The 144,179-nt window shown below is 39.7% G+C and overlaps 3 protein-coding genes and 1 long non-coding RNA gene across 6 annotated transcripts; 2 read left to right on the plus strand and 2 right to left on the minus strand.

Moving 5' to 3' along the window:
- Positions 1-7,468: 7,468 nt before the first annotated feature.
- Positions 7,469-71,845, minus strand: igdcc4 (immunoglobulin superfamily, DCC subclass, member 4). Of its 3 annotated transcripts, none has more exons than XM_034681043.1 (20): positions 71,155-71,845; positions 49,139-49,453; positions 41,526-41,667; positions 37,547-37,680; positions 28,500-28,634; positions 26,802-26,954; positions 25,478-25,888; positions 25,226-25,390; positions 24,358-24,495; positions 20,021-20,203; positions 19,323-19,535; positions 18,694-18,792; positions 18,338-18,524; positions 16,751-16,878; positions 14,346-14,516; positions 14,014-14,148; positions 11,288-11,390; positions 10,950-11,130; positions 10,654-10,782; positions 7,469-10,007 (listed from the first exon to the last, which is right to left on the minus strand). In XM_034681043.1, the coding sequence occupies exons 1-20, from the start codon at positions 71,219-71,221 to the stop codon at positions 9,480-9,482; spliced, it is 3,717 nt and encodes a 1,238-aa protein (XP_034536934.1). In that variant the 5' UTR covers positions 71,222-71,845; the 3' UTR covers positions 7,469-9,479. The 3 variants fall into 3 exon arrangements, with proteins under 3 accessions (XP_034536934.1, XP_034536935.1, XP_034536933.1); XM_034681044.1 differs by having other exon boundaries at positions 7,682-10,007; positions 20,021-20,200; positions 71,155-71,613; XM_034681042.1 differs by having other exon boundaries at positions 7,682-10,007; positions 10,561-10,782; positions 71,155-71,613.
- Positions 71,563-77,240, plus strand: LOC117811012. The gene is made up of 3 exons (XR_004630906.1): positions 71,563-71,685; positions 74,759-75,037; positions 76,138-77,240. It is a non-coding gene; the product is annotated as an uncharacterized LOC117811012 (long non-coding RNA).
- A 3,592-nt stretch (positions 77,241-80,832) lies between these two features.
- LOC117811011 (secretory carrier-associated membrane protein 5-like) lies at positions 80,833-93,090 on the plus strand. The gene is made up of 7 exons (XM_034681045.1): positions 80,833-81,022; positions 81,463-81,519; positions 81,921-82,040; positions 84,381-84,537; positions 89,658-89,759; positions 91,189-91,306; positions 91,880-93,090. Exons 2-7 carry the CDS (start codon positions 81,513-81,515, stop codon positions 92,057-92,059), a joined length of 684 nt encoding a protein of 227 aa, XP_034536936.1. The 5' UTR covers positions 80,833-81,022; positions 81,463-81,512; the 3' UTR covers positions 92,060-93,090.
- A 12,716-nt stretch (positions 93,091-105,806) lies between these two features.
- On the minus strand, positions 105,807-126,343 carry loxl1 (lysyl oxidase-like 1). Its single transcript, XM_034680581.1, has 7 exons — positions 124,797-126,343; positions 120,008-120,116; positions 118,770-118,907; positions 111,042-111,198; positions 110,540-110,635; positions 110,081-110,196; positions 105,807-108,217 (listed from the first exon to the last, which is right to left on the minus strand). The coding sequence occupies exons 1-7, from the start codon at positions 125,932-125,934 to the stop codon at positions 108,211-108,213; spliced, it is 1,761 nt and encodes a 586-aa protein (XP_034536472.1). The 5' UTR covers positions 125,935-126,343; the 3' UTR covers positions 105,807-108,210.
- Positions 126,344-144,179: the final 17,836 nt, after the last annotated feature.

Genomic DNA, 144,179 nt, shown 5'->3' on the forward strand with positions numbered 1-144,179 from the left:
ACTCACTTTTGGTAATCCCTTATGTAGCCTATTGCTCAGCCTCAACTAGGTTTCTGAAAGTAATTTATGAACAGAGGGACTTTTTGATATTAATCAAGCTGGCACCTCAGTTTTCAGGCCAACAGGGCAACGGTCAGCAGATTCTTATTCACTTGTTGATGATAAATTGAGATATTATAGCCCTACGAAGTGGCTTTTCTGCTGAGTGCAGACACCCAAAATAGCAGGAGTGCAGTAAAATGTTTAGGTGTTGCTTGGCAACAGTCCAGTCCTGGTCAAGTTGTGGAACAATTTGTGATGGTAGAGCAATATAAATAAGAGACTAAACTAGGGCTAATACAATTAATCGAATTACTAGAGTAAATCAATATAAAAGAAGAATTGTGGTGAATTATTTACATTGAGGCTTTGTTTAAAGAAGACTTTATAGCACATTGTATTCTGCACATGTGCACAGAGTTCTGGCCAAAGTGCAACTCCGCTTACCGTGTATCCTCCTCCTGCCAGTACAGTAGTCACCTTTCTACCGTCTTTCTGGGACAGATGTTAAAGTTTGGCTTTGTTTCCTGCAATTCTTTTAAAATCGACAGAGAAGGATTTTTTTTTCTGCAGCTTTTGTTGAACAAATTTGAAAGCCCATTAGTATTCACTTACCACTGTTTTGTGTGACATATGTAGGGGTGGCCGGGGTATGTGTGTAGACAGAAATCATCAGTATTGACCCTCTCTGTCTTTATTCTGTACTTTAACAACAATCAGTAAAGTGTTATACAGATATTACACTGAGTGAATCATGTTCGTATAAAAAATGTAACATATGGAAATGTGCATCAGCCAGTCTAGTGAACTTAGAGTTACTTATTTAGGCCAAGTAAAAAGTTAAGATAATTCAACTTTTCATTCTTACTAAAACAGGAAAATTTGCATTGTTACAGCAGTAATGGCAAAAATACATTTAATGAAAAAATATAGCTGAGCACGCAAGATTTCTTGAGCTCTTTTAGATTACTCAATTAATCACCAGAATAATTGATAGAATACTTGATTACTAAAATATTTGGTCACTGCAGCCCTAGACTAAACCATCTGTTGTTGAATACAGCTTTCTTTTCAGTGCCTGTGTCCACCAACAGCATTTTTGCACCAGCAGTGCCTATTTCCTTAACAATACCAATGTTGTTTATCTTGTTAAGGGCTCAGCGTCCTAAGTCCATGAACGCCCTCGGCGCCAGCTGTTGTTTGTTGCTGTGCTCAAAATAAGTTGAAAATAATTTAACTTTTGGAACACAGCCATGCTTATCAGTGTCACTTCAGGGCTACATTTCAGTTCATTATCACTACCTCTGATGGGATATTGCTAAAATATAATGTTTGTATAATAAACAAAGCTAACATCTGTGTGTGTGTGTGTGTGTGTGTGTGTGTGTGTGTGTGTGTGTGTAACACAATGCAGGGTACTATTATTGGTAGCAGAACAGAGTGAATGGCCAGACCGGCTACATGTGTTAGCGGAGCACTACTTAAAGCAAGGGTTTGTAGTCACGGAAAACTAGCATGAATTTGAATGTAGCATTTCCTCGGGAATCCGTCTAACTCCTCCCCCCGCTCCCCTCGGAGCTCCTCCAAAATGAAGCTCCCCCAAAATGATGCTCCCGCTAACATGCACGAGCGTAGCTGATTCGCAAACATTTGATCATGGCTGATTCAAAACCGCTCCTCAGCACATGGTTTGTGTTTTGCACAAGGTCAACTCAAGTCTCACTCAGTGTTAAGAAAACACCAAAACATTATCATAGTGAAAGTTAAGAACACAAACAAACATGAAATGTACGCGCAGGAGGCGGGCAGAACGGCAGGACGGGATTTGATTGGTTTCATAATTTGGCTCCTGATGGCAGGGATCGGTTGGTGTCTTCCCAGGTTTACTCCGGCTGTAGATAAAGGCTTTTTTCACTCTTTTTAAGAAGACATTATGTATTCCTTGCCATCGGGACATAAAGATAATTTTAACCACTATAAAAAAAAGTGTATCTGAATCTGACTACCAACCCCAGCTTTAAACACATACTGTAGCTTTTTTGTTAATTACCTGATTTCATACATTATCAAACACTGACCTGATGCAGGGCTCTTATGCAGTATCCTTCCCACATTTTATAAGGGATATTAATTTCGGTCTATGAATTGGACCCAGTATGGTGTAATATATCATGCTCTGAGATATAACATAAAGGTCAAATTGATTAAAATGTGACAAGAAATAACCCAAGAAGCACAGTTCCCTGGTGTCTCAAATGTCATTTCCAGGAACGTAAATGCCAGGAGAAGCTGTCACACATGGGGAGAAATTTAATGATAAATATTTAGAGACAAAATCTATTCGAAAATTACAGTGGGGAATCAAGTTGGGCGGCTGTGGCTCAGTGGGTAGAGTCGGTCGTCTATCAATCGGAAGGTTGGCGGTTCGATCCCAGATCCGGCAGTCACATGCCGAAGTGTCCTTGAGCAAGACACTGAACCCCAAACTGCTCCCTCTGTTGTTCAGAGGTGTGTGAATGAGAACGAATGAGATTAGCTAACACTGATGGTCCCTTACTGTAGCAGCCTCTACCATCAGTGAGTGAATGGGTATGAATGGGTGAATGTGACGAGTACTGTAAAAGCGCTTTGAGTAGTTAGAAAGACTAGAAAAGCCTTATATAAGTACAAGTCCATTTACCAAGTTAGGCTGAGTAGTGCACGGCTAGGAAGGTTAGGAATCACACAGAGCCCTATATTTTGATCTTTCTTTGATGTTTATTTACAGAAGAGTCATTTTCACAGACATCTTGAGAGTTGCTGTGAGTTTTGACATGTTTACATATGGTAAAACAGTGGAAATATTTCTATCAACCACGAGTACTACCTATCCTGTGATGATTCCTCTGAACAAGCAATGCTTCTATCACACATCATGGCTGCCATGACTAACACTGAGTAATCCATCTGTCGTTTTACAGAGTAAGAAAAATTGCACTTCTAGAAATGTGAAGATGACAGTCCAAAGTTGCTCATGGTCCAAGAAGAAATGCTAATCTTTAAGTGTTCCTACAATTTGCTCCTATAGTAGCGTCTTTTGTCACGAATGAGGTCTTGCTTGGCACAAAACAGTTACAAAGGTGTCTGACTAGCCGCAGAGTGCCGCTGGTGGCACATGACCACAGAGTCTGAATCTGTGCTTACACATTCTGAGAAGCACAACTGGGCTGGTACACACGAAACCAGAGAAGAAGACGTACAAAAAAATGCACAACAATATGACATCACTCGACAAATCAGATCACCACAAAGCACCGGAAGAGAGACAGAAACACATTGATTGTACAAGACCAAATATCATCTCTGCATAAGAGTTTTCCTCAGTTTTCTGTCCAAAAAGGTAAAAATGAGGCTTGTTTTGACAACAAAGAACATGTTTATGAGTTGAATATGCTGGCATGATCCTCCACAATTGTATGCAAAGATGGGGCACCTGAGTAGAGAAGAGACATTTATTTTGAAATGGCTGTCTGCACTGAGAGGTATGACCTGCCTGGGGAGGGTGTCCCTTTAGCCCTTCTCCCTGCTTAGTACTTCAGTCGCCTGGGTAGTGTTTGAGTGGTATTCCAACAAAACAGACTTTTACATTGTAATTCTGCTGGAGCAGAGACATCATTTTCTTTTTCTGAAAATGAAAGGTTTTAGCACCCTTTGCAGGGTAACAATGTAAAAGTCAATTTCAATGACTTCAAACAACCCCTGATCCCATTATTTCTTTACCTCTTACCACTAGATTGGACCATCCAGGCCACTGAAGTGAGTTAAACTCTCACTGAGGTAAAACAAAACAGTCAATCGTGTCCTTTGTGAAAGACTTGACTCGAATACACAATAAGATGCTTGTGATCGACTTGCAAAATTTGCAGTTTCAACAAACTGATCAGAATCAAACCAACAAGTTATCACCATGAGGTATTCTGTTTAATAAAACCCTTTAAAAGGAGGATCAAATAAACAAGAATATAAAAGTAATAATAATCTCTATGAAATGAGAGCCCAAGTGTTTTTTCTCCCAAAAATATATGATTGTTGTAGCCAATCAAAAACAAAGAAAGAGAGAAAGAAACAAGAGGATGAAAGGAAAGCTTTATGTATATTTAAAAGATAGTGGACCGAAGAGTTAAAAGGGTTTCTGTAAAGACAGTGTATAGTTCTGAATGCAGTTTATGCTTCTCCTTCTTTAAGATCCTGTTTCAGTGCCACAAGCCATAATAATCCACTACTGTATCAAGACTTAAACAGGCAAAACAGTGAGCCGAACCATTTTAGGAAGTGAAACCTGAAGAGGAATTACTGTATAACTAAAATCTAAATTGTGTGTAATTATTTTAAAATAGTCATGACGAAAGTGAGACACATTTGTAAACGTCATACTCAAAATATTTCAATGATCACAACAACATTGAGTAACATTTTTGCAGTTTTTTGTGTCATTGACAAACAGCGAAAATGAAACATTCTCTTCATGACCCCCTGGTTCAATGACCTCCATCCACTTTATTGTAGTCCAAAGAATATTTGAAAAGTGAATAGAAGACATGAAACCCAGGACTGCATGAAACCTTTCTAAGCAGTAGGAGCACATTCTGGGTTTTAAGTTTCTTCATAAGGTACTAATCATGGCTGACCTGGATTGAGAGAGGTATGTTTAAAGTTATCAAACTGGAATGCTTTTGAATACACTATTTAAGGACGTGGGACACATGGGCTTTTGAGGATGATGTGAAACAGTATTAAGATTAAACAGTATCAATAAAGAACCTGGATCAAACATATAGACAGAGTTTTGGTTGTTTGTTTTAGCTTCCTGCATATGAAGAGATTTAACTGCGCTGCTCTTTGTAAATCCAAACTGTCACCCAAATCTGTGACTCCACGGCAAGTTGTTCACTCAGCTGATGAAAACCTGCTCTGACATCACTGACTGGAGGGTAGCCAACGTTTTGGTTCAACTTGCTTGACACTTCAGATTAATCAGATCATTGCTGCAGCAGCAGTTTCCTGCCATAGATAAGGGGGCTGCTGAATTGCTCTTATGTACCAATTGAGGTTGGTTTGCAAATTATGCCAGTACTGCAAGTGTCATTTTAAATCCAACAGGATTGCATTTTATAAGTATTTTTTGTCATTTACAGTATACAAATTTCAAATTTTCAATGTGAAAACCTTGCTCATTCAAGACCTTCTAATTATTGTTTGACCCAAGTTTGCTGAAAACACATTCAATTCTGTCCCTATATACTGCTACTGCAGTAAAACATGTTAAATGATTGTGATGTTGAGTGCATACATGTATAGGCTAAAAAAAAAAAGTTTATTCAAGGAACCATTTATGTACAGAGCACCCAAGGGGCCAGGTCAAGCAAAACAAGGAGCCATTTGCAAATCCATGTACACAGCTTATAATCTGAGCGTACACATTTGTTATTGGTGGGGACTGGTTTGTAATTTGTCCACATGGATAACTAATCCATGGGCACCGATTTATAATATTTATGCGCAAAATTGCAAACTTTGCACAAAGATTTCAAATCTGCTACCACAGATTCCGAGTCTGTCCCCACTGATTACAAATCTATACACATATATCATAAACTGTGCTCATGTACATATTTGGAAACTGTGCGCACAGATTGCCAAACAGCTACTTTATTTGGCTGCTGGCATCCAGGGGGCTCTGTTATTATTCATTTGGTTCAGAAAATAACCAAAGTTCTTAAGAATGACAGCGATGCTAGTGACAAACATGTTCAGGGTAACTCATAAATCTCATAAGGTATTGTATATATGTCTATTTGCTGATGCGACTGAGTTGAGCTGGTGAGATTTGACACACAAATGGACATTAAGAGAGACGAGGTTTGTCCACTCCCCTTCACAGCTGGATGACTAGAAGAAAGTCACCTGAGAGAAGATGAGACATCATGCAAAACAGGGCTGAACTCAATCATCTGCTTCATTCTGTCACTCTTCAATGGATACAATTATTACTATTATTGTTAACTGATCCCACCCCTGGCTGACTTGCCATTATCTCAGAATCACACAAATGTATAACATTATGTCATCTACAGTTTGGCACTCATTCAAAGCAACCCTCACCCAGGGTAACTTAAAGTTGGACTAGCATCTTTAGAATATTATTCTGATGTGAAGCACTCAGTGGAATCAGCTTGTTACTAACTTACTAACTTACAAACACACTCTTTCATCAGTAAAGACATGCTCATTATCACCACCTGAAGGCAAAGAATGTAAAGCTGTTGTAATCTTAACACCTCTGCTACCTCAAGGTAATGTGTAATAAGTGGTGACCTAGCCATAAAGTCATTCATTTATCCATGCAAGAAAGCTGGAACCAGAAGCCTGCTGACGTCTAGATAAGTGGCAAGGCAATTTTGTGTATTTTTATAGCTAATAAGCTAACTTTTAACTGCTCACAGTTTTGTTCATTCAATGTTACAAAGGAAGGCGAGCTTTGTTTAGCTAAATGGCCTGAAGGACAAAAAACGTTTTATTTCAAAGAGGAAAACATCTGATAACTATTAGCTACTATTAAACATGAACTAAAGTGAACAAACAAACAGATTTTAGCTAACATTAATTTTGTGCATTTCTTGCTAAAATTATGTTAGCAAGGGATTTAAGCCTTTCCTGTTGTACAGTAAAACACACCCAACAACAACATTAGATTTTCACCATCTCCTAGCTAATGATTAGATTAGCTAATAGATAATAGGTTACCAAATATGCTGTTTTAGCTTGAAACAAGGTCAGATTTCCCTCCAGGTCATCACTTTTCATTGTATTTTGAGATGATGATCAATGCAGAAGTGAATAATTGATAGTTTGTCATATTACATTACTTTACATGGATTTAAACCTAGAAGAGAGCAGTAATATAACTCTGTGTTAGCTTCCCACTTTGAGCGTGATACCACTGTAAAATATCACTTTGTCTTGGTTGATGGGAAAATATTGGTAAGGACCTGTATACAAAGGCAAGAAAAAAAAAGCTATAACATTCATTGCTTGCAGGTGGCACAAGTCGGAATTGCATGAGATTTTACTTTCCTTTTCCTGTAGTTAGCACAATTTTGAGAGTAACTTCAGACCCAAACCTGATTAGCTCATCCTTCTTTCATATGCTTCAAAGACACTGGCTGTTTTCAAAACCGCCTACTATACTAGCAGTACCTACTGATTGGGCCAAAATTCAGTATGTAGTAAGTAGTATGTGAACAAGAGCAAAATCTGCAGTATGCAAAAACTCCCGGATGTCTACTGATTCGGGAAAATTTCCCAGTATGCATCGGACCAGTCTGCCTTGCGTACTGTTTCCCACAATGCTCAGCGCTCGTTTCGCTTTTTCTTTTCTCTTCTTTTTTTTGACGGGTGCTGTGAAAATTATTAAATTCCATATAAACCACTTCCTAACTTTTTAAATCATTAGTGATGCTAAAGAAGCAGTTTCTCTATCAGCTTGGCCGTTGTTTACTTTCGCATTCCGAAACCGGAAATTCAGTGATGTCTGGCTCAGCATACTGCAACACAGATCAAACAGAACAGTAATACTACATACTAAATTCAAACGCAGTATGTAGTAGGCAGTACTTACTGCCTACTACATTAGTAGGTAGTATGTAGCAGGCCATTTCGAAAACAGCAACTGAGTGTTCATCTCAACTGTGGTTTAGCTTTTGAAGGAAACACAACACTGAATTACACATTTTTCAGAGATCTAATAGGAAGTTGAGAGATACTAAAGCGACATAAATTCCTTTGACATAATACAAGAACTTACAGTCAGAGTCGGACGATTAATTCTGCAAATACCAAAGGCTGTTAACCAGAAAGTTAAGAAAGAGATTTTAAAAAGGTGCTAGTTACTTGAAGCTAATAAAACCACACTGGAAATAGTCCTGAAAAGAAATGAGGTAGTGTTGTTGATAAGGAGTAGGGATGCACCATTTCCCTTTCACAATGCTAAAACTCATTCAGCTTCATATATTGGTCAGTTATGAAAATAAATCAGATTAATTACTTTAGGAATACTTCAACAATTTTGGGTGAATGTAGAAAATGAAATTGGTATAAATGTGTTTATTTTCCCATCTAGCTCATTTCCTGTCTGGTGAAATTAAATCAGGTCAGTTTATAATTAAATCTTGTACTGAAGCAAAGAAGAGCAGTATGAACATTTTCTGATACAGCATAAACTAGATAGGCTTGAAAATAAATCTGGATTTCCATCAAAGTAATGTACATGTTGAGTATTTCTACTGAGTTAAGGAAAGTCAATCAATGGCACAGTATCACATTGGTGCACCCCTAAGTATGAGCAGAACCAGAGGAGCTGTCTACAGATGGGTTGCTGTAACATCTTCTCTAGTTCTCCAACATAATTAAACTGATCCCGACATGAACATGTAAATACTTTGATTCCAAAACATGATAACCGCCATCTGAAATACTGCAAAACCACTTTTGAACAACATGCCCCTTGGTTTTCAAAATGAAACCACCTGAATACATGGCATTTTGGAAAGAGAACTTAAAGTGTATCAATCTTTTCTACATGTTGAGTATTTTTTTCTGTTATGTTGACATGTGTTTTGTGTTTGTACTGAATAAAATCTATAGAAATATACAGAGGTTATCAATGCACCTACAATAATCAGGCACCTGAGACGCCCACACTTTTGTAAGGAAATGTGTGTGTTTGTGAGTAAATGTGTGTTTATGCATGACCATGAGATACCTTAAGTCAGCTTTATATTAGCTTTCTGTGTATGTCAGTGTTTGTGTGTATGGACCCTGAGAAAGCAAGAGGCTGGAGAGACACACAGGTGTGCTGCACTCTCTCAAAGTGTGCAGGTACTCTTTAAGGCTTATCCCACAGTGCACCTCAGTAAAGTAGCATCCACACATCAAAGCCCACGGAGACGCCTGTATTTCGGATTATTCTCAACCAAGATGGCAGCCTGTCTCACTCACTAGCAGAACATCCCAGTTTCTCTCATTCGTGAGTGGAACAGAGCCATGTGCGACACAGTGGGAATAGCCTCCTTCAATCCTCTTCCATCTGCTTGGTTTAGTTAAATCTTTCCTTACTTCCCTATAGACAGGAAAGTAACCCAGAAGAAAATGTGGTTGCAATGCTAGAGAATGCATACCCATGTACAGTACTCTCCCTCTAAAAATATACTGTATATCCTGTTTTTACACACATATGAAACAATGGATTCAAAGTACCTGTGTAAAATCTTTGCAAGTAAGAGAAAGGAATCCAATAATGAGGTGCATAAAAATAATCTGAGGGGATTCTTCCTGGGTATGTCGAAGGAAAAAAAAAAGTTGGATGTCTGTGTGTGTAAGGGTCCATGCCCTACATGCAGAGGCTACGGGCACAAATAACTGTGTGCTGCTGAGGTAGAGTGGACAAGGCCGGAGCTGACAAAGGGAGAAGGGGACAGCCCGGTCGAAATGGCCTTCCCTGGTGCTGATGGGCAGTGTCTTGAGTCCCCATTCCCCAGATGCTCTGACCTCAGCACACAACGCACTGTCTTTGGGGAGTGGAAGCCATTGGTTAGCCCCGCGTCCTGCCGTGGCTCTCTGTCTGCCTGGGTTCCCGTGCCTTCTAGCTCCCCATTGTGATTCAACACTAACTTTATCGAGGTAAGACTCAAAGGGGTTTGGGCCATTGATGTTTTTTCTACCATGTCCTCTTCTCCTGGCGGACTCGGTGGACTCAAAGGGGAATACATGTCCTCTGATAATGAGTTCCCCCCACTTGTATCAGAGTCATTCTCCCTTTGACTGCACTCCTCCTCTTTCTCCCTCTCTGGGTCTGACAGCTCTGAGTGGACTATGACTTCTGCCTCCACTTGGTTACTGCACCGGGATGTACACAGACGATCTCCGCAGTCCTGCAACAAAATAATATTGTTTATTCTTCCAGTAGTTGATCTGCCAGTGTAACTGCTAGTAAGATGTCCATAAAAGCATCTCCTGAGTTGAGTATGATAACATTTTACATTAAAATCTATAGGATAATATCACCAGCACTCCTCTCCTCAACAAAGGAGGGCATAGTTGAGAGAGGCAATTGTCATTTTTTTTTTTCAAAGTTGTGAGAAATTGATTGCTTTTTTTTTTTTATGAACTCTAAAGTTTAATTATCCAGCTCGCTAACTAGTGTTAGTTCCCTGGAAAAACTGGGCCACAGTACTTTAAGGGGTTGCAAATTACGGCAAAGGGTTTGTTCTTTTCACCTCATTGTTAGATATGATTTAGCAGCATTGGCGTTGTCCACTGATCTGAAAGTTCTCCTTTATAACTCTGTCTATATTTAAAATGCTAGCTGCTCTGACCTCACTTTGACATGTTTTAATACCGCAAATGTGTTGTATAAGAAACAGAACAGAAAACTGTACAGGCATAGCAACCATAACAAGACAAACTACAGACAACAACACATACCATTTGACTCAGTGATAGTAAAGCTGAATTGTCTTCTTGGATACATGTTGATTTCTGAAACAGATTGTTCATTAAAATTAGTTCATTCATTACCGTGCTGTGATCTGTAATTAGCTTGTTGAGGGCTCCATTAATGAGCGTTGGAGAGTCTTCTGTTATGGTATCTCTGTATCTTGTGATTCTGTTGGCCCAGTTATGGCTTACAGAGCCATTCCAAGCAGCCTGCAAGAAGAACAACACAGTTGATCCAAAAAAACAACAATTATTCCTTCTTATCAGCACATGAAAAACGTAGCACAGTATCCAAGGCCCATCTGGAAAAGAGCTCCCCCTTTGACCTTGGGTTCAGCTGCAGGGCCATCCTCCCCCTCCCATGGATTAGCACTTACCATCAGGCTCTGATCCTCTGGGGCCTCCTCTAGCGGCTGACCAGACTCTTGGCTGCCCGGGGGCATCAGTGTCTCCAGCTCATGGCTATCGCTGCACTCCGGCATGATGGAGGGAGCGGGGCTGCCTCCTCTCCTGTACTGGGGGGTCACAGCTGTGGAGTCCAGACCCCTAGACACCTCCCTATGTAGGGCAGAGATGAAACGGTTAGTAAAGGAGATGGCTATTATAGAACACTAAACATTGTTACAGATGTTTTAGTACGCTTTTTATTTGAAAACAGAAGAACAACTGAGGTGTTTGTTGGTACTCTACAGGTGCTAACACTGATTAACCTTACCTAGATTTGCTGTTACGAAAGCTGAAACACATGCAGAGGAGAATGCATATCAATCCAAGACACACACCAACTATGATGCCTGTCACTGCATGGATGTCCAGCTCTGTGAAAATAACAGAACACACAAAAAAAGAAGAAAGAATGTAAGAATAAGTGTAAACAACAACCAGGACATCAAAGAGTTAACTTTGAGAGTCACACGGATATATGCCAAGTTGGTTGCTACATTAAAACATATATTGTATCTTTCATATATTTCACATCAACATATTATCATGCTATTTGCATCAGGCCTGATGTGAACACTCTCAGAGAGAATGAACTGATTTCTTCATTTAAAACAAAGTAATAGTAGCCGAGAGATATGAGGCCACATTTGACTCAGGAGAGCAGAGCTTCATTATTATTCATTTATTCCGGGAATCTTTGGCAGTCTGGACATAGAGAGGAGAGGAAACAGATGGCCAAGCTTTCACCCTCCCACCGACCGCCACAGTCCCATTCACACTGTATACAGGCAACACTATCACAGCCTATTCGAACAAAATAAACCTGTTACTCTGTCTTTTTATTAAGAATTTAGCCAAAAAACAAACAATTTAAACTGCACTCTCAACACATTATCAAGCTTTATCATGTCAGGGGATTTAATGTTGATATATTTCAAATATCTTTAACTTTTATGATGGAAAAAGTACTCTTAATTCCAGAATTATAAGTTGGTAGACATTACGTTCATAACATTATTCCTTAGGCACAAGTCAGATTGACACGAGATGCCACTTTTATTTCATTTGAATGTTTAGAGAATATTTATGGAGATCGTTTTTCACAGCCTTTTGATTGAATGCTGTCGAAAAATTTGAATAACAAGCTCCCTTTGGATAACAGTTGACGGGGCAGTTATTGCTACTGTGTTTATGACTCCCTCAAGACAAAAGAGGCATTCAATAATTACAGGTAAAGTTCATATGCTGACTGATGGAATTAAATAGTGTATAATGCTTTTCAAATGCGAAATGAAACAGGAGCAAAGAAAACGCTTTTCACAGCTATTCTGCTCGGTACAGAGTAATTTAAAGCCCTCCCCTGGGGGTCGCTGATGAGGCCGCCTCTTTGATATCCACACTTAACATTATTCTCAAAATGCTGCACAATATGAGAAGCTAAATTACAGTGTCCTACTGAGTAGCACTTTCCCTGCCGGCAGGCACAAATTACCCACTTTACTAGGAAGACTGTGTGGGTATGTGTATGTGCATGAACATGTATGTGAAGCTGTTGGTGTCTGTGTGCGTGTGTCTGTGTGCGTGTGTGTGTGTTTGTGTGAACATATGGTTTTGCACTGTGTCGGCTTCTGGAGAAAATATTTATGATTGAATACCTCGCTCTAATGTTAACCAAATTGAATACTTGATGTTAAAAGTGTGACAATACAACAGATTATTTGACTTAAGTACTGCATGTTTTGATAAATATGGTTGGAGTGCTGCTCTTTGAAATTTTCCATTTTGGGCTTTTTGCCTTTGTTTGATAGGACAGCTGGAGTTAGATGGGAGATGTGGAGAGAGAGGAGGAGTGACATACACAAAATACTGCCTGGACGGGGAATGGACCCTATAACCAGTGCGACGAGGACTGTAGCCCAGCCTCTGTACATGGGGAACCTGCGCTACCAACCAAGTTAAACCAGCACACTTTGTTTGGAAATTCTATCAGGTTTAAAAGAGGTGAAGTTTAAAGGAAAAATTCAACTTTTTTCTTTGCAAAATTCAAATATCAAATTCAAGAGTATTATTATTTGCTTTGAAACACTGTATTCAAGTTGCTCACATGTAGCGACTCACTTCTGATCTTTAAAAAAAAAAAGAAATGTAATATCTTTTAAATTTGTTGAATCCTAACTTCTACCTTTTTATCTAAAGCTTCTCTGAGTGCCCCCTGTGGACAAAGCAGAAACTACATTTGTTTGTTGTTGTTTGCCCAAAATCAGATCCTAAATTTGTATTTATTTTTGATTATTAATTCATTTTATTATATTTAGTTTTACTGATATATTACCATTATAACTGTTATTAACATTATTACTATATATACATATTTTTGGGGAGACATGTCATGTTTTGTTTTCTGTTTTTTCTCGATGCTCACTGAAAAATTGAAAAAGGAAATGATGGCTTGTTGTATTAATATTTTTGTACTTCAATACCTGGGATGCATAGTATTCAGTTGAAATAGTCACTCACTATACATGTCTTTGCTTTTGTGACTTCCGGTGTTGATCTGTCTTTGTAAATTTGCCATATTTCTCAAAAAATAAAATAATAAATCATACCCTGTTGCCCTTCAGTAGTGAAATGTATCACTCATTGTAAATATTTGCTTTTGAACAAAAGAAAAATAAATAAATAAAAGGTTGTTTTTCTGTTATACTCAGCTTACTTGTCAGATATCAACGAGATAGCAGCAGTTACAGGCATTACAAAGACTATTCAGAAGTAGCTACTGCTGTCACTGAAGGCCTGGTGTGCTTTTGTAGCTTAAAGAGGCATCCATATTAATCTCAATTTGATTCATAACTAGTTAAAACCTCCTTACTGCAGCTTAAAGATGGCAAAATGAGAATTTCTTTTTAATGTAACAGTCAAAGACCAAATTTTTCTGAACCATGATTATCAAGTCTCATACACTTAACAGTTATTTTACATTTGCTATATTAGACATACCATATTGCTGATGGGGGATGAGAACATCCTTAACGGGTGAATAAGGCCCTGGCCCCAACTCAGTAGATGCCCCTAACTTGAAAAAGTATCGTGTGTCACTGGACAAACCCGGGACCTCTACACTGGTCATTGTTCCTGAGGAAAAGAGAGACACACAGAGCAGTATAGCCAAAGCCCATCGTTAATCAAACTATTTTACCTGAATCATTATGTCATATATCATGAAACACAAGACTATAAAGATACAATTGTAAGTTACACTAAACATGAATAAAACACAATTCAGACATTTTTATAAGCAGTGAAGAAGATTCATATCGACTAACACTCACCATCCTGAGAGAGGTTTTCCCACATGTGCTCTGGCTGGCTCAGGTTACCACTGTACAGGATTTTATAGCTGATGATGATACCATTTGGCTCCAGTGGAGGGCGCCAGCTCACCAGCACAGAAGAGGAGTCCAGAGCACTCAGCTGCAGCTCCTCTGGAGGTGTTGAGGGCCCTGAAGGAGAGAGGACGACTGGGTCAGTAATTAGAGCCCAGCAATGAGGCGTCACAGCTGCAGCGTGTATATTGCCCTGGTGGGCGATTTGACATGTTGTGTGACAACCATCTGTGCCCTCATGTCGGGGCCACCTGGGTACAGCAAAGAGGGGATAGGCAGGGCAATGGGGGGAATTGGAAGGGGCTCGAGTGATGATACATGGCAGTGGAGAGCGTGAAGGGGTGACTGGTGGTAATAATGTCATTAAAAGCAGCCCACTCTGCACTCAGCACCCTTACTTGGCTGAGTGACAGAACTACTGGCCAACACAAGAGCCGCTACTACACCTGGGTATTTCATTACAGCCAGTTATCAGCCATCGATGCCAGCCACTTATTCCCATGTCCACTGGCTACAGGCCAGCAAACACAATAATCCATGCGAGTGGGCACACAGTCACTTGCATGCACTGATGCACTTGAGCACAACCTCATATGCAAATATGACAGCATCTGTAGGCCCAAGTTCAACACCTTAAAGGTGACATATCACGCTCTTTTCATCAATATATATTGGTCTAAGAGGTCCCCAAAACATGTCTTTGAAGTTTATGCTCAAAAAAACACTTTGAAATCAGATTTTGGCATGCCTGAAAAGCCCTCTTCTTCAGCCCTCTTCAGAACACTCTGTTTTCTCTCTGACCACGCCCCCTCAGGAAGTGGATGTGCCTCGGCTGTCCAGCACGTTGATCTAATGTTTACATGTTGGCTGAATATACACGGCTGCTCAGAGATCACGTTACTTCAACCCTCTGAATCTGATCCTGACGGAGAGGCGCCTGTAGCAGGACCTTTCTGAACGATTGGTCACAGATTTAGTGTTTCTTGTTGTTTTATTTGTCAGTATGTCGAAGTGTGTCTTGGTACACAGCTACAGCTACAGCTATGAACATGTAGCTATGTGGCTATGCTAATTAGCGCTAGCACTTATCCATGACAAATAAAAATCATCCACTAGATCTTCAAATCTGCAGACGTGTGGAGTAAAACCGACCTCTGCCAGAAAGGCAGCGGGACCTTTTCTGAAGGATTGGTCACAGATTTAGTGTTTCTTGTTGTTTTACTTGTCAGTATGTCCACATGTGTCTTGGTACACAGCTACAGCTACGACATGTAGCTATGTAGCTATGCTAACTAGCGCTAGCACTTATCCATGATAAATAAAAATCATCCACTAGATCTTCAAATTTGCAGACGTGGGGAGTAAAACCGACCTGTGTTTATTAAGACAGCCTACAACTAGCATGCCTCCCTCCTAAGCTCCTTGTTAGCACACATTTGTGCAGGTAATGAAAAACAGGGGAGGGATTCAGTATTATTTTATACAGTCTACGGGCTGAACAAGCTCCGAACTCTGACTCCGTGACAGACCGGATATTGTTGTTACGTAACAAAAACACGGAAGTCTGAAACGGCTCGTTTCACACACATTTACAGAAAGGTGGAGAAATCAAAACAGGGGCAGAATGGATTTTTTTCATTCTCGGGGGGTCTGTAGACATGCCAGGGACACATATTTCAGGTAGAGAACCATTAAAAAGTCCATTTTGCATGATATGTCACCTTTAACTTAGCTGTAAAACCAGATTCAAATATTCAATCTGGAAAAATCTGTCTTTGAAGTGCGGCTGATTAGACATAAAATCTGAAAGCAAGAGTGCCAAGAACAACATTAATAAGTTTGTATGTTTAAACAACATAAATCCTAGACTAGATTTTGATGTTTCTAATACCTGTAGTTTATGTTAAATTAACCTAGTGGACCACTTTCCTTAAATTTAAGCTCTTACTTTTTCCCAAAACGTTACAGTAAAATATTAAGTGACCATCCTTGACCTCCTCTCCCTGAAACATATTTTGGTACAAATCAACACTAATACAGCTGGTCATCATAACCACACATTTTGTATTTTTGTTTCACTTCATAGTTCCCTTTACAGCTTTCCAGGTTAGGTGACTTGATCAAGGGCAGTGCCAGAGCTGTGGGGGGAAATGTCATCATCAAAATCAGGTGCAAAAAAACAAGACATAGGTCGTACATGAATTCCTAATCTAGTGTAATCACAATGCTGGTTTTCAAGCATCTTTACAAGGCCATACAAATACTGCAGGATTCTTCCAGAACTTGTCTAAAAACAGAAACAGAACAAAAACTTTACTGAGTGCACTGAAAGGAGCACAGGAGAGACTCACGGTCAGACAGAGTAGACTCCTCCACTGTGCTGCTAAAGGGTCCCACCACATCCATTCCATTTGACTGAACTGCCAGCTCATAGCGGGTGAAGGGCTTCAACGCCCCAAGCAGGATCTCCTGAGCAGAGCTGCAACACATAAAGCAGAGAGAGTCCTTAGTATGTGTGCTGTGTTTTTTATTTTCTGCTATGCATAGAAAAATATTTGCTTCACAAACCATCTTAACATTTCTCCTACTTCACCATGACCATCAACTGTCCTACATCTGCAGTCTATACAACTCTTAAGTTAAGAATCCACCTCAGTTGCTCTTGCTTAAGTTACCTGTTTCATATTTAAATGTAACACCTTAATAATCAAACAGTTGTGTTAAGAACTTGGTTTTGATTGGCCATTACATAGCAGCATTTCATATGATGTACATACAGTTGCCAGGGATACGGCTCTAATTAAAGACTGAGGGACAAACAGATGTCATATCAATCTCCAGAAAGAAGTCCAGTTAATTTGGTGTCAGTTAGTTTGCAGTGTGAAATCCCAGAAAAGAGACAGAAACAGCAGAAAATTGAAGCCTACATGTGAAGTATAACCTCAAGGAACATTATGGGATGTCGGGGTTTAAGGACTTAAATGGAAATTAAATGTCACAGACTCCTACAGAGACCAGGCAGACAACTCAATCAGGTGTGGCACTGATTCCTGCTGATTCACCTTGTTTTACCTCACCATCAGTGGAATAGTTCAGTGTGAGTAATAGCAGCTGAGTTAGCTCACATTAGCTATGGATGAAGCTCAATAAGTGAGTGTAACGGATGTTTTATGTTGATGGTGGTTTTTACTTCTTCAGACTAACGTTTAAATGATGGTTCAAAAAGAGCTAATAAAGAACTTGTTTTATTTTGAAAACTTAAGCTTTTCAAAATAAAACAAATATCTGATAAATGGTTTGTTTAGTATTTGGATATAAAATTTTCTCTGAAAATAAGTGTGGAAGAGACTGAGGCTGGCTCCGGAAGTACCGGAAGTCACATACACATGAATGGGAAAAAGACGATCTCTACAGCAGAAATAAACATGTTTACAGCCTGGTTCAGAAGACGAGTGTAGTCTGGATAGTTCATTTCTCAATCGGCTCTCACTGTGAGGGGGGTGAATTTTTTTTTAACACGGCAATTTCGAAGATATTGAGATTACGAGTCTTTCAACGAGAGGCACAGCTGACTGCTGGAACACTGTAGCTGTTGGCGAGGGGACTCAAACTCCACCTCTTTATGTCACACTGGCTCGACAGAAGCAATATGGCTGCCGCCGATGATTGGCCTCAAACAGCTCTTCAGAAACAGATGGGTGACGTCACGGATCCTAAGTCCTTATTTTATACAGTCTATGATAATGACATAAGATACAAAATATGTACATCTACATAAAGACATTGAGCATACGTCAACCAAATGTATTTAATATAACATGCTACTTTGTATATATCTGGCTCTTGTCATATACTCACTGATACATATGAACTACAAAGATCCAGGGCTCGTACCTCTTTAACATTACGAACATGATTTAGACTTCACTGTTTCTGACCTGGTGTGGTAGGAGACCAGGGAGGCGTTGGTGGTCCCTGCTGGGCTGCAGCGCACTGTGTAGTTGATGATGCGTACGTTGCTGAAGCGGGGCTTCTCCCAGCGTAGCCAGATGGAGGTGGAGCTGTTGGCCATGGCTTTGATGCTGCTTGGGGGCAGTGGAGGGGGACGCATGGGCAGCGCTGATGCTTTAACACACACATACACACGTTTGACATGAGTCTTAGGAGAAATGTTCACACAATTCATAACTGTTAACTTGCTAATTGAAGATGATGATGGGTATTGACAGGTGTAACTCATTCATTCATTTGTTTATTTATGTATCGATGCACACGTGGAAGAGATAAATCTTACGTCCAGGGGCTTTTTCTGTCCTTCCCTTCCACACTGCAGCTGCTCCCTCTATCTGCTTGTTGAATGCCCACACCTTCACCTCGTACTGACGGTCAGGGACTGACATACACAGCCACGCAGTCAGGGAGAGAGAGGGAGAGAAGGAGTGACGGGGAGGGAGGGAGAAGGACAGTGCAGAGAAAAAAAGACACAAATGCTGTTAACACATGTTGCTATTAAACTTAAAGTTAGTATCTTACAAAAAGAACATAGCGTCAATCTGTGTCAATTACTCTTAATGATTAACCTTTTTCCTAAAAAATACATATAGCAACTGCTCTACCAGCTGCATGCATGTAACTCAACATGCAACTCAACTCTTGAATGAATAGCTAAGTTTTCATTCATAACATGTGTGAGTGTGGCCTGTCAATTTGTCTTCAGTTTTTTTAAATAGCATGCCCTTGATCAGCCTTGAGAAAGGCTGTCTAAAAGCATGACTTTTCTATGTAAAGTGAGGCATAGTATGAAGTAATATCTATTAAAAGTTATCTCTACTTTGTACTCAGGAAATGCTGGTCTTGGACAAACTGAAGCACAATACAGTTGAAAGCATATTACGTTTGAAGAGACCTCTGTCCAAAACTCACCCAGCCCGGTGAGGAGATGGTACTTGGCCTTTTTTCTGAGCCTGATGGTGTGGGTCTGTGATGTCTTTTCTCCATTGGTTGAATCTTCAGCCTCCAACTCTCGACAGGACAGCTTGTACCCAGAGACCAGCGTGTGATTGGGTGAAGGATGCCAGGTCACGTTCAGTGTGTTCACTCTGGCTCTGACTTTCAGCTCGGTGGGGGCAAAGACCACTAAAAGAGTTTGAGAGGGGAGAAAGTCAAGAAAATCCACATGATAACATTAACACTAGGCACCAGGCTTGAGTGAGCTATGTTTTCACTGGTTGCTTGCGGAAAAGGTCAAAGCCTACAGCCTAGAATATGACTCTAGTGAAGGATGTAATTTTATGTCAGTTAAGAAACTAGTGAGCAAGCCATTCAAAATACACTGAATACAAATGCCTATGGTAAAAAACATTTTTTAATATTTGTGACCACTAAATAAGCAAGAGGGCTGTAATGCAATAACTGTATGCATGATTTATATATAATCAACATATCTTGTAAGGTACAGATTTTATAGAGAAGGTTAGAGAAAACAGTGATGTTTCAGTAAGTATGCACAGGAGTTTCAACAAGAACTCTGAGAGAGAGAGAGAGAGAGAGAGAGAGAGAGAGAGAGAGAGAGAGAGAGAGAGAGAGAGAGAGAGAGAGAGAGAGAGTAGTGTTGTTCTTACCCAGGCTGTGGTTGCTGTGGTTGTAGTGGGCCAATGTTTGGTGCTGAGCCCACTCAGAGGGATCTCCAAAGCCAACAACTGTTCCAGCTGCGATCCTCACTCTGTAGGCCTGGTTTGGCCGCAACTCTCTCAGTGTGAACTGAGTCTCATTACCCCCCACTTCCACTGAAAACACTGTGTCTGCTGCGGAAAGAAATACATATTACACATAGTCATACATATGTAAATACAGTACATATGAGAGTTCACTTGCAAAAACAGATAACTCCATTTTTATTCATTTTCAAAAAGCATATTTCTTTTTGATATAGATTTCTAATAAAGTTACATTTTCAAGATATCTCGATTTAGTAAAGTCATTTTGACTTAGTCAACCAACCTCAGTTGATTGATAATACCAAAAGATAGTAATAGAAAAAATGTGTTTTTTTAAACATTTTTTTAGTTTTTCAAAGTGAGTTAACTGTTTTTTGCAAATGAACTCTTCATATATAATATACTCTGTCTTTTGAAAGTAGGTAAACTTAATATGAACTGAAAGTTATGAACATATTTGGACATTGAGATGCTTTGCTCGATCTAAGCCTAATCTAAACACTAAGGTGATATGATTAACTGTTGCAGGCTCTGACCAGGGGTTTAACATATTATCTCATCACTCCTCAGATTCTGCATGTAAAATAAAAACAAAACTGTGAGGAGCCTGGATGCTAAGCACAAATGCTGCTGCACTAAACATTTCAAACCATCAAAGTATGAGTTGTCTGTCCTGTAGGAACTATAATAATCTTATGTTAGAATTCAAAGGCCATGGTTTGCTCTTAGTTTATTTTGTGGTATCATCCTGCCTACATCATAAGAGCTCTCACAGGCCTTCAGTCAGATGATCTGAGACAGTCAAGAGTACAGGTTTGGGTTTGAATATCCATAAAATACTCTATCACCCCACTATGAAAGATCATTATGTAAAGAAGTGTCACCCGCTGTCAGTTGGTTCAAGGCTGCATGATGCTGAAACAAGTTTCCACAAACACCAAAGTGTTATTACAGGATATGCAAGTAACTCCTACAACTGCTGGTGTCAAAGTGCAAGTGTCTACAGTCAAAAGGGTATGCACTCATTTACCCCGCATGGGAGGTATGCCAGGAGGAAGCGTATGCCTTTGTAAAGAAAATCAGAACAAGATTTTATTTACCAGTTGTTACCAATACAAGGCCAAGGCCAAGGAAACCCAACTATTTTCCTTCCATCCATAATCTATTAATAATACAACTCAACAGACTGAATATTGTACTGGAGAGGTGAATATGTCCTTAGGCATCAAAAAGCCTGTAGCAGCAGCAGAGAAATATTTAAGAATTTTCATGCAGGTACAGCACAATTCAAATCCCAACATAATATTTCAGGGAATTCAAATCTGAGCTTTGACTAGGCTTTTCAGTTACCTTACATTTATTGTTTTTGAGCCAGTGTTAGGTGGATTTACTGCATTTATCTGTATACTTAAAATAACATTTGGATTCATTCAGCAACATCTTCCTAAGATTTTTCTTAAATTTGTTCTTAAGACGGTTTCTAAGAGAAGTTTAACGGCTGCATCAGATTGGATACATGTTGACTGTGTGACCACTGCAGATCAGCTTGATTTTAATGTTGATGTGTATGACAACAGATCACATCGTTCAGACCACTGGCGTTAGCAGCATTTCACATAAGTCTCATGCATCAAAAAAAGTAGAGAACATCAGGCTCTGCTACTTTTTCCTGTGAGTCATGCACAGATCTCAGCCAAAACAGATAGTAAAATGATAAGATGAGAGCTGTACTGGGTGTGTAAATAGTTGTGTGTTTTGGTGTGAATAAGTTTTCTTTTATTATAAAAGCTATTTTCCTATGTAAACTTTTCACATTAGTTTTTATTTTGAATGTTTCACAACTGTAGGCACATACCTGGTCAGTAAGGAAGACTATCTACAATTAATCCGGTTTTTATATATGTCATTTACAAATATAAAGGTGATAAATGAAGGAACACACAATAACCAATCAATTTGCACCTACATATCAGCTCTCAAACTTTGGTGTGTTTTAAGAACAGATTTCTTCTTCATACCAGTTGGTGAAGGAGGCCAAATATCCTTTCTAAAAATACTCTTCCAGTTTAGAGTCTGTTTTTAAAGCAGATGGTCTCAAATTTTCCTCTCGGACTTTCCGGCGATACAGAATTCAGTGCAAATTCAGCAAATTGTTGAAGAAGTCCTTGGCCTTGTATTGGTAACAACTGGTAAATAAAATCTTGTTCTGATTTTCTTTACAAAGGCATACGCTTCCTCCTGGCATACCTCCCATGCGGGGTAAATGAGTGCATACCCTTTTGACTGTAGACACTTGCACTTTGACACCAGCAGTTGTAGGAGTTACTTGCATATCCTGTAATAACACTTTGGTGTTTGTGGAAACTTGTTTCAGCATCATGCAGCCTTGAACCAACTGACAGCGGGTGACACTTCTTTACATAATGATCTTTCACAGTGGGGTGATAGAGTATTTTATGGATATTCAAACCCAAACCTGTACTCTTGACTGTCTCAGATCATCTGACTGAAGGCCTGTGAGAGCTCTTATGATGTAGGCAGGATGATACCACAAAATAAACTAAGAGCAAACCATGGCCTTTGAATTCTAACATAAAATTATTATAGTTCCTACAGGACAGACAACTCATACTTTGATGGTTTGAAATGTTTAGTGCAGCAGCATTTGTGCTTAGCATCCAGGCTCCTCACAATTTTTTGTTTTTTTTACATGCAGAATCTGAGGAGTGATGAGATAATATGTTAAACCCCTGGTCAGAGCCTGCAAGTGGATTTGGGATAGTGATGGGGCTGAAAGGTTGAACACAGCACTTAGTATGTGGGGCAGCAGTGGCATTGTCAGAGCAGAGACTGTAAATCTGTCAGCTTAAAAAGACCACCAATTAGGAGAACTGTCAAAGGACTGTGAGTGTGAGAATGATTGTGAGAATGATGTATGATGTATGACAAGTGTGAAATCATTGCAGCTCCAGTTCTTGGATTGAACTCACTCACAGGCGTTGTTCCATTAGTATCTATCTTTTTCCATGTCACAAATAAGAATTATTATTATTTCAAATTGTCTGAATTGTCTTTCAGTGACGCTCCAAGACAGTGGAACAGCCTGTCGGAGGATCTGAGAGGAGCTGGGGATACTGAGACTTTTAAACGTGAACTAAAAACTTGTGTATTCAGTCTGACTTTTATGTAGGGTTGCATCATCTTATTAGTTTACTGTTTGATATGGATTTTAATGTTGTTTTAATATGAATCGTCTACTCAGTTTTATTGATATTTTTAGTGCCTTTATTTATCTTCAACTTTAATCCTTAGCCTTTTTTATTTATTTATTTTGACTATTTATATACGTACTGTTATATTGATGCTTTAACTTGTTTTTAATTAAATATTTTTACATATTTACATATTTCATTGTTTTTGTTAGTCTCTACTTCAAAATCCATTTACTATTTTTTAGTATAGTATGTTTTGCCATTATTTCATTTCTGCTTCTTTCTTGTTTTCAATCACTGTAAAGCGCTTTGATTCATTTGATTGGTATGAAAGTTGCTGTTTAAATAAAGCTTGATTGACTGATAAACAATCGTTTCTTGTCAGCGTACGTATTGCTTGCTTAAGTTTATAACCTGTGGCCACTGTGAGAAAATGATGATTAGACGTCTACGTGAGCAAGTACATTGTAAAGTCAACCTTCTGACATACCTGTATATATCAAATAATTGAGTATCTCGTTATTTTGAAGTTGGGAATATTTCATGTAAGGTAAATCAGTTTTATTTGGTGCAAAATTTGTAAAACTGAACATTGAACACTTAACAAATGTGTGTCACAAATAAATATATTTCATATTCTTTACTGTGTTTTCTTACATTACATCAATGCGTTTTCTGTCTGTCAAGGTCTGTTAAGAGGACGGCTTTGTTCAGAATTAACTCATTCTCACTGCAGACAGCTTGATACTCAGAATTAATAATTCTCTTCTGTAAGTATACCTTTGTTTGGATATTTTTAAGGGGTATAACAATGTCACATTCACTATTTCCAGGAACAGAGCAGAAACATTTTGCTTAATTTTTCAATATGAAGGGTTTTAATTACTCCCCATTTTATATGAGCAATGCATTCTTTTTCGAACTTGCTTGAAACCACAATGGGCATTTTTCCTGATTATACTCAGTGTCACTAAACCGTGCTGTTACCGGTATTGAAGTTGAACTTGATGACCAGCAGAGGTTACTCACCCTTATCCAGAGTGCTGTACTCGATGTGGTAACGGGTGACAGCGCCTCGACTGTGCTGTGGGGACAACGGGTGCCACATGAGTCTGATGTCTGTGGGGGAGGTGCTGGCTATAGACAGCTGTGGAGGTGCACTTGGCACTGAAGGAGGAAATAAAGGACATAATAAGCTGTCAGATGTTGTACAAAGCAGATCTTGTAAAGGTGCTGAGTTACGGGTCTGTTATAAAAAAGTGAGCAAAAAGTCAGTGCTTTCTTCAAAAGATGTCCAAGGGGTAGTAATGTGTACATTTTGTTCCTATAAAATGAAACTTACATCAGCCAAAATAAATAAAGATAACTCCCCAGAAATTGACGGTGGGGTCGTAGGGATGTAAGAAAACTGCACTTTTTGCAGGTTTATCATGTTCTTTTGTTTCATCACACATAATTACAATGGCTGAGCTGCATGAACTTTCACTGACAGAAATAATAATAAGATGTTCACCTGCAGCTTTTGCCTAAATAAATAAATAAATAAATAAATAAATAAATAAATAAATAAATAAATAAATAAATGTTGGACCCCAAATCGTACATCAACATTGTAACATTGTTGTTATATATATTTTAAAAAAAAAAGCTTCTCTGAACTCCTTAAGATCTAAGACTACTACTTTTTAAAATATCCATAAAAACGAATGCTTTATGAAAGGATGATAGTGATGACTCATGGGCTCTTAAAAATCTTGAGGAGTTACAAGGTTAGCAAACCAGTAATGTTTGAAATGTGAGTCAGTGAACCATCCAAGGCTGGCTGTATTTTACCCGTGTTGCCTTATTTTATGCCAGCATGGCCTTACTTTACCTGTGTATCACTGCGAATACTAACCGTCCTCCAGCATCTCCACAGTGACAGGCAGGGATGGGCGGCTGGCTCCCATGGGAGAGTAAGCCACCACAAAGAATGTGTAGGCAGTATGTGGGAGAAGCTCTTTGACATGATACTCTGTGGTGTCATTGTTCATCGCAAACTGGTACTCCACATTATCTGAACCTGAAACGGAGGAAAATATTCGAACACAATGATTTTTGATAAGAAATGCAAACTTATTGTAGGATTCAAATACAAACACACACAAACCTGTGGCAAGTTGGCAGTGCACAGAATAGCCAATAATTTGGTCTGAGTTGTACTCAGGTTTCTCCCAGGTGAGCAGGGCAGTGGTGCTGGAGAAGGGTGTGGCTGACAGGTGCTGAGGAGGGCTGGGTAGACCTTCCCTCACAATCACTGTGAGCTTGGCAGTGGCACAGGCCGTACCCAGCCCATTGTCTGCTATGCACTGGTAATATCCAGCATCCTCCAGTGCCAGCTGGTTTATGAGCAGGACTCCAGGGCTTTGGCTCTTCACCCGTCTGAAGGGCTTAATAGGCCGGCCATCCTTTAGCCAGTGCAGAACTGGAGGAGGCTCCCCAGAGCTGTTGCAGACAAACCTGGCTGTGTTTCCCCTGGAGAGGGACGCCGTCTCTGGGGGCTGGAGAATCACTGGAGGAGCTGTTAAAGGTAGAACAATTGGAGCTCTGACTTAAACAGGACACTGAATATATATGCAGTGCAAAAACAAAGGCAAACTCTGAATATTTAGTTTTGCACGTCAGCAAAGTTGAGGAAAAGGAGGTTTACAAAGGAAGGTTCAAAATCAATGACGTAAAAACAAAGATACCAAACCGTATCGAATCGAATCGTATTGTATCGTATCGTATCATTGACTATTGTATTTTATCATATCATACAGAAAAGGGCTGTAAGTCTTCTACATCACTTTCCCATTTCTGGCTATAATAAAAACCACAATCCAAAAACTGGGTTTAATTGATGCAAGAAAGAGGAATAGCGAAATAATAAATTGTAAAAAGATGTCAGGAAATACAGTTTTAATTAGGTTTGTCAGAATGTATTTTTTGCCTATTTGCTCTTGAGTTACAAAAGCATCAATACAACATTTCTCTACCTGTTTCACGAAAAATCCATCAGATCCTCAATGTCTTGGTGGCTTATAGGAAAATCTTGTTCACACACTACTTTCAATAAAACAGCGCTCTCAAAAAGTTGAACTTGTCATTATGTGAAGTTAAAAATGTTTATCCCAAGCAAATTGTCAGGTCTGTCCATAAGAGGTCATTGTGTTTCCACTATTATTGTTTCTTTTCCACAATTGCTAGGAAATTTAAGTTATCAGAGAAGTGTGGACACCATAATGGGTGAACAAAATCTGATCCATAGTCTATGACCTTACCTTCTTTGGACTCTTATTCCAGGATGGCTGTTGTTATGTTTTTTCTGGACTCAAAACAAACAAAACTGGAAGGATTTTTGTTTTTACTTTTACTAATGTTGCTATGCTGTTGTATCTACCTGTCCATTCCAAATAAAGATACAATTAAAACAAAAAAAATGTGATTCCTACCAGGCACATGGAGCTCAGCAGCAGCAATGACAAACTCTCTGGTCATGGGCTTGTTGGCCCGGCAGACATAAACGCCAGCGTGGTGACGCCTCGTGTCTCTAATCACCAGGTTTGTTGCAAGGACAACCACATCAGTGGAAATGGGCTTCCCATCTGTACAAAGCAACAAAGAACATCATGGCAGCTTTATTCAGACTGCAGAGATGACATGGGGAAAAAAAGAGCCTGTCCTTGAGAAAAGTGAAGATTATTTCTGAAACCTTAAAGCTCGGGTTGGTAATCAGATTTAGATACACTTTTTGTCATACTGGTTAAAATGATCTTAATGTCCTGATGGCAATCATTACATGATGTGTTCCTAAAAAAGAGTGAAAAAAAACTGCTATCTACAGCCGGAGTAAACCTGGGAAAACACTAAACAATCACCGTTTTTTGGCTCCCCAAATTTTAAACCAATCAAATCCCGTTCAGCAGTTCTGCCCTCCTCCTGCGCGTACATTTCCCCGGCGTGCACTCCTCCGAGTCCCCGTCTCCTGCCTCTACTTCCCCTGACTCTATTTACTGCTCCTCTCACTCGTCCTCGGGCCTGTCCCCTCTGACCTGATGAGGTGCTTTGCTCAGGACTGTGGTCCGGATCAGAGTCTAAAAAGCTCTCACCAACAAGCAGAATAATTAATGACGTTCAGTAAGTCCTACAGAAAATATATATTTATTGTAGCGTCCGTCCGGACGCTGTAGTGATGACGAGACGATTCGTGAACACATTGATCTTTAATAACCGGTCACTGTCGGCCGTGATCACGCCGACCAACAAAGCAACAATCAATGTTTGAATGAATGAAAAACTTCTCCTCTTGTCTCTCCTCTCTCCCACTTGCACACTCTACACCTCTCCTGATGCCTTCACTGACTGTCAACACTGTAGGAATTAAGAACATCTACACTGAACACGTTTAACAAACAGTAGAGTTGTTACAGTATTATATATGTTATAACTTTTCTCCTGATATCGTGTCACCGGTACAACTGGATAATGCTAGCATGATAGTTGTGAGTACTAACAGCAGCCATGTTTGTTTGTGTTTTTAACTTTCACTATGATAATGTTTTGGTGAGGACCGGTTTTGAATCAGTCACGATCATAAGGTCGAGAATCAGCGGCGCTCGTGCATGTGAGCGGGGGGGGGGGGGGGGCGTCGTTTTGGAGGAGCTCCGAGGGAGGAGGGGAGGGGTTAGACGGAGTCATGAGGAAAAGCTACATTCAAATTCATGCTGGTTTTCCGAGACTACCAACCCCAGCTTTAAGTTGTCTGAGACACAGAACAAAGAAAATTGGTAGCACTTGGGGATCTGACCTGTAATCCCACAAACTTCTGATAGAGCACAAACTCTCAGCAAACAGTAGATGTCACATCACAAAAGTTACTCAAAAGCTTACAAGACATCACACCCACCAAGGCTACAAGCTTATGTGTGTGCATCAAAACTGTGAGGGCAATTTAGTCAATCTGACAATTCATCTAACAACAGAACAACAGAGAAGAGACAGCTATTATCAGTAAAACAAAAAGTGACATTGTAGCTGCAGCTCTGACATGTTGATGTTTGTTCTGAGTATGCCAGGTAGACAGTTACATTCAGGAACCAGACAATGAATTTCATCAGACGCATTAAGAGTAGAGAATATTCAAATGTTACCTTGTCTGCTCCAAGACACCATGGGCTTCGGCTGGCCTTGTGCCATGCACTCCATCACAGCGGGGCGGCCGAGCACGACTGTAGCATTCTGAGGTGGTGCAACAATCGTAACTCTGTTCAGGGCTTCGGATGAGCCTGAAACAACAGAACATGTATGTATGTTTTTCATCATATAAGCCACAATGAGAGTTATGTGAGTCACTGTAATGAAGTGCTTTAAGAAAAGAACAAACATAACAAAGGTTCAAATAAAATATCCAGTCTGACTCCTGGCTACACTTCATACCACGACTAATGGTTGCTGAAATTTATCTTACAATTCCTTGTGCAACCCCAGCATGCCAACACTACAGTGAGAGTGTGCTAAAAAGCTCCAAGGCCCTTTCGAATTGAGTCTTTAACTACTATCATAATGAATTATTGCTTTTAAAGTTCATTTAAAGATGGTGGCCAGCCGAACAGTACAATACTGCTGCATAAGCTTCATTTATCTCACTGAGTTTGCATTAAGGCTTTCCCTCATTTAAAGACCAGTGGTTGAAAACTGTTGCTACTGTGGCTAATGTATAAACCTGATGTTACATTTACAACCTAGGGCAGCCCACAGCAAAACAAGGGTGTTTCCAGCCCAATGTTTGGTACTTAGCATACTTTGTGTAGAATTGGATACTCTCATGATACTTTTTGAGTTGTATTTTTCAACAATGGACAAAAGAGACATGGTGATGTGTTTGACTTAATTTAACTGCTGAAATTCTTTGAAGGAAAAAAACTGGACTTGCATTTTGTTAACTAAGCCTTTGTCACACAATGATATGGCTAACTCAATCTTTGTCATTTAGCCACTTGAGGTTAGTGGAGGAGTAACCGACACACTTTCCAAAAAGCACACACAGAGGAATAACTGAAATCATTTATGCAGAACAAACTCGGGTTAACTTTTCCAGTCCGAAAAACAAAAAAAAAGGCAACTGCAATAGTTAAAAATTGATGATATAAAATGTGGTCAGTAAACTGTTCTTCTCCGCCATCAGGTAACCATTTAAATCTTTTCATTATCAACCCAGGGTAAGCAACCAGTTAACTCAATTAACATTGATACTTCATAATATGAAACATAATACATCTAACTCAAATATTATTCAGACAAATATCTGACCTAAACACAAACTTTAAATCTGGCTCCAGTACAACATTTGGAGATCTTTTGAAAATAACTTCTGAGAAGTTTTCAGCAACTCGGTGGGACAAAGTTTCCTTTCAACACAGCAAGCCACTCCATGATAAAGACAGTCCATATAGTTGGCCAACTAGGGTAGACTATCTATAAACTCAGAAAAAATGCAACTTCAGAAACACATGTAAAAGTCCAAAACAAATGCAACCACGGTAACTCACTGCCATATGTCAATTGTGTAAAAAAAATAAAAAACTACTTTATAAACATGTAAATAAAACCCACACAACTCCAACTGAGAAAATGTTTTTGATGGACAGAAAGCTTTGCTACAGAAAGCCATGGCAAAGTGTAGCTTAGGTTAACTATACATCTCATTAAAACAGTGCAGCTAGGGGTACTACTAGATGACTCGACCAAGTGTCGGGCTATGAGTATGAGAGTGTGTTGCTTTTTACTTCTCTAACAGCCATAGGAGCTCCACACTGCCAGGAGACTGAAGTTATGAGGCCCAGGGCATGAGGCATTAGTTTGGAAAGTAGCATAGTTTAACAAAACGGAGTGGTGTTACAGTTACTGTAGAGATTTACAGTGAGTCTGTCCTTGACTCTGACTCCAGGGATGACAAATGCAGTGTGGGAATGGAGAAGAAGTAGGAGGGATGTCAGTGTTAAGAATAGAATAAATATACTTGTGGTGGTGGCCTGCTGGCAGTCCAGGGTGGGTGAGTTAGATATTAAATAAATGTATAGATACATTACATACAACCCAAAACGTTGTTATAGTGTTTCTACAAATGTTCCTACAACTTCAATTCATCAAAAGTATTACTTTATTGTTATTAGCAAAATTGTGTTGGTTAGTGTGATTACATAGTTAATTGTTCTTTACTAGTTTGCACCTTCAGGAGGGTTTGGGGTCTCTCCTCTAACATTTTTAGCACTAAACATTTCTTTTCCTTCATTCTGATTATTTTCATGCATCAGTTTTTGCTGTGTGTACAATATTAGTTCTTGTTTTTCTGCAGTATTGTAGCCTACCCCTCTGTGGAGAGACTTCCCTTGTCTTAACACAATGCTTTTATTTTGCTGTTGTGTCCATGACAGTTATTTGGTAAAGAGTAACTTGTAGCATTTATTCAAGCCAATGGTGAACTTTAAGTGGCAAAATAATGTGGTTATGAACTATGTTGGCCACAGCTGAGCTATGCTAATTATGAAATGACATCAGGTCACAGGAATATGTGGTCTTGTGCAATCTTTCTCTCCGTTTGCAATCATCTCCGTGCTCCTCTTACCGCTCGGCAGGTGTCTGCGTCAAGCACCCGTTTTTCTAAAGAGCATCCCTGGCATCTGTATCACCGTATCTGTATCTGTAACACCCAAAGCCATTTCCTGAATAAAAACCTACTTACAACAGAGTCATAATTAATTTAATTAATTAATTAATTAAGTTAGGAGAGTTATAATCCAGTTTAATTTTACCTCTACCATCCTCTCTCTCAATCACCAGATTGCAGAGTAGTTCCACACTTTCCAGTTGGATCAGTACACCTGGTACCCCAACAGAAGGGTGCCAAATGAGTTGGAAGGTATGAATCAGTTATTTTAGTACCCCCCCCCTAAGTTTTGACAATGGAAATGCAAATAAGTGGGTACTATAGGCCTACCGTACTGAACTCAACCAGATCACTTTGTGGAAATGCAGTTTTAGTTGACTCAGCACACATGTTAACTACTCAGTACACATCAGCAGGGTCCTTCACTTACAGACTGTACACGACACTCTGCCTAACAGGATAAGAGCACAACAGCGTAAAAACAAGCTCTCAAAAGAAAGAATCTGCATGTGCAAGAAAGGGCTAATCACTGTGTTGGTTGACAGAACCACCAATCTCTCCTCCTCAGTGACTAAGGATGTTATTCAAAGCTCATTGTTTGTGGGATGAAGGGACCAGACACTTTTTTCGAGTGTGTATCAGTCCCTAAGGGACGGCTGGTAAAACACTGCCTTACCTCTCAGCAATTCAGCCTCAACAGCACATAATGCTAATCATCTACAGGAAGACACCCAGCATTCTGTAAACATATTATAAATTAATCATTAAGATTACATACAGCAGCCATTGGCTATGCATAAGGCTTTAAGTGGGTCAGTCTGCTTCAGCAAGGACTGGACTGCAGAGTGCGCCTTCAAAGGGGTTACATCTGGGTATGAAGGATGTTGGTACAAAGTAAAAAGAAGAGAAAATAGAAACTGAGGATTTCTTTTTTTTTTCATCCTCTCAAGTTAAGTGCGTGAACTTGATGACCTTAGCATCCAACTGTCAAAGCTTAGCCTTGAGTGTTGAGGTAATCTTATCATAACACTCTGAAGTGCAGCAAGATATGTGATGGCATTAGACCTGACATCTGTTACATGTAATTGCCCTCAATAGCGCCTCAAGTAGTTTTCTCCGTGAGTGCCACAACAGCAGCAAGACCACTTATCAGGAATAGCTCAGAACCATCAACCCTTGAGCCATTTCAGGTGAGAAAATCCACTAAAATATACTCAATATATTCCAGAAAATCCAAAACCCAAATGCTTTTTATGTTTAACAGTAAGGTACAAAAAAAGAGGATTCTCTTATTACCTGGCGGTGTCAAATACTTGATTCTAATAGGTCAAAACCCTATAACAAGAGCAAGAGCGATGACAGGGACAACCTGATCACACGCGTCATATCATATCAATCCATGGAAATGAGCCAAACCCATTTCACCACTGCTGGTTGACGCAGTGGCAAAAACGTTAGTTTTCATCCCTGGCTGGTTTTGAGAGTCAGGAATAATGAGTACACAGAAGTGACAGCAGCCTGATGAGCTACTGGATATCCAACCATCTCAGATAGAGAAGAGTAGAGCAACATCCTGTCCTGAAATCCAGGCAATAGCAGCAGATCTTGTTAGTGCATCTCTAAGTTGCTGATCACTCCAAAGTAACTTGTACCATGAGCAGTAGTAGCAAAAGTGTGAAAAGTTTCACATTTTCACAAAGTTTCAAATTTGTGTTGTTCATGCTAAACACTGGACTTCCACCAGATCCATGTTCGGTCCATCTCCATGTTCTCTAATCCATCAACACTCACCAGCAGCACGGAGTAGCACACATAAAATCCTCATTAAAATAGTGCGGTCTGCACCACTTTTGCACTTGTCATCAACTGCGCACGCAATCATAGTAGATCACCCGCAACACGCCCACTTATAGCACGTGCAATATTATAGTTTGCACACGCAAATTAGCGCTGGTTATTTGGGATCTTAGTAGATCAGGCCCTGAGTGTTGTCCTCTGAAAATTAACCGAATTCTTTAATATTGTTCTGTGACTTTTTGTCTCACTTGATCTGCTCTATGCTGAACTGAGAGCAAAACCTGTCAGCTCTGCTGTGGCGGAGCAGAGATGGGCCTAAAACGAATCTAGTGGAAGTTTTTCGCAAAGCTGGGTCAACTGCAAAGCTCTGAGAAGAAGGAGAACTGAATGAGGACAGAAATTTTAACACAAATATTTCTGCATTTTGACTTTATTTTTTACCTTCATTCACTTATTGTAATGGTGTCTTTACAGGACTACCTAAGAAATCAATCAGACAGCTGCAGCTCATTCAGAATGCTGCTGCTCGAGTCCTAACAAGGACCAAAAAAGTGGATCACATCACTCCAGTACTGAGGTCTGACACTGGCTACCGGTCTGTCAGAGAATTGATTTTAAAATATCACTGTTAGTTTACAAAGCACTAAACGGTTTTGGGCCAAAATACATTAGTGACCTCTTGACACGCTATGAACCATCCAGACCTCTGAGGTCATCTGGGACAGGTCTGCTTACTGTCCCAAGAGTTAGGACTAAACACGGCGAGGCATCCTTTAGTTTTTATGCACCAAGTATCTGGAATAAATTGCCAGAGAACTGCAAGTCCGCTGCAACTCTCAGCTCTTTTAAATCAAAGCTGAAGACTTTTCTGTTTGCCGCTGCTTTTAATTAAATCAAATATTTATTTATTTATTTATTTCTTAAACTGTAACTTTTTATTCTTTTTATTCTTGACAATGTAATATGTTTTTACGATTTTTCATGACTATTTTTAATTTCATTTAAATGTTTTTTAATGTTCAGCTGATTTTTTTTAACTGTATTGATCATTTTATGTAAAGCACTTTGAATTGCCTTGTAGCTGAAAAGCGCTTTATAAATAAATTTGCCTTGCCTTCAGTGGAAACATTTAGTTTGATATTTTAACAAATAAGGAGGGTGGTATATTATCTTAAACATAAATTCAAATGTTCAGTTCAATGTTGATTCATCTCGCTAGTAGGCTGATACAAATCTGATGCTATGACAGAATTAATGACAGTGGAATTGGGATGTGTGATTAAATCTATTTTAAATCAGTATCTTATGTCAACTTTTTTATGTCTTAAGTTCATAGCTGTGTAATAAGCAGGATGATGTATTGTGAGCGGGTGGTTATGCAGATTAGAATCCCGGCAGCATGAGCAAGACTGATTATTTTGTAAGCAAATGATGATGACAGCACATAAAAAAATAACAAATTCAGACTTAAAAGTACAAAAACTCAAATGAAACATAAAACATTGCTGTTGAAAGGATGCAAAAACTTTGAAAAGTCATCATACTTTATCTGACTCACTACGGCTATGAATGCCTGGCCTTCTCCCTCTTTCTTCATGTCTTTTCTTTCACATGAGACAAAGGCTGTGAGCACAATGGTTTCCACAGAGCAGCCAATTACTGTTGACTGATCTCAAGCTCGCCAACCACACAGGCTGTGAAAACATCATGGGTTTAAGGTTGGCTGCCTAATGATGAGATCACACCTAACTGTCCTATTGAGCGATTCACTGTAGAATGTGATCCACTAATTATTGTCCTTGTAAGTTTGCAGGAAACTCAGGATGCTTGCTGATGTCAGAAACACTGTTCAACCCATTCAGTACTGGAAGAAGTGTCTTTATTCTACACAAACCATTACTCATGTGATTCAATCATACACATCAGTTTTCCTCTGTTGCCATGTAGTTTTAAAATGATGTACTGTACATGGCTTCTGGAGGACTGGATGTCATCTTGCACCAAGCGTTAAGACATGTTTGAACTTTATTATAGAGACATTGGATAAATCAAGAAAACTAATAATAATAATAATAATAATAATAATAATAATAATAATAAATGATAAGACTGATATGGCGCTTTTCTAAGTACTGAAAGACGCTCTACATGAAGTGCGAAAAATGAGTGTCAGAGTTGCGGTTGTTTTGGGGGGGAAAGTTCCAGAGAGTTGGGGCAGCGATGGCAAAGGCTCTTGGTGATAGGGAATAGGAGATTAGCATCTGATGATTGGAGGTGGCGAGATGGGCGTGGCGTTTGAGGCTATAAGTCAGGTATAAGTGGGTGAGCTTATTGAGGGCTTTGTAGGCGGTTAAATAGGCATCCTCGACACATTTGGAATAATATGAACATCACTGAGTTTGACTGAAATTAGAGGAGCATCATTTGGAAACATGTTAGAGATTCTAATATAAATACATAGATGTGATCTTCAGTTACCAGCTCCAGCTGAGTTTTGACTTCAATATGAGTCAGGCTTTTACTTGGTCACAAAACTGAAACATTGAACAATTTATAGTTCCTCTATTAGCAGGTGAACAAAGAGTTCCAGACATTTACAGCAAGCTGCATTGATGGCTTAAACCCAATGACATCAACAACCGTATAGAAGGTGACAATACTGTCTGTCAACACTCAGAGTATAAAAGTATCTTTATACCTGGATGTTTTGAAGCTTCCCGAAGTACAGGCAAGATAAATATTAAGCACCTGCATTTATTACACACACAAGCTTCTCATAATAGATAATATGCTTTGAATAAGAAGATGATGGATGTATAGAAGTCACTGCATTTTAAGCAAGTGGGCCGAGTGTCAAATATAGTTTCATTTTTAACACAAGTTAAAACAAGTTTATAATCTTTAAATGTTGTACAATGCTTCACTTTGATTCGTCTCAATTAGAGGAACAAGGAGCAGGGAGACCTGGTGACTTCTATAACATGAGTGTCAAAGTATTCAGACAATAAATGAACACTGACCTACTGAACCTCTGCAAGGACTTGATAAAGCTGAGGGTCAGATTATATCTGTTTTTTTAATCTACCATCAAACTTGGTGAACAGTAAAAAATTAATTTAAGGTTTTGTTTTATTGCTACATCCACAGGTACTTGTGTTTTTAAACCATGACAGCTCTGATGAAGATGCTCAAGTGGCTGGTTTTATAAATGTGTTTTTTTAGTACACGCATTATTACCTAATTCTTTTCTTTTCAAATGATGACAGGAATAGAGATTGATCTTTATACACTGGGTTCCCTTTTTGCAGACTACATCTATGTTCAGCATCAATTATTCCCACAGCAGATGCACAATGTTCTACAATCTGTGCCAAAGAACACATTAGAAGCACATTCTTGATCAAAACAGGGAACTTAATGTGCCTTAAAAGCAGTGATGGACAAGTACACAGCTTCTTTATTTTGCTTTTATCTACGGTGGATATTTTGTTGCGTTATGTTAATAGGCTGATGCCCAAGGCCTAGAAATAATCCTTGGGCTTCAGCCTAATCCTTTTTAGGACATTGCTGTTTTGTTTTTTTCTCGATTTTTTTTATTGTGTGAATCAAACCAGTGTGAACATGTAAAATTGTGTTATCTCTATTTGTTAGATGACTACTTACACAGACTGTAGACCTTTGTTCTGTTTAAATTAAAGACCAAAACAGAAAAAATATTAATTCATTATCTATTGTGTTTTTTATATTTATTCTTTTTAACTAATATTTGCTTTTATAGATATTGGGTTTTAAGCTTGTACAGCACTTCAGTCAACAGTGCTTGTTTTAAAATGTACTGTATAAATAAGTTTGACCTGACTTATTTACTTAAAGAAATATAGATACTCCCGGTTAAATATTTCTCCAATAAAAGTGAAAGTTGCTCTTTCAATTTATTACTTGAGTTAAAGTACTAGACAGTAGTAGAGATGGAGAACTTTCTATTCAAAATACTTAAGTATTCAGAGTACTTTAAAAAAAAAATCTCAAAGGGTATTTTCACATTGTATCACATTGTATGAGTGCAGGCAATAATACATGGGGTGTACATTCTGCTACATTATGTTCATCTTAGAAAACATGATTTCAAATCTATAAAAAGTATACAATAGAATAAAAACAGCAACTAAGTTACTTCAAGCACAAAGAGCTTGGTTTATAATATTCACCTGGAATAAAACAAGTTTGTTACCTACAGACCTCGACATGCTTTCTCAGGTTAGATGACACATTTTTTTAGGCTGTCATGAAGTTTGAGTGCGATAAATAAAGAGAGTGAACATGGTGCTCAGGTGGAGAATTATTATCCTTCTTGGACATAGCCATCACTACCACCTCTAAATGAATTGCGTGATCTGAATGATGTTTTCTCTATAGTTGCTCTATGTTCAACCGTGGAGACACGTAATGTGCAGGTATGGCTACACCACTTAGACAAACCACACAAAGAACCACACAAACATGTTACTATCTTTGGAATTGGATGTCAGAATAGAAAAGAAAACAATATATTTTTGGATTTACATTAAATAAACTGCTGATATTTCCATCAGACAATGAAAATACAGAGTTAAACCCAATGTGCCATGAGCAGTGCCACTAAAACTCACATTAGATATTTGAGATTGGCCTGGCAGCTCCCAGCAGGACCTTGCTGCTTATTCAAACACTATAAAGCACAACAACAGAGCTCACCTGTGGTGAGTCTGAGCCTGGCTTCATGACTGATGTCCTTCCTGGCAGAGTTGGACGCGACACAGCGGTAGGCACCCTCATCCTCCTTGGTCACCTCCAGAATCTGAAGCACCCCGTTAGGAAGGGAAATTAACCTGTTACAAAGTGAAACAGAGGAAAGAGATAGAGAGAGAGATAGAGATAGAGAGAGAGAGGGGGGGGGGTGTAAAAAAGAGAGAGAAAACAACTGAGTATGTTTCAGTGCCCTGCAGCATGAAATATCCAGCACATAAGCTCTGATGGGTTCCTGCTGGGTCCTTACAGAACTCAGTCCTCTTTAATTCTAAAGAGATGCTACTGTGTAAAACCACTGCAAAAAGGGGCTGCCACCATGTTTCATTCAATTCAAAAAGTGACTTAAACTAATAAAGATGAATGTTTTTGGACAAAGATGAGCACTCATGTTCAAGTTGAACTCACGATATCCCCAAAAGCAGAATTTAAAATGTGGATTACCGTGGGTTTATTAAACCTTAGGTAGAATGTCTATTTGTGCTGTTGAAATTTACTGTTCCTAATCTATCCTACTTGTCTTTTCTTCTCTTTTTCTTATGGAGGTCAGGTTCCAGACATATTGCTCCTACACCCCGGGGCCCAGGCAGTATAAAGCCATCCTATCGCCTTTATCAAACACTATTAATCCCACCAAAATGTGACCAGTGGTAGCCTAGTGAGACAGGAAAAAGGGGGACAGAAGTGCTGAAGAGGTGAGACAAAGGAGAGTGGCCATCATGTATGAAGATAGGAATAAGAGAGTAACAGAAATAGAGATGGAAATGGGTGTGAAAGAGAAAGAGTGAGAGATGTCAGAGAGGCCAACAGACAGGCAAAGGCACATTAGAGCAAGGCAGAACAGAGAGAGAAAAAGCTGGTGATGTATCAGCCGTCTCTTAGCTCATCTTTGTGAGAGGCCATTAACAGCGCCTGAGGTGGGAGAACCACATCCCAGCAATAAGACCTTATAAGCAGCAGGCTGTTTGCAGGTCATGAAGGGCTTCAGCAGCCATTAGCACTCAGTTCTGTGCAATATGGCTGGAAACAAATTCCAAGGCACCAGGGCCAGAGAGACACGGGGAAATGTCAATATCATTAAGTGGCTCAGTAAATGAGACTATTTGTGAGAGACAGCTGACAGAGAGAGACCAGCAGAGGATGTGGCAGCAGAGAAAATGACTTGAAAATGTTTTTCTTCTCCTTGTAAACCACAGGCAGTTCATTATATGAGATTGGTTTAAAGCTGAAGGTGAGACCTCGGTGCTGTTCTCATAGTAGGTGAAATCCAAAGAGTTTATTTGAAATCAGTTCTCCTGTAAGACTTTTTTGTACTCCACCTCTACCTGAAAAGTAAATACATGTCATTGGACTGCATGTTTCTGTAACTGTTTCTACGTTAAATGCATATTGCATTGTATTGCGAAGGTCAACATAGATGATAATTTTATTGTACAATGCATGTACAGCCATTTGAATGCACTTACCTAATGCATTATTATTATTATATGACTGATAAATGAAACTTCATTCAATAGGACATTTCAGGGGCGCCGTTGTCTTAGCCGTCTAAGCATGCGCCCCATGTACAGAGGCTATCGCCCTCTTTGCAGAGGTCGCAGGTTCGATTCCAGCCTACTGCATGTCCACCCCCACTCTCTGCACCCCACATTACCTGTCTCTCTTCAGCTGTCCTGTCCATTAAAGGCAAAAATGCCCCAAATATAAATAAATAAAATAAATAAAAATAATAAAATTGGACATATCATAACCAAACCAGACAAGTTGAAAAGTTTTTTCTGATAATCCAGCTTCAGTTCTTAGATGAAGGATTTACAGCAGGTACAGCATGGGATCCTTCTTATAGTCCATTTTAATTATAATGCAACTGAAAGAACTGGAGGAATCAATAAATAACGTTTTAGTGCCACACCTGCTGTTCTTAGTTCTAAAATCTGACCTACATACACATAATTAAATACGTTACAATCTCTTTAGTAATAACGTTTCCTGATAGCAGTTACAATCAGCTCTTTACGATAGGGGATGGGGATTGTTAATCCTTATTGATACTGATATCAGTATCGAGACTCCTTAACAATCTGAGTCCTTATCAAGTCCGCAATGATACAGCTCTATTATTTGAAGGAAAGACAATCAATAATTGTATTTTAATTTGAATACTTGCTTTGAAAATCTAGACATTTATGGTTTTAATTTATTAATTTAAACTGATAAGATCTCAGGTTAGGAATTTAAACAGGTTGTAATCCCATAGTAATATCTATTTAATATTACTGGGAAGACAAAAATCTCCTCCACACATGCATTAATGCAAGTTTCTCACTTCAAAGTGAATTTTAATTTTCTTGATGTCACATTTGAACACATAATGATGAGTTTTATTTTTATCAACCTTCACCCAATAGTAATTTTAGTGACCCTTAAACACATCATAGTGTAACCTTCTGTCACCTTGTTTAATTAGCTAACTAGCTTATATCCTGCTGATTTGTACATGAATCCCAACAATGGATTACTGTTTGGAAATCACAGGAGTTCTTACAAAGTTTGGGTGTGATTACCACGGAGGAAGATGACTGTCCAGCAGCAGCAGCAGCAGCAACCCAACATTGTCCTAACTTAAAGAAAGTCAAGGTATTGCATTTAGCTGAACTGAAAACCTCTTCACACGTTCAACCATCCTCACAAGCCACCATCATAACTCTTCTTTGTGTAATGATTTGTTTTAATTGATGTGAATGCTCATGGTAACCAGGAGACTCAACAGCATACTCAATAAGCTCAAACGTTATTGTTGACATCAATGCAGCCTTCAGTGTTGGAGGATTTTTTTCCACATAGAATTCAAAGAAAATTATTTCAGTGGATAGTGATACATTGTGCATGTCAGATATTGAACCACAGAGCTAAATGAACCTGAAGGCAACAGAATAACTGTCAGTGTTACATTCAGTAGATGTTATCTGTTCTGGTATTGAATATTTAAACCATAGTTAAGTTGAAACAATTATAGTCTTTGTGTTTGCACTACGAAGAGCAGACAGTTGCAAGAGATGAGGCTCTCCTTACAGACTGGCGGACTAACTCTTTTCAAAAACTCGGGTACATTTCAGGTCAGTTTTTTTATTTTTTCTTACGAAGACGAAGAGACAAAACTAGCAGAGAAAAGCCATGAGAGGTTTAAGACAACAAAAGTATAGGTGATTGTTGAGAAATCTACAAAATGAAGATGGCACAGAACACAGTGTGGTACAGCAGTGTGTAAGGACTAATAAATGTCAAAGGAAATGTCACTCTGACAGTGACAAGGCAGAGAAACTCAATCGGGGGCTGTGCCGGGACATGTGATCCTGTTCACCTTGTTTTACCTCACCATCTGTGTGATTCTTTAGTTTAATGAGAGGTATTAGTCATAATTTCATCATATTTTGCCACATCCCAGACTCACATGTTTTTTTTCCTTTTGTGATTGAATGCCCCGCTCTGATTGTAGTAGTCACATGCATCTGATTAATCTCACCTGTTTTCATCTGTTTTCTAAACATTGTTGTTTTGCTTTATGGATTTTCTGTCTTGCTCCCCATGGACTGCGTCACAAAAATAAGCCTTTTATTTTGCCTTTTTGTTAAATTTCAGAGTCTGCTTTTGGGTCCTTTTCCTCTGTGTATTACTGTATATCAGACTTGATGCAATAGGCCTTGTGTGTTATGAGGATAAACTGAGGTTTAATATTCTTTCATATTAGGTAATTCAACTTCAAATGTATGATTCATGTTACCTGTTAAAAACTATGCAGTCAAAAAGTTAGGTTTAAATCCTCAAGGTATGTCATTAATCAAATTAATGAAATACCTCATATTCATTAATATGATATAATAAATAAAATAGACAAATTAAAGGAAACAAAAACACATTTAATTTTCACCTTGTGTCCTCAGGGATAGCCTCCTTGTCTTTTTCCCAGGTAATAACAGGCGTAGGTACTCCTTCAATCTGACACTCAAAGCGAGCAGCTCCCCCAGCAGGCACTGTTTGTGGTGACGGCTCCTGATGGAAGTTAGACAGACCTGAGGGCAGAGAAGTGACAGAGGTCAGGGGGTATTTATCAAAGCATGAAAACGATCCTGATGAACAGACAAAAAATCAGGCAAATCTAATTTCATTCTTGAGCGAATTATTCTTAGATCAAGTGTGTAATGCACCTCAGGTATGTGGTCTGATATGTGTTTTAAGAAGTTCAAAATTACAACTGTAAAGTATTTAAGGTAGAGGTAGATAATTACCTAGTGTTGAGTTCAAGACACAAATGAATTATCTACTTCACACACTTTTTCCAATCAAGTAATTACATTTAAAACTTGTTGAGACCATTTAAATATCCTTGAATAACCTGATTAGGTTACACTTGGGGATTTAATCAGGCTTGGCTGGATTATTTCTCTCTCACAGGTCAAGTTTTGGCAGAGCTCCAATTTTTACAGCCACACATTCTCACACACATGAAAGGTTTTCTTACGACAGATAAGACCAGGCACCAGGAGGCAGCACTGAGCAATGTTTGAGGGGCCCCTGACCTCTGACCCCCACAGGCTGCTGGAGAAGAGAACAAAACTGGCTGGCTGTCCTAGCAACTTTGCCTGTAGCTCTGACTCTCAGGAGCAGAGAGCGGGGGGAGGATCAAAGTGGAGAGCAGAGAAAGAGGAGAGAGAAACAAATCAAAGCCAAGAAAAGAAAAGAACAAAAAAGGAGCAGGGAAGAGGGGGAACTAAAAATTCAATAACATAACTGAGCTTAATAAAGTAAGTATGTACCAATTAGAGAGTAGAAGTGTAGAGGAAGAATTTCCACAAAATAAATTATAAAAAGGAAATGTCAGATGCTCAGTTAAATGTAACAAATGAGCCGAGACATCTAAATGAATCAATTCAGTCGATTCTGTCTGGTTTCTGTATCATGTTCAGAATTTTTTTTTCTCCATGTTAGATTAATTGCTGGTCTAATTCGAAGCAGATTTGCAAAGCATGAAAATATGTTTAATCATCCTGCAGTGTATTCACAGATTTACTTTGCAGGAGTAATACATTTGATTCAGGCATTCAAAAGGGCAACAGAGACAGATTATTAAATGACTGAGTAAGTGTGAACATATTACTCAGCTATCCTTTTTTTTTCTCACTAAAGATTAAATCTAGCTCGAAGATAAGGTAGAAATTGCTTTCACTGATTCTAGTTACAATAGGTGTAATTTAGATTTAACATGCAGGAATCGGGAATAACCAAATTGAGTAGAGCCCTTTTTACACATGCACCCCACTCATGAAGATAATCAAGCATTATCTGGCAGTGTGTGCATGAGTGTGGTGCAAAGAGCAAAATAACTTCATCCTGACTTTGTCCAGACTTTTTCCTGCCAGCCCCCAAGAAACAGAGTCTGTGAGAGGTCAGCGTGAGCTCATATATACAAAGCAGGTAAGAGTCACTCCAGTAGTCAGGGTGCTATTCTTCAATTATCGCCTAAGTGTCTTATATATTGTTCTTAACCAGTGTGTTTGCATCACAGAAATATACTTATGTTTGATGATAAATATGCATTTCACCATTTCAGAAGACTCCTCCCCCTTCTGTACCACGACACAAAAACCCTTCCCCACCTAAACCAAACTCGACAACAACAACACACTAGAAATGCAATCCAACAAAACGTCCAGGACCTGATTGTCCTCGAATGATCATGAAAATATTTGTGTATATGTGTGAGGGACCTAGGATTCATACTTTTACAGTCATTTTTCACTAACTGTATGAAAAAACTATAAAGCCCAAAGATGGCAGTCGCTACATTGAAATGCTGACCCCAACTAAGATTCAACTGAAACTTGAAAGAGGTTGACATGAGGCCAGAGCCTTGCCACCTGGCAAACTCATAGAACGCTCCCACCTGTCAGGCCATTCACCCACACTCCGAAAACTAATTTTATTTTCTTAATTTAACCTTTATTAAACCAAGAGAAACTCAGTGTGATTAAAAAAATCTCTTTTTCGAGTGTCCTGATCAAGACAGGAAGCAATTATGCATAACTCTAACCCTTCATCAAAACAGATTAGTTACAAAAAATTTCCCAGCTCAGCGGTAGAATTGCTTGTTTTTCAATCAGATGGTTGGGAGCTCAAACCCAGGTCCTGCTATCCACATGCCGAAGTGTCCTTGGGCAAGACACTGAAACCCCAAAACTGCCCCCCTGTGGCTGTGCCAGCTGTGTGTGAATGTGACATGTAATGTCAAAGTGCTTTGAATGGTCAGAAAACAAGAGAAAGAGCATAATTACAGTCCACTGATAATAAAATGGTCATGTTAATGCAGGCTTTACGGTCATTACTTCGCTTTTGGAGCCAGCCTCAAGTGGACACTCAAGGAATTGCAGTTTTTTACCCTTCCCCATTGGCTTCATTTTTCTACATGCCTGTTCTACAACAGCTGTTTGTAACAGGTAGAAGTTCTACTATGTAAATCACATAGTTCCTGTTAAATTAACTTTATAAATAAAATATATAAAAATAAGTTGCATCTTTTGTTATTCATACAGAAGTTGTGAAGACTGAGTGGAGACACAGAGGAATGTCCACTTACTTAAACCACACTACAAAGTGCATGGGCTGAAACAGGTCCTAAACTAACAAAGGAGCCATTTTTAGATTGTTGTTTTTTATTCAATCACACCATGTCAACCTGTCACTACTGAAACATTTGTAATACTGTAATTATTGTTATTTAATCCATTTGTAACATTTGTATTCATCTAAATTCCATCTTTAACATTGTATATATCTAAATTGTATTCTACCTTTATTATCTATCTTTATTTTGACTTATTTTACTAATTGAGACTTTTTCTTGATTGTACTTATGTCTGGGTTGCTTTAACAACTGAATTCCCCCCGGATCAATAAAGTAATATCTTATCTTATCTTATCTTGTCTTATCTTATCTTATCTTAACTTACAGCCCATCATAGTAATCGTGACAACAGTTAAATACTGGAGCTTTCCCAATATTTTGGACAAGACTTCCTCAAAACCACTGTGAGCCTAAGGAGACAGAGAGGCGATCCAAGATCACCCCGACCTCTTTCACACCAACTGTTCATCGTGGCAACAAAACGACCATCTGTGTTTTTCCCACTGCGCTGAGGAAACAAAGTTTCTGAATGAGAGGGCAGGCTGACACACTCAGTAGTAGCAGAAAGCATGTGAGTAATTTCAGAAAAAGTTGCAATGACTGTTTGATACCAAGCTTTGCAGGAGGAGTTGATGATTAAACCTCACTCACAGCCATTACACAGCATGACGCTGCCCTCATGTAAACACAGAACCTGTAACACTGCCAGAGAGCGGCTGAGTGTGTGCTGAGCTATTTGTACCTCCGTGTTTGCTCTAGTGTGTTCCTTCAATCCTGTACATGGACTGTTTGCGACTACACAGGATCAGTGTGTGTAGGGGTTTTGTGTTTGTGTGAGTGTTGAGCAACAGCTGATCAGCGAGAGTGCACATTAGCAGACGTTAATGCATAGAGGATGGGAGGGGGGGGTGAGTTTGGGGAAGACACTCTGCCCACGCTGTTATGGAACAATGGTGACTGGCTGAGCTTCCACCTCCGCTCTGTCAAAGCATAATCACATTAGTCTTTTCCCAGGATTCCTTGAGGGTCTGCAGGCCTGAAATCAAATTCCATGGCAGGTCAGTCCAGCACCGTGAAAAACATATGCTCAGATGTTGCAGAGTTGACACTGCTCCTCCTGTAGTTGTTGCGATACACATGGGAACTTTTAAGAATCCCAGCAAAAAGTGACAAGGTGAGCCAAGGAGTCAAGAACATTTCTGATTGATGCTTACCACAAGGAAATAAACCCCACAATTTTTCTGTTTTCTCTCCTCTTCATGTATTTTTTTACCACTCTCTTCTTCCTCTCTCTCCCTCTCTCTCTCCTGCCCTTGACTTTACCCCGACTTAACTTTCTCTGTCTTTGTCCGTCCCGCTATCTATGCCCCACTCTTTGGCCCCACAGCTATCAGATTGCAGCGTTTTTCCCCTCCCCTTGTGCAAGCAGATAATTCCACCCCTGACCTCATTGCTACCCAGCTTTCTGGCTTACTAACAGTGGGGAAACCCATCAAGCATGCCCCTGGCCTGTTGATACTTATATCAGCTACTGTAAAATATGCAGTTTCAGGTTTTATTCCCAATTTTAAATTACAATTCCCATCTTACATTTTCAATATGTTCATTTGGTTAAAGATTTTTTTGTACTCTTTTTTTCAAGGATGTAGACAGCAATCACAAGGGAGAACAAATCAAGCCCAGGCCACAAAAAGGTTCAGATAACAATTAAAACTCAGGGTTCTGGTACGGGACATAAAGGGGTCTCCCTTAAGGCCAAGGACAAAGGCTCAGTTAATAAATAAGCAACACAAAAAAGAAGCTACATACATCAGGGGTGCAATGATTCTTCATAGTCGACAAAAATAGATGAGAAAATTAGCGGCCAACAGATTAAGAAGTCAATGAGATATTGGTGACGTCATTGTACACGTTTTCATGCTATGGGCGGACATAAGATCCTTTAGCCGGAGAAGAATGAGACATTTTGCATCCTTGCTATCCTTCTGAGAATGCTGCATGGGACACAGTGACCAAGAAGCAATAGGTGAACAAAGATAGCAAGATAAATTACTGAGGAGTGAGACATCTTGCATCCTTACAATCTCTGATTAGTGCAAATGAAAGGTAAAGAATACATGGCGGCGATTAAAGCAGCAACATTGCATCACTAAATCTCTGAAGACGGGGAGTATTTTACTCAAGGCTGCAAATAAAAGGTTTGAAATTATTCTGAGGATAACATAAGAAAGAAAACACACTTTGATGATTCAGTCCTGAGATTAATTGTAGGTGCTAAACAAGATAATTCAAATAAGTGTGAAATCCATAAACTTTCTGAAGGACTTATGGTAATTAATATTTTAAAACAGACTTAATATACGAGAAGATAGTATGCAATAAAACAGAACAATATAGAATATAGGATATTGTCTATTGAATTACACACAAAATAGTATGACGCAGAAAAATTAAATTGAGGTTATCTTTCATTTTCAAATGAAAGCTGTTAAGCTGTGGATATTTCAGTGGAAATACACTAACCCTTTACATGTGGTATTACATTTGAGGGAAAGGTTTCATTTGTTTTTGATGCACTAAAGTAGAAAGCACTCTTTAAAGTAAAGATGCTAAATGTTGGAGGCAGTGGGGATTTCAGGAGGCAAAACACAATGTATCACATATTGTATCACAATGTCCAGTGATAAGACCATTCTTGATGAAGCTTCAAAAGTTTAAAAAGTGTACACAATAAATTAAAAAATAAATTAAGATTTTTCGAAGTTAAAAAAAAAATTCAACCTTGATTTAAAAACAAAGAGGCAGAGTTTGACACACAAAAAAAAAAAAAAAAACATAAAGCTAAAACAAAAAGGAAAATGCACTCTACTACCTCTGTCCTTTGAAAATGAGGAGCAAAGCGTCAAACCATTAACAGCTTGTTTGTATGGAGGAGGAAGCGCACACTCTTCATGGTTATGACATCAGCTCTTTGATTGAAATGGCTTGTGGAAGCTGGTAGGAATTAGGAAATATTGACATTCACCTCAGCAGCCTCATAATGAGAAAGGTTAATTGGTCTAATTAACATTAAAATCAGCTTTATTTTCCAGCGCCGTCATTTACCTATTGATGTATTTGGGAAACGTTATTTGCACACTGTGCGCCGCCTCTGGCATTTTGCTGGGAGAAGAGTGAGGAAGAGACTGGAACATCAAACCTTTTTACATTTTTATCTGCATTTAGAAAAAGAGCAGGTCTCTTTCACTGTTGCTCTGCCTCAGACACATTCACATGCTCTCAGACGAGGCCATATGCATCTAACTCTGCGACTGGGGAAAGTGGAGCAGGTGGCTTTCGTAATGTGTTTTCACAGATGTGATCTCTGCTGTGTTCTCTCTTCAGAATCATTTCTGCCGCTCAAGTCACAGTAGGAAATGAGAATGTCCGCTCAATGTCAACGTGGAGGCAGTTCAGCTCTGACCTCCTGCGCGCTGGTCACATCTATCTCATAGCTCCTCAGTGCTGATTTAATTAAAAAAAACAGTCACACATACAGTACATGTTCATGTACATACCTGCAAACTGAAGGTCACTCTTAATGGTCTGCAAGTCTTTTCCTTTCACTATCACCGCAAACTCTCTTCAGCCTTTTCTGCCTTCCCACCATTCATCCAGCATCCCCTCTCCCTCCCTCCCCTCACTCCTTATTGTCCCTCAAACAAGAGATCCTCATAAATAGGCATGTGACAGCTGACAAAAGCAGGGTCATCCACAAAGGATACTGTCTCATTTTACACAAAGCTAATGACTAAATAAAGACTGCTACTTAACGGTGCGAGAGAAAGAGGCCTCCTTGGAGGCCGATTAAAGAGCTACAGCCTGTCCTCTTGTCCCTCACTAACATCTCCATGTTCATTTCTTTTATTTTCGCCCACTCTTCCTCTTTCACTCGGTGCCTTTTAACAGACCGTTGTTTTAGAGTGTACCTGTTCCCAGGACACTTGTTAGCGCTCTGCTGGAGGAGAAGTCTCTCCCTCTGAGGCAGAGGAGAATCAAGTTCATCGTCATCCATGCAAGGAAAGTCCCTTGCCAAATCTGACAAATCACATTGCTCAATGTGTGTGTATGCAAGCCTACTGAAGCTCTTGATGGATGAATTAATCAAACCAATTCTTATATCTCACGTCATGATGATATTGCAACCTGCATTCCTGATATTTTAAACATTCTGACTGTTCCAAAATGTACAGCAAATACCCGAAACACAGGTAAAGTGGCAGTAAAGCAGCTGAATGCAGTATTCTTATTTCATGCTTTTGTTGATTTTCATTGTAGATGTTCCTTCATAATATTTGCTATCCAGTTACTATCACACTTCAGATGCCAGAAGCAGTTCATTTGGAGTACTTCACATAAAAAAGGGTTACAGTGATTCATTCATTCGGGTGAATTGTTGCAGATTAATTTCCCTTCCCCTGTCTTATCCCTAAATGTACTTGCTGTTTCATTTCCACTCTGTCTATTAATTCATTTGGTCTTCAAAGCAGCTCTGCTCAAGAGAAATGCCAGTTTAACTATTTATCCAAGTATACCTGAGCATAATTCCAGTGGGAGTCTATCCCAGCATGCACTGGGGGAATAGCACGCTAAACTTCAGACGAATGAGCAGTCTAACAGGGCAGAACGGGAAGACTGAATAAACCACTCAAATTCAACCTATACTCAGTTTAGCTTCCCGGGGACCTGGGGCCATACATTCTCAGCATGAAAGCTTCCATTTGCATACACTTTTGAATTTAAATAACAAAATATACTCTGAATCATACATGAGAGATGCAAGAGCCCTGAAACACTTGCAAATGCACCTGCTGGACACCTACCTGCTAGGAGAACATTTATAGTCCTGCTGGTCAGGGCTCCGAGGGCACTGGCGCTCACACAGCTGTAGCTCCCCTCCACGCTCCGGGTGGGCTGGCCATCCTCAGAAGCTGGCAGCAGGAGGAGGGATCCGTTTGCCAAATACTCCAGGGAGTGACCCCCCTCCAGAGGCAGAGGCTGGCCATCCTGAAGCCAGGTGACATTGAAGGGTGTGTCGCTGGCCCCGAGGTTGCAGTCTAACAGGAGGGGCGAACCTGGCTCCAACACTACATGGCTGGGTCCGGCACCGCAGCTCAGCTCTACTGAAAAAGGCGTTTCTGTAAAATAACAAAACATTTGTTAAGAATGTTCTTTATCTGAAACAGTCTAAGTTTGACTGAGGGTTTTTCTTTCCACAGCAAAACTTGTGAACAATACATACCAACCTCACTGCAACTTACTGTAGAGACCTTTTTTATTGCTCTGTGAGCACTATGAAAGCTGAACTTTCTATCAAAAAAAGTAATTTTTATAACTCATTGATTCAATTATCAACACATCTGCATCGTTTTTCATTTTGTGCAATTTTTGTCCAGGGTTTCAATGTCAGAAATAGGCAGTTTGTCATTCTATGGCATAACTTCAATAGAATCAATAGAGTTGGCGGCACAGAGGGGATAGGGGTAGCACATTCCAGAGGCGGGGTGTTTTGGGGACAGAGAAGGAGGCCAGAGAAAAGGAGGAGGAGGCAAAGGAGCTCTGAAAGTGAATTGAGTGCAGCAGCATGAAGAGAGTTGTATGTCAACAGCAGGACATTAAAGTCAGTGAGAAAGAGTTGGGGGGGTGAGAGGTTGATGAGCAGGTGTGAGGTGAGCTGCAGAATGCTGTACAAACTGAACACAAAGGAGAAGGCGTTCATAAACCACAGTCAACACTGAAACATTATTAACATTTAATTATTTGATAACTGTCTTGAAATAATACGATTTTATCCCTCGGTTCATTCATTATCAACACAGCTTATCCAGTTTGGGGTTAGAGGTGCCTGTGCCAATCTCGTCTGTCATTGGGTGAGAGGTGGAAGCAGATCATTAAACTCAATGTTTTTAATTATTATTTTGTCCCCCTGCTGCACTGTACATCCCAATGTTTCAATGCACTCTGCATTTAATCATCTCACACCTTTCTATTATGATTTTCATTCTTTATTTAACAACAGTATGTTTGCAACAGTATGTGCTGCAAATCACGATTTTAATCCAGTTCGTATATACAGTAGAAGCAGACATAGTGTTGAAAAAAAACTGGAGAGGATCTTTGGGAAAGAGTGGGGGAAAGATAGAGATAAAAAAACCCCAGAAGACTACAAATCTTGACTGACATGATGAAAGTTAATTATCTCCTATGAAGAGGCTGGATTGCAGTAGACATTCACACACACACACACACACACACACACACACACACACACACACACACACACACACACACACACACACAAACACACACACACACAGAAATAAACATAAAGAAGACAAGAGAAAAAGGGGAAGGTTGGTGGTAGCTCATTTTGAGCAGACTACACACACTCCCATTTGCATTGTCCATTGTTAATGATTTATTGAGTGCATATTTCTTCATACATTATTCATCATTATGCATTATAACATTGTTTATCTCCAGTAGATTATGAGGATATCTTTTTTTCATACATGTAAACAAGCATAGCACACTTTCTTATCTTAGTTCCCTCATGCAGTGTCCATCACCTTGATCCCACAGTGTGTGTGCTGCGTTCAGTCTATGCCACAGTTTTGCTCCGTCTGACAATGAGCACCGTACCCCACTTGAAACTGTTTCTGTAGCATAGCAACTAAGCTCGCAAAATCACATGAGAACTACACAAGATCACGTGGGAGTACCATGGATGAGTTTGCTGCGTGATGAAAGTTGTGTTTTTAACGTAGGTTTTTGTGTATTTAATGTCTCATGGTTTCCTTTTTCGTGCTGTAACTTCAGACACAGTTCACAGTTAAAAGTCCAGTTGTGATGGATGTGGATTTAAGATTTGTGGCTGTGTTTTAGAGGAAGTATTGACCAACTCAAGAGGGCAAATGTGGAATCAAGCAGTCAGTATGAAATTTGTGAATTTCAATGAAAAAGTGAAAATTCAACAATTTAAAAGAGCTACAGTGATAAGCTTAAGTTACTTAGAATAAATACGATACAGTATGTGTCCTAAGAGCTCCTCCGTAAGAGTACATCTTGACTGAGAGAACACATGATTTAAATATAAAAATTAAATCACTTTGAAGAACTACAAACAAATGTGTTTCCATGCACTCTGCCTCCACCATGTCCCATATCTCTGCTGGGTGTTAGTTCTCTTAGTCTCTTAGTAACATGTACTGTCTTGCCTCATTAGTTCTGTTGCGCCTCCACAGCCTGCATGTAAAGTACTTAAAAGTGGACTGGCTAATCTAAACCAGAAGGAATTACTTACTTTTGCTCATAGAAAATGTATTTTTCATAAAGTCATTACTGTACCTGCACAAGTTACATCATTAAAACTCCCTCCCTTAGGCTCCCATGATCCTGTATCTGCTGATTGCTCAGTCTATAAGTACCCAGTCCTTCTTCTACATATTGCCAACTTTTTTCAGAAAAACTTGAGGACTTAATGGAGATGCATAAAACTATTATTAATACAGCCTTGGTTGGCTTTGACTTCTTGAAAGTATAGGTTGTTGGTGCAGCAGCTGATACAACCAAAGACTAGCAACACCTCTTAGTCTCTTACAATTGAAGCACATTTAATTGAAAAGCTACAATGTTTTCAACTTATGAATAATTCTTCACCAAATAAAAGCTTGAACTCTGTTGGACAGATTCCTGAACAATACAACTGAAAACCCTTGCTCATAGAAAATGTCTTTTTCATAAAGTCATTACTGTACCTGAACAAGTAACATCATTAAAACTCTCTTTCTTTACTTAATTTGACAAGCCGCTTTGTGAATTCAGCTTAGAAAGACTATTTCTGGCATAAGTACTGACACACTCACTCACACACACACACACATTCACACACAGGCACATTTCTTTCTGCTTCTCTTTCTCTGGCGTTGGATTAATTAAGTTAATGGGAGATGGAATTTTTTCCTTGATTAAATGAGGCCTGACCCCCCACCATCACTTTCTGATGAGGAGGCTGGCTAATGCTGAGAAAGGCTGCTCCGCGCTGTGCCACAAACACACACCTGCTATGGAAACAGCATAAACATTCATGCACAAACACGCACCATAAAAACAGAGACTTGTATAGGAAGGAACACATGTAAAAAATAAACACATCCAAACAGATTCAACATCTTGTAAGAAGTGAAACACTTGCGCTCCAACACAGGCTGCCACTGATCACCTCTACAGCTCCTCTCTTCCTCTCTCCCATTTCAACTAATTAGGTCTCATTAAGTCATTAAAACGTTAGCAGCCATTTCCCAGCTCACTGCCAATGGTTTCACTTGGCAAGGCGAGGGGATCATTCTGCTTTGGGTATGGAAGCCATTACGCCTCAAACAAACTGGAGTACAAGTGTGATGAGGAACATGCATAAAAGCAAGAAACCCCTCATATCCTTTAAGTGAGGTCCAGACATCTTAACCTGTTCAAAAATAATGATAAAATTATATGAAATGAAACATACTGTAGATATAAAGCCCAGAAGAGTTATTCTAATATCTTTTAGAGCTAAGGACTACAGACACACACATACACACCCACACACACTAACTGCCATTGTCTCATGAGAACACAATACAGTGAAGAGGGGGGGCTCTGTGAAGTGGCCATTTTGCCATTTTACTGTTGAAATGGGAGCTGCGGGAAGAACAGGGTGCACTCTGGTATATAGTAGTGGCTGTGCGATCTCACTGAGCTGTGGTGAATGGATTGTGATGGCGCTGTGCCAAGCAGCTCATAGCTGACTCGAAGCAGAGAGAGGGCAGAGGTTTACAAATAGGAGAGGATGACATAAAGTCCAGCAGACAACAGGAGACAATCGAATACACACAAACACACACACAAAGAAAAACTCAAGCATGACAAGCCATAATATTGTTGTCCCTTGGCTAATTGCCAACAGTTGTGATAACTTTTGATTCATGATTGCTTTGTAATTGTGAAAATAATATATTTTTTCGTCGAAGTTATTACACTGTGGTAGCAAGAGCCCTTACAAATTGTGAAATCAAACCCTGTGTTGGTCATTTTTCCTAATCATTCCAATAAGTCTTGAAAAATAGTCATACTTTAGACAAAGATTAAGTTATTTTCATGATAATATATCCTAAAAAACAGAGAAAATGGAAGCAAAAACCAACTCAGGCAAAGAAACAGACTGTCCCTGACCTTCACTCAGACAGAAAAAGAGAGAAAGGCCAGGTGAAATGGAGATACCATCAACACTCGTCCATTTCTGTTAATGGATCACCTATTCACAAAATGTTTGGGAGAAAAGGAGAAAGAGGAGGAGCAGGAGGAGAGTCACCCAACACAGTGAATAGTTCACTTGGCCCAGCTCGCTGTCCACAGAGACTGGACACCCCATGACCCGGAGGCCACAGCTCAGGTTTCTACAGCCTCTAAAGTGGAGCTATACAATACCTCAGGCCTTTCAGGAACCACAGATAAGCAGAGAGGCTTGGCTTAAAGAGTCTAAAGAACTGGGGCTTCATGGGATGAAGTGAATCTTCTTTTTATCTGATGCTTATACCTGAGTAAAACACATGCTGCTGTTGGTTGTTTTTTAATGGAACTTTCACTTGATTGCAGTTGCTACAATGCTAACATGAATTTGACCTGAAAACTGTTAATTTTACCGGATTCATGTGTCTGTTGAGTTTATGGATCATATGTATGTTCAACATTATTTGCTTGTCCTGAAATACATCATGCTAGCTGCTCTTAGAGGCTGTATTAAGTCAGTGGTACCTTTAGCTATATGCTAGCATTTGAACGTGATAGCACCTTTACGGTGTTGAGGATGTGACCTATAGTGTTTATGTTGTAGTTTAGCTTGTTAGCATGCTAACATTAGCGAAACTATCACCAAACAGAGCAGTACAGAACTGCACAAAGTGATCTTCAGCCCGAGTTTTGTTCAGTTTGTTGCTGTGTGTGTATATCAGAGATATACTTTTGTTTAGTCGACTAAATTATTATCCATCTTCACCCTCAGAAGTCAGCACCAGCCTTACTTATCATTTAAATTTAGGTGAATATCTTGAACATTGTTGGCCTGAAAGGCCAGTCATATGATGTGTATAAACTAAGGATGTAAACAATCGAGTATCCATTAATTGATTGTTAAGAAATTACTCGAAACACACAATTTTGTCTATTGTCCATCACGTGGATCAAACAACATGTGGTCTAATATTCAGCTATCAGGGAGGTGTTTAAGTTTAAAGCATGTTTCGATGTGAATCAGCTGGTGTCAGGTGTTACGCACAGCAGAGAAGCTCAGCTGGCAGCTGCTGCTGTGCGCCAGGTGTCCACGTGCACTTTTTTTTTGACATGGACCTGAAGGTTGACAACTTTAAGCAGGACACTTCCCCACCTTTAGATAAGCCAACAGACTGGTGGTGGGTATTGCTAGTATGCTATGTTTGCAGACCAGCAACGTCAGAGCCGTCTGGGCTTATCTGCTACTGGACTGATTATGACCCGGTTTCTCTCCCGGCTGACACCTGACCGTGTACACATGCTCTTTTTTCTCAATAGGAACAAGTAGGCAGAAAACTGGACACTGAGTCTGAAGTACTTTTCGGTTCAGTTCTCTTGTTGCAGTAAAATCATAGTTAGTAGTATGAGCCTTCACTTTATATGACTTTATGTCCGCAGAGAATATTTTTATGAGCTTGATCGTTGATATTCAGTGTTAAATATGTACCCGTATTCAATACCATCAGTTATTTGCATTTTGCTGCAGTGGGAAATATAATTTAGGGGAAAAACAACATATTTGGCTTTTTTTTTTACATGAGAAAACTTTTTCTTTAAAATTGATTAATCAATAATTGATTGTTAACATTTCCAAAGATCGATCACAGAGAATACTTAAAATTGACATTCCTAGTATAAACAACCACCCACCATGAGCTATGGCTCAGTAGTTACTGCTATAATACTGTAGTGCTCTACTACCCCAATTTTAATTAGCACAGATGACATATAGCATCTTATAGAACAGTGTGATTTAGCAGTATTTAGACCTCCTGCAAGGAAGACCGAAGGCTAGTTATAGCTCTGCTAAAGTTAGCCATACTTGAAAAACCCACCTTATAATGTTTACCCGCAGACTCTGTGTTCCAGTGTTTATCCATGTTAAATACATTAAGCCTAATTTTGACGATTTCCTGAGTGCTTTCTTACATTTAGACTTGTTGTTTAGATGACTAGGAAATTAGCTGTTATGGAACTACTCTAGTGTGTGTCTGTAGTTTTTTGTGTCTTGATACTTGCAGTGAAAGATATCCTTCTGAGACAAAAATAAATCATCCACCCATCATTCACCCAAGACAGATGAGTTGTCAATAATTTTGCAGATATTTAAGTAAATCAGAAGATTAAATAATAATGGATAATATGGATAATAACAGATGATAAGACAAACTAACTGATTACAACTGTCTTGGGGGTATCATGAATGTGTGTCCTTAGAGCGATCCCCCTGAATCCTGCGGATTGTTGTCAAGACATGAGGAAAAGAGGAATCACAAAGCAAGCTACCTTACTCTCTTCTTCAAGTTGTTGAGGAGTTTGGCAATCCACTCAGTATAACTAGATATTACTGTATTTCTATATCAGTATGGAAGACAGGCCAAAAGACTGACAAGGCCACCTCTGCTAGCACGGCTAACAACAGGCCCAAGTACTTACGTCTTACATAAACGAGAAAGCTAAGAGGGGTTACAGAGTTAAGAAAGGTTGAGAATGTAAGGTAGGAAATGGAAAGAGACAAAATGAGACAAAGAAAGAGAGCCAGAATTACCGAATGAAATAGAGGACTGAACAGTGCAGATAAGAGAAGAACAGCCTTGAGACTTGACTAAAAGAGAGCAGCGAAATGTGATTACAGGCGCTTTTGTGAAGAGGGACCACTAAAGCACTCAAAAAGCAGTGATAACCAGATTGCCTTGTACCTCCTGCTAAATTGACACAGCAGTGGAAGATAATTGCTGCAAGTCCTGAATGATATTAGCAATGTATTTTATCGCACATGTAGGTACTACTTGTCTCAGAAAAACAGGGTTGTAAGACATCAGTATGCACTGAAACCTAAATACAGGCAGGGACAGATGGTCTGATTGATAGCAGTGGACGGTTTACAGCAGGAAAACTCCTCTTTGTGTGTGTGTGTGTGTGTGTGTGTGTGTGTGTGTGTGTGTGTGTGTGTGTGTGTGTGTGTGTGTGTGTGTGTGTGTTTGTGTGTGTGTGTGTGTGTGTGTGTGTGTGTGTGTTAGGTCAGGATACCACAAACTGAACCTCACATCATGCTACACGGTGCTCATCTTTAGCTTCAGAGTGGCTCTGTTTACTAATTCAATTACATGCACCGATACCAACACGGTATAAAATAGCAGAGGCACTTACATATGCTTGTGGCCAAAAACAACCAAGTGAGTGAAAAAATCAATATTTTGAAGCCACAGTTGTGATAACCAGAACAGAGAGGCAGCAGACCCTGTAGAGAGATGGAGGCTCTCAGGTTTCTGTATAAAGGTGGAAATGCCTGTGTAATCATAAGGAACAGAAAGTCTAGCTGACAGATGCACCTTGCTGTCTAGATATTTGGGGCTTTATCTGGCAGGCTTAATTTCTGGCTTGCTGTGTTAAATTCACTGTATGCTACACTTACTTTCAGTATGTCAAAGAGAAATTACAGGGGTGCCCGTTTGGCTCAGCGGTTAAATTGTGCACCCCATGTACAGAGGCTATAGCCTTCGAAGCAGGCAACTAGGATATGATTCCAGCCTTCAGGCCTTTGCCATGTCATACCCCTCTCTCTTTCTGTATTTCCTAACTGTATTGTCCTACCCCTCTCAATAACTAGGCAGAAAAAAATAATAATAGGAAAACATATAAATCAATATAATATTTAAAATAAAGATCCTTTGTCTAAAGGAGATTTAGTAATTTAGCATTTTATTTTTTCAGAGAAAATTAAACAATATGAAGTACAGTAAACTGGCAGGGAGAGAAACAAATTGCCTGTATGTTATTACATTTTTCTGATTTCCTGCAAACATTTTGCAGTTCATTTTAATTTGGATTTGTGAAATGTACATTTATGTAAATTGCATATTTTGTTGGAAATATACAGAACTGTTTTTGTAAAAATGATAGAAATTGTATGTATGTTGTTTTGTTCTGCACAATTTTCATTTAAAAAAAATCTAAATAAATCTAGTTTAACAAAGTACAGTAGACTTAATGTAATTAAAAGGTGATGTCTTATAAAAAATACAGTCAAATATTCCAGTTCTCATAAAGATGATGACTGTTTTGTATTTTTGTATTGTTTTATAGTTTTTCCGAATTTTACAGCAGACATTTTATAGCACTGCTGCTGCTGGGAAAATCAAAATGTAATTTTACGCGTATTTACTTTACAGATGTCACACAGGCATTGGGTTCTTACTGTAAAAGTTTAAAACACCAGAAGTCTGAAACATGCAACACTTGTGACTCACTTCATTAATTTGGAATTTATCTCATAGAAAATTAAAACTCTGTTTACTAGCAAAGCATTTCTAGAAACAGAGGGCTCAACATTTCTCTGTAAACAGAGCGAGGCTGTGAGTCACTCAACAATGTGAACAGCTGCTGTGTCAGGTGTTAACCGATCCAGCTGTGTTTCCTCCCATGACCGTACAGCAGGGTTCTTCTCACAGCCCGTCATCCTAACCACAGAAACACACTCACTCTCACTCACTGTCAGAAAGCTGATACAATGAATGAAAGATTTTAGTCAGACCTTGGGCATCAGTCCACCTAAGTTAACAGAAAAGTTTGCTTTTATTAACTTAAAGTGTTTCATTGATGTAAACTGCTTGAAGAGTTTTCTGTGTCTGATCCAGACCCTGGCCTCCCGACTGAGTCGCATATTGTTTTCGACTTTACTCTGCCTTAAAAGAAACCTAGTAACCCCCAAGATGCACTTTACATTTTAATGTTTGAAAGAAATTCTCTCCTGACCAGTCAATCTTATGAAATACTTTTCTAGATGTATTTAAAAGTAATGACTGCTCATTATGGTTTTCAAAAGCTCAGCTTGGTACTGTCAAATTGTTCTTTGATTGACCAACAGCAAAAATAGGTTCCTGGATAAAACCCAGCAGAAAAACACACTTGGAAAATAAATTGGGCTTCTGGGCAAACACACTATTTCCTGAATATTACAACAGCTTTTGAATAGTTTGTGTTAATAAACTCCCTAACTGCTCAACCACAGTACCTACACTTGAATGATGAGACCTTTACAGGACTTTAGTGTATTCTGAATCTGCATTTACAGCTGCTGTCCCAACACTCAATACAAAAGTTTCCATATTTGCATGGACTAATGAACTGCAAACTTAGAGGTAGAAATCATGAATTGACTGTCTTCATCCATGAAATCAAATGGCATTAAAGTGCATGGTGAAGTAAAGAGAGAGGGGTTGCGGTGGGACAAACATGGTTCTGTTTCCCACTGGACGTGTGTGTGTACCAGAGTGAGAAAGAAAGGGAGGGGAGATGAGAACAAGGAATAGAGAATGAGAGAGGGAGAGAGAGGGGGGCGTACCAGTGCAGTCCCTCATGCCTCCTGCTCTATGTACAGTGCTCATTCATCCCAGTCTGGGTTCCTCCAATCACAGAGCAGCAGTCCTGCATGCAGGGCCTCCCAGCAGCATGGGGCCTCCACATGGCCATGTCAAGTGCCAGGCCCTCTTGCATGAGTCAACAAGGCAAGCATTAAAACTAACATGGGAGTAACAATGGGAGATCAAAATCAGAGTCTGTTGATTCACTAAGTAGAAGATTGAATGTAGTGGAATCTGTGTGGCGACAGAGGCAAAATTTAAAGCCTCTTACAGTCTAAAAATAACCTCTACCTCTGTTTGAAGTAAGGCATATGTACATTATAATGCTGGTGTGCAAAGATCAGGGTTGAGCATTACATATAAGGTCAGTATGATGAATGAGACTGCTATGTGACACTAGCTGTACCTGCAGAGAAAGGACACACTGCACTGAGCCGGCCTCACATATTACGCACACACCAGGGTTCTTAACAATGACATTTCCCATTAGTGACGTGAGAGAGACATCCTGTGATCTTTGAGTAATACACTGCATTTGAATGGGAACAAAATGTGTATGCACTCAGCTTGAATGCACAAGTGATTATTTAGAGAATTCATAAATGTGTGTTGTACATGTTACAGGAGTATTGCAAAAATGAAGCACAGGCTACAGCTTCACAACTTCTATGCATGTATCCTTTCTGGATTTTTCCACTCTGTAGCATGCACTCGTTAGTTTACTACTACTCTAAAGCTCACCCTACAACTGGGAAGTGATGTTCTAATATCTTTAGATGTGTACCAGCACCTCACCACTAACAGAACCCGCTTCAGTGTAACTCATTCTCTCTCATGTGACAGAGCAGACAAGAAAGAATGGATGGAATGTGAATGCAGGTTAGTTGATCAAGTGAGCGTATCCTGATCGCAGATTACCTCATTCACACACATCCAAAGATAAAGTAAACTAAAAGAAAAATATCAAAATAAAGAAGTAGCACCAGGTTTACATGGCTGATTGATGTGGTTATTATGAAAAGCTGGTTGACTGCCTCCATGTGATGCTCAGCGCTCTTCAAACACAAAATATTACCACAGCTTCACTCATCAGTCTTGAGATTTTTACATGAAGTGACTGATCAAGGCTTCCCCATTGTAAAATGAGCTGAAGTGACAAACAAAGCAAGTGCTGGGATAGAAATGAGGTTATGTTTAGGCCTTGGATTGAGGAAAGTGCAGAATGTGAACTTGGGTTTGCTCATAATAAACTATAAAGCACTATCAGAGCAGGTCTCAACTGTTTTTGAGCATCAGTTAAAATCACCTTGTGCAAAGTTTTGAATTACGCTCTGTGACAAAGCTCAGGGTGAAAAGCACAATCTATCTGAGCTGCATTATTTGAAAAGTAATATCTATTAGTGCTCCTGGGATCAAAGGATTAACAGATAGCAGCTTCACTTAATAGCAACTGGAAAAAGTTCATCACTATGTGCAATTGAGGTGCATCGCAGAGCAAAAGCTGCTAAAGGAGAATATTATCAATGGTCCCAAGGCATTTGCAGCACTTTGAATATTCTGTCAGTCTTATATTTTGGCATTAACTGGAAAGTACTCATTTTATTGCTAGTTAAACTCCTGTGAAGGGTTTTTAGCTGGTTATGAAACCGGCTGAAATCAATTCTGATGCCTCCATAAGATATGCAAGAGCAGATGAGACCCACAGTGATAGGACTGAATATTTCTAGATTACAATTTTAATTCCTGTAACTTCTAGCACAGGGTCAGTGTCAGGTCACACAGAAACAGTCTTTTTTTCCCATTCTCCACAGCAGTACTTTGCAGGGGAGTGTGTCCCAGAGATGACCCTGTACCTGTACTTTGGTGTGTTTTACTTGAAAAGTTTGTGCAGAAAATGCCATAATATTGGAATAACAGCTGAACGTCATACAGACAGAATATATGTATATGAATAGGCTTTAAACCTCTAGATTTCCTGGCGACATTGGCCGAGCGGTTTAAGCCCAAAATACAGAGGCTATAGTCCTCATAGCAGTGGTCATGGGTTTTGACCTTGACCATTTGCTGCATGTCTTCCTCCGCTCTCTTTAGCTGTCCTTTCAAATAAAAATGCCCCAAAAATATAAAAAAATCAACAAATCTAGAAGCATATATTTATTGGCTCACTATTTACCGTAAAAGTTTCTGTTGAAACCATAGACTGTATAAAATATGGACGTAAAATCCTTGATGTCACCCATTTGTTTCTGAAGAGCTGTTTTGAGACCAATCGGCGGCGGCAGCCATATTGCTCCTGTGGAGCCAGTGTGACGTAAAGAGGCGGAGTTTGAGCCTCCTCGCCAACAGCTACAGCGTTCCTGCAGGCAGCTGTGCCTCTCATTGAAAGACTCGTAATCTCAATATCTTCGAAATTGCCGCGTTAGAAAAAATTCACCCCCCTCACAGTGAGAGTAGATCAAGAAATGAGCTATCCAGACTACGCTCATCTTTTGTACCAGGCTGTTAACATGTTTATTTCTGCTGCAAAGATCGTCTTTTTTCCCATTCATCTGTATGTGACTTCCGGTACTTCCAGGGCCAGCCTCAAGCGGATCCTCGATGAACTGCAGCTTTTAACACTTCCGCATTGGACTCATATTTTTAGACCGGAGGTTGCCGCTTGGTTGAAAGTTGTGAATGGAGACAAACCTTGTTTTCTTCCATCAGACCATGGCATGACATACTGTATAACATGCATCCAAAATTGAACACTTATTGGCCAGCACATATCTTTAAGAGGGTGAGCTATTTGTGACTGAAAAATAACTCACAAAATAAATTCAACACAATACTTTGAACATCCCAAGAGAGCAAATCATTTGAATTCAAAGCAAACAAATCTATCTGAAGACTTCCCCTCCTTTCATGCAAACACTTCTGAGCTTATTCGCCTCCCTCCCTGGCAGCATGAATAGTCGCACACAGGGCACCATAAAAAATCAACATATTCACTGCACAAATATACCCAGCTGAAACCCAGCCCAGGGCATCTTTAAATAATATGCATCCTAATTTAGCATGGACTCTCTGGGGAGGGGATCAAGATGCACTCACAAATCGCAGCTGACACACCCACGCTTACACACAAGCAGACAGGCAGGCGGGCAGGCAGGCACATGGGGTGATTGTACCTCAGCAAACACACACACACATGCAGATGCTTAATTTACAGCTAATGTGTAATGAGGCATTCTCCACAGGCCCAACTGTCTGACAAGATCTGGGTTGAAGTCTCAAGAGATCTGAGTTTGTTTGTTTACAGAGTAACTGAAGACTATGATAAGTTTGGGTCCCAAGTTGAAGCAAAACAAGCCAAGTCATTATATACCTATAGAGCTAAAATTAATATTTAACATCATTTATGCATCAACTCAATTACAAGAGCAATCACATGAGGTCGTTAATGTGTTTTGTGCTCAAATAAGAGAGGATCTCTTAATCTGCTACACAACATGAAAGAACAAAAGGTGACAGTTCAATTACTCGTCATGTTAGAACCACAAGGAGGACTTACACAGTTATCATCAGAGCAGTCACACACTGATATCAGACACGAGAGCACTCACAGTAAAGGCCAATGCACAATTTTCCGCAGACAGCATACATCGCTTGACAAATTCAGTGTTTAATATTCTGTAGCTGTCCCTATATGGGAGGCTGAGCAGCTGGGCCTCAGGTGTAGACACAACAAACCAGAGCTGAACACACGCTCTGAACATTACAGACGACAGGAGAGCTCAGGAGGAGCTGTGGATGAGGACTCTAACTGGACCTAAGGTGGAGGCAAAGAGGCTAAGGAGCAATGAGAGCTGGGTATTCAGTTTGTTGGGGAGTTTTTATCGTTTCTATTTGTCCTTTATCTTTTTTTAAATGTCATTCAGAGTCATAAACAACTCCCTTTGTGTGCAACTTGGTAAAAACCTGACTCTACACTCCCAGCTCTAGAGCCACATTGATACCAATTATGCAACTGTAGATGAAGGGTAGCATCCAAAAATACCACCAAGATCACAGGGGTACCAATGCCTCGTGGACTGGTGCATCAAAGTCTGATCATTAGACAAAAGCTGTCAGCTGGAAGAAAGCTAGTGCCAGGGAGCAAAAACTAACTTTAAAGGGAATTTACAGCTGCTTTCAGCAGCTTTGTTCTTTCACTTTTAGCACCAATGTACAGTTACCCTTGCCACTTGTTCTTTACATGCCAAGTATGCCATTTATTGTATGAAAGACAGGAGGGGAAATAAGTCAAGCTGTGCAAAAGATGTGTGAATTTTTCTGGATAATTAGAGGACTACCTTAATGACCTAAATATAAGACATGTTTTCTTTTCCTTGAGATACATCTGAACAAACGGGATCATATTTTGTTCAGGGTTTAGTAATTAAATGCCAAGACAGGAGATGGCGCCTCTTATATGTACAAAGTGAGAAGTAAGAACTGTCAAACAGCCAAGAAATATGCTGCCACAGAGTGTGATGTCAGAAGATGATGAGCATATAAAGACTTTCTTAAAATGAGTGAGTACATTACAGAAAAAAACAGATTGAAGGGATGCCCATCACCAGACCTGTCATCCATCTGATGGACTGCAGCTGATTTCAAATTTGATAGTGTTTAACTAAACAAACTATAAGTGCATCATTATACACGTGATCATATTGTATTTAACCCATTAAGACCTAAAACGCCTGCTAAAAACGCCTTTAAAAACCTAAGCATGAATTGTACACAACCTCTGAAAACCTGAAGATTTTCTGGAAAAAAATCTGAGTTGTCAAATTTCACTAAAACCTTTATATCTCAGCCTCTGGAGCAGATAGAAACATGAAATGAAAACCATTTGATAGTTTAGAAATTGGGCTTTAATTGCAACAGCATTACTTTGCTCTTATGTGCATTAAAATTTTTCAAAAAATCATCAAACAACAAAAATATTAAAAATATAAATTAAAATGGTTACAAAATATTTTTTCCTGCAAGTGCATTTCATTGGTCACATCTTTGAAAAAAAACTCTCAAAACATGCACGTCATCCCCGTCATGTGTATTTCAGCGAATCACAGTGCATTTCATTAGTCACATGTCTTGAAAATGATGACACCGTCTGAAATGACTTACACGTTGCATCCGGTCTAAATGGGTTAAGTGTGACAATTTAACTTTGAAAGAACGTGACATGATTCATTTGAAAGAGGTGTTAAAGCATCAGCTGACCTTGTTATATTTGATTAAAATTGTTTTCTTTATACAAATAAGACTGGGTCTTCAAAGAATATTTTCCTAAAACTTAGTCTTGACAGAGAGAAGTTCATCTTATAATCAGAGTTATCATATATTCTGGTCATTACAGTAAAATGAAAAAATAGATTAGAGTGTTGGACTTGAAATGGGAAATGAAATGGAATGAAAAAAACCTAGATGCCCAATCTGCTTTTACAGCTGAACATTTACTCACCATGGCAATTTGCTCAAAATCAAAGTAAAGATTTGTTGCTGACCACAGCTTTTGTGGAACTTATATCGCAGTTCTGTGTTGTCACAAGCCAACAAACCTCCAGTCTCAGTCTTGAGTCCCCACCCAATTCTGTGTCTGAGTCCCCAAAGAGGAGTCCAAGTCAAGTCCCCATCAAGTCAAGCACCCTGGCAGGAGCTGTTACTGAGCAGGACAGCAGGTTAATGCACATGCAGGTAAAACCATGTCAGCCCCTTGCTTGAAACTCTAAACCATTAGAGCTCTTTACAAAAAACAACCAGCACAAGAAAACAGTCTTTATCAATAAAGAGGTTGGAGTTGTCCTCTCCATCTACCCCGGTTTAAATTCAGTCAATACTCAAGTCCAAGTCCAATTCATAAGTGCTGGTGTACTACAAAACAGGTTCAATTTTAATCTGGTACAATGTTAGAGCTTGTTATCTCACAGGTTAAATTTTTAAGGTTGTCCAATTGTGAATGTTTTAGAAGGTTGTCCAATAATCAAAGATTTATTTTCAGAAGCACTATGCTGACATTGTTCTGATGTTTTTAAACTTCTACCTTGGGGGCAACAAATTGGAAGAAAACAGGAAAGCATGGGATTTGTGGGAAAAGCGAAACTTCAAATTTCATGACATTAAATGTTTCATTTACAGCACAACCCGAAGTCTGTTACCCAGCACTTTCACTAGATTCCAGATATCTTCTTCTCACATTGTGCTAAGCACAAAATGTAACCTCTTGTGCAACTATACATTTCCATGACATTTAAGCTAGCAAGTGGACTTTGCCCAAGAGGACCCTGGTGCAGTTTGTGGAATAAATGGTTGACTTAAAAAAACTCGACAACGTTTCACTCCCACCACCACCACGCACAACATTGCACAGGGTCACTGCAGCAGCAGAATTCCCACAGGCAGATTCTCCTCTGGTGTTTAAAAGAAATATTAACTTAGTATGAATCAAGCTGCTGATATGACCCTGTCTGACCTAAGAATATTGGAATATAGGAATGATGAATAATAATGAACACAGGAATAACTATGTTTCTTTTTTTGGATCGAGCTTGAACTCTGAGACAACATGATGGGTTGTAGAGGTAGTCACTGATGTCACAATAAACGTTGTAATTATGATCCTTCATTGAGTTTAAACATGAAAGAAGTGAGGTGCTCTCAAAGAAAGATCAAACTGAGACTTGAAAAGTATACTGATGCTTATGTGCTGACTCAAAGGGTTCATAGTCAAGAGCAAATAAGCAAAGGCTGACAACGCGGATAACTCCGTATACTGAATGAAGGTCAGGACAGAATTTCTCGAATCCAACTGAGGAGCGTTTTTTATTTAAATCCTGTTTCTTTGAATTTGTTCTATAATTTACTTCTACTGTAAGATGAACAAAATGTCTATAGTACAACACCAGCTGCTCACTGCTTCCTTTTATCTGTGTCTGTATAAATATACACTAAAAGTTAATTCAGTAGAAGAAGCTTATTACCCTGATGACATTAGGACTGATGAAATATAATTATACTAAGCTGTGATTGCAATTTCAAATATTTTACAATACCCAGTAACACAAAGCAGGATCTTTGTATGTTTTCTGCTGAATACTACGGCCCTGAAGCAAAAACCATGTTTATAAGTAAAAGTTTTAGCCAATGTGAAGATCAGACCAAACTAAATTATATTAAACACAACTTCCTCAAAAAATAGAGCGTCCTCTTCAGCAACATAGTTAGTGTAAAACTGAAATGTAGAGGTTCAGTGTGTAGAAATTAGGGATGGGAATTTACCGTAATCCTTGTAATCGACTACTCGAATTATCTAATGAACAATTACTCGAGTACCTGCAGTTATTATTTTTTTAACCATTAACAAAAATAAATAAATAAAAGTCCGTCGGACACAGACCTACCGGACCAGAGTTGTAGTAAGTTCTGCTGCCTTTTGTTCATACATCTTTTCCACTCTCGTAGTTGTTGTTCTCTGTGATGGTAGCTTGTACTCCGACTCGACTAACGCGATCAGCTCTATGAAGCCTTCTCCTTCCACAAAACTTAATGTGAGCATATCTCCAGTTACCATTTTGGTTATTATCAGGCTAATCTTCTCCGCTCTGGTTTCATCACAACGACGTGTGTTAACAGGGCGAGCAAAAGACGTGATGCGAGACTGCCTGTTATCCATCTCCGCTGTTTTCTCCTTGTTTTTTAAGCGTATGTGGTTAAGCATCAAACTAGTATTTCTATGGTATGCAAGTTTAACGCCACATATCTTGCACTGCTCATTAACTTCATAGTTTTTTTCGAAGCACTTCCAGACATCACTTTTTTTAACTGACATGTCGCAGGTGTTGCAGATGGTTCTGTGTTTGTTGTGCTTTTCTTTTGGTGGATTAATATGTTTCTAGAGAGTTGCCGTAGCCGCCGTAAAACAGTTGTTTTTGCTGAAATCTGGCTCGGTGTGTTCTAAAGCTGAAGTCGTGGCCGGAGAAGTCAAATGTTTATATCCCGTTAATTATTTTCCTACCTAGTATATTCAGTTAAAACAAAAAGCACATGGTCACACATGTAACGCTGTATGAGTTCAAGTTATGTTGCCAGGTGCCCAAGTAACAAAATGCTATTCGAATAATGGGATCAACAGCGAGTACTCGAGTACTCGAGTAATCGTACCCATCCCTAGTAGAAATGGGAATATTTAGCCATAACTGGTGGTCAGATTGTAGACTGAAACACTCCCATGCTCACCCTTCCTGTCTGTCACGCAACGGTTGTCTTTGAGCAAAAGAAGCTCCTGTGACGCATGATGAGGATGACTTAACCACTAGGCACAGTCATCGACCCAACAACCATTCTTTTCTTCTTTGTCTTCCAATGGTTGCATTTCACAAGGCCACCCACTAAATACAAAAACACGTATGTTACTAGTTTGTCCGTTCTGTGCTACTGTAGATACATGGTGAAGCAAGAAGCCGGCCTCCATTGAAGGGGACCCGTTGCTGTGTAGATACAGAAAGCTCAATCGATTTTATATCCAGGTGAATACAAATTAATCTGAACACACTTGTTAGTATTATATTCAATTTTTACCAAGTCTGTTCTGCTAAATGCTGCTAAATACTACAAACTGTGCCTTAATCCTGATGCATCCATCCCTCTTTTATTCTACCTCTTGCTGCACACACAAAGACAGACTCTGCAATTATTACTGATCTGAAAATAGTTATTCACCAGTTTAGCAACAAAAAGGATATTCGCATATTCGCAACGACTCTGCCTCTTTTGCCATCCTTAGACTCAAACTTTATTGCAGTATTGATAAGCTCCAACATCAATGAATTTTAGGTTTTGAAAAACAGGGGACTGGATTTCTAAGTGAACCAGGTTTTAATCCCATCCCATCATTAATGAATGAAGAGATTTCAATCAAATGATTTCATACCAAATAGGACAAATTTGGTGCTCTTGGGGTGGATGATCGTATGTGACACACTCAAGCAGTGAAGCACCAAAGCTCCCTCATGAAACTGTTGCTGTGTTTACAGTTTTCATGTGCATATTAAAAGACCAGGGGCTCCACAACAATCACATTCATTTGCTCATAAAGTCTTGCAGGAGAGCAAATGTTTATTTCCATTATGTCCTTTAATAACCGTGCAGACTGTGAACACACAGACACTCAGGCACTTTGGTTGCTTGTGATGTGTGAAGTGGAGCTGACATATTTTCATTTGATCTTTAGAATGGACAAAACAAGCTCTTTGTTTGTGGATGTAGCCATGGCCCTTGCCCTCAAATTCGCCCCAACCAGCGCCCGCCAATTCATCCCTGTCCCAGCATCACCCCCAACCCCCACCCACCAGCCTAAGTTCCCACAACTAGGAAAACACTCACGACATTCACGCTCCACTTTCTAAACCCCACAAAACGCACACACAGGGAAACATCCACACACTGAGTCACCCTCAATCACTGTGTTATTAACGGTCTCTGGGGCCATGTAGTAATAACACATGATATATACTAATCTGTTCTTCTGATCATAAAGCATAGCGGTTCTGTTGGTGTTTTAAAGAGCTTGTGAATACAAATGTGGTCTCTGCTCTGCACACTTTATCTCTTATATTTAAATAGATTTTTGTCTTTGATTTACTGAATGTTCTCTTACTCATTTTATAAATGTGATATTTTATCAATTCAAAAGCTTTTTAGACAGCCACCAAATGTCAAAACTGTTTGCTACCAACTTCCGATGATAAATCTCACACTGGAAAGAAATCAATTTCCTTCTCACTCTTATCGCATACAACCTCCATCACAATGGCCATTTACCTGTGAGAGATTTCATCATGGGATGTGATCGCCCCTAGTGTGGCACTCTCTCTCTCCTGTCAGGAGGATCTCAAGGGGAGTAATTCCTTATTCTGTCTTTGCTGGAGTCCACCGGGCACGGTAATCTAACTCTATATAAATTGTATCCTCTGACCTTCTCCCACTATATCAGATTGAAGTCGAGGAGGCATACCCCTAGTGCCTTCTTTCTAAGGCCCTTCTATGCATAATTGAACAGTGAATAATGGAACTTGTATGATAAAATTATAGTATATCTCAAAGGAAAGGTTGCAGTCTACCTGGGTGTGCAGAAGTACTTTAGAGTTTCTGATATATTCATTTCCCACACTTTTCTCTGCAAACCAATCCTAGTGCACGATATTGCTTTATTTCTCAGCATGTATAGGTGGCAATCACTGCAGAGTGTGTCATACCAGAGCTGAAGTGGCAATACAACTATGTGAAAACAATTTCCAGATAGAAGAGAAGGATAAAATACTGATGAGTGAGAAAAATAGCCATAGTCTGTCTTCTCCTTGATAGAAATGTGTGTTCAACTTGGTTTAGCAGGCAGAGAGGCAACACTCACAAGCAGTTTAGCATGACAACACTGAGATCTGTGAAGACATTTTCAAACGACACATGCTGGAGAAAGCATTATTGTGAGTTTGTTTTTTCCTAAGTTAATTTTTAGGTACGTGTGCCTCCATTAATTACGACACCTGTAAAAAGACAGGAGATGTGGGATGCAGCAAAGGGATGAGAGTGAGACCAGAAGTCGAACTAGCGAGTGTTGTGACAGGACCACAGCCTCTGCACGTGGGGGTGCATCCCAAACACAGAGCAAAACCGGCACCCCAAATATGAGGTCTACTGAAAATGACATCCAAGTGTTTCAAACAACAAATGCAAGTCTCTTTTTGAAGGTGCAGTTTATATAAAACAACAACCTTTTTTATAACTCTTGTAACAACTAAATGATGATCCAAATAATTAACTTTCACTAAAGGTTGTAATTCAAACTGTGATGCACTTTAGACTTCGATTAGTTTAAAACATCTCAGGAGTCATTTTAATGCCAGTCCTAACATTAATAAAGCCACCCTTTGGAAATCTCAGTCACTCTGTCAAACACACATGTACACACTGTCCCAACTATCTGTATCAAATGAAATACTGAGAAACACCAACCTACCAACAATGTACAATCAAACTTTAGGGCAGTTGCGAACATTTTCAAAAATGTCCATCTTTCAGTTGGAACTTGAGAGTTTCTCTGCTTTATGTCCGTGTAAAGGCTTTTTAGATAACTGTAGTTTACGACATCTTTAATTCAGTTCCCTCCTCACATTTAGCTGAGGACAGTTTGAAATGTTCTCAGATGTCTTTCCTTTTGATAAAATATGTATGTATCTATAAAAAAAAAAAAGTTGTGAGAGCAGAAATGTTTGGCATGCTGTCATTGTTTTCCTGGCACTGAAGACCATTTAACTGTATTACCTTTAGTATTCTGCACAGGTCTTTGTAATGTTAATCCTGTGGCCACTCTCTCACCCACTCGTCGCCACCAGTGTGGGCAGGCAGACTTTCCTCTCCAACCAGCAGGATTACACTCTGAGGAGCCACCACTGTGTCTGGGGAAATCAAACTGCTTGTGTGCATCTCTCACAATCAGCTTTCTCACGCACTCTTCTTTAACTTTTTGAAAAACCAAACATAGACAGAGTATTCTTTTGATCACTCTCTCTGCTAAAATCCTCCCGTTTAACTTTATGAGAAAGTGAGTGGAAGCAGCGTCCCGTGCAGCACAGACATTATTAAACAAGGAGGAAGAAAAGTTGTGATTATTTTATTGGCAAAGCAGTCGACAGATTAATTACACAGCTCCGTCTTCAACACCAGGGCCAAGCCCACATGTCTGCATAATGAGCCCCTTCTCCTGTTCGATCCCAATCGCCTCTGCTCACTTCAAAGCCCTGTGGCTGCTCTGTGGCACCGCTCAGGGAGCTGCTCCTTGGGCAGTAAGCCACAAGTTCACTACGAGAAAAGCCTTCCAGTCCGTCCCAAGAGAGGCACCCATGAAGTAACAATACACCCCTACCTCATACGCACCGGAGGGGCCACATGAGGTGAACACTGAATCCGGTGCGGACACTGCACGAACCATGCAAGGTGCACAATCCCTCAGTAGCTTTCCCTTGTCTTTTATCACAGCACACTTATGTTATGAGTAACTGCACTTTAGTGTAACACGAGTAACCCGTTTCCTCACACATGCACACAACTAAAATACATGTGGATGATTAAAGTGAGCGCGTTACCTTGCTTGGATGGACCACAAACCAGCAAAAGAAGACAGAACAGCCAAATTGTACTCTCCACCGCCATGTACAGCCTTTGATTTCCACCAGTGGGGTAGCAGCGTTCGTCTATACAACCAGCTATACCGTTATAGCGACATGCATACGTTGGAATCCGCTATTGTCTCCGCCGGTGCGTAAAGGAGTCTCCGTGAATGTTTTAGGTCTCTATGGTGAAAAAGTCACATTTGATTTCCCAAACGAGAAGGTTGCATTAGTCGGGGGAGAGCCGTCGTGTCTCTCGGCGCTTCAACGCCATGTTGCGAACGAATGTTAAGTGTGTGTTGGCTGCTGGTCTACACCACACCACACAGACACACACACATGCTAGTGGACGCACACACGCGCGCGCACGTTCACCAGACATTGGCTGGCTGGCTGCTCGTCGCTGGAGTCCTGAAAAGCTGTCGGTGATTCTAACACACCCCTTCTTCCTCCTTTTTGTCCAACTCCACGCTTCCTAAAGACAGTTGGAGGATTCATTCAAAGCGGGTACGCCGGTGAAACACTTGCAGTATCAAAATTGTCAAAAAATATTTAACCCCAGGCGCCCCTCTCTCTCTCCCTCTCCCTCTCTCCCTCCTTGTCTGTCTGGAATGATGAATTCGTTAGGGTAATGCTTCATTCTCTGCTAGATTAAAGCGAAGTATGCAGAATGGTCACGCTGAGCGGTTATCTGTAATGACTGCAAATGTGTTGCCCCGAATGAACCCAATGTTGCAGACAGTAGTTAGATATGAGCACACAGAGAACTGGAGACACATTTTAGTGCAGACGTTATAATTGTGTTCTGATCATGCAAAACCATCACTCATTCATTCATAAAATGTTATAAGGACATCCCGGCGTGTTGTTAATTTTTCTCTGTATGTGCAAGAGAGCATGCACCTTTGTTTATGCACATGCACGGATATGAATGTAAGGCTGAAGAATGCCCGTGTGTAATAAAGCAGGTCTGGCTGGGGGAAAAAATGGAGAGTAGGAGAGGCACATGTGCTCCCTGTGCAAGAGCAAGGAGGAGGAGGAGGAGGAGGTGGTGGTAGGGACGAGGGGGTGGGGGGGGGTGTTGGTGGTGTGCATCCCAATCAATCAGCCGGCTCGCCTCCTGCACTGAGTGCTGAGGGACCCACTGACTTTTGCACATAGCCGGAGCCAGCTGGAGCCCAGCCTTCCTCGCGCAGACAAAGACTCGCCTCGTGCAGCACTCTCAGCATCACTGATACCAGCAGCATCCCAGCATTCACTAGCAAACCCAGAGAGAGCGGTAGAGACAAACACACAAAGGCTTTAACAAGTCAGATACAGATATACAGCAATCTACATGCATATCAAAGCGGTGACCTGTTACACTGTAAAAACAGGGTTGGTCTTTGAAGTTCCACAATGGGATACACACCATTTGATGTGACATCCACTTAGACAAAAAAAAAGCCTTTGGATGAAAAGAAAATACCACCCATTATTGAGGCATCTTGGACCATTATATGGAAGAAACATTTGTGCTTTTGAATACAGCCTTCTTTGTTTGTAGATTTAACAATGTGTCGGAGCATTCCATATATAATATTCCATATAATGCATTGAAGAAAGAACATAATCAAACAATGATTGAGTTTCACTTGGGATATAATATTTTTAGCTAAGCTCGGTTTCTTATCTCTGTGCATTCATTTAATCCTGATCCATGATGGATTTGAGCTGATGAAATGAAATGGGATGGATGCATTTCCCAGGTGTCTGATTAAAGCGAATGTCTGGGCCATCAGCAAATGTGATTGCATCGGAAAACTAATAGCATTGCTGTGTCCTCTGTGATTGTGGTCAAGCTGTAATTTCCATGATACTCCCGTTTCCCCCTCCCGCTCCAGTGGAATAATGAACACAAACTACCAGCTGCTCGCAAATTGCTCTACAAAAGCGTCATGATCTGAACACACAAGCCATCTGAATGAATTAGCTACAGATAAATTTTGTCACAAAATGTTGACTCTTCACTTTTTACAGGAGTTCTGGCTGTGTGCCACTGTTCATCATACCATGTACATGCGCTGCTTTACTGTGTAGTCATTGTACAAAGTGCTTTTACAGTGAGGCCCTATAGTTGTCAATCCACCATTACATTTTTATTTATAAAGTACCAAAGCATAAACTGTAAAATTAGGGAGCCGTCTTTTTCTAATATTAAAAGATACAGATACAGGACTTGTGTCCTGAAAGAACCACATGAGCTACCCAGCAGAGGGCATGACCCGCTCTTTGCTATGTTCTTAATTACAGGTAACCCAGTTCCCTTTAACCAAAACCCAACTGAACATGCTGCAGCAACAGTTGAAACTCGGTCTGCAATGGTTACCCTCAAAAACCATGGCTGGCTGCTCAGTCTGGTTTGTATGTATTTTAATGTTTGTGGCTCTGTGACTGAATATCATCCTCTCATCACCATATTTCAAAGCAGCTTTGTGTAGAATTATTACAATGTGTTTGTAAAATAACCAGATTTCATTACAACAGAATTCTATTCATAATGAAGGCAGATTGCAGAGGATATTATTTACACGTTTGATGCTCTTCCCGCTGAGACCAGTTGGGACACTGAACTTGTCTGACTTGAGTCAAGAGTAAGAGGTTTTAATACTTTATCTTGGCTGTGAGAGGAGTGTCAGAGTTACTGTTTTTCTATGATAATACTTTTTTTTCTCCAACAAACAATATTGTAGTAAGTCAATGAGGAGTTTATCAACTCTTCTGCAGTCCAGGAAATGTCAATCTTTGTAACTACTGTGTGCACAGTGAGAGAAAAGCACTTACTCTAACTGCATGGGATGAGTTTCAACTCACTTGTTTAAAGTGCATGCTGTTTAAATATATTATCAAATCAACTATTTAAAACGCTGCTATGCTTATCGCAACAATACTTTGAATGATGTAGAGATAAATCTGGAGGGATGTTCATGGTAAGTGTTTCATGTCTTTGACCATCGCAAAGTCACGCTGATCAGTCATCAGCTTGTGTCCTGGAGGCTTGATTGCTACTTTCCTATGGTTCTTATTTTTTGAGCCTTAGCACCCAATGGGCCAACTTTTATCCCAGTTTTTTTAAAGAACACTTGACTACAATGTGTAAAACAATGAATCATCAAGTCAATCTTGCAAAATGTTGCTCTGTTTGACTAATTGAAGTCATTTTACATTTTGTTCCTGTAAACCAGCCTGAATCCATCCCTTTGCTGGGATCTGAATAATCCTAACATTTTGGATCAAAATGATCCCAAAGTTATACTTTTTTTTCTCATCAACAATAATATTTCAAGGTTTGATCCCATCTGAAAGTTTTAATCTGATCAGATTACTTTTGCAGAACTGGGCCTAGGTGATTGTGGGTTCCAGAAGGTATTAGGGAACAAGATTGATCTGAAAGGAATTACTGAGATGTGCCGATGGAACTGACTTAAAATCCAACAACAGAAGTCCTTAGTGTGTGGCAGCATATTGATTCTAGCTCTGACCATGTCATGTTAATTTACTTTCTGTTATGGTCTTCCTCACTAGTTTTTGTTTCTTTCAGTTCTGTCTTCCCACAGATCCAAGTGGCTGTTTCTGTGGGATGCTGCTCCATGCCCTCTGACGTGAATTTGTCTATCAAGGACCTCAAATGTTGAGGCAGCAGCCTGTAACCTCTCATGGCCTTAAGATTCAGTGTCAGATGACGTGTTGGTGCAGACATGCTTTCACTGCTTTCACCAACTCTGCAAACCAATGAAGGTCAGGGGAGTCAGATGGAAGATGTACTCCTCATGCTGCTGCTAAACACTTCTCCAAAGATCTTAACTGATGTTGTGTGACGGTGAGTTTGGAAGTAAAAGCTTCTACTTTTCTATTCTTGACCAGAATGGTTTTGAAACTCACTCTGGTCCACTCAATCAGCCTCTCCTGCCTGAGCAGCTTCCGCCTACAGTCTCATGCCAACTCTCTGGTGACAGATCATCTGCAAAGGCCATGATGGGAGGTTGGTGCTTAGTGGATTTCATCTTGGGCCTCTGCACTCTGGCTCAGAGCAGATTTTACGAGCATGCTCATGGCCAAGGAAAACAAATTTACTGAGAGGATGCCCCCTGTGATTATCCCCACTTCACTCTTGGCCTGCATGATGTTATTGCTAATAATGTAGTTATTATTCATTACGGCTATCCTAAAAGAACACTTACGGCATGATATTTGTTGCATATGTTATTGTTGATGCTATAATAAATAATAAATGATTCCTTAATAATGAAAGCACAATTATATAGTCTGTAATTACTATAAAATAAAAAGATGTTCATCTCTCCTAGGAATAGTCTAATGTAAATGTATATCAATGATTTCATTATGAGACTCATTAATCACTCAGGGTGCAAGGATTGCAGTATTCATATGACAAAATGATGCATGGAGAATTAAGAGGAAGCAGTTTGTGTTTAATAGATTATAAAAGGATCATTATTACATGTTTTAATTGTCCTTTTTTTGTCCAATATAAATTGTTTGGATAGCATTATGTCTTCTAGTTTAGGAGATGGAAAAAACATATCAGTGATTAAAAAAACATATCTGTTGTCATCATCACTGCAGAGATTGGTCCTTCAGCTTGAGATTCAATACTGAAACATTAAGAAATCACTGTGACTGTCAGTCACTAATCAATATGTTATAATACCTTGGGCTTCTTACTGAGGTAGAACTTGTGAGACAATCTTTTAAATTCATGATAATTTAAAGGAAAAAGAAAGCAGTTTCTTACATACTGGGCTGTTATTTCTTTATTGTAGTTGCCATGTAGTTTCAAACGTAGATTTTCACTCATCCCAGTAAGAACAGCAGTTGTTATGTGGTTTGAAATTCAAAAAGAAAAGTAATTTGTCATCCTGCTTCTTTCTCTTTCGTGTTTTTGTCTCTTGTCTACAGGTGTCACAGTCTTGAGTCTGTGTGGTTTGTGTGTTTGAATGCAGAGTACAGTAGCATCCGTGGTGGCTGTCTCTCATCTCTCTCAAGGTCAGAGACACAGAGCTTCATCTGACAGCAGAGCGTCTCCTGAATAGAAAAAGAAATGCCACAGCCTGGCTGACAGACAGATAGAGCAGCGCCCCCAGCTGGACTTAATGAGAAGTGACCAGACACATGCATGCATCATTCATGTCAGCGCTACAAAGGCAGTAGCACTGATCAGAATGCAGAAAAATCCCAAAGCACAAAGACAGATGTTTTCTACACACCAGAATTGACTATATATTGCTTTTGTTTGTTGTATTCATTTAGCCTTTTTCACATACATTGAGAATCAACTAAACCTTTATGTTGAGCTAAAGAAAAAAATCATATATCTGTGCCCTGTTTCCGGAGGGGTTCAGTCACCAACTGTGAACTGTTTAGTGAACAAACACTGTACGCTACGGTCCATGGTTCATGTTTGGATATGTAAATGAGGTTGGTGTATGATTGCCTCGCCACAATGTTATTCCACCTCCTTCCGCTGGAGGGTCGCCCTCCAAATGCTTGGTCTGGAGGAAAGCGTCTCCATAGAAACCACAACAACGGTGGCACATGAGCTCAGGGTTTGACTGGGCAAATGGAGGACAATGACACAAGGGGTGCACTGGCACTGGGCCACGATGGAGAGCATCAAGCAGGGATATTGAGTGTTGAACAACAGACACTTACTTTTACCTCATTTAGAGCTCATTTAGACACCCAGAGATGAAGATAAATAAATGTGCTCATGTATTCAGAAACAAGTGGACTGATGTGAGCGTCAGTGCAAGAGTTTGTGCATGCGTTATGGTGTAGTACTTTGTATTTAACCAACATAATATGACTGTGTAATGAGTTTTAAGCAACTGAATAAGAGCTGATCGGGACACAAATCAGGATAATGATCTTAGAATATGAATGAATAATCCATTGTTACTTAATCCAAAGATTCAGTGTAGTTAGCTGTGAGTCCTTTATGCTTTAATTGGTTTTATTTTAAGCAAAAAAAGATTTGTTATTTTAATCCCAAGTAGACTTTCCCTTAGAAAAACATACTGTGTATCTGTGATGTTTAATGAATGTTGATGCAAAAATGTTAGGCTCATCTCTCATAGTTCATTTCCTCTCCCCTTCTCTCTGCCTTTTTTTTTGGTTTTCCCAACAACACATTCTCAGTATCTCACTATCTTACCCGATGCTTAATATCCTGCCTTCTATCTGTTTCCCATCCAGGGCGATGACAAAGCATTCGGCAAAGACGACCCAGAAAAGACTCATTGTGTTGCATCAGAGCTGGCTTGATAAAGCTCATGGGGTTAAATCTGACTTTCTTATTCTAGTCTTTGCAGAGTGCAACACTGTCAGTGAGCTGGAGTAGGAGGGAGAAGGTGGGCTGTGTTAATGCAGAGGAGCACCATTAAGCCTTGAAAGGAGCAGCCCTTGTCCTAATTAGCTTTAAATGTAGATTCTGAATGAGATTATCACTTGAAAATTGCGAGGCATCGGTTAAAGAAACTCATCTCAATGGCGGCCTTGTTTGCATGGAGACGAAAGAAGCAGAATAAAAGATGGAGAGAGAAAGACGGACAAAGAAGCAAGATTACGAGACCACTTATAACCAACTCATTCTATGTCATGGTGGCCCAGAACAACCTGTCAGAAACACGTCTAGACTAAAACTCTTTCTGATGAATATTAATGGAAAGGAGAGAGGGAAAGGAGAGACTCCTGAGAGTGACAGTTAGAGATAAGGGAGGAGAGGAGGCCAGCTTTCAAAGCTTTACATACACAGTGACATTGATAAAAGTGGTCAAAAGTTTTCTTATAATTCATATGTAGCTGGCATATCTTTGCACATAAAGAAACAATGACTGCTCACATTTTAGATGTTACCTTCAGTAGGCTTCCCTTCATTATTATTATTATTATTATTATTATTATTATTGTTATTATTATTATTACTATTATTATTATTTTACCTTTTTTTTTCTTCACTAAATTTCAAATTCAAAATCAGCCCTAGTTCGGATGACCCGGGGACAACCTGCCTCCTGTCCAGTGTAAGTTAGGATGGGTTATTCCAGAGGATCCTAACCAGTTTAACTGGTGTAAAAATTAGTCGCAGTATGGATGTGTGCTTAAAGAATTTTTAGTATTTTGCACCTTTTAAAAACTTTGACACTTGATGCACAGAAAGGGACTTGCAGTGTATTTTTTATAATGAAGGTGTGGACTGTATCTGTTTTTTTTTCTGACTGATAAATACATTAATAGATAGTTTCAATGTCAAAAATTGCAACCACATTTCCCCCTGACACCACAAATTAGGCAGCAAGTATGCTCGACCTCCAGAAAAAAAGTCAAGCGAAATGGTAATTTCAAGTTTCAATGGCCTCTAGTTTTGACCAGTTAATAACTCTTCTTGACTGAGCTGTCTCTTCAGTATTTACTATATACAGAGATTAATACACAAGCTTCATTGGTGATATCATCACATGACCCACATGGGCCGATCAGGGCCAGTGCACCTGTTAAGTTATCACTTGCCATGACAGTGAAGCTTCCAAATCCACGGACAGTCAAAATAAAGCACTAGCATAAACACCAGTTAAGGCTTTTTGAAAAGGGAAGGACACTAACTTCAGTATTTCTTATTTCTTGCAAGAGTTTCATTTAGAACAAGGACCCAAACATGATATTTTTGCCTGTGTTATGGATAATATGTATCAGTTACAAATCAAATAGTTGGATTTAAGTCAGAAACCAGTAATATCAAAATTAGCAAATATGATTGTCCAATTATATTATTGGTGTAATCAAAAGTTATTTGACTAATATGTGACTTGACATTAAAAATATCTAAATAGATAAATTATTTACCCCTTTTCAAATGAACTCAGACGCCTTACTTCATACTGTAAACGTGTTATTGTGGTCACTTCAAAGGTGCATGATACTGTTGTATTTACACTTATCAAATCAGCAACCAAGTGTTCCTGCTTTAAGACGTCTTGGACTCTACACTGTGGCTGGACTTTTGCTCATGCATAGCTCCAAATTTAAGTCATGTGACACCCTATTATAGATGAATAACATCAACTTCATTCATCCTTCACACGACCTTTTAAAAAGGTTCTTCAAACTAAGCAGTGATGGACAAAGTACACATCTTCATTACTTAAGTCAAAGTATAGATCCTCCTGGTCAAACATTACTCCAATAAAAGTGAAAGTTGTTCTGTCAGATTATTACTTTGGTTAAAGTCCTGGAGTACTTGTTTTAAAAAATACTTAAGTATTCAAAGTACTTCTTAAAAAATCTCAAAACGTTGTATTTTCACAAAGCACGAGTGCAGACAAGAATACATAGGAGTACATTCTGTAACATCATGTTTATCTAAAAAACATTACTTGAAATCTCTAAAAACTATACCATGGAATAAAAAAAAAAACGAAGTTACTCCAAGCACAGACAACTTAGTTTGAAATGTTCATCTGGAATTAAACAAACGTTACGTAGCTCAACACGCTTTCTCAGGTTGGACAGTGAATGTTTGTATGTTTGAGTAGAGTGGGAAACAGGGAGAACATTTCAAATAATACGTATCATTCTTCATTTCAAAAACCTCTAACACAGGTTGAAGATATGGGTGCTCAGGTGGAGAATTATAGCCATCATTACCACCTCTAAATGAACTGCCTGATCTGAGTGAAGTCTGCTCTGTGTTTGCTCCACGTTCAACCAAGGGATCAGATTTCAGAAGAGAGAAGGAAATTCATGAGCTGACGTCAAAGTGAAAGTAGTGAGTAACAAGAGCACTGATAGAAATGTAATGAAGTAAAAAGTACAGTGATTGCCTTCTAAATGTAGTAGAGTAAAAGTAATAAGTTCCCCCCAAAAAATAATACTCAAGAAAAGTACAGATGCACAAAAAATGTATTTGAGTACAGTACTCATGTAAATTTACTTTGTTACTGTCCACCACTGAAAGTAAGACAGTATGCCATCATGTGTGCTCAGTGCCAAGAAACAGTCTTTTGTTAAATCTATAAAGTTAGACACTAACCTTAGAAAATCAGTTTCTGCAGTGAAACAGCCCCCTCTGCTGGAAAGCTGAGATCATTTTAGCATCTTGATCAGCTACAAACTCATGTTTCATATTCAAGTTCCGGGCACTGTTACGACCAATGGTTTATGTTTTGACCCATTATTGAGCTAATCAGAGTTTACACAATGCAAAAGCACATATTTCCAGCCCATTGTCTTATTGCACAAGAGTTATTATCCGTCTAACATTGCTTCATTCTATATTAACTATACTTTACCGTAGACCCATGCATCTTATATAACCTGCGTGCATTATTTTTCTGCTGCAAACCAGCCATCATACATGAACTAACTCACACGTGGGATATAATTAGGCAGTTTCTCGCGTTTCAAATGGACTGTTATTCACGGGGGTGTTTTCAAATACAACTATTATGGAAACACTTGTGGTATTCTAGTCGGTCTGTCAGGTTTCAGCACCATGGACAGAGAGCTAAACACTGATTGGGTCAATAATACAACGTCAAGGATTAGAGTAATCTGTCTATTGGTCTGAGTCAAAGTGACAGCGGAGTCAAGCGCGCTGATTGGCTGAGGGTAAGGATCATTGGGATTTAGCGCTGCGGCCACACTGTGCTAAAAAGAGTGTTATATTAGTTCAAAAGTTTGTCTTACAGATATCGTCTGATTGATCACCTTCGATATCTGATACTCTTTGCCTGTTTCCAAGGAACACTGTGCACTTTGCAGAGAGAGGAGTCTGCTCTCTGAGGAGGTAAGCAGATTATGTTCTCCATGAAATCCGTAATACCTACTATGATGGCTATAGCTCTCTGTCCAAATATCCTCATGACTTCGCTAATATACCATATTGTTGACACGTGTTGGTGCAGCCTGAGTGTGTTTTCTGTCGTCGTGTGTTCCTGGTGTTACTGAAGTCGTGTGAGGCCATTTTCTGGTTGGATTTAGTGAAACCGGAAGAATTCAGTCTCTGCAGATAAGCAGCGTAAAGACGGTGACTGGAGGGCTCTCACATTAAATCCCCCGACAGGACGTGTTAGCTCAGTTTACAGCACTTCTTTTTAACAGCCCATTCATCCCATTAAATACGTTTCCACACCTCTGACGTGCATAATTTAACTCTACATGGCCACACATGTCATATAATGGCTCTAACATGAAGTCAGCACAACTAACCCTTTGTCTTTCTTACAGGCTAAAGACACTGAGGAAGAAGGAAACAGCTAGTTCTATACTTTTTCAACATGGCAGGTCAGTAATTATAGAGTCATTAACTTGGTTTACTTGCATTATTATTATTCTAATTATTATTATTTTAATCATTGCTTTAACATCTATTTATCTTATTTAACTATTTGTCTATTTATTTCTTGTATCTGATCTTGTTAATGCAACCTTATTTTTTTACTTTTCATTCCACTATTACTTATTTATTAATTTTACTGTATTGATTTTATTTTTAAGTGTTTCATTTATAATCATGCCTTTTATAATTTTACCATTGCTGTTGTTTTCTGTCTCTCTGTTATTCTGTGAAGCACTTTGGGCTTTATGTTTTTATGAATGAAAAGTGCTATATAAATAAAGTTGAGTTGAGAGTTGGATAAAAGGTAGCCTGACATGATTAACTATTCTAACATTGTTTCTCTTAGAGCCGAACTTCCCCCCGTTGCCAGGCTTCATTCCCATGAAGCCCTGCTTCTACCAGGACTTTGATGAGATCCCTGAGCAACACCGCAGCATGTGCAAGAAAATGTACCACCTATGGATATGTGAGTGAAGCAGAAGTGTCAAAAGTATTCACATTCATTACTCAAGTAGAAGTATAGATACTAGGGTTTAATAAGACTTCTGTAGAAATTGAAGTATCAGCTCAAGCTTTTTATTCAAGTAGAAGTGTAAAAGTACTACTTTCAAAACTACTTAAAGTATAAAAGTAAAATTAATGTAAGGGGAAAAAATGCTATTAAGGACAAAAGCTTAGGCTGCGCCACAGGGGCCTATTCCCTATCCCACCTGCCAATTTTTTATTTTTTTTCTGAAGGCCATAATGACTATAATGTTATACTAATATGTTAATGTTGAAATATTAGGGTTGCACTTGTTTCAGCCACGTTCATTCCCATTGAAAATGAACGCATTTTAGTACAATGCAAATGCATTAAAGAACCATATATGTGTACTACTGAGCATTAACGTGTTTCATGGAGCAGAGGATATGATGACTAGTTGCCTATAAGTATTTTCATGGTGGAAAAAAGTCAAAATTCACAGGCATATTGCCTTTATTGAAATGATGTACATTCAAGCATCAAGCACCCACACACATCCAAGACCCGGAACTGTTGGTGTTGACCAATAGGGTCTTACTCAACATGAAGGCTAGATCGCTTCAAACTAATCTAGGCTAGCCAAAATGTTTGATTACTTTACTAAGACACTATATCACAAAATGCGCATAAATGTAACAAGTAAGAAACTTGGCCTCTTTTCGGATGGCGTGATTTATCTGGATATGTTTGGTTTTTTTTGAACGATGACAAGCCAAAATGAAATAGGAGTAATGAGGCTATTTTTAAAATGTAAGGAGTAGAAGTAAAAATTTGGCCAAAAAATAATTACTCCAGTAAAGTATAGATACCCAAAATTTCTAGTTAAGAAAGGTGACAAAGTATATGTACTTCGTTACTTGACACCTCTGGATGAAGCCATGTAATACTGTTAGAACAGCTTTTTGGGAATCAGGCTACTCCGTAAGCTTTAACCTATGTTCCATTTATGAAACAGACTTTTTATGCAGAGGTCTCTTATTTTTTTTAGGAAAAAAAGGAAACATCAGATTTGTACGGAGGGTCTTATAAACTTTCTTCCCCTCTGTAATTTACAATAGGAAGTACAATGTAACAGAAGGGCAATGGTTTACAAGGGTCCCTTTGGTCCACAAAGATTTTGATTTTTTTTATTGGCTGTTATCCTGACTGGTTTATTTGCTAATGAGTCATAGCACTGACCAGATGGCCTTGGTTTGAGCAGAGCCGTTAACATTGAAATTGTGTTGAACAATTTTTGCCAGAAGCACTTTAATCAAAGTTTATTACTCCATAAACAAGCAGCACAATGATGCTTGTGATATTGCTCTGGTCTGGAAGCTCCCTGCTCGTCCATGAAGCGGAGAGGAACAAGAAACACCCCCAATCTACTGCGACATTTACACAGGTGCAACGGCACTAACCTGGTAGTTAGAGAACAGCAATAAGCCAAATAACAGTTTGAAAACAAATCACACCAGGTTGCAAATGATTTTGGCCAAAAGTCCAGAAATGCCTCAGAGTTCACAAGCTCATTATGTTGTTCATGCAGAAGATGATTTCAATTTAAATCATCATTCATTTTCAACAATGAATAAATGTCTGTTTATGATTGTGACCAGGCTTTTTTTCCACAGGTGTCTTCTTTTAATAGACAATAACTAAGCAGGTATTTACATCTGATTTGAACATCCCTCTTTCCTTCTGTTACAAGTTCCTGCACCCTGCATGCATTCTGATTTGTAACTTCAAAACTATCTAATTTGTTATCAGTTTCTCCTCTAAGTTTCTGTTTTTATACGTGGAAATCATTTGAAGTTAACATTATTTTTCTTTTCTGTATCTAAGATTACTGTATCTATTTTCTAACTGTGTTCCTTAGTAGCCCTCATGTTTCAGCTGTGTTTGTCCTCATAACAACTTTGTGAAGCACTCCACATTTATTTTTATGGCCTTAAATTGGAAGCTGATTGGCCTTCATCTAGTTTAGAGAGCAAAGATGGGATGACAGCACAGAGCTCCATTTATAATTAACTTAAGCAGACTGAAGCAGCTTCAAAATATTACTGAGAGTTATTATAAAAGGACATGATCAAAAAAGGCTATTCAGGGAACACAAGCTGTGATGTGTTGAGGCCACTGCAGTTACTTATTTCTGCTTATTTTAATGCACAATGTCTTAATATCAAATGTTATTGAAATTCTAACACGCATGTGCATGTCTATATTTGTATTCATGTATACCAAATAGACACATATTTGCTCAGTTCTTCTAAAATCCACCATGTTTTTCTGGTCTTAAAGTGAACAGCGCAACTCTTGCTGTGAATCTCATCGGCTGCTTTGCATGGATGTTTGGTGGAGGTGGTGTGACAAACTTTGGGCTGGCTATCATCTGGCTGCTCATGTTCACTCCCTGCTCCTACGTCTGTTGGTTCAGGGCCCTCTACAAGGCCTTCAAGTAAGTCAAACAATGACATTAAAAGTGCATTTTTGTTTGTGCAACTCACTGACTACATTATTATTCAAAAAATAGAACAGACAGTATTGAACTAATGTGATGCAGAGTAATATTTAGCACTTAAGCTGGAATTTAAAAGCTCTATTGATTCAAAGAGTCTTATATTTAAGTTATAGTGTGACCAGTGGAGTCGGGCAGAGAGCTTGGGGGTCTGTGCCTCACAACTTTCTCTGCAGGCTGAGAGCTCAATTACTGTACTCTAGCTCAGTTGTTCTCAATGTGGGGTCCTGGGACCCCTTGGGGTCTGCGAACCATAGCATGGGGGTCCGTGAAATAATTTGAATACATTTCTAATAAATTATAAAATTGTGCTGTCATTACAAAACAGCATACACCATTGTTATGATACCATTTGGTGGCTCGCAGGGATATGTAAGTCTTGCTACTGTTACTTTTCTGAAAGCGTTTCAGATCAATTACTTGAAAAGTATAAATGCTGTCATGTTGAGACCACAAGGAATGAAATGACCCTCTGTTTTAAAGTATACAAGTGGTATTTACTTGATTCAAATTGAAGTGTTATCTGTTTATCACTATGGTACAGGTCTGAAGTATTTACATTGATACGTTTTAAAATACAAATAGTTCCAAGGGAAACTAAGAGTGCAAATGGTAGTAAGCATGTGCTTTAGTGATGGGAAGTTCGGCTCTTTTCAGAGAGCCATCTCTTTTAACTCAGAAGAAGAGCCGGCTCTTTCGACTCCCGAACGGCTCTTAATTTAGGATCTTTTGTTGCCGTATATTTTACCTTAACTTTGAAAAAATAATGGTTTGTGTTGAAAACACTTTAACGTACAGTGTTTTTATGAGCAGACTTATAATTGACCAATTTTGTGCATTTATTCTGTTACAAAACCATTCTCACCCTGATCCTAGGGTTAGGGTTAGGATTAGGGTTAGGGCTGTGATTAGGGTTAGGATTAGGGATAGGGTTATGATTAGGGTTAGGGTTGTGATTAGGGTTAGGGTTGTGATTAGGGTTAGGGTTAGGATTAGGGATAGGGTTAGGATTAGGGTTAGGGTTGTGATTAGGGTTGTGATTAGGGTTAGGGTTAGGGTTGTGATTATGATTAGGGTTAGGGTTAGGGTTGTGATTAGGGTTAGGGTTGTGATTAGGGATAGGGTTGTGATTAGGGTTAGGGTTAGGGTTCAGATTAGGGTTAGGGTTGTGATTAGGGTTAGGGTTAAGATTAGGGTTAGGGTTAGGGTTGTGATTAGGGTTAGGGTTGTGATTAGGGATAGGGTTGTGATTAGGGTTAGGGTTAGGGTTCAGATTAGGGTTAGGGTTGTGATTAGGGTTAGGGTTGTGATTAGGGTTAGGGTTAGGGTTAGGGTTCAGATTAGGGTTAGGGTTCAGATTAGGGTTAGGGTTAAGATTAGGGTTAGGGTTAGGGTTCAGATTAGGGTTAGGGTTAGGATTAGGGTTAGGGTTAACATTAGGGTTAGGGTTAGGGTTAGAGTTCAGATTAGGGTTAGGGTTCAGATTAGGGTTAGGGTTAGGATTAGGGTTAGGGTTAGGATTAGGTTTAGGGTTGTGATTAGGGTTAGGGTTAGGGTTCAGATTACGGTTAGGATTAGGGTTAGGGTTCAGATTAGGGTTAGGGTTAAGATTAGGGTTAGGGTTAGGGTTCAGATTAGGGTTAGGGTTAGGATTAGGGTTAGGGTTAGGGTTAGGGTTCAGATTAGGGTTAGGGTTAGGGTTCAGATTAGGGTTAGGGTTAAGATTAGGGTTAGGGTTAGGGTTCAGATTAGGGTTAGGGTTAGGATTAGGGTTAGGGTTAGGATTAGGGTTAGGGTTAACATTAGGGTTAGGGTTAGGGTTCAGATTAGGGTTAGGGTTAACATTAGGGTTAGGGTTAGGGTTAGGGTTCAGATTAGGGTTAGGGTTCAGATTAGGGTTAGGGTTAGGATTAGGGTTAGGATTAGGGTTAGGGTTAGGGTTCAGATTAGGGTTAGGGTTCAGATTAGGGTTAGGGTTAAGATTAGGGTTAGGGTTAGGGTTAAGATTAGGGTCAGGGTTAGGGTTAGGGTTAGGATTAGGGTTAGGGCTAACATTAGGGTTAGGGTTAGGGTTAGGGTTCAGATAAGGGTTAGGGTTCAGATTAGGGTTAGGGTTAGGATTAGGGTTAGGGTTAACATTAGGGTTAGGGTTCAGATTAGGGTTAGGGTTAGGATTAGGGTTAGGATTAGGGTTAGGGTTGTGATTAGGGTTAGGGTTAGGGTTCAGATTAGGGTTAGGATTAGGGTTAGGGTTCAGATTAGGGTTAGGATTAGGGTTAGGGTTCAGATTAGGGTTAAGATTAGGGATAGGATTAGGGTTAGGGTTGTAATTAGGGTTAGGGTTAGGGTTCAGATTAGGGTTAGGGTTAGGGTTCAGATTAGGGTTAGGGTTTGGATTAGGGTTGGGGTTAGGGTTAGGGTTAGGGTTCAGATTAGGGTTAGGGTTAGGATTAGGGTTAGGGTTAGGGTTAGGGTTCAGATTAGGGTTAGGGTTAGGGTTCAGATTAGGGTTAGGATTATGGTTAGGAGTAGGGTTAGGGTTAGGGTTAGGATTAGGGTTCGGGTTAGGGTTCGGATTAGGGTTAGGGTTAGAACCAGAACTAAACTTAAGTAAACAGAACCAGAACCAAACTCATGCAAACAGAACCAGAACCAAACTCAAGCAAACACAACCAGAACCGAACCAGACCCGAGCCAGAACGTACCAGAACTGAACCAGAACCGAAGCGAACCGAAGCAAACCGAACCGTGCCAGAACCAAACCAGAACCGAACCAAACTCAGCCAGAACCAAGCCAGAACCAAACCAGAACGTTCCAGAACTAAACTAGAACCAAACCAGAATCGAACCGAACCGAACCAGAACTGTGCCAGAACCCACGAGAACCGAACCAGAACCGAACCAGAATCGAACCAGAACTGAACCAGAACTTAACCAGAACTGAACCCGAACCAGAACCGCACCGAACCAGAACCGTGCCTGAACCGAACCAGAACCGAACCGAACAAGAACCGAACCGAACCAGAACCGTGCCAGAACCGTGACAGAACCGAACCAGAACCGAACCAGAACTGAACCAGAACCGAACCAGAACCAGAACCGAACTCAAGCAAACAGAACCAGAACCAAACTCAAGCAAACAGAACCAGAACCAAACTCAAGCAAACACAACCAGAACCGAACCAGACCCGAGCCAGAACGTACCAGAACTGAACCAGAACCGAAGCAAACAGAACCAGAACCAAACTCAAGCAAACACAACCAGAACCGAACCAGACCCGAGCCAGAACGTACCAGAACTGAACCAGAACCGAAGCGAACCGAACCAGAACCGTGCCAGAACCAAACTAGAACCGAACCAAACTCAGCCAGAACCAAACCAGAACCTTCCAGAACTAAACCAGAACCGAACCAGAACCGAACCAAACCAAACCAGAACTGTGCCAGAACCGCACAAGAACCTAACCAGAACCGAACCAGAATCGAACCAGAACTTAACCAGAACTTAACCAGAACTGAACCCGAACCAGAACCGAACTGAACCAGAACCGCACCGAACCGAACCAGAACTGTGCCAGAACCGAACCAGAACCGAACCAGAACTTAACCAGAACCGAACCAAACAAGAACCAAACCGAATCAAACCAGAACCGTGCCAGAACCGTACAAGAACCGAAACAAGAACCGAACCAGAACTGAACCAGAACCGAACCAGAACCGAACTCAAGCAAACAGAACCAGAACCAAACTCAAGCAAACATTATTAATGTCCTCAGGTTGGCATTGAGAAAAATCCGATGCCTCAGCTTGGATGGGCTGATCCGATTTCTCCTCTCAGTGAGTATTTGCCCGGTCTTCAAGAAGACTCTCTCTGAAGGAACAGATGAAGCCAGGATACACAGCCTCCCCTCCATCACCTGTATCCTATATCCTCACATGTGATTTGGCTGCATGGCTGCCAAGCTGACCAATCAACACAAAGTTCTGCTGTGAGCAGAGCTGAGGCTGAGCACTGTGAGAGCTAAGCAGCGACAGAAAAAAAATGGGGTCCGGCTCTCTCTCGATGCGAGCCGGGTCTTCTGATTCACTATAAAGCATCGGCTCTCAGAGCCGCAGCTTTTGATCATGACACATCACTAATGTGCTTAAACTCCTAGACTCCTAGACTACATGTCTTTCAATGTAGACTTCCACTGAGAGGAACATATTAGACTATTTAGGAACTAAATTAGGAACTAAATTTAGACTGTCATACCAGCTTGACCATCAATGAAAATGTCCTGGAAATGTCCTGGAAGATGATCTCTGGAAAAGAGTGGGAACCCTGATTAATGTTCAACTACAACAATGGCTCTACATTATCATAGCACTTTTATAAACATTGGCTTTTTGGGACAAGTCTACCTTTTTTACAAACTCAAGCACTGAACAGGACAAAAAAACAAAATCCTAATACCTTGTATTGAGAAACTCAATGTTTGGAAACGGTCAAGTGTGAATGGAGGCTTTAGCTAATTCTACCTCTGTTCTCTCCATGTGTTTAAAGCTGAAAGCAGCAGCAGGAATTAATAGTCTAGCAACTCCCTTTGGGGACAAAAAGCACCCTAAACATCTTATTTATCCCACCCTCAGCAAAAGAGAAACATATTTTAAACCTTGTGTTAGTAAGATGTCATTAGGAGACACCTTTTGCGGCCCTTGAATGGAATCAATAAGAAGATAGCAAATATTCATATCCTCTCAGATTATTCATTTATCTTCTTGGTTTACTTACTGTACAGTCGTTTGTCTCACCAAAGTATCACAGTGGGGCAAGAGGCCAACAGTCCAACACACTCTTCTGATCAGCTCAGTCATAGTTGAGTTGTCATCACTACAGAAAGGCACATGTAAGGGAATTAATGCCATGTTTGTGGAACCATGTGATTGAAAAGTCTAATCCTGATTGGCTGTGTAAAAGTGGGGACATTTTCAACGTGTGGACTCTTAAACATCAGTACTGCATCCTGAAAAAAACTGAAAAACTCACCTTTATTTGTTTTGATTTGTTGTTTTTGAAGGACTGACAGCTCCTTCAACTTCATGCAGTTCTTCTTTGTGTTCATGGCACAAGTCGGCATCAGCATCATCCAAAGCATCGGCATCCCTGGATGGGGTGTATGGTAAGAGTCAGAAACTGAAAATATTTCTTAAAATGATTATGAAGTGATTTACATATTACTCACAATATTCTAAATGAAATAAATTAATAAGGGATGTCAATGTCTTGAATCAAATATAATGAATGTCAATGATCTTTCATTTAGAGCAGGGGTTCCCAAACGTTTCACCCCGCAACCCCCAAAATATTGGTGCCAAAGATTTGTGACCCCCACTGTCCCTCAAAGTGATTTAATGTGGCTTCATTTAGCTGGTCTGCAGAAAATGACCCTATCTATATGAGCATGTGGCTGTGTTTCCTGTGCCTTTATGAATTAACCCACTGATACTGATGCTTTTGATAATTAACTGTTCACTAACCCTAAACTTAGGAGTCATTGGACATAAAGAAAGGCAGAAGACTCATTACAGTTTCTATTTTCAAGGTTTTATTTCAAGTTTAGCTACTATTTTTGACCATATTTTTTACTATAATGGGTAAAATGAATTTCCCCCACAGGGGATCAATAAAGTTCTCTAAATCTATCTATATAAACGAAAAATCATTCTGGAGGACATCTCACGACCCCCTGTTTGTGTTTCATGACCCCCCAGGGCGTCCCAGCCCACACTTTGGGAACACCTGATTTAGAGGATTTCTTTTTTTTTTTTTGTGGATGATCCCTTTAAGGGAATATTTTCTGAGGATTTGCTGAAACTTGCACACAAAACAACTTAAATGTCAGTCATGTTAAGGGGACATTTGATCTTGAAGTGAATGATGTGACTGTATTTATTTTTGTTTTTTCAAAAAATAGCTCAAATAAGACAAAAAAACATGCAAGTGCCACTTCAGTGAGGTACAGAGAACCAGCCATTCTGCATCTCAGTCACTGCAAAGGTTCATTTTCTTAAGTATTATAATTGATGAAGTCATTAATTGATTACTCTACAATAAAAGCTAGCACCAAGATCAAGAAGTGGTTTTGTAAAGATTACAAAATCAGCCTTTTGGTTGAAACACTTTGAGCTCAAGCACTCAGTCTGGTCAGAAAGTATTTTTTAAACACCTGCTCTCTGCTTTCATTAACATGACAGTGATGGAACATCAGAAATTGCCCTCATATAACTTTAATGATCGCCCTGTTATTAGATTTTGAGAGGCCGTTAAAGAGACCCTCAAAATGTCACCAGTCTCAGGCTGATGATCAGGAATTAATATTATGACAGCCTCCATAAAGTTTATAAATGTCACCATGCGCAGCTGTATATCATCATGTATGAGCTGTAAAACTTTTAAACTTTATATAGCAGTGCTTAAGAATCAAATAGAATTACTGGTATTTAGCCTCCAGATGTTCAGCGCTAGTGTCAACAACATGTTGTGTTCACAGTCTTAAATTAACATTTTTTGATGAATTGTCTGAAGTGTCATTTCTTTGGCCTTTTCAGCGGTTGGTTGGCAACGATTTCCTTCTTCAGCTACAATATTTTGATCGCTCTCATCATGTTGGTCCCTACCATCATGTTCACTGCTGTGGCCTCGCTGTCCTTCATTGCTCTCACCAGGGTAAGAATTTAGCCTCTGCATTTCTAGAAAGGCCAAAGAAGACAGACAGGAAATCTATGTGAATACATTTTCTATCATTGTCTATGACAAATGATGTCCACTGACATTGTTATTCGATTAAAGTCCATTCTGTGTTCAGACAAATTTGACTGATTACCTGTGATAATGTTACAGGCGTCTGTCAGTCCAGGATTTGAGATTGATTATTTTTCTCTAATATCAACAAAGCACCATGACAGATGCTAGAATACATGTTTTTTTCTGTTTTTCAATAAAGGAAGGGGAGAAGTACCAAACAAATATAGTCTGGATCTACAGTTCCTTCAACCTATGTTTTTAGGTACCTAGAATAATACAGTAATACAAACAGAAGAAAGTGACAGTGAGAATACAGCCTAATAAAAGTACGAGCAGTTAAAGTCTTAAGTCAACCTTCCTCTGCACCTCAAATACTGCGGGCCCTAAAGAGATGCACTGACTGTATGGTTCCTTAACTGTATATGATAATATTACTTCACTTGCCTTTCTTTCATGGCCAGTTAGTAATAATTTATGACACCATCTTGCCTGCAGATCCATAATTATTACCGTGGCAGCGGGGCCAGCATGTCCAAAGCCCAGGAGGAGTGGACCACAGGAGCCTGGAAGAACCCGCACGTCCAAGCTGCGGCCCAGCAGGCGGCCATGGGTGCAGCTGCTGGAGCAATGCAGGAGCCGTACCCCAGCCCGCAATACAACGAAAACCAGATGTAGCCTCGACAACACAGAGGTGTCAGAGAAATGATGGGACAGCTATGCCAAAGCTAGAGCAACAGAGTCGGGAAGTTTTAACCTTTTCCCACAAAATTATTTATTTTAAAGCTAATTTATTTCGTTTTTTAAAAATGACCACTCAATATTAAAACACTTTCAGGTTTTACATTTTGGCTCAAGTCACTGATTCAGTCAGTTTGAGTGATTTCAAGCAATTTCATCATCAACTTAAAGCTGTGAACATCTGTGGGAAGCAGATTTTTGCCTTCCTGTATTAAAGGGCATGAGATGTTTTTAAAGTATTTTATATCACTTCATATAATTGTTATCTGTTTGAGAGGTTGAGCTGAAACTAGTGTTGAATGTGTCTTACTTTAGTTGCTCCATGAGAGCTGTGTTTGTGCGATTTCTGTCTTCCTGTTAGTTCTGTAAGATTTTTACAAAAACAAATGAACTGACCTTTTTTCTTTTTTGTAGAATATATAACAGTTGATATGCAGAAACAAAGTATATTTATGAGTTTGTTTTAAAGTTAAAGGTAACCAAAGATAGGATTGAATGTTATTTATAGCCATTATTTAAAATGATAAAACCAAATGTGACCTCATCATCACTGCATTTCTATGCAATAAATTAATAACTACACTGTGAACTGAAAGTCTGTTGTAATGTAGACAGAGGGGCTTTATTGCAATAAGAAACAGTAATGTTGCAAAGGTTGGACTGAATTTAAAAAGTAACATAATTGAAGCTGTTGACATGTGATTTATGCTCTGCAGTGAAGTCAGATTTACAGCATGGAATAATTAAAACTGTTAAACTGTCAAATTCTGCAAAAACAAGTCAAATATCTGACCCATGTTTTATAATCACCTCATTGTAATCAAATGTGACAGCTTTGTACTGAATGTAAGTTTAGTATGTGTTCATTTAAAAAAAAATGGTTTAGCTGAGGTTGAGTGTTGTGTGTCTTTTTGACCACCGGGAGGTGCTGATGGTTTTAGTTTGAAATAAAAAAGGTCCAACATGAACAGATTACCTTCATTCATCCTTCACAGATCATGGTCTGCACTTATGCTAGTCCCTTCTATTTCCTCCTTCTCTATCTCTTTTCATTCTATCTCTTTTTCTTAGTATTGCCCCTCCCCTCCTGCCTTTTCAGTCTCACTTCTCCCAAGAAAAACACTCTGACTGAGAGCAGCAGAGATCAAGGTAATCACCAAACACCCACTCAAGATTGGGCTATTTTGTGTTTGTTCTCCTTTGGTTGTAACCTGCACTCTCTGACACAATTACACACTCATTTGGAGTGGTTTCCCTGTTATGCAGACCTGTTGGTTGTTGGGTTAAAAAGCTGGCGCAATCACACCTCAAGGGCAGTCAAATGGCTTGTCATTGCCTCTCTCCTCCTCCCACCAACTTGAGGCTTTAAAACAGCTGGCAGAATTGCTCTCTGACCTTTGGTAACAGTACCATTATGAGCTGTATTTGTTAAAACATGGCATGAAATCACTCCTTGCTTTTATTTCCTCGGTTGTTGGAAGGGTAGTCTGAGGAGTAAACAGCTGCTTTTTGTTCAGGGTGCCACAATTGGAAGGTAAACATACCACTCCACATTTATTTGAGTACTTTCTGCCGAAATTGGAGGTATTGGCTGTTTTTTCTTATTCTTTAAAATGTGCCAGTGACAAGTGAAGATGCTGTTCATACATTTTAGCTACTTGGCAGATTCATGGGTTTCATACTGGCAATGGAGTCAAATACTGAGAACTCTCCCTGGTTGAATGAAACTTTGAGACAGTCTAATGTCCACAGATTGCATAACCATCGTTATATCAATCTTATGAAGTTACTAAGTGAGGTTACTTTGTACAAAGAGCCTCTTTGTTTGAGTATTTTGTTATATTTGCCCCATTTAGTAAAGATGTTGCACTCAATCATTAAAATGTGTTTTTAAATTGTTTCCAAGACATTACACTCAGCAAATGATACTGCAGCAACATTTAAACACTGTTGAAATGAGAGATTAAAAATAGAAGGCACATTCTTCGCCTTCAGGTGGTAGTATTGGTTCTCTGTGGCTGTAAAACATTCACACTAACTGTCCACCGGGGGCACTATATAACTATTATTTTTTTCTCCCTAGTGGTACATTAATAAAGTCTGTACAAGTGCACTGCATATATGTGAGAGTTGGGGTGATTTAAACTACTTTTCTGAATGGAAACTGAATATCTTCAAACTAACATGAGAGCAACAGCATTTTTTTCCACCCCAGCGTCCTGTGAGTAGGTGACCATCATAGATCAGATACAAAATAATGGACTTCTTTGCCCCTACACTGTCTGCCTCTCCCTGTGTTGTGAGAGTGATGGAATTACTCTGTGGAGAGGGGGATGAAATTATACAGCGATACAGATACCCAGAGGACCCACCAGCAGCCGCCAACAAACACTGTAATTGCCGTGCACATGGAAATCTCTTGTGACAAGTGTTGACAGCAAAGACTTGTGCCTTCAGGTAAACAGGATGGGTTGTCAGCCGCAGAATACAGTCATTGATTCATAACAAATCAAGATTGCACCAGTGCTTTCCCTAATAAAAATCTATTCTTTCTACTTTAAAAGAGGGGTGAAAAAATATCCAAATGCACAGCTCTAACTATCCACTCAGGTTTGAACATCAAAAGCACATCTGACCAGAATGTCAGCTGTGTCCTGACATGAGCTTGCAGATGGCTGGTGGTTGCTGCAGCCACTTCATGACAACAGGGCCAAATTTTAACCAAGCTTGCTATTCCCAAACAAGCTAAGACACTACTGAGCAACAACCTTTATAGCTCATAGCTGTGTTGGGAGTGCTGCAGTGGCTTGTTTGTGACACTTACACTTTGATGAAGGAAAAGGTGGAAAGCATTTTGGGGTAAAGAAAGAAAAACCTGAAAACTTTGTCTTGTTTGAAGATAATATTTTGGGTAAAAGGTTTCTTGCACAAACCTTTATTTTTTATCAATTATTATCTTGTTAGCATCCAACAGCTGTTATGAGTATTTTACATAGACAAAGAAATATTAGTTTCAGCACACACAAGCTGTAAACACAGCACTGGTTAGAAAATAATTGCGTATTTAGACTGTATATTCAGCAGATACGGAGCAGCATTACAATTAATTTTTAGTTGTGTTTATGGCCACCTGATGATATTAACTCTCAAATCTGCTCTCCCTTTCTCCTTATTTTGCTGCCAAGTGCTTCAATATGTTTAGCAGCTAGAAGCCAACTTTGCCTGCTGTTTTGGTACTTTAGGAGCCTTTTTTTTTTTTTTTTTTACCAAAAACAGCTGCCTGATGTGTCTGAAGAGTGAACAAAAAAAGTAAAGTTGCAGGCTTTAAAAAATGGAATACAGATGCTGAACTGTGTCATTTCCTGTTGATATATCATCACAAGAAAGTAGTTTAACTTGAGTATCTTCTGTACATGTTGAGTAAAATAACTGATGGTGGTAGCTTTAAAAGGATAGTTCAAGTTTTTATTTAAGTGTGTTTTTTTTAAAAGTGTATTAGGTACTTGATAGTAAGTGCATTACCCACATGAGAGGCTGGTCAGATTGGCCTTTTTGCTGAGGAACCGGCTAGAGAACAGACAAAAGCTAGGCTATCAATCGTTGCAGACAGGGTCAACTGCAACATGTAATTTAAATAATATCACGGGAGTCCGACTCAATCACTGACGTTGGGGTAAGAACATAGACTGTATAAAATATGGACGTAGTATCCGTGACGTCACCCATCTGTTCCTGAGAGCTGTTTTGAAGCAAATCGAAGGCAGCAGCCATATTGGAAATGCGGAACTCAACTAGGCAGAGTGTGACGCAGTGTGAGCCTCCTAGCCAATAGCTATGTGTTCCCGACTGGGAGTCACGTCAGTCATGTCCTTATTTGGGCAAAACTGGTAATCTTAATATCTTCTGAACCATCACGTTAGAAAAAAATTCACCCCCGTACAGTGTGTGCCGATAGAAAGATTAGCTTCATAGGGCCAAGCCGTTTTTTGGACCAGGCTGTAAACATGTTTATTAATGCTGCAAAGATCGTCTTTTTCCAATTCATTTCTATGTGGTTTCCAGTGTTTCTGCAGCCAGCCTCAAGCAGATTTTCGATGTATTGCAGTTTATAGCACTTCAGCATGGGCTTCATCGTTTGAGACCGCAGGTTGCCGCTTGGGTAAGAATGTACGCTCTACTGCGAGCATTTTCAGCACTTTCAGTAAGCTTTGTCTTACAGGTGCAATTTCCTCTGCCTGCAGTGCACTGATCAGATGTTCCATGACATATGAGTCAACTTTAATTTTGCCTCATACACTGATAGTTATATTGTACACTTTGATATCAGTCTGAGATCATTTTAAGAGACAAATGCTAAACATTATCTGGCTGTCACAGTAATGTCTGTAGACAGCAATTCTGCTCAGTCTTCCCCTTGAACAGCTAAGCGTCCACTTACACAAACATTAGTGTTTGTATGGGACTTTGATTAATTAGCTAAATGATATGGTAAAGTTGACCCTGTCTGAAGCATTTGATAGCCTATAGCTTCCATTCTGGTTATACAGCCAGACTCTCAACAGAGAAAGCCAGGATCTCCTGTGGGTAAAACTTGTACTATTGACAAGCACCTCATAAAACCCCACTTAAAAAAACCCAACAAACTATCCCTTTAAGACGTCAGTTTTAGACCTTATAGTCAAACTTCAGATTGTGAATTTATTCTTTTTGGAGCACAAAGACATATCGAAGTAAAGATGCACTGCATTTGAGAAATTGGAACAATTTAAGGCTATTAATGTTAGAGTGTCATGAATGAAGGAGAAAAGCAATGCATTTCTCGTGGGAATTTGAGGTAATGGAAATAAAGACTGGGGTATATGCATTTATGATAACATATGCATCTTTACCTACTTTCTGTCATACTAACAGGAATGAACAGGAGGGTTGTAGGGAGGAGAGGAGGTGAGGGTCATATAAATGGCACAGTGTGACCTGATGTTTACAGAGCACAGAGGGCCATTTTTCAGGAGAGGTGGAGATAGAGTGCCCTTTCATGCTGTCAAACACATACACATATTATCATCTGAATAGAGGTGTACAGTAATGCTCTCAAACAGGCATGCTTCTATGATTCTGTAATATGCATATGACACATACAGTATGTGCACATGAAGCCGGGGTCTCCCAGCACCCAACAAGTCTCTTCTAAAATTACCTCAACGTAACAGGCTCACTCACCCATCCAGTGGGTACAATAAAACACAACTGAGACCCAGGAGAGGGCTTGGGTTGGAAGCACACTCTCCTGAACAAACATAAGCTTGGGTATTATAGGGCTGACTCATTTCGCTTTTCGCTACAGGACAAGTTTTAAGACTTTACACTTTTTGATCAACAAAAGACAGAGCTGACCTCTACTGGCAATAAGTTTGTGACAAGAAAACACATAAGTGACGATGAGTTTACCAAATAACCAGAAGAAGCAGACTGAAATCAATGTCTGGGAGTGAGTCATGACCCTCTGGCTCTGTGAGAGAGAATGTGAAGCCTGAGCAAACTGAGCCCTTAATGATGGAGGTGGTTAAAATAGTACAAAAAGGTGGAAAAAAAAAGCTTATGATTGTTTATGATCTCGTCGGTGTGCAGCTCTGTTTGGAGGTTTCTGTTAATTTTTGCTCTTGCAGCAAACAACCGTCCAAAAATCTCAAGCCTTGTGCAATGACTGATCACACTGCAAGATGTCATTAGCAACATAACAGCAGCTCAAAACAAACAAAAAAACCACTGAGAATATCAAGAGTTTGCTGCAACTTCAAACAGATATCTGAGCCTTGAAAAGTTTAAAGCAGTTGCCTAATGGTACGTGCCAAATGACAATCCTTGAGCAGTGTCTTCTAAATGCTTTAACCGTCAATTTTTTCTTACTCTATTTCTAAATGTTTAGAATTGGACGGATTTTTCTTTCAGAACATACCAAGCAAATCTAAATGAACTATACTTATAACCCTAAAATGCTTTGCCTACAGGTGCTTATAAAAACATTGCATGATGACTTTGCTAAATTTGTCCAATGTAGCTGCCAGTTAACTTAGCTAGCATGGGGTCACAGCTAGCCTGGGTAAGCCCACTGGGTAAGGTTACAAAACTTGACCTCCTCTTTACCTACCAACTTATTCTTGTTTATTTGATTTCTAGAAAAACTGAATTGCAAAAATGACAAGATGTGACTTCTGTAAGGTTGTGTTTTTGGGGCTTTTTTCCCTTTACGATAGAACAGCTGAGGAAAGACAGGTTATGTGCAGAGTAGAGAGCGGGGGAAGACATGCAGCAAATGGTCACAGCTGGAACTGGAACTTGCAATCTCTGCGATGAGGACTATTAACGCTGTATGTGAGTTGCTTAGACCGCTAGGCCACCAGCACCCTGACAAAGTGACTTGTTTGAGGGTGTTATGTATCAGGTTATTTCTTGACTTGTCAAGATTTTACTGTCAAACCAGCCATGTTGGTGGTTTCCTCCCAGCTCCAGACTCCATGGTAAGCTACTCAGCTACACAATGTAGCTTTATATTTACAGACACCAGATATAGAGGTGATTTTGATCTCCTAATTAAACCCTTAAAAGAAAGGGTAATGAATTGTATTTCCCATAAATGTTTACGATTCTTCGAAAAAACAGGACTTTGTTTGTAAGGCTTTGGAAATCCATCAGGGCTGCAGCTGGGACTGCACCCTTATTGGATTTCACAAGACTTTGATGTTTGTGTTGTGTTGTGCAAACTCAATAAACTTCACAAATCAGCAGCTCCCAAAAGTCAGTGGCTTCATGCAGCAAAAATTCCCACCTTGCATCATCTTTGTATGTGCATGATCATAGGAATCAGAGCATTCATCCAGACGGTTACTAAGGAGGGGTCACCCAGCTGTCTGGATTGGGGCCATGCTAGTCAGCTTCAGTGAGGGATCCTGCTGCCACCGGCCTGTGAAATCACCGGTGTGATGACGGGACTCGTCCCCCTGACAGCACAGGAAATGGTGACTCTGGAGGTTGGAGAATGAGCTTGGTGAAATATGGGCTTGTCAGAAGGGAGAGATGCTGAGCACAGTGGCACAGGGCTGCTGCTCCCCATGGCTGACTTCATCATTGACACTCCCCGTGGAGCAAGTGGGTAAGTGGGAGGGGTTTGCAGAAACCTGATTAAGGTTGGAGGGCTGTTGTCCCTCTTGAAGATCTCCTCATTTGTTCCAATTGCATGTGACTAAAAATACGGGTATCCCAACAATTTCTGCTTTCAGGGAAGGAAGGTCTTAATGAGGATTTATCACTCTGTTGTTGTAACCGTGTGGACTCTGTGGGATGCTGGAGCAATTGTCCATTTGCATGCTCCTTAAAATTGATGAGCAGGGAAAGTGAGGGAACTAAGTTGTAAAAAAAAGCATTTTTCTTTTTTTTCTTTTGCAGCGACACCAAATAGAAGCCAGATGTTTCAGTGATGAGGCAGGCGGTGTTTAAACTGTCAGCAGTGCACTCAAGTATGTCTTTTCTCTATGACACAAGCTGCTTCTTTGTCTCGTGTAACGCCCATCGCTTTCGATGTGGAGTGTTAACACAAGAAGTGAGATGTTTGTTAACTCAGATATATATATATGGTAGAGTCAGCTCTGCATAAAGTATGTGCACGATGAGCTATTATCAAAACAAATGAGCCAGCAACTGCAGCTGCATGTAAATCAGAGCACTGTTTTTTCCCTTCACTATTCAAATGTCCTCAGCCATTCAGTTTCTCCAAGCCAGTGGTTTCTCATCTGCCTCTATTCTTCCTTTACAAAGCCAGCTTTTCCTCTTACCTTTCCCATGCAGCAATGTGTTTATCCCTACGGAAATGAAGATTTCTTCACATCTTTATTCATTTAATTAGGTCGCAAAGCAGAGCTGAAGCCAGAAGATGAATTACCTGTGGCCTTGATACAGTGCCACAGAATCTCTACACAGTAGGCTCTGCAGAAATTATACCCTAAGTCTGGAGGTGGGCTTTTGGCAATGTCGACTCACAGACTAGTCCCTATTCTCTCTTTCCACTAAATTCAATTATCCTCACATAAACCTGCTAAATGAAATAAGAACTGAGGTCTCTCATCATGTCTTAAGGCCATGTCTTATTGTCAGGCAGCATGTAAGATCAGGACGGACTGAGTAAATAATTGATACGTGGGAAAGTCTAGGAAATGTATATGAAAACTTTGCAACTCCTCTTGACAGAGGGGGCGTTAGCGAGATAAGCTGATCAGCTTTGGAAGGACATGTCTTTTTAAGATTACAAGCATAAATCAGTCAAATAAATACATACAAAATGAATATGTGATAGTCTAAGCAATTAAAAAAAAGATGTATGCATTCAGTAAAACCTTAATTAAACTCTTGCACATGCCACAAGCAGATTATTGGGTCAAAGCTCCCCAGACAAAGTCTGATTAAAAACAAATAATTATTATTTGAGTACAAACACTCCCTCATGATGTAACCTCACCATGAACTAACAAACACACTGAGGCTAAAATTAAAAATGGGTTCCACTGAAGCTGAATGTTGTCACCTCGTCATCAGAGTCACTACAAAGGAATGTCATTTAGAAATATTTCTGTTCTGAGGCCTTTTTCTTCACTTTTTCACTTCATTTACTGTAAAAAATTTAATCTGTCCATATTACCACCTTCACAACCTGCTCAGGGTGCGTTTGATCATACTTTAGCAGAGATGTGATGATGAATGTTGGTGAGGGGTAGCACAGTTCCAGTAGATAACGATAGTTCAAAGTTTTCATCACAGGCATAACAGCGTCCTGAATCAGCCTGTAACCATCACAGATCCCTGGGGTCTGTGCTTTTTTGGCTTCATCACTGTGCAGCCAGATAATGGCCCACTGTCGTTCTGCTTTACTTGTAATGCAAGAGATTAAAGCCAAAGGCCAATTCAAATAATCTGGCCCTCTATTGGTCATGACTGACAATCCCAGACCCTGAAAAAGGTGTTTCCTCCTGTTTTTGCATTTCAAGCATCAGAGGCATTACACTCATGGCTTCCGTTCCTGCAGGGTTTTTGTGTATTCAATGCTGTCTTTCCACTGAAGATGCTGGAAGATCTAATCAGTCGTGCTTCACTTCACTCGATCTGTTTCCTCAATTAGGTTGCAAGCTTTTACCCGTGGAAGTCTTGTTGTTTTACATAGGTTTGCTGGTAAAGTAAATGTGGCCCGTTGTACAGGGAAGTATTTGTCCTGGAGCTCTTTAAAGCTCTCAGCAGATTTCCAGCTCATCTGTGATCACATGTAACATTTTGCTGCCCGAAGCAGTGTATTTACATATGTAATGGATTTTCTCTTATTATGTTGCAACCTCATCTGTGTGCAGTCTAGAGCCTTCCCCTGCCCTCAGGACGTCACTACTCTATTTTGCCAAATGGTTTTGTGACCAGATACCAGTACAGTGTTCATACTGGATGTGAGATTTTGTTGGATGTGGTTGGAGGTCTTTCATGTAGCTTCAATCCCTCCATGGCAGCAACTTTGTACGTCACAAAAAATCTCACAGAGCATGACGCTCCACATCCTGTCAGCTGATCGGTATCATCTGACCACATAATCTGACAAGCTGTTCTGACCATTTACACAAACACTTCCTGCTGCACACTGCGAGTTGTGCTAATTCTTCCCTTCAGTCTCTTCCTGTTCTTGTTTCTTACTTCCATGCTTGCGTTGGCATCTCTGGCATTGTGCACCACGTATTATCTCAGCCATACAGTATGTGTCTGCTGGATTTTGTTCTGCACACCCCTCGGGATATTTTCATGTGCTCCGCTCAGAATCTCACACTGTTTAGATTCACTCGGGAAACCCCCTCTAGCACATTCCTGATAAATACAATTGCATATTCATTTGTTGCAAGAAAACGGGGCTAAATCATTTACCAGACTCAAATGCTTTCACGGTCATTGCAGACGCTGCTGTTGGGAAAATGCTGCTGTTTGTCCTTTTCATTACAAGGAGCCAGCAGTGTAACACAGGCTCACGGTGGACATTGTGTATTACAGCCAATACCCCACAGTGAAATGAAAACAGGGCTGCGTTTAAGCTACTTAACCAGCAGCTGCATGAGAACACATAGGAGCAAAAAACAGGGGCATGCCAAAGAAAAATAGAACTGTGAGGCTTTAAAAGAGGACAGGCAAAGTCTGACTTCAAGAAAAGGTCCATTGGGTCATTTGGCTTCTTTTGAGGAGTAACCTACCTCTATCTCTCTCTCTATCTGTCTTACACACACTGTCACACACACAAACATAAACCCATAACCCATGCGGTCAAAGTTGAGTAAATGTCAGCATGTACCGCAGCCCGCACAAAACAACATTATGTGGCAGAGAGAGCCGGACAGGGCTGGTTTCGTGTGAGCGGCCTGAACAAACAGCCCACACAAAGGAGGAAGTCCCATCACGGGGGTTAGGGTTTTGTTAGGACAGACCAAATATGAGAGAGAGACCAGTGTATGAAAACAAGCTCGTAATGGATTCTCATACTTCAGGGGGGACAGGAAATACTAACATGAGGAATGATTTTATGTTCCCTAAAAATCATATCTAACACCTAAAACTAACCACTGTGTTTAGTGAGCACTGCACAAATAAATGCAATTTGAAAAGAAGCAATGAAACCAAACTGATTTTTGTGAAGCTTTTTAGGCTGTAGTCAAAACAGTCATACTACATGAGTACACTGCTCTGGAACTTTAAACACGATTACATGATCATATTCGTTGGATAAGTTTAACCAGTTTTAAGATCAGATGCTTAATTTGATGAGGATATTGAGAACTTAGTCACATTAAGATTGAAATTAATTATATTTCATCTATCTTTTCATTATCATCTATTTCATGAGAAAAGTGAGGAAAAAATGTTTACAGTATTTATATTTATATTTATACTTGTATTTATATTCAAGTTCCTGCTGTTAGTGTCTCTTGTGTCCTTAATTTTTATCTCTGTAACTACAAACTTTTAATTTATTTTAACCAACTGAGTTTTAACTGAGTTTTGTAACTAAATTGACTTTCGTTCTTTCTGGATCTTATATTTTAAAATATTTTATGTTTTCATGCTGATGTTTGTTTAATGTCATATTTTAAATTGGGTATTTTCTGACAAGGTATGGCGTCATGGAATGAACCTGATATTGGATGTTGGGAATGCGGGCACCCTGCAGGGGTGTCAAGAGGTCTGAGCCAGCTTCGGGCTGCGATTCGACACAGAAAAGATTCAATGTGTGAGTCTTAATCCTTGGGAAGAAGTTCTGAGATTAATCGATTAGGTTCATTTCGGTTAAGACCAGTTGTGATTCTGTGTCTGGCGGGACAGTAAGACTCTGCAAGTTACGGACTTCAGAGCAGCGAAGAGGGCTGAGCATTTATAATAATCCCTCCGAATTTAAAGACATAATAAGATCCAACACTATTTATGATGTACGTTAAGTTACATAAGTACACAGAGAGAGAGAGAGAGAGAGAGAGAGAGAGAGAGAGAGAGAGAGAGAGAGAGAGAGAGAGAGAGAGAGAGAGAGAGAGAGAGAGAGAGAGAGAGAGAGAGAGAGAGAGAGAGAGAGAGAGAGAGAGTAGATCAAACATAACTGGCCGCATATAAAATGCTGTGTGATTCTGTTGATTGTTACTGTTCTGGTTTTTGTTTTTAACTCTGTAAAGCACTTTGAATTGCTCTTTGTATGAATGGTGCTTTATAAATAAACTTGCCTTACCTTGCCTTGCCTTATTTTTATATTCAAATTAATTATTAGCTATCAAAATTTTGTGTTCAGCATGATACGATTAAGTTCCAAATGTAATATTTTTTGCACACTATTTTGTCAATTTCAGCACACCGTCGGCAAGTCGCAGTGGCGTCTTCCTGCTACCTGATGCTGCTGTGGTGGAAAATAAAGACACATTTTATTCAAAGAAATCCCACATGGCTTACTTGATAAGTCAAAAGTAATATGTACTTTGTGTCAAATGCAATTAAAGTTAAAGAGTTGAAGTTCCAAGGTACTTTGAGTTTGAACCACCAACTACGAGCTAAGCATACAGGTGCAGCTAATCAGACTAATAGCAGCAGACTACAACATCCCAGAAGCAGGCAGAGCATTGGGGTGTGCGAATCGCCACAGACCAGTTGATAAAACTACGGGAGTATTTTTTTGTCATCTAAAAGGTAAGCTACATCCTATACACCAGTGTATGGAATATACCAATATAAGATGCTGAGAGAGGTATTTGTGTTGCCCTATTACGATGAATCTAGCAGCACCACTTTATCACAGCTTTTCTCCTTGATTAGGTCATAATGGTGCATTTAAAGAAAACAGTGGTATACTTTAAGTAAGTAAACCTCGTTGAGTTATGGTTTGATTGAAAAGACTCCTCAATTTAAGACAACAGATATCCAGCAAAGTGAAATAAAGCTTTATCAAATTGGTCATGGGCAGTGGTTCCGTTGTAACTCACAACTTCAAATGCTTCCTCTGCTGAGCTCAACTACTGACAGTTGCACAGGAACTGCACATTGTGGTCTTCAGGAAGACACTTTTTCTCCTCTTGATTACACCAAAAACTGACTGTGTTTTATATGCCAGTATGATTTATATTACTGATTTTACAGCTAATTGAAAAAGTTAACTACAGCTAATGGATGGCAACTGACTGCGAGCCAGGTCTTCAGGTTGACATATAATGCCTCACATTGTTAACATTGAATAGAAAAAGTGCTAAGAAATGCAAGATCATGGTATTTCAAACATGATAAAACATGTGATCGCTAGTGATTACTTCAAATTCAGCGATTAATTGTGAATAATCTGACAGCCCTATATGAAGTATATAATTCTTAGAGCTTTTATACTATGTTCGTATACTGACTTTAGATTAAAAGGATTGCCTTTGAGTCATATAAGTGTGATGGAGCTTGTAATCACCCCCAAAGTACATTTTATTAAAATATATTCACATTTCAAATGACAATGTGTTCATATGAATGCAAAAGACTATTCATATCAGTATTAATAGTGTATTTTCATATTGTTGAATCATGGTGTTTTGTTCCATGTAATGACTCTATATGTGATTGGTCGAATGGCGTGTCAAATTTCCACTGTCAATATAACACATCTGACAAGCGAATGGGCGCCGCTTGGTGACAGTTGGTGACAATGATGAAAATATGACCCAATCACTTTTTTTTTTAGGATGTCTACAGAGATATGAAGGTGTCAGATTGTGGAACCCACTACAACGTAGAAACTCGTGTGACTGATTTATTTATGCACAGCAGTAGCACACAGATGTTTTATTCTCTGTTCTGTGTTTGCAGGCATCTTGTATGTATCAGTGTTTTCTCTATTTGCAAAGGTCATATTTCCATGCTTGCCCAATTCATGCATAACAAAGTAACAAATAGTACCATGGAAAATACCTAAATGCATTAAACACATCACACCTAATCTTTTATGAAGGGGATGAATCCAGTAACTTGTCACACCTGTCACACAGCATTTCCTTTGAATCTGCTGATCCGTATTCTGTGTAAACCTGCAGATTGGGCTCATATGAAGCACAGCTATCAACAGTGGTGGTGCAGAGCATGCATATTCCATTCTGAGCACACAGCAGAGGTGTAAATGTATTTATTGTATATGACATTTTTGACAGGTGTTCACTGTTAGAAAATACAAATTTCATCAGCACACGTCAAAGATGCTGTATAAGTGTCACCTACTCTTGTGCTGCTGTTCCCCCGAACGTCAGAATCACAATGTTTCTTTCTGAAACTGTACAGCCACCAATGAGCAACCAAAGTAAAAAATAAAATACTAATCAATTTAAAGAACAGTACAGTGATATATGGGACCCTCAAGTTATGGGCAAAGACTAGGCCTTTTTGTTAAAAGCAATATGTAAAAAATTAAACTGACTCTTGCATTAAAGCAGAGATACAAAAATAAAATTGTACAGTAAAAAACTGATGCGCTGTCATTGTTTGATTAATACATAGAAACCAGATTATTGTACAGCAAAAACGTTCAACATCAGCATTTGCATCAAACAATATTAAAGGTAAAATCCCTCAGGTAAGCCCTTCAGGTACATAACTCCCATTTTGTTTTACTCTAAAGGGTTGGTATTTTCCTGTAGTAGCGGTTTAACACTGAGTAATTATCTCTACATTAATTAGCTTAAACTATTTGTAAAAGGTTCTGCCAGTCCTGCAACTGTGTGATTTAAAGTGGCTCCACATGCACAGAGATACTCTGTATGCATGTGATTCAGTGTAACAGATTCTAATTTTATGTTATTATTATCTTCATAAAAGGTCACTTATCTGATGAAAGCTAAATATTCTCTAGCTGAGAAAATATGGGGCAGCTGTTGCGTAACTATATGAAGTATAATATTTTTGGCGCCTAGTTTTGTCAGTCAAACTCGTATTATTTGACAAGGGTGCCTGCAAATGTTACACCATGACAGTTTGGGGCATTAGATTAGTTTTCAGTATTGCAGAGATTTAAAAAATCAAGGATTTCCAGTCACAGTGAGCTATGTTTGGTTTCTCTTAAAACAAATACACTGATCATGTATGTCCTCATGGGGTGTTTGATGTAAAGAGTGATACACAGTAGTAAGACTGGTAACACTAGGTGTCAGCAGCTCTCAATGATGTAATCATGTTAGAACTGTTTGCATCCTGCATCCTGTGCTTTTTTAACTCATTTAGATTTGTGTGTTTTAGATGTGTGCTATTACAGAGTCCACAATGAACCCCTGCACCAGAAACCAAACAGCTAACCGGAAACTACAGCTTGTTGGAGAGGTAGGTAAAGACTGCTTTCTTAAACTCTGCATTTTAATTCTAACTTTGTTTTTCTCTCTCAACACACTCTGTTTTGATTCCAGATTATCGTTTGAATTCAAGTAAATATATGCTGTATATTTATATCTATGTTCATTGAGCTTCACAAATTACAGTAACAGTCAACTGGATAAAAAAAAAATACAATCAGTTACAACAAAATAATCATCTTTAAAATCATGCATCAGTGGAATATGCGTATATACATTCTTCAAAGGTTTGGATGTACCATGTGACCAGTGTTGTAGTCAAAAACAAACAAAACAAATAAAAGGCCCAGGGAAAATGTAAACATACAGCTTATTGTGAGTCTTGTTTCAGGAAAGCACCACTACATCTAGTTCTGCTTCCTGTGTAAGATTTACCAAAATACAAAAGGGGGCAAAATGAGAAATATCACAAATATGGCAGGATTTAGAAAAGTATAGCACTCAGTCATCCTGTCCCTTCGTTGCTTTAATAATTTGTTGCAGTTGAAAAAATGAAAATATGACCTGTTGTCTTCTTTTATTTTTGCATTTAACACAACAATAAACAAGATGTGCCCAGAGAACCACAGCAACCCAGCCTGACCTGCTGAGGCAGTGAAGAAAAACTAAACTAAAAGTAACACATTTTGGTTCTTCTGAGTCACTGGGCATCTGTGTGTGGATGAATGCACCTGGGAAGGCCTTGTCCCTTAATTTTAGTTGTTGGATTGCAGCTGAACCCTGACTTGTCTGAAACGAGTCATTTCAACACAACGCCAACATTTCACGCTTTATTTATGATTCAAGCGGAGCCACTCTGCCAAGTGTGTGCATGGCCTTTTTTGCTTTTTGGGAAGATACAGTAAACATCTTGAAAAGTCAATGACATGTGTTAACAGTAACCTAACCAGACAGGTGGAGTTAGAATGAGAGAAACGTAGTCAACAAGACAATGTAACATGGTTTGGATATCAATGTGCAACATATATTATGTGTGAGAGTGTGAGTGTCGGCTTTAAACCCCACTTTTTCTTCAGTGCCAGTTGAACCCTTGTTGGCCCAGCGAACCGAGACAGCACAAAATAGTAAAAAACAAACAACACTGACAATGAGCTAACAAGAAACAGCTTCCATTCACATTTCAATGGAATAGCAATCAGGGTCACTGTAGCGTGGCAGCCTTCCAGTGTCTGATCAAGACCTGCAAAATTAACAGACAACAAAAGTCATTTTGTAAAATGAAACTTCAATGCAAAGAGAGATATTGTTCAAAATGAATGAGGAAGGATGCTTAATGTTAAGATATGTGTTGTATCTGTTCCATAACACTTTGCTGTTCACAGTGTTCTTTGATTTTGGTCGACATATATATTGTTTTTCAAGCTATATTTTGGGGCCTTTTTACCTTTATTCGATAGGTCAACAGAAGAGAGACAGGAAATGTGGGGAGTAGAGTGTGGGGCATGAGAAGAAATGCAGCAAAGGGTCGTGGCCGGGAGTCGAACCAGCGACTGCTGCAACAAGGACTATAGTTTCTGTACATAAGGCATGCTTGAGCTGCTAGACCAATGGTGCCCCAGGTTGACAACATTTTGCGATTACATAAACCAATTGACAATGAGTTTGGCTGAATACAAAATTTAGCCAATATTTTCATACTTTTGTGCAGCCACCAGTGGGCGTCACGATAACTGACATTGGATGTGATGACTTACTCTTCTTTTGGCTGAATATTATTGATTGTCCAAAATTTAACTGAAGATTTGAACATGGAGGTGAGGGACAACAGCTACAATTTCATAGTTATCTGCAACCATATTAGAAGTAATGTTAAATGTAATAAATTCCAATTGCAAGTTATGGTTTCTTGGTTGTTTAACACTGCAAACTACAAACTGAAAAATAACACTTCCAAAATCAAAAAACTTACCCTTCAACAAAGACTTTCAATTCACCTGCACAGATTTGTTTACGGGGATTATTTGACTGTGACCGAGTGTTTCCTAAGCCCTGACCCCTGTATATTCTTGCACACATGGCAGATTTACTCTTGAAAGTCATTTCTAAAGGAAAATGATCATGATTTCAGGCAGAAGTCAAAGAAGAATAAAAGCAGCTTATTATTTCTTGATGTTGACCGTCATCATAGCCAGCTGAGGTTACAAGCGTGCTCCAGAGATTTGTTGCTAGCTTTGTATATGTCTTTGGCTTTCTTTTCAGTGTTTCAGTATTATTCTTTGATTGCAGCACAGAGATAGTTAATCCGAGTCCTGTGTGTGGTATTTTTTTTTAACTCAACAGTATTTTCAAGCTATCAAAATAATCATTTTTTATAGTTTGTTATTTGTCAGATGACTAACATCAAATGTTAAGCCTTAGTGCCATAATGGGTGTAAATAGTCTGTTAAATGTAACCATATGTGGTGCTAATCTAATATATTTTATTAGTACTGGTAACCGTTAAATCCAGCCTTTAAAGGGTGTGGAAACGATTTGTTAAACATATCGTTGGTGTGTGTTTCTCTGTACAACTGAAACTAAGAGAGACCAGCCAGAGCACTTGAACCTAATGATGCTTTGCTCATGTATATCCACTCACTATATAAAGTCCTCTAAAGAGGATATGATGGCAGTTCTGAGTGCAATGATACACTTCCTAATAGAGCTATTTAAAAGTTCAACACCCTGAGATCTCCCTTTGAGGGAAAATATCAAAGTTTCAGAGGCTATTAATCTTAACTGGAGAATGAGAACCTCATTCATTATATCATCAAATATTTGAGCCAGGAACCCATTAAGTCCTCTAAGTAATTCAAAACACAGCAAGGCTCTTCGTAAAACCACACTAAGCTGCCACCCTGTCATGTGGTTCAGAGTAACTCAGTGGGAAATGATTTACAGTTGGCTTTTAATTTTCTAGGAAATAAAAAGAACAACATGTGAAGATTTTCCGGCATCACATTTAAAGAGCATTACAAATAAACTTATCACCACCTCAGTACACTATTAATAATCAATTTTAACTGTGTCATGTGTAAACGCTTGTACACTCAGTATTACTTACTGTGCTATCTTGCAGTTCGTTGTTGTAACAAAGCGTCCTGTGTAGTGGATATTACACCTGACCACGTTGTTGGTGAAGTCTGATTCCAGCACCAAGAACTTAGGATTCACCTGGAGCTGAGAGACGAGAAACAGAGATTATTCAGCATGGAGCAAAACAAACAGCTATTGGGCCATATAATGCTTCAAAAAACTTAATTTAATTACACAAAAACTATAACATGTGCGTGAAAAATGTAAAAAGTCGGTGTGAAACCACATAGCCATGAAGCACTGGGACCTTAAAGTAACTCAAAGTAACTCCAGAAACCTGAAACTTCAATAACTAAATAACTATTTCATAACCCAGATCAATTTGTTTTGATGACCTTCACCTCCCTGTACTTTCCTGATATGTGAATCCTGTCCTGTCAACAAACTGGCCATGTCTGTGCACACCATATTCTCACTAGACTCTCACCTTTAGTATGTAGTTTCCAGGCTGGATGTCTGTGATATCGATCCACTGGCAGTCAATATCAGCATTGTATGTATCGTAGCAGCCTGGGCTCAGACCCTGGAGAAGCAGATGAGAGAAGATATGCTCACAAGGAAAACTAATCACAGTCAAAAACAGATGAACATTAGCAGAAATATGAATGAAATCCAGCTGTTAGTTTGACTATAAACAGGAAACATGGCTTACATCTGACTAAAGTAGTATTTCTGTTTCAGATTATCAGGCATTCAAATAACAGAGTTGTTATTGGGAGATTTAATTCAAAATGTTCTCCAGATCAATAGATGCTACAGTATTGAGTGACTTTGTGCAGGTAAATGATTAAACAATAAGCTTAGTGTATGATTATTAGCCTAGTGCTGCATACAAAGGGGTGATGATGCACCAATAATATTGTAATGATCATCAAACACGAGAGAAATCTTCATTTTATAATAATTTTCATCTTTTCTTTTTTTGTTACCTGAGTATGAGCCGTGCAGGCGTAGCGCTTCAAGTGTCCAAAGTCACATGTAGTGTCCTCCAAACAGAAGCTGGCCTTGTGTCCCTCTGCAACTTTACGCCCAGTGCTGACTTCTATTAGATCGTAATGGCTGAACTCATCCATACTGTGGTAGTGTCTGTGAGAACAAGAGGGAGACTGTGTTTAGAAAACATCGCAAATGTAGTCAAATAGTTTGAATGATTTCCAGTGGTATCTGTTACACATTGTGTGTCTAGGAAACTGTATTTCATTATGAGTCATTGTGAGTTTATTGAGTTTGTCAAGCTGCTATTAAAACGGCACAGTCATTTGGTTTGGAATAGAAAGCTGAAGCACAACTTAAAACACAAACAGTGAATTTATTGCATTGTGTATTTAACCCTCTTGACCTCTTCGGTTCACATCTTTGTAAGTGATGTTGCACCTTGACTGAACACGTTGTAAAATATCAAAGGACAATGGACACCAATTAATGGCCACAGTGAAGTAGTGCTGTAGCACAACATTAACACCCTAATGATGTATGAGAGTTGTTAATTAGCTTGTATCAGTCTGCAAGATCAGAGGTGTGTGTGTGTGTATAACTTTGTGTGCAGGTTTGTGCTTGTTTATGTGTGAATGGGTACATGTGGTTGTGTTCAGTGTAAGTGTGTGCGTGTGCGTGTGTGTGAGCTGTGTTTGTATCACATTGTGTGTGTGCTTGTTGCAGTTTGTTGCAGTGTGTTTGTTTGCACAGCTTTAGCAGCTTATGAAAGCCTGGGTGCCCGTGGCCACTGATCATCACAAACTGAACCTGAATATGAACCCAATGACTCTCAGTGAGCGACTCCATCAATGAGCTGGTCCATTTGAAATCATCAGCAGAGTAAACTGCGACATGTATTTGGCTTGGACCTCTCCCAAATGTCAAAGTGACCCGAGATGCTTTTCCTTTTGTACATTCACTGAGTAGAGCGACAACATAATTAGATGTTAATGGATAAAGCTCTATATCTGCTCTATTAATTTGATGTTTTTATACACAGCACTGAAAACAATTTAACAGCAAAAATGTACCCGAGCTGTACCCCACGCTCTACTATGTTGATGCTTTTTTTCTGTTTTGTTTGACCTTTTCATTTGATTAGCAGTTAACTGTTCAATTGCCTCATTTTATGAAATAATTACAAATATGTACAATACAAATCTAAAACAAAGGACAACACAAAAGGGAAAAAAAGAACAAATATTGCTCTCTCAAAACTTTCTTGTGTGTGTTGAAAACTAACTCCGATTTTTTTGAGTGCATGACCCCCCAAATAACATTGCAAGAGACTGGAGACCTCCCATTGTTCTGAAGTGGTTTGATGTTGCTTAGAGCCGCATGTAAGAAATATTAGGCTAATCTAAAAACCTACATATACCTTCATAATTCTCAGGGGTCATGTGGCAACAAAGCAAAAAAGAAAATGTATGATGTTTTTTTATTTACATGGTTTTATCTCAAATTTAGCTACACATTTTTTCTATACTGTATGTTTTAACAACAATGGATAAAATAGGTAATTTTAGATCATTCTGATTTAAATAAATGTTTTTAAGGAATATTGTGACTCCAACATCATTGTCTCACAGCCCCTGGTTGGGAACCACTGTTTCAAAGAGCAGTCAAACTACGACAGAGAATATGCTTTTCTATTTCACATGTTGTGTCACATCCTGAACTGGAAATGATCATTCATACTTTTGCTTCATCCCGACTGGACTATTGTAATTCACTTTTCACCTGCCTCAGTAAATTGTCCCTCCAACGTCTTCAATTAGTCCAGAACGCTGCTGCAAGGCTGGTGACCAAGTCCAGCCAGACAACCCACATCACTCCGATTCTATCTTCCCTACATTGGCTTCCAGTTAAATTTAGGATTCATTTTAAGGTTTTTGTTTTTGTATATAGAGCTCTGTATGGTCAGGCTCCTGAATATATCGCCAACCTGCTACACCCCTACCTCACCAGTAGGTCACTCAGGTCTTCTGACCAGGGCTTGCTGGTTGTCCCTCGAGCTCGTCTAAGGACAAAAGGTGACCGTGCTTTTGAAGTGTTGGCACCAACATTGTGGAAATGTGGAATGTGGAAACTAATGTTTTAATTATGCTATTGTCTGTTTCTTTTAATGTTTTATGATTTCATTTTAAATTGAATATTTTTTCTGTGAAGCACTTTGTGATTTTATTCTATGAAAGGTGCTATACTAAATAAAATGTACTAATTACTTACTTACTTACTTACTTATCATATTATTTTAGCCTGTACATATTAGTCATATTACTATTTGTTGTTTCTTTGTATCTATAGCTAAGGTTATTGTTATTATATATATATTTTTTTTTTATTGTAGTTCTTATTCTTATTCCTATTCTTATGCCTTGTACAAAGAGAGCACAGTTTACTAAAGTCAAATTCCTTGTGTGTTCAAGCATACTTGGCGAATAAAGCTGATTCTGATTCTGATTCTGATACTTACTTACTTATTTACTTACTTATTTACTTATTTACTTATTCACTTACTTACTTACTTACTTACTTACTTACCTACTTACTTACTTACTTACTTACTTACTTACTTACTTACTTACTTACTTACTTACTTACTTACTTACTTACTTACTTACTTACTTACTTACTTACTTACTTACTTACTTACTTACTTACTTACTTACTTACTTACTTACTTACTTACTTACTTACTTACTTACTTACTTACTTACTTACTTACTTACTTACTTACTTACTTACATAAAGAGTGCTAACACTCTTTTCTTTTTTTTAAGCAACCTAGTTTTGGAATGACATCATGCACATTGGACATCAGTCTAAGGTTTTAGGACATGACATCATCTAACATGCATGGGTATAGTATGTAATCAGCAAACGTCATGGTTTGTTCAATAAAGATAGCAAAGTTTTCACACTGTGCAAAATGTTCCCTGTTAATGTCATTTTAAATATATTCGGCTCATACAGTTTAATACTTTTCAACCTAATGCAGCAGCCTAGCAATAAAGGATCTTGTGGCTTTATATCTCACAATGGGAGGAGGTTGATACATGCTGTCCATATTAACCAACCAGTGATATTAGCCAGTGAAAGAAACCCAGACCATCTCAATTATACCAACAAAGTAAGTCACAGGCTTGCAAATACCCTCATTGAGGTACATTTACACAGCATTAGTACATATCAAAATAAAGGTTCGATTCCCCTGTTTATCTGAATCTTCTCAACACAAAACACATAAAAGATACAAAAACATTACGCAGTAAGGAGAATTGTCGGCCTGCTCTCTTAAGGCTCTTAACTTCTGACTCTTAAATTGCCACTTAAACTGTGTTGACTTAAATTGTTGCAGCAGGTGAGGTAAGCACTGGATCTCTTACAGTCAGACAAAGACACACTATATAAATATTGCCCTTTAGCCTTACTTCATAGCCCCTGTTTCAACATTGCTGCAGCTTTTACTGGAACAGTCATTAAAGATTGAGGGATGACTTGGAAGGAAAAGTGGGTACTTTCCACTGACGGAGCAAGTGACCATCCAGAGACTCATTCTTTCCATTTGAGAGGCAATCAATTATGAGCTCCTCTCAGGTTAAAAGCAGTCGGTTTTACCTGAGACCCAACAATACCGTTATTATGCCTGTGGGCAAAAACACTGTCTCTGCTCACATGCAGATGCACATGTTAATGGGCGCTTGTGCAACACTTGAAAGTGTTTACAGTCGTGTGTGTAGAAACCAGGGAGGGGAGCCGAGGGCTTGTTGAAGGGTTGAAACACAGTCTTTGTTTGTGTTCCTGAGACTGGCATTCATTTTGTGGCTGTCTTGAGATGATTATCTACAGTATGTGTGTCTATGTGGGTGTGTATGTGTGTAAAACTGAAAGTAAGTGCGGGAAGCAGGGAAAAAAGATTTAAGAGTGCCTGTAAGGGTCCCCTGCCTCCTTGGATTCCTGGATCCGCTAACTGACTGTGTCACCTACAGAGAATGTAATGTTGGAAGGACACATAGAGGATATTACAAGAATAACTTGTATACGTAATATACAACACATTCCAATCCCTCTTCCTAGTCTTATGTTATTTTCCACTTGTGCAGCAACAAATAAGTCTTTGAGGATCTCTTAAATCACAGCCTGGGCTGTAAAAGCTGAAGCAGTGCAGTAAGATCTTAGAGAACTATTTAGGGGTGTCCTGACATTTACCTTCAACAAAGTGCAACCAGGATATGAAGACAAATGCTCAAGCACATGCATAAATAGCAGCCATGATCTTTGACCACAAAGGTTACATTAATAAAGCTCGACTATAAGTGAGTAAAACAAAGTGCCAGTTGAAAAGCTTCCACATAAAGAGTGTTTTAATCACTTCCGTTTGTCTTCTGAACTGACTGGCATTAAGAGAGGTTCCACACGGAAATCTGTGTCCTCATTTGTGTGAAAAATGTAAAAAAAATCAGTTTGTGTTGCAGAGATATTCCAGAGAATGCAGTTCCCTTCCCTTCTAATACTCCAGTGAGAACGATAGGGGTGACTGTAGTGAAGAGCACGACCATCAACTTCAGAGCTTATCCAACGAGAATGTAGGGCAGGAAAAGTTTATGGTGGGAATCTGGGTAAAAGATTTTCTTCCCCCTAAGAGATTTCTTTGTTAACAAACACCATGTCCCAGTAACCCATATCCACGCCATCATACTTTAGCAGCCCTGTTATCTGGTGTCAGATTGACAAGAAAAATGGATTGATTTGTCATTCTGATCACAGAGTCGGTGGAATGATTGCCTTGGCTTTGTGCCTCCTGGGAACCACAGTGTAAATGCAGACTGATGTCAGACAGCAACAACACTGCCAATCTTCTAACGGCCAGTCAACATTCCTCCAAGATGAGGGCAGCAAAGCAGAGCTTGGCACTGATGTCAGTGGGCGGACTTGCTGTAACTGAGGTAAAAGTAGGTCTACATGGAATGTAGTGTTATAAAACAATGGAGATACTGCAAAAATCACCTCATCAGCAGTCCCCAAGAGATGATCAGTCTGAACCATGACTGGCCTGTTAAAGGAACGCAAGTCTGTCCATGAGGAAGACACAAAAAGAAAACTACCAGCTAAAAACATCATACTCTAAACCTAGAGACATTATAGTTCAAAGTAGGGCCCAATAAAGATCTTATAGGGCACTGCAACAATTAATCTTAGGTCAAAAGATGTTGGCGGCCAGTCATTGACCATGGACTCAGTTCTATGTTTCCTGCAGTGCGTAAGATAAATTTCAGTAAAGTTAGGTATGCAGATAACTAGTAGCTTTAATAATTTTCAAATATAACTACTAGATTGCTCTACTCAGTGGCTTCACACAGGCTGAAATGGTCACCTGTAGTACAGTTAGATTGTACTATAGGTGTCCTACAATGTAATGAAAGACATCCCGGTAGTATTACACCACAATGTAAGCTCTAGCTGAAGGGAAAGTCTTGCTTGAGTCAATATCTTTACAGCAAACTTCTATGACTTACCCACCATGAAGCCAAGCATCTGAAATGGTAATGCCAAGGCCATACTGGTGGGATGGGCAATCACCAGAGATGAAGCAACTGCCCATAAATTGTGTAACCCAGAGTTACATCCAAAATTATTTATCACTCAAGTGTTTCCTTTTTCTGGTGTCCGTACAGATATAATGAAGCCAACTGGGGTTTATTCAGCTGGTGTTAACACTCAACTCCCAATGCTGAGATGATGTGTGTAGTAAAGGTCTCAACTAGAAGTGTCCAGTGCATGTACAAACTAATCAATATTAACAAGTTGTCAAACTGAATCACTTCTTTCACTGATAGAGCTGTGGAGCACTGCTGACAGCCCTTCCTTCTGTCAATAGAAAGCCAAAGCCCTTTAATCATTCATAATGAGATCACATTGCTGTAAATAACACATTACAGAACCATTAAACTTATTTGCAGTGTTTATATAGGACAGTTTGGCACTGAACTGAATCTGACAGCTGAGACTAGCAGCAGATTGAAGGTGTGAATGGAAGCAAATCAGTTACTGATGGTGGGGCATTCGCAAACAGTTGTAGGAAGAGACTTTGAATGGTGTCGACTGTTTAGTTTGGAGAAAAGGTGAACAACAATACATGGTCAGTAGCTACACATCTCCAAAGAACTCAATGGTGTAAATGATAAATGGACTTGTACTTAAATAGCGCTTTTCTAGTCTGTCTGACTACTCAAAACGCTTTTACACACTGCTCGTCACATTCACCCATTCATACCATTTACACACTGATGGTAGAGGCTGCAAATGTAAGGAACCATCAGTATAAGCTAATCTCATTCATACACATTCACACACCTGACAACAGCGGGAGCAATTTGGGTTCAGTGCCTTGCTCAAGGACACTTCGGCATTTGACTGCCGGAGCTGGGATCGAACCGCTAACCTTCCAATTGATAGACGACCGACTCTACCCACTGAAACAAAGCCTGGTGTGTTTAAGTCAATGTGTTGATTTGTGATGTCCATTTCTAGTTCCATTTCTAGTTGGTTATAAAAACTGAAAACAAAACAGCAGTTCAGGCCAAGATATTTAATAGTGGGTCATGTTGGTCTGTTTCTTCGAAATACAGTCATTAAGCCATCAATGACATATATGAACAGGACCACTATTAGATGCTGTGATCCATAATTCTGAGAGCAAATTTAAAGCTCCTGTGAAGAACTTGTGGTTTGAGTTGATTTTGTACCCCCCTGTGGACAAAGCAGTGACTCCTATCTCCTGTGTATTTCTTTTAAAAGCCAATTGTATCACTCAGTGTGAATCTTTGCTGTGCAAAATGTCAACAAAAGCTGTTTCTGAAGGGTTCTTTAACTCACTTCATCTAACACCTACCCAGTGGTTACATCCATTAAAAATGATCACAAAGAACTCATCTGTTTTTTTGCTGATGAACTTGTTTGCTTTTGTAGATCATTCAGAGGTATCAGTATTCATTCAGTATGTTTTATAACCAGCTAGAAGCTCCATGCAGAAGCTTTAAAGATGTCTGCAATGCATTTTAGAATTTTTTGCCTAATTTGTGGATAGATCAGGAAACTGGGAAGAAAGAGTAGGGAATGGCGTGTAATAAAAGGCCACGTGTCTGCATTGTAACAGAGCCATCTGCTTTGAAGACTGTAGCTTCTGTACATGGGGCCGGCAATTTAACTGCTGAGCCAAACCAGCGCCCCAGATGTCTTGATTTTATCACTCAGGTATTTTGCATGTTAAAGCTTTGATAGATTCAGGATAGAGTTGTACAAGATGTTTTCATCCTCATCCTTGTTGCATCAGAACAACATTAATTAAATACTATTTTTAGACATTTTTTATTCACAAATCTATAATTAACCACAGCTGGTTTGGGAATTTTACATATTTTAGAGCACACCATATGCTGATCTTGCAACCAAAGACCTATCGGTTAATTTGATAATGTTGCAATAACTTTGCATCATGATTAAGGAGAAAAATGTTTACCAACCTCTGAGAACAGTAATAAGTTACATAAATAAGACCACTCTCCAAGAATAAAATCAGATATTAAGTGCTGCCTAACCAGCTCCATAGTTATCACATTGTATTCAGTAAATATCCACTTACTGTTTTGGGTCGAATCTGTGCTGTGTTAAGAACTTACTGATGACAGCTGTGCCACTCCCAGGTATGACGCGGCCTGTTAGGCATGAAGTCTGCAGTCCCCTTGTTCTTCACCCTCTGTGGGAATCGCAGCAGGACCCTTACATCATAGTCAGTGGTCTCAGGGCTATAGGCAGAGCTGAATGGCAAACACATACATCAAGACAACGAACAGAGAGGGAGACTGCAAAGAGAATGTAGGAATGTGTTTCTCATATCTAAGACAAGGAAAAGAGAAAGGCAGAGAACTGAAAAGGCTTGGAGGCAGGAGCATATCTACTAAATAATTCAATCTAAAGATTACAACCAGCTCTCCAAATACACAGTTTAAACATGGGGAGGGGAACATTCAGTCGCACAGCTTCCTTTTTTGTGTGAAAGAACCTCAAGTTCACACTACCACTGAGGATCTAAGCCATTCGTCTTGTGGCTGTTGTTGACAATGGAGCGTACCACAAATTACAACAGGCCATCTGTCGGTGATTGCAGTAAACTCAGACAGGATATGAAAGGGATTTGAGGGATGGATGGGCTTGTGATGGGAAGAGGGTGAAAGGAGTAGCCATGGGGACTGCAAACTTCCATCATTTCAATAGTGTCCTTAGTGCAGAGGCAGTCAAAGGGTCCAGCCCAGGGGCTCAGGGGATGCTATATCCGACAACACAGAGAAATGAAACTAACGACATCCTGAATCCCTGAAGGTGGGCAGGATTTAGTTCATTTATGTTTTGCTGTGGGTCCATTCTTTTTTCATCACAAGTATCGGATATTGTTGCAAAGAATTGGTGTATTCCTCATGGCTGCAGTACAGTGTGGATAAGTTCACTTCCTGGTTAATGTTACCCAAAGGTGGATCCATCTCTCAAAAGTGTTCCTCTTCTATTCACATGAGCACTGCATTGCTGTCAATGTATGAAATAAAGCAGGGCAGGACACCAGCCTATCAGAGGGTGGTATTAAGATAGGGAATAGTGAATTGTTTGCAGTTTACCTCACTAACACATCTTCTGTTTGCTTACCACAGAGCTACAACGTTTTAAAGATACAGCAGAAACAATTAACAGAATAATTTGTCACTAAAATGAAAACACTATAATAAAAAGAGAATACAGGGGGAAGTTTCTGTTTCTGAAACTGGGACTTTATATTTTAATAAACCCCTCAAAAGTAATGAGATATGTGACAAAAATAAATGAAAATAAGGATGTAAGAACAAGAGGTCATGCAGAATTGATTTACCTTGAGAGACATTTTTCTTCAGCAGCACAACGGAGGGAATACATATGGGCTCTTTGGATATATGTGGAGGCTTGGACATAGTTGGGATCAGGAACCAAGTCAGGCAAACCTGGAACAAACAACAACTTGCTTAGCATTTATTATCATACATCACATGACCTTTTTTTTGGAGAATTAACAATAATGTCCTCACAAATCTGTTCCACATACTAAAACAGTAATTACTTACTAACCATTAGAGCCATTTCCGATCAAACAGAGGTAATCAAATATGTCACATTAAATCAGTGGAGAGATGTTGAACTCTATTCTAGCCCTGCTAATATGATTTTTATTTATTCATCCAAACCTTAGTGATTGTAATCTGTATCACATCACCCTTTGATCTCCCCGAATTCCAGCCCTTCCCAACACAGCATGTGAGCATCCCACAAACAGAGGAACACTTTCACATGTATCTTCAATTTTTCATTACCTCGTGTTCATGATGGTGGTGATGGAGGACATGATGGGCAACAGTGCCATCAGATGAGTTCTGGGTCATTCTAGAGAGCCATTGGCCACTAATTACTGTGCATTCCAGATTATTATCCGGCTTTTTTTTATGAGGTACTATAACCCCACACACAGGGTGAGTTTGGGGTTAGGAAGCATGGTGGCTACATGTGTGCTAACTCTCACAATTCTAAGACTCATAGTCTATACTTGCAATACATTGACTTCAAGTGTTCAATACAATTAGTGTCCATCAAACTCCATCTTGTCATTTTGCTAAATATTTCCACGAATAATGAGTGGCCTTTTTGGCTGATGTGATGTGATCTCCCCTGACACTAATCTTAATATGAATGTGTCGCTTCAACTAAACCTTTAACACAGCAAACGCAGCATGACTTGTCATATCTTTTGGGGAGAAGGCTTTACTCTGAAACATCTAAGCTGGAGTATCACAGGAGTGCATGTTGCAAGGCAGTCTCTGTTTTTCATACTTTGCTTTCTTCAAGCGAGTATCAAGAGATGAAGAGGTGTAGGAAGGCAAAGGTGCACAGATAGACAGCGAGAGAGCCAGACAGAGACACGGTGAAGTAGAACGTTCTTGCCAGGGTAAAACAACAGTGATCTCACACCGCTGCTGTTCTTAAAGTAGGCCACTGACCAAATCTGTCAGAAAACCAGAGGAAGAAGTGCAAAAAAAAAGCAGGCCTTACTTGTCTCATTGAATGTCTTATCACCCCTCTCTGTTAGCAAAAAAAGACCAGACATGCTTTAATCTGAGCTTGTTCAAGCAAATGAAAGTCAAACCATCTGACCTCTAAGCCTGGGAACTTTCATTAAATCACAAAAATGACGTACAACCTTTAAGTTCTGTTGCATCAAGCTTAAACTGAAGACTGGAAAAATAGATGATGAAATGCTGTGCTGTTATGTTTAAATTACACAAAGGGCTTTAGTTTCAGCTTATTTATGAAAACCAGACAGACGTTTCCTACTTTATATTTCACATCGTATGACGTCCAGGTGAGTCCCCCCAGAGCTCTGGGTTTATATACATGCTTTGCCTGTAGGGGTATCATGTAAACATCCCATCTGACAGCTCTCTCTCTCGCTGAGGCAGGCGTATGGGACAGGGGAAAGTTCCTGAGGCCGACCATGTAAACACTAGAAGACCAGTGTGAAATGTAGAGGTTTTTCAACAGCTCTCACAACCCCACTTTTCCTTCTCACCCCGGAAAGGCTTTGTTCTCTGTCCCCTAATCTTTTGAAATGTGAAATTGGGTCTCCTTCAGTGGGATAAAGTGTATTCAGAAGCAAAGCTGATCAGCTCTCGACAGCATGTGACAAAGCCACACATTACACTCTAAGTGGGGCACAGAGAAAAGAAACTAATTCTTGCCATGCGTTTTATACCATCTAATATAGCATCATAAAAGACATCAGGGTCGCTGTGTAGATACTCCTGCTTTAAGCTTTGGGCTATTCACAGCAAAGGACTGACAGATTGGACTTCTTGAAATTCATTGTCGTCATTTTAATATGAAAAATAATGGCAGTGTTTTGTCAGGTACTTCATAATCCCTACACTCTGTCATTATTACATTGAATCTATATTCAGGATTGTGAACCATTATGCTATTGATGGTCAACTGTTATCATGCCAATATATTTCAGTAACACTCAAATGTCAAACTATTTTTTGTTTGTCTTTGCATACCATCCTGAACAATTTCTGCCAGACTCTGTGCAGTATCCCCCTCCCCAAAAAAGTGTTCTCTAATAGAACTAGCCCATGCGGAAGTGTTATAAACTGCAATTCATCGAGAATCCGCTTGAGGCTGACTGCAGAAACACTGGAAACCACATAGACACCAATTCAAAAAAGACGATATTTGCAGCATTAATAGACATGTTTACAGCCTGGTTCAAAAAACGGCTTACGTAGCTAATCTGTCTATCGGCACACACTGTACGGTTGGTGAATTTTTTTCTAATGCGTTGGTTCAGAAGATATTCAGATTACCAGTTTTTGCCCAAATAAGGACGTGACTGACTTGACTCCCTGACGGGAACACATAGCTGTTGGCTTGGAAGCTGAAACTCCGCCTCTTTACGTTACACTCTGCCTGGTTGAGTTCCACATTTCCAATATGGCTGCCGCAACCGATTGGCTTCAAAACAGCGCTCAGGAACAGATGGGTAACACCACAGATACTACGTTCATCATTTATACAGTCTATGGGAAAAAACGAGATAGTTCAAATTCAGGGGCACACCTTCTTATTGGTGTTAGAACTGGTGTTCTGGTCCTTTGTCAAGAGTGAGAGTGTGTTCAAATTTAAGGGGGCATTCTTACCTTAATTTACCTGACTGCTGTGACAAGGACAACGACCACTGTTTCTCGGGCACGCGCCTTTTGGTCAAACCTAAGCCTCAAATGTAGGCTTGCTGCTGCCGGTTGAGAAAAGACATCCACAAACACTTCACCATTTTGCACATATGAAATAAGGATCTATCTGATTACCAGCTCCAAAAACTGAGCATGCAGTATGCCTTGAGTTCCAGTTGTTTTGTACAACAATTGACTGTCCTTGTAGATTTGGCTGAGTCAAATCTTATTTTCTAGAAAAACTTGTCTATTGAACCGTTTGACATTGAAAGCAATGACTGGAAAATGTTCTGCTTTAAATCCAGTTTTATTGCCTTAGACTTTGTCATTGTTTTTATTTGTACACTTCAATTGCTGATGATTCAGCTTGCCAGCTTGTCCACTTATGTTGACCCTGCCCCAAGCTATTTGTGCCAAGTTGTGTTTTCATGCATTGCCCATAGTCGGCCATATGAGCTATATTAATAGAGCTGAATGTATTGGAATTTAATGAACAGCCAAGCCATTGAAATACATGTTGATATAAAGTACAAGTTGCTCCTTTATACTTTACTGCCTCTGGTATACAACATTGCGCCTAAAAATATACTGTGTTATAAATATGTGTGTATTTTATTTTTTGGAATTCATAATAGTTATTCTGCTCCTGTAACAGCTTTATGCAGTTCTATGAAGCTGAGGAATAAAAATGTCAGCTTTCTACAGTTCCCAAAGGCTGAATCTTTATCACAATGATTACTGGGATCACTTATGCATCTGCACACATGTTGGCTTTTTGCTGTAGAAATTGCTCGCAGCTCTGGAGTATCTAATGAATGAAGTTTGACGATGCACAACACACCAGAGAGGCTGCTGCACAGAGAGAAAGATTACTTAGTGAAATAATAGTAAATCTGGATTACTAAAAGCCTGAGAATCGTGTTGGAGGTGCTCATATTCTCCCTGGTCAGACCAGAAACTTCCTCTGGCAGTGAGATCACAGAAACATGTCTCATGTTGTTGGGATGATAAACTTCTCCTATAGTGGGGAGATAAGTTACTCAAAAACTTAAAGAACCTCCCTGCAAATTATAGAAAACCCTTGTAAGGGGAGGTATTGCACGTTTTGACATTCCTCATTCTTCCCCCCAGAGCTCTGAGTAAATAATTCTTTGATTTCCTGTAGCTTAAGCAATGGACCCCATGTGTTAGAGGGGGACTTTCCATGCTCTCCCTCCCCCTTCAGAGAGTAGTGAAGTACTGTATCCCCCTCCTCTTGTTTCCCCTCTCCTGTCCTAACGCATGGGAGGCAGAACCACCATAGCCCACCAACAACCCCCCAACTGCCAGCAGCCCCTCTATGAGGTCACCCACACCATTACCAAACACTGCACGCCTCGTGAACCAGTGCCCTTTCATATAGCAGAGAACTCCCCACAAAACACAGAGAAGTTTCTGTGTGAGCTCTCTGTGCACTGGCAGGGCTTGCTCAACACCTGGTTCCAATAACCAGACAAGTGGGAAAAGATGAATCTTGTGTCCACTTTGCTTTGTTTGTAAACTGAAAAAGAGGTAGGATTTGTAGCAGCTGTTTCATTCTGATTACCTCAGATCTCTGATGAACATGAAAACATTTTTGAAAAACGTGATCATGAATGTTGACCTTGGGGGGGGGTGCATATTTCAATTTTCATATGCCCAGTGGTAACAAAAATCTAATGGCAAGCTTTCCATTTCTGCATCAAAGGCAGATACCTTGGACAAATGCCCAAAAGGGAACATGTTCCAAATCTGAATCTACTGTTGCTCCACATGTGTCAAAGCCTTTCTTCACATTATAAGCTTTGAGTAAACTTCCTGAACAAGTAAGAGATTAAAGAAGAAACGGTGCAAGTTCATAAAATCCAAACCAAAAGCTTACTTTACCTCTTTGTTCTGGTCTGTACACACTCCCAACATTCACACTGGGGTTTTCAATGGCAGAGTTTGGAGAATTTCTGGCTGGAGGAATGGGCTGAATAAAGGGAGGCTGGGGTCTTCCATAAGGGGGGAATTGCTCGTACTGCGGGCTCCTGACTTGTGGTTGACCAGATGCACCAGTCCTGTCCACTATCACAGGTGCACCCTGGTTGCGATCTGGAGCAGGGACAGCAGGGACAGCAGGAACAGCAGGAACAGCAGGGACAGCAGGAGCAGAGTCCTCATTGAAGAGACTGTGGGTGTATCTGTGGTCCAGACCATCTGCAAATGGTGGTTGGGCAGCACGCGCTGGAACCACAGGATTTGGCCCGTAACCATAAGACTGATAGTAGCGATAGCTATCGTCTGTAAAATCAGAGGGAGAACCTGGAAGCACTGGAGGCAAACCACCAACATAGCCTCCCCCGTTGTATCCTTGTCCAGCTCCGTATCCTCCACCGCCATATCCTCCGCCAATTACAGGCTGAAAAGGTGGCTCATAGCTCCTGACTGGTCCTTCCACAAAACTAGGGTCATAAGGCACCGGTTGGAAAGGAGGCTGTTGTGGAAATGGATTTTGTTGGTAGGATGGAATATTATAAGAAGATGAACCAAAGGATGACGATGAAGACGAGGACGATGATGATGAGCCTGTGGCTGGTCTGAAGCGAGAACTAGAAGATCCTTGGAATTGGCCTCCACCTGCACCACCTGCCGTCTGTCTCCAGTTATCAGGCACTTGGCCAAAACCAAAAGGGTGCCTTGCCTGTCCACGGACAGTCTCAGATGATCCTCTTGATGGAGCCTGCCTGCGGACATTTCCTCCCTGAGGTCTACGAGAAGAGCGTGGACGACTATCTGCCACTACCACCCTGGGACCTCTGTCCTGGGCCCCTGCCCCAGCTGGGACATACTCAGCTCCACTGTTCAGCAAACTAAACACCCGTCCATTGTTCTCCCACTGAATCACCTGCCTCCACGGAGTGGCTGAAGCATCCTGCCCCTGGCCTCGATTCTGGCTCTGCCCCAGAGTCTGTGTGGCATCCTGAGCCTTACCTGAGCCTACTAGGACAAACACCAAACATGCCACAAAAGTAGGCAGCATCCTGGCTCTGAAGACTCCACAGCTCACCACACAGGAAAAAACCTCCCCAGTCCACCAGCAGCTCAACTCAAACCACCTGTAGCTCTGTCAATAAAACATGTGCGTCTCCTTCCTCCGGGTACAGCTTTGGAGAGAGAGTTGAGGCAGATGCAGGGTTGAAAAGTAAACCCGGGGATAAGTGCATCTGAGGGTCTTCACTGCCAGCGTTGGAGGAGACTAAAAGTGCATTCAGGAATAATCACACTCTGGAGAGAGTAAGTGGGCTTCAGAGGAGCCACAGGTAATGTTACCGTCTGTTGGTGCTATTAAAGTATGTCCTGACTTCTTGTCGGTCTGCTGACTTGCCTGTCAGTATACTGAGCATTGCTTCCTGCTTTCTGGAAAAAGTTCCCGTGCACTGTACGACGGCAGGCTTCTATTTGCCTGATTGCTTACAAAAGACTGAAAAAATCTCAAACTCTTTTTTTAAGTTGATGTCCCACATGGCCCTAGTGCTAGCAATGTTTCATGGTCTGCTGCAGCCAGGGCTCCATTAGGCTTCCAGAGTCAACATAGCCATCTGCAAAGACATTCAGACATGTAACACTTCTCACTTCCAATAGCTCAAATTCTTCTCTCATCTTCAACAAGCACAGAGAGCGACAACATGAGCCTTATTTTCCCAGGTGTTTCGAATGCTTTTTTTGTAGTCACTTTTCTTTTAAATCTGGATTCAATATACAATAAATATTTTTAGATGGGAAAGCACTTTATTGTAAACAGACACAGTGATGCAATAGATGCAATAAACAACAGGTCGCTGTTGAATGAATCCTATGGTAAAAGATAAAACACATTCTTTCTAAGGCTTAAACAACACCTTGAGCCACTCATTTGTTTGCACAAAGAGCTGTCCGGTAATTTACAGTATGATCTCATATGAATGATGTGATGCTGCCTCTTTAACACAATTCTTTGTTTACATGTTGGATACGTTCAGAAATTTGTGCACCCCACCCTTAGAAAAATCAAACTGAGGTCAATTGGGAAAGTGTTCAAAACCCTCCTCCCACCAAATGCACGCAAACAAACACACCACCTCTCTCCACCCCTCAGTCCCCTTGCTGCTTGTAGTACACTGAATGCACAAAAGACAGGCATACATGCAGAGCTCCCTGAGACAACACTGTGTGTGCTGTTGTCTGAGAACTATCAAAGCTCTGTTGCACTCTGAGACCTCCATTTACACAACTGTTCTGAGAAACAAGTCATTAGTTAACACATTCATGTGGGATTTGAAACAGCCTGATTACTGCTCACATTCATAGAGTGCATGCAGACAGAATTAAACTTCCTCTTGTTATCAAAGGCAGCAGTTTACATGGTATTTTCTTCTGCAGGGATTAAACAGGCAATGACCAAAATGTTCCACAGACTGAGGCTCCGTTTTGGAGGTGAAGCAGTCAGAACTCACAATTGAAACAAGATCAAGAAAAACAAAAGATGCATACATGCTGATTTCAGATATGTTCCCTTCATCAAACAGGCTGAAAAACAAAAAATAAAAAAGATAATTCCCATATGATGAAAGGTGGAGAGACGTTTAAAGGTGAGTGACTGGACGATATAGCAGAGGACATGTGTGTATAAAAACTGAAAATAACCTCCAGACATGTGCTATGAAATAACTCCAAACACACAGAGGTATGACTTATTCAGATAAATCCAACATTTTACACAACTTTACTTTGTGTTTTTGTTTTTCTGTTTGCTTGCAACATCTCATTAGAAGTGTTACATCACAGAGATAGTACACAATCAGCCTGTTCCTGAAAAGCATGCTACTTGAAAACAAGACTAGGATTTCATTTTTTGTGCATGATAAGATCACAACCATCTCTGAGGTCAACAAGATCACTTCTATGATTTGTATTCTCCCTTTTTCAAATGTTTTTTTTAAATCATTTTATTTTTTACAAGCCTCTAAGCGTGTGCAGATATTTTTGTTCTCATACCTTGTGAGGAGGTTTTACTTTACAAAGGAAAACAAAATTCCTTGTAGAGACCATGTCTGATTTTTCAGAGTTCACCCAGTCCCTCATTGTTCCCGTGCTTTTTAAAGCCGGCTTTCTTTCCATCTTTGGATCAGCCATACTTTTATGTCTTTCTCTGTCTTACACGGTCTCCAGCTTTTTTTTGGTCATATTAAGCTTGAGGGTATTTCTTCGTTAATTACAGATCGATCCCAGGGGATTTTCCTAAGGAAGAGAAATTGCTGCCTTAAAGAGAACAACCAACTCAGAGCCCCGGACTGACTTGAAATCCTGTCACTGAGACATTCCACAGAGATTAGTCGAAGTTGCGCGGCAAGGTTGCTTGTTTTTGTGTGACTGCTGTGTGTGTCTCCTGTCTGCTGGAAACACCTTGTACCCTGTGAAGTTCAGTCAAAGAACACATTGATCTGAGTGACTATGCAGCACAGGAGGAAAGCCCAGGGAGGAGGCATCCTGCTGAGAGCAACCTTCAGCAGCACAGAATCACAGCTAGGGATGCTCTTATTCCTACTTGTAGTCAATGTAAACAACAGATAGAGAGTCTCTTATGTGATGTTTAAACAAACTTGTCAGAGTAAGAGGAATTATATAATGAGATTTCAACTGACAGTGATGTGTTTAAAACCAAGATGCGTTCACGGTCTGTGTTCAAAACAGAAAAACTCAGGGATATTACAGGGTGTAGGGGGCTGAAAATATTTTTGTTCACACTGACAAAGGTTTCAACACAAAGATGTTTTTTAATTAAACATGATTTCACATTCACTTCTATGAAAAAATGATTCCTCTTCACCATGGAAACAAGTTTTGCTCAGTGCAAATTTCATGCTAATTTTGACAGCTGACAACAAAATATCACATAAAAAGAAGAGATTCAATAATTATGGGGGAAAAAAAATCTTTCTCTCCCAAGAAAAAAATAATCTTTCAACTTTGCAGCTGTCAGATGTTGCAAGAGTCGGATTTTGCAATACACTTATTTGATCCTTCCTTATTCAAAGGGGAAACTGTCAGATATACAAATGAAGGACAGATGAAGAACATGCAGACAAGCAGCACGAGTAATATTGGCTGCCAGGGGTAGAGCAGCTCCTCTCCTGCTCCAGCTCTTATTTACATCCTGCAATTGTTTTAAGGCATTACAACGGAACCTAACAGCTGTGGTTCAGCAGATGTGTTGTTAAAAAACGTGACTTCTGTGACGGTGAAATTTGTGTATTCAATGCCTGACATGGTGATAAACCACATCCTGAGGTCGGTTGAGAATTTGACACATTCAGCATTTTGTTTTCCTGCAGCCTTCCTCTCCATCTGTAATCTGCAGGAGAAACATTAAAAGATTGCTGTGTCTGCATTTTCTGTGGAACATTTCCACTATTTTGCAAATGATTTTTTGGGTCACTGTGAGGATTATTTTTATTATTATTAAATATAAATGTTAAAGAATGTGTCTTCAATGTCTTAGAGCAATAATTTGATATGTATTGTTGGTTTAAAATAGGCCAGTTAAATTATTCAAACACTGCAGCAGCAAAATGAGTTTAACAGTGCGTTTATTGTGGCAGACACCTGGTTTGTTGAATTAAAGCCTTGTAGCAAAATTATTTAAAAAAATAGACATGGACACAAAAAAGGAAATATGGAATACCAAGGACCTTTGTGATTTCACAGACATAAAGAAAGCATGGAACACACAAAACCATAAATAGTGTTTGTAGTTTGATTCTGTAAAAACTTCAGAGGAACACATCAGATCCTCTCTTTCATCTGCTTAACTCCAATATTTAGTAATTACTTTCATTCACAATCCTAAACCATTTCCCCATCGCTGACACAACAGCTGAGGTTGGCTGTTGCAGGCACATTTGGTCATACCGTTGGAGCAGTCAGCCTTTGAAGTACCCACCTGCTTTCCATTAATTTCATTTTCATTCAAGGAGTGTAATCAGGCACCTGCACTCTGTTCTTGGCTAAGTGTCAGACACCACAAAACTGAGACCATAAAAATACCTTCAATCACAGGAAAGTTTTAATATTCTTCTAAGCACAACATCCAAACTGAACTCTGTGATCTTCTTCTTTTTTTTTCTTCGAAAAAGCAAGGAAGAGAACGGTTATTATTCACCCCGAGTGTTCTGCAGCACAGTATAATTTTTCTTGGAGCGTATTTGTAATGCCTTAAAATGTGATTACACAGCAACAGGACTCTGTTATGAGGTCTTGAGTGCATGCTGCGAATGTGTATAATGACTTAAGTTCAACATTACAAGACACAGTAAAAGCTAACAAGCCTGCAGCTGAAACGATTAGGATCTTGTTAGACAACACCATTTGCCTCATAGCACACATTACTACATTGTATATCATTTTGCATGTGCCATGCTGAAAATCACCAAGTGCTTTATAATATCTTTCTCATGTTAAAGCCTCGGCCGCTAACTCCCTCTGAAGGTCTTAAGATGTAAGCGCCAAGTTTGTCAGGACCGTCTTAATTGTTCCCAGAGGGATTGTTTCTCACATAACAGCGCTGCTGACATCATTCAGATACTTCTGGTAAACAATTGGATCATTAAGGTGGAGTAAACGTTAGGGAAACAATACATGAAGATGTGGAATGTGTTTTCTACACGACATCTAAACCCAAGGAAAAAAATGATCTGGAGGGGTAATGTATCAGTATTATCCTCTGTATATAAGAGATATCATTTTTCATTTAAAATATATAGATGGAAGAACCTTTAAAATACAATGTATCAGGGGGTGAGTGATGTAAACCATTGGGGAAGAATGGAGAGAGACACAGAATCTGTACTCAAAAGTACTCAAAATTAGGCGCGGCTTTAGCCTCATGGTAAAGTTTTGCGCCCATATAGCAGGGGCTCAATTCCAGCCAGCGGCCCACTTTCCAGCATGTCATTCCCCCCTCTCTTGCGGTTTCCTACCGTATCCACTGTGCTCTCCACTATAAAAAAAACGGTGTTAAAGCTCAAAAATATGGGGCGCTGGTGGCCTAGCGGTCTAAGCGCCCCACATACAGAGGCTACAGTCCTCGTTGCAGGGGTTGCCAGTTTGATTCCCGGCCGCGACCATTTTCTGCATGTCTTCCCCCACTCTCTGCTCCCGTCATTTCCTGTCTCTCTTCAGCTGTCCTATCAATTAAAGGCAAAAACCCCCAAAATATAACGTTCATTTTTTTATTCAAAAAGTGCTCAAAAGTAGCAAGGAAATGTGTGATATAGAACAATATATTTCTGTGACCATACAGAAAGCCAAGCATAGTTAACAGAGTGGCATCTGGGATGGTCAGTTAGTTTTAATGGGGCCACATGCTACCATTGGAAAACTCCCCCTGGAAACACCCCTGGTTGTCTCTACGTTTGCCGGTCCCAAAACTTTATATTCTTCTCATGTGCCTTCCATAAATAAGTCAGGTTTGATTGGTGATGAGCACTTCCACTTTGCTTGTTACCATACAAATGTCCAGATGGAACTTTAGTCAGTCTTGTTCCCTCCTCACACATCGTGACAGAACTCAGGGTGGATATTAATCTCCTCATCTGATCTGTGCTTGTAAGTGTCAGTTCACGACCTGCAACCCTAACCTCAGATACAAACTTCAGAGGCGGGGACTAATTTGAGCTTGGATCCCACTACGACAGCAGTCTTTTGCAAATACAGCTCAACCTCAGGGGAAGGACACTGAGGCAACACACAATCTAAATCAGAGATTATAATGCAAACAGCCCTGTGGGGCTCACTAATGACTAAGGTGAGCCTGAGATGCAGCTTCAACTCTACTCTGGAATATCAATTAGGTCTCTCAGGGACTCGTAGACGGAAGGAAGTGACTGGCATAGTAAGCGCCTACCGTTTGTCTGTGGGCACCTCTAGCACACGCTATGCAACCACAATGACTGCTGGGAGATATCAAGCAAAATGGAAAAGAGGGAAAACAAAGTCAAGGTGCTGTGGGTGGGGGTAAGTGATGCAAGAGGGAGGATTCCACTGTCATGTGTTTCCCAAAGAAAGAGGAGCCTGTAAATTTGCTTGAGCAGCCTATTCCATTAGCTCTAGAAATCTACAGCTGGTCCCCGGAGGGTCATCTCCACAGAAGTGCCGTGTTCTGTTGTCTCCACAGTCCAGAGAACTACACATCCTCTGCTCTCTGTCTCTTTTTCCCCAACTCACTCCTGCCCTCTTTGTTACACTCTCGGCAACACAACAGGATCCTGGTAATCAGATGCTGCCTGAGCCACGATACAGAGCACAGAGACAGACAACAGGCTGAATCTGAAATCATCTCACACCTCTGCTTGATGTTGTTCAAGGAGAAAGAGTCATCAAAGGCCCTCCTCTGTACAGACACAAAGGCAGGCACGCTCGAGCACAGCCACATTCAGAAAAATGTGCAAAAATAATGGAAAAGCTTGTGTTCAGTGGATTTGTGAAGATTCGGAGTAAATTACCTTTTGGAGGGCAGGTTAATACCACATTAGTGTGATGCTTGACGTGTACTGAGAGCAGATAAGGCAGAAAACTATTGGTGATTTTTTTTGAAGTTTTAGACAATTCATTTCAGACAACATAAAATTCCCAGCCTGTTACCTTTGACTGCATGGAAAAAAAGAGTCTGATTCTATTAGCTACAGTTAGCTAACAATCAAACAATACATTTTTACTTGTATCACAACAAACGTCATCTCGAGATGCTTAACAAATATAGCAGGTCTAGACCGTACTCTATGTTAAATTATTAACAAAGACCCAACATCAAGACAGGATAAGATCCAGTCCCATCTTAGAGACTAGACTCAGTCTGATCTCAGCCTAATCCACTATGGGCAGAGCACTTTGTAGCATTTAGCAAGTTATAGCTGCAAGGATAAACTTTCTTTAACTGGCAGAAATCTTGAGTAGAACCAGACTCATGTTAGACGGCCATCTGCCTCGACCAAGTTGGGGTTGGAAAGAGGGATAGAGGAGATGAAGAGAGAGATGATAGTGGCAGCTTAAGTCTGGAACGTCCAACAAAAAATGTATTATCACAAGCTGACTTTGGTGATTTAATTTTCCCTGTTTTTTGGGGTTTTTTTGCATGACAAACATCCCACTCTCACAAACTTGTCTTACCTTTAGTCGGTTATCAACAGACAGCTAAATAATGGGGTTGGAAGCTATACTTGCTTGGTTGAAATCAGCAGGGCAGCTAACATTTCTTTCATCAGAGCCTTACTTAGCAGATGATCAGTTAAGCTAATAATTGCACACATTGTTTGTGTTTCTGCTAATGACCCAACTTAAATGTAAGTTAAATATATTTTAAAGAATTCCCCTCATTTGGTCCACTGTAAATTACCATATTCAATCAAAGTAAAGGGGCATGTAAGATCCTTCTTTAACTGTAAATAAGATACAGATTATTCCTTTTTTTCTAGGTACAGTTTAAATTGAGTTTATGTTTTCCTAAGTCTATAAAGTTGTTCCTCCTCCCTTCTTTCTCTCCTTCTCTCCCCCCTCCTTCGTGAACCAGACAGAGTGATTGATCTGATACGCCATTGAGTCAGATTACATTATGCAGTTCTCACTGATAAGAGTATGGCGAAACAACTATTTTCTTTTCCCTTATCTCCTCCGAGAGGCTGTGTTTCTAAAAGCAGAACTCTAGCCTTTCTGGCCAGATATCATTAGTCATTTTGAACCAGAGCCTTCAGGACTGATTATATTTTATAGGCTCAGAAATTTCACACCAATGGTCAGCCGTAAAACTGTTGAGGTCCTTTCTGATAGAGGATAATATCCAAAATATCCCATGAGAACAAGTTACACAACACAAGAATTTGTTTTGCAATTTGAAACATCTTGATCATTTCGGTGAGGTGTTGAATGTGGAGCTTCTTCCTGAAATTCCACCTTTAAACTTTGGCCTGTGTAAAGTCAGGGATACCCTGGAAGGAGACAGCTTATGTTTTTTTAGTCCATATGACTGCAAGAAAAAAATGCTTTAAATGAAGGCCACCTTTGGGATTACGTCTACTTTATATCATCATGAAGTAATGATCAACATTTTTACTTTCTGCATACCCTAAATAAAAACATCTCAAATCAATGTGTAGGTATTGATGCTGGGTAGACTCAACATGATGGTAGAATAACTTAGTAATATACACTGCTGTCAGAAGCCAACACTTAGAACTCCATTTATCCTGGGAGGGTTTGCAGAGTACACATGCTCTTTGGCATTGCCGCTCTGCATCCTGTATCACATGTAGTCAAACCTGGAGGCTGCTCAGTACAGACACAGTCTCCTACTGCGGGCACCAGTTCAGCCTCCCTGAAAAGGTTCGGTGCCTTGCTCTAAAGCACTATAGTTGGAGAAGGAGTGTATTTCTCATTGTAGAATGTATGTGATAAATATTTCACAAACACATGCTGCCTTGGCTCAGTGAATTGCAGAGTATTTCTGTAATGTATGCTGCTATGCGGGGTCAATGCCAAAGTGCTTCAGAGAAAAAGAAAGAGAGGGAGAGTGCTGTGCTAACCCACTGCACAGGCAAAGCCAAAAAACAACTAGAATATTTGCTCTGGGCTGCCTGATTTAGTGTTCTGGCATTTTGGTTTAAGGTGCGCAGGTTAAAACACTTCCCAGGCATTTCCTGATGACCACAGTGTAGGCGGATAAATATTGGCTGTGAGACAAACCTGTGCACATGCCCTGATAGAGATGAAGACGTGGGGTCAGGTTTCCTCTATTTCTGCCCTGTATCTATTAATTTTCATGACTGGAACTGAAATGGGATCAACTCATTTTCAGTGACTCAAAAATGCTTGCAAAGTTTTATAGGTGGGACAATCCACAGACTGTTAGTAAAGTTTGAAAAGTGCAAAACTTACTTTCATGATGTACTCATTGTACTGTCTAATATGTGACAAATGTCAATGAAATTCCTGTCCTAATAGTTAGTGCTCAATGGTTTTACATAGTTTCAACCATTCATGTTGCAGTGAAATGCACTTCAACTCCCCCCTCACAATACCCCATCAACAACTGACTGCCCCCTTGTGGGTCTATTTATGGGCCAATGAATGCTAACACACAAATTTTCCATAAATGTTTGACAAGGAAAAACTCAAATGAGTAATATTGATCTGAACAGGTTTTACAGCGTAGGATGGGGTATTTTAGCTTTCATTGGTACTCAAAAATGTTGCCATCTTTGGCTTGTCAATGCACTTCCCTTCATGATGCTTTCACAAGTTTATTTTTCATGTCTGTGTCCACTGATGTCATGAATAGAATAATTATTTCTGTTTTTAAAAAAGGTAATCTCTGATAAGTGATAGTATAACTACCATTTTCCCTTTGGTTATCTGATAATGCCGATGTACTATCTGTTGATTCATGTTGTTTCTAAAGGCTGATTTATGCTTCTAAGTTGAATCAACGGCGTACCCTACGCCGGGGGTCCGCGTAGCTCCCGTACCTACGCCGAGGCCTACGCACCTAGCTGACGTGCACCTCCTCCAACATGTAACTCCCCGTAGAGCCGACGCGGACCGCAAGCCCTGTGATTGGTCCGCTCGGCGGCTTTGTCTTTCCCGCATTTACAACACTTCCGGGATCCTGGACATCGGCCGCACATCGGCCGGGTATTTCATCTCCTCCTCTCTATTCTTCATGTAATCATATCTGTATGATAAACAGCAACATGTATCAGCTGTAGATTAACATAACACGCTCTGAATCTCTGTGGAAAAGTAAACAGAGATCGTAGTGGGACCGGAAGCAGGCGGCCGGCTATCAGAGAGACCGCACTGCCCTCAAGAGTTTCGGCGGAGAATTGCTGCACGACACGGACACAACGACGCACAAGTATGTGAGGCTGATGTCCGCGTCAGCCCCTGCTGCGTAGGGGAGACGCAGAAGTATAAATCAGCCTTAAGTGTTGTCACCTGTAACCAGCTGACACCTGAATAAAAAGGCAGATAAGATGAAACTGAGAAAACTCAAAGGAGCGTTTGATACAAGGTAACCACACAAAATGAAATATCAACAGCCTATGACCTATCTCTATTTTAAAGTCCCCTTAACACTTGTGTTAAACTATCTATTCCAAAAGACTAAATTGTATACATTCCATTGATCAATGGATCACGTCGGGTGTGACCCTAACAAATCATGGATCACCACTACTTGATACAGTCCTTTTGACCAGAAAAGTGCAACACTGTGTTTGAGGAGACAATGCTAGCAAAGAAATAAATAGAACAGTCTGCCAGTGTTTAGCAAGTGTTTGACTTGCTCACAGTTTGATCACCATTCATAGTTTTAGCCACGGCGTCCCATTCATTGTCAAACTCTCCAAACAATACCCAACGATTACAGTCTCCATACCCAACGCACATTTGAAAACCAGCACTCCTTTGTATGTGAAACAAGCTAGCCATTATGTCAACTTAAGCAACTAAAGTGAACAGGCTAGCCAGTTAAGCAATTTTCTTTTTAAAAATAAGATGAAAAAGAAAGCGCTGTTAATCACACCTTATAAAATCTACAGCGTGCAGCCAGTTGTGACTATTTTTGTTTACATTTGAAACATAATATTTCCTTTACTACTTGAATTTTGGCCCCTGTAGTTTGTACATTACCTTAATGCCATCCAGCCTGCATGTGCTACTGTGTGATTTGACTTGGGACTGTCTACAGAGTGTAACCTATTCTTAATTCTGTGGTCAATGAACTATACCATCGCTTTTTGATGTGATCCTAATACTTTAGCTGTTTTGGGTATCAGTCCTATCTGTTTTGGATTACTCTGATATAAAACAAGGAGATTGCTTAATTCATTTTCTTTTTTAAAACATGTCAAGGGGTTTTCCATGACTTGAAAATTGCTAATCTGCTTTTTCCAGGTTTTCAATGTTTTCCAGGACATGTAGGAACCCTGCATTTTTATAAATACAAAATGCTCACATTTTGCTTTTGTTTATTTAAGTTAGGTGCAAATAATGAAGTGATTACATGCTGTTTAATGTGGCTCCTCTGGGGGTGAGGGTGACAGAAAACACTGAGGCTTTTAAGTGGAACCGCACCCTTACATTTTATGGGATAGCCACAAAATATAGTTTACAGTACACTACTGTATGTAAACACCTCAGCACAGAGATGGCCCACTACTTTAGGGCTCGGAAACACCTTAATCCTTAAAGTTTTACTGTGTGTGAGATTCCCTTGGCAGGCATAATAGCCCTGAACTGCTGACTTGGGATCTGCTTTGCCAGACCTTTCTTCTCTTGTTTACTATTTTGCGTCCAGGTCTGATTAAAAAGCAGTTTTAGGATGTTGTGTTTTGGAAGGGAGGGAAACTCTGTCAAAGCAACACAAACTGCTCCTATGATTCATATCAAGAGACATTATTTGCTGACATTTTAACATGCATCTAGTCCTATATTTTTTTTAATAGACATGACTCATGTCTATGTTTATGCTGCAAACTATGGACTAGATTATTCATCATCCTGGTTTCTAAGTTATCAATATGCAAAACCAGGACCCACTGTGGCCTTTGCAGGAGATGGGAATCCTTAAGACAACAATAAACAAACAAACAAACAAACAAAAGAATCAATGACAGGAATGACTTATTATTCCAGTCATGGTGAATTCTCGGATCTTTATCAAACTGCAACCTCCCACCTCTATTTTCCAATAGCATACCTCTTGCCCCTTTCAGCCCAAGCGGCTGCATTCTCCCCGTCTTGCCAGATAAGCAGGCTGCCCTTTCCGCTCTGGAGAAATGTGGGTATAAGAATGCAGGATTTGTCCTCTGCGTTAAAAAGAAAAGAAAGAAAAAACAGGACCCTGGCTCCCTGTCCTGCAGCTGAAAATGTCATCCTGGCTCTGCAATAAATCACATGGGGTTGTGATGTGTTTACTTATTACAGTGAGGTGCATCGCTGTCAACCACACTCTTATTTACTCCCCTGGCCCTCAGCACGCCCCCCCCCCCCCAAACACACTTCCATTTATGCTATATTGCTCTCCCCCTCTTCTGCTTCACCTTTTACTCTCCTCCTGCCTCTCTCATTTATTGCAGACTGTATATGTACATTCTTACCTATATCTAACCCCAGTCTGTATTAAAAGTCACACCCACGGCACAATACTCCATCTCAAAGAAGAATAATCAAAGATTTTCAAACAGCAGACAGTAGAGACTTAACGCTTTTACCTACAATACTCCAACAGGAATTCGCTGCCATTAAGAATGGAGCAGTCACTGTGTAAGTGTCTTAACAAATTGACACCAGACACCAAAGCCAATTCACTGTAGAGAGAAAATAGGGCGGACTCTCTTTATCTGGAGATAGAAGCTCTTGTCAGAGGAACACAAAACAAAATTGGGTGGTAATAAGCACAAAGCCACATTCTATTTTCAGAGCAACGTCTATTGAAACTTCATTTTACTCTACAGATCTATGCTAGTTAGATGTGATTTCATGTCATAGCAAAGAGACTTACATAACACTTAGTCTCTCATTAGCTTGCTTGCAGCACTGGTTTCACTGCATACAGCAAAATTAGAATTGAGGCTCACTCCTGTTTAGCAGTCTGTTAGCGAAGAATCAACGCTCCTCTTGCATCACTGAATCTGGTCAGTGGTCGGTGCAAGAAAACATATTTGCAACGTAAGCAGCTGCAAAGGGAGAATACTTTTAACTGAAAACAACCTAACGCTGCTTTTGGGTATGAGAGAGAAAAAATAAAAGCATTGTTCCTGTAATTTTTGTTTACGCTGAAAAGGTCCCCTGGGGGTTACAGTAAACCAGGGAGAGAAGGCGCAACATGAAAGTGGCTGGGGTTTGATAAGAGCAACAGCAAGCAATTACATGTGAGCAGCTCAGCAGAGAATTGGAGGCTGTAACCTGTTGTCAGGACAGAGCCATCACTAAATCTGTGGCCACGGACAATGCAGCTGGATCTGTGATTTGCTGTTTCTGGCTTTTGAGTTCAAGTGTTCCTCCACAGGAAACACAGGAGCGCTTTTCTCTACTGTCACCGAACATATGGCCTAGCTTTCAACATTTTGAGCTTGCTAAACATTTATTCCATCTATTAAATAAAATATTTATCAATAAAGCTGGAGGTGCAATCAGACTCCAGTCTCCACAAACACTTTTTTCTCTTTCTTTTTTTTTCTTAACTGCAACAGCAGGTGATTTAATGAAATTCAATCATCCACACTCTGAGGCTCATAGAGGGATTTCTGTGTAAATGCTGGCAAAAATCTGTGTGTCCCTGTGTATGTGTATGAACACTATCTCTTCTCTCTATTTGAAGTCACTATGGCCCTCATGCCCTCCCTCCAGCTCATTTCATCTCAGATTAGTCACGGCTGCTGTTACTGAAAGATGCTGCAACACTGAGTGAGCAGAACATATGATTCTTTTTTCCCCTTACATAAATCTTTTTTTCCTCCCTTGTGCATCAACAATCCTAACAGACTTGAAATTTAAAATTCAGATTCTGGATGCATTTTACTTGTACCGCCTTGCCTACTGCGCGTGTATCCTCAGCATTCATCCGTGCTCGGAAATGACTCGATCTATGAAGGTTAGGACCTCTAGAAGCAGCTGATGGCTCCTGGGTATTTAAAGAGCAGCCACAGACCTGTGTGACTCTCTCGGGTCAACATGGATTAATTGGCAACTTGCTGAATAACGTGCATTTGTACCTGGGGTCCTTTATCCTCTGGAGGGAAAGGGGAAAGTGAAGGGGCAGGAGAAAAAACAAGAGGGAAATGTTCTGCTCTCTCTAATTACTGAAACCGTTTTCTTCAGGGAGTTATGCTGCTGCCTGATAAGCAAGAACAAAATTAGGTAATGGCTGTACACAAAGCTGTGTAAAAAATTAATGGAAAATAAAACCCTAGTTAAAAGAATACATTTAAGGGGAATTGCAGCATGGTCTCAATCAGTCTCTTGCAAATAAAGGTGCTGATCTCATTAAAATATTGGTTTTGTTGTTGAAGAAATATACTGCAGTTATAAAACCCCTTAAAAAAGCCCTCTTAAAACTCCAAACAGAGTTAAGTCTCTATTTTTGTGGGAGGTTTATTTAAATCAGGTGTTACAGACTGAGTGAGCTCATGGAGTAATAGGATGCTTAACTCAGTGAGGCGCAAAAACTTCAAAATGTGCAATTAAAGCAAGGCAACACTCATTTTTCAATCCAGTCATGCCTTTCAAATTGATCTCGCCTTCTTCCCATTTTGTATATATTTCATAATTCAAGTTTTTTTTTTACTCATATATAAAACAGATAAGTCAGCAGTTTCTATTTGTGTACCGCTCCCGCCTGTGCTTGGTGTTTCCAGATTATGATGTAGTGCTGCCAGCCGATGAGAGACTGGAGAAATGGAGCAGAGACCTCTGTGCTGCTCCACGGTTACATTGTGTGTGTCAGCAAGACGCCACAAATGCCCAGCACACGCAGACCTGTCTTTTAGACGACTCCTTGTCAAGGGGAAGGTCGAAAGAATGAGGAAGGTAGACAAATTACGCATCACAGCTGAGAAAGGAGCAGCAGAGCAGAGGAACAGCACTGTGGGTCCCAGAGCCTGGATTTGTCTCACATGACTAATGATAGTGGCCGATGGTGGATCATACATGTCATCAGTGTTCAAAAGCACCAGATCCAATCCCTGGAAGGAGTGTTAGTTTTCCTCTGCCCCTGGCCCTCTCCCTTGGGTGGTCATTAGTGGTGGTTAAAATCCCTCCATCCATCCACCAGTAGATGGCGTGGGTGATCTGACTGTTCCGAGGTGTAGTGGCTGAAGATGGAGTCTCTCTGCTGTCTCTGACTGTCTTCATAATGATGTTGCTGAGTTACATAAGAGTGCAGTATCTCTCAGCAGGCTCTCCATAAGAAATTATGTGTTAGATCTCAGCACAAACTCCTCGCTTTTATTTCTCTTTGTTACGGCACAGAGCTCCACCAAAGAGCCACTAAAATGATTTTTCTCTCCCCTCCAGAGTGATGGAGAAATCCTGCTTTGATCAGTGACCTAATTAATGAAGCAATTGATGAATGTAAATACCAGATTAGTTATGCAAATGATCACACCACTGCACAGAAAAAAAAACCTCATAGCCTCTATTAGGAAGTTCTGAAGGTGCAGATATCACGAAGGCATGAAACAAGATCTTGATTTAAAAAGTGGAGATGAACACAACTACATTTTAGATTAGAGACTGTGGCAGCTGGGTCTTAGGATAGGAACCATTGAAATGAGGGTTGAGAATGTGGGGCTCTATCCTTGGCCTTCTTTTTTCTAGATGCGTGATGAACTCTCTTTGTGAGTCTTTGACATTTTGAGGCCTGCAGAAAGTTCTTTACTGTACATCAGGATATCCAGGTCAGAGCTATTTATAGGGATGTCATTTTAAGCTATTTAGCTTTGCTTACATGTGAGTCCAACCAAATGCAAGTATTGCTGCACACTCTGTACAATACTTTATGTACAAGCCAAGTGACATCAAACAAGTTACATGACAGGTCAGAAGATTACCAACACAATACTAATGTACAACACAGGATATTCAATATGGTTTAGGTATATGCTAACGGTGCAATTTAATCTGTTTGTACAGATCTGTGTGTGAACTTATTGTGAATGTGCACATATGTGTATGAATGGGTCTAAGAGACTGAAAGTCTGCAGCTATGCCAGCTACCCTGTGAGGCTGCAAAGGTGCCAGTGCTTTGAGCTACATGCTGATTCTAACAAGTTACCATGCTGATGCTAATATTCACCATATTATCCTTCTTTGTTTAAAATGATACAAAGCTAACAGTTGCTAATTAGCACAAGAGAGTTCTGTTTTTAGGGTGATGGAAGTGTAAGTAGGCATACTATTTATAACATTATTTTCTGACCTGATAGCTTTACCAGATGTAAGTGATGGACTCACCAAAGTCACAAGGGTTCATCCCCGGCCACCACGACAATGAAAGTCTGTACAAAATTACACTGCAGTGCTATCTGAATCTTGTCAAGCTATTTCACTGGATAATAAAATATCAAGTTGCTGTTGGTGCAGGTTAAAACGTGATGGAATGGCATCATCCAGGGACCAAGACAATTGTTTAGTTTTTTTTCACAAGTTCCACAATAACTCCTTAAAGAGACTGCATTTATCTCAGCTTTGTTTTTTTGACAGTGAACTAAAACATCAGCTGTATAATGCTGCTCTGATGTGTGCTACCTCTATGCAGCTTGCTGCCGTGACATGGGAAAAAGAGGTGCGACACCTCTGTGTCCCTGTGTCCAACCAAGAACAGTTTTTTTTAAATGCTTTTTAGGAATGAATCCTTCCATCCAGAACATGTCTGACTCATTCGGATGTACCGAGTTTTTAGAGTAATGAAAATGTATCATGGGCTTCAAGACTTTTCAATGATTAGTTTTCAGAAATAGTTACAGAGGAGTGTAATGTTTTTACTTTCTTTTATGCTTGCACTTACAAAATTAATTTTGGGATTAGGAATCAAAGCAAACAGATAAACAGATAACTTGTTATATTGAAGATATTCAGTCTGTGATTGGAAGAGCAATTAGCCGGCACAGTGAATAGTGGCTTCATTGTTTGGAGCTGAGGGGTGAAGTAAAGGTCGAACCACTCAGACAGTTGGGACAGATGTTAATAGCTTAATATGGGATGGTGCCAGTAGACAGAGAGATAGGTGGTGTTTAGGCGGTATCCCAACCACTCAGGCAGAGTGGAAGGATTTATTCTGGACGATGGAGTAATTTGTGATTTAGGAGAATGCCTCACTAAGCTGGATGGTCTCTTGTTACAGATTTTTACAGCTATGTCATTATATGCCTGAGGAAGTCAAATCATGGACCGAACTAAAATTGGTTGGCAGCAAATGTGTGACTAGAAGGTTGCTGGGTCAAAAATCTCCACCAGCACTAAAATCTTGGCTTTGAAAGGGAATGAATAATCCCCTCCTTCTAACCCCAACAGCTTAAGTGGAGCTATTTAGAGACCTGCAGTCGAAGACTGTGGTCTAAGTGGGCAGCTCTAACACATGAATGAGCAGTCAGTGTAAAGTAGGCCATTTCAGTGGAGGAGAACTCTTAAAATTCCCTTGAAATGAATTAAATTACTAGTGTTTTGCTTTGAATTTTAAGGGAAAAGTGAGGTAAATACATAGAGGTATGTATTTTCTATCAGCACTTTAAACCTTTTGTTGAAATCTGAACAAATAACTCACTGATGGAAGTTTTAACAAAAGACGAAATGGCACTTTATGTGCTATGATGTGAAGAGGAATAATAATAAAACCAGAGAGGCTTTTAAAAAACGCCCAGCTTTCTAAAATTACCTGAATTTTCCGGCTGTCTGTGCCATGTACTAATAAGGATCAGAGGCCCTCCATATGCTCCTCATGTCCCTTTCTACGCTTGAGACTCCAGGGATTAAGAGGCTTGTGCTGCAAATGAAGCCAAACTGGCCTCAGCTCTAGCAGGGCAAATAGACAGAGAGCCTGAGAGAGCATGAGAGAGGAAGGATGATGCTTGCTCTCACTACTGTTCTTTCACTTCTTGTTTCAGTGCTCACAGACTTTTGGGATCGCTTTCTTCACACAGTACATATGTCTGTGTATCAGGATGGGTATCATGAAAATGTTATGATACTGGTATCGCCTTCATACTGCTGATTGGTGCTGAAACGTAATCTACATTATTTGATTCAATATAACGACATGACATGTAAAGATGCTAAAAAGCTTGATATTTTGATTGTAGCTTAAACTGGAAACTCATTGTGGTCTGGTCTCTTTCTTGTATGACCTCTGTAGCTATAGCATTTCAAGTTTTTGATTAACTGGTCTGACTAATTAATGGCATTTTGAAACAATTAGCATTGGCCGATGCCTACGTTCATGAAGCTGGTTAAAGAAAAAACAACTTATGTTGCTTCTGAGAGAAAAATCTGTCATGTCCTGAAATGTATAGCGTAACTTAAAGCTGCTGTGAGGAACATTTGTTTTGTATCGATTCTGGCGCCCCCTTGAGGACAAAGTGTTACCTCTTATCTCTTGTCCTATACATGCAAAAGTAGTGTTTTCAACAAAAACCTCATCCTGTTGTCTTTTAACTTTATCAGGCAATGTGATTATTTTCCATGATAACAGTCAAATAA

The sequence above is a fragment of the Notolabrus celidotus genome, chromosome 3, assembly GCF_009762535.1.
Source record: "Notolabrus celidotus isolate fNotCel1 chromosome 3, fNotCel1.pri, whole genome shotgun sequence".
NCBI classification, from domain to species: domain Eukaryota; kingdom Metazoa; phylum Chordata; class Actinopteri; order Labriformes; family Labridae; genus Notolabrus; species Notolabrus celidotus.

What these genes read in the sequence shown, in the direction of transcription:
- igdcc4 (XM_034681042.1), bottom strand. Translation starts at nt 71,221, where the DNA reads ATGGCGGTGGAGAGTACAATTTGGCTGTTCTGTCTTCTTTTGCTGGTT. An exon ending in GTACAGCACTCTGGATAAGG is followed by an intron (nt 20,204 to 24,357) that starts GTGAGTAACCTC and finishes TTCTTTCCGCAG; the next exon opens with CAGACACAGTGTTTTCAGTG. An exon ending in CCATCTCCTCACCGGGCTGG is followed by an intron (nt 18,793 to 19,322) that starts GTGAGTTTTGGA and finishes TGTGTATGTCAG; the next exon opens with TCCCTGACCGTCAGTACGAG.
- LOC117811011 (XM_034681045.1), top strand. An exon ending in GCCCTCTACAAGGCCTTCAA is followed by an intron (nt 84,538 to 89,657) that starts GTAAGTCAAACA and finishes TTGTTTTTGAAG; the next exon opens with GACTGACAGCTCCTTCAACT. An exon ending in ATCCCTGGATGGGGTGTATG is followed by an intron (nt 89,760 to 91,188) that starts GTAAGAGTCAGA and finishes TGGCCTTTTCAG; the next exon opens with CGGTTGGTTGGCAACGATTT.
- loxl1 (XM_034680581.1), bottom strand. Translation starts at nt 125,934, where the DNA reads ATGCTGCCTACTTTTGTGGCATGTTTGGTGTTTGTCCTAGTAGGCTCA. An exon ending in GAAGAAAAATGTCTCTCAAG is followed by an intron (nt 118,908 to 120,007) that starts GTAAATCAATTC and finishes TTTGCCATTCAG; the next exon opens with CTCTGCCTATAGCCCTGAGA. An exon ending in CTGGAAACTACATACTAAAG is followed by an intron (nt 110,197 to 110,539) that starts GTGAGAGTCTAG and finishes CTCGTCTCTCAG; the next exon opens with CTCCAGGTGAATCCTAAGTT.